This window comes from Pipistrellus hanaki (genome assembly GCF_964339955.1).
Source record: "Pipistrellus hanaki genome assembly, chromosome: 19".
In the NCBI taxonomy this organism is placed as follows: domain Eukaryota; kingdom Metazoa; phylum Chordata; class Mammalia; order Chiroptera; family Vespertilionidae; genus Pipistrellus; species Pipistrellus hanaki.
Genome location: NC_140521.1, coordinates 21,974,183 through 22,089,446, shown reverse-complemented (window position 1 = coordinate 22,089,446; position 115,264 = coordinate 21,974,183). Strand labels below are relative to the sequence as shown.

At 55.7% G+C, this 115,264-nt stretch overlaps 3 protein-coding genes across 6 annotated transcripts; all 3 read left to right on the top strand.

Moving 5' to 3' along the window:
* Window positions 1–3,357: 3,357 nt before the first annotated feature.
* On the top strand, window positions 3,358–46,609 carry PXN (paxillin). 4 transcript variants are annotated; one of them, XM_084868107.1, is made up of 15 exons: window positions 3,362–3,543; window positions 35,536–35,762; window positions 35,968–36,083; window positions 36,610–36,746; window positions 37,290–37,491; window positions 38,223–38,358; window positions 39,660–40,526; window positions 41,451–41,720; window positions 41,920–42,201; window positions 42,697–42,798; window positions 42,958–43,128; window positions 43,227–43,400; window positions 43,983–44,064; window positions 44,217–44,365; window positions 44,577–46,609. In XM_084868107.1, the coding sequence occupies exons 1-15, from the start codon at window positions 3,531–3,533 to the stop codon at window positions 44,841–44,843; spliced, it is 3,195 nt and encodes a 1,064-aa protein (XP_084724233.1). In that variant the 5' UTR covers window positions 3,362–3,530; the 3' UTR covers window positions 44,844–46,609. The 4 variants fall into 4 exon arrangements, with proteins under 4 accessions (XP_084724235.1, XP_084724236.1, XP_084724233.1 ...); XM_084868109.1 differs by lacking the exons at window positions 39,660–40,526; window positions 41,451–41,720; window positions 41,920–42,201 and having other exon boundaries at window positions 3,358–3,543; XM_084868110.1 differs by lacking the exons at window positions 39,660–40,526; window positions 41,451–41,720; window positions 41,920–42,201; window positions 42,697–42,798 and having other exon boundaries at window positions 3,358–3,543.
* A 4,929-nt stretch (window positions 46,610–51,538) lies between these two features.
* Window positions 51,539–55,648, top strand: RPLP0 (ribosomal protein lateral stalk subunit P0). The gene is made up of 8 exons (XM_084867717.1): window positions 51,539–51,626; window positions 51,871–51,972; window positions 53,142–53,317; window positions 53,428–53,515; window positions 53,629–53,775; window positions 53,883–54,068; window positions 54,696–54,836; window positions 55,422–55,648. Exons 2-8 carry the CDS (start codon window positions 51,919–51,921, stop codon window positions 55,581–55,583), a joined length of 954 nt encoding a protein of 317 aa, XP_084723843.1. The 5' UTR covers window positions 51,539–51,626; window positions 51,871–51,918; the 3' UTR covers window positions 55,584–55,648.
* A 1,588-nt stretch (window positions 55,649–57,236) lies between these two features.
* On the top strand, window positions 57,237–113,814 carry GCN1 (GCN1 activator of EIF2AK4). Its single transcript, XM_084868236.1, has 58 exons — window positions 57,237–57,323; window positions 60,650–60,752; window positions 64,442–64,505; window positions 65,055–65,186; window positions 65,637–65,745; window positions 66,607–66,705; window positions 66,808–66,942; window positions 67,651–67,719; window positions 67,845–67,953; window positions 68,534–68,608; window positions 68,842–68,970; window positions 69,203–69,253; window positions 69,579–69,677; window positions 69,882–70,055; window positions 71,109–71,261; window positions 72,499–72,591; window positions 73,893–73,968; window positions 74,132–74,291; window positions 75,588–75,777; window positions 75,873–75,997; window positions 76,665–76,843; window positions 77,117–77,210; window positions 78,323–78,436; window positions 78,538–78,736; window positions 80,951–81,106; window positions 81,559–81,740; window positions 83,235–83,315; window positions 83,626–83,769; window positions 84,604–84,731; window positions 84,862–85,051; window positions 85,220–85,290; window positions 85,953–86,118; window positions 86,430–86,624; window positions 87,493–87,739; window positions 88,105–88,226; window positions 88,441–88,555; window positions 89,270–89,449; window positions 94,640–94,860; window positions 96,001–96,069; window positions 96,252–96,390; window positions 96,477–96,673; window positions 96,878–97,020; window positions 101,279–101,396; window positions 101,492–101,707; window positions 102,695–102,859; window positions 104,236–104,397; window positions 104,671–104,763; window positions 104,979–105,122; window positions 105,216–105,485; window positions 105,721–105,834; window positions 106,268–106,498; window positions 107,717–107,910; window positions 108,013–108,127; window positions 110,143–110,239; window positions 110,581–110,729; window positions 111,172–111,276; window positions 112,474–112,692; window positions 113,149–113,814. Exons 1-58 carry the CDS (start codon window positions 57,306–57,308, stop codon window positions 113,272–113,274), a joined length of 8,013 nt encoding a protein of 2,670 aa, XP_084724362.1. The 5' UTR covers window positions 57,237–57,305; the 3' UTR covers window positions 113,275–113,814.
* Window positions 113,815–115,264: the final 1,450 nt, after the last annotated feature.

The following is a 115,264-nucleotide window of genomic DNA, read 5'->3' as shown; positions in this document are numbered from 1 at the left end:
TATATTTTAAAAAATGTGGCTCTCAAAAGAAATTTCAACCATTGTACTGTTGATATTTGGCTTTGTTGACTTATGAGTTTGCCGACTACTGGCTTAGCAGGTTTGGAAATGATTTTCTGAGGAAATAGCTTTTAGGTTGAAATCCCCTAAAACAATGATGCCAGATAATATTTAAAACTGTCCGGTGTGGTAACCACTAGCCACATGTGGCTACTTCGCACTTGGAATGTGGCTAGTCAAACTGAAAAGTGCTATAAGTGTCCAACACACACCGAATTTCAAAGACCTGGTACAAAAAAAAAAAGTGAGTGTCCTCATTGATTTTTAAAAAAATATTGGTTAAAAGTAGAAATGATACCATTTAGGATATATTGAATTAGATAAAATACATGAACATTAATCTTTTATGTTTCTTTTCCCCTTTTTAAAATGTGGCTACCACAGCCCAAGCCGGAGTGTCGGCCTATGGACTGAAGGGTCCCTGGTTCAATTTCGGTCAAGGGCACATGCCTGAGTGGCAGGCCTGATTCCCAGTGTGGAGCCTGCAGGAGGCAGCTGATCAATGATTCTCTTTCCTCATTGATGTTTCTATCTCTTTCTCCCTATACCATCCTCTCTGAAATCAATAAAAATATATTTAAAAAAATAAATGTGGCTATTACATATGTAATTTTCGTTTTGTTTCCAGTGAATAGCAATAAGTCAAGAATGCTTATTAGTGACAAGGATTATCCTAAGTCCTAAATGCATAGCATCTCCTTTACTGCTATGTGAGAAGTGGCTTTTATTAATCTTTTTTCTATAGAGGAGGAAACTAATGCATAGAGAGTAACCAGCCTGAAATTTACCACCAAGGGACATAGTTGGGACGTGAGGGAGAGAGAGATAGAAACATCAATGATGAGAGCGACTCATTTATCAGCTGCCTCCTGCACGCTCCCTACTGGGGATCAAGCCATATGCCCTTGACCAAATCGAACCCGGGACCCTTCAGTCTGCAGGCCGACCCTCTCTCCACTGAGCTAAGGTGGCTAGGGCTGGGCTCTTGACTTTTAATATAAGAGGATGTGGAGCTCCAGAGGTGAACCTCTTGGTTCTGCCTTCCAAAAAGAGCTTGTTATCCAGCTGGGCGAATGGCAGTTTCCAGACACAGACCACCTGCTCTGGCACCCCAGCCCGCGGTGGACATGGGGGAAGTGGGGCCTGGACACTGCACGATGGGGACTCCTCTCATGACAGTTTTCTGGAGCTTCCGGTTGCGTTGGCCTGGCTTTATCAGATCTGAGTCTCTCTTTACCCCGTCCTGCTGCTTCCCCTTTCCCGTTCACAGGCAACTCTCTCAGCATCTGCTTCCTGGAGGGCTGGCCTGACACAGAGGGTCTTGGGGGCTGGATTCCTGGGGGAAGAAGAGCTGGAAGTTGTGTTTGCAGAATATATATATATATATATATATATATATATATATATATGTATAATTTTTTAAATCCTCACCTGAGGGTATTTTCCCAGTGATTTTCAGAGGGTGGGAAGGAGAGGGAAAGACAGAGAGAGACATAATGTGAGAGAAACACATGGATTGGTTGCCTCCTGCATGAGCCTTGACTAGGGCTTGGGCTGGGGAGGAGCCTGCAACTGAGGTATGTGCCCTTGACCGGAATGGAACCCTGGACCCTTCAGTCTGCAAGGCTGATGCTCTATCCACTGAGCCAAACTGGCTAGGGCTGCAGAGTATCCTATCTAATAAAAGAGTAATATGCAGATTGACCACCATTCCAACACACAAGATGGCTGCCCCCATGTGGTCAAAGATCCTGCCCCCATGTGGACACAAGATGGCCACCACAAGACGGCCAGCAGGGGAGGGCAGTTGGGAGGCACCAGGCCTGCAAAGAAGGGCAGTTGGAGGTGATCAACCCTGCAGGGGAGGGCAGTTAGGGGTGATCAGGCCGGCAGAGGAGGGAAGTTGGGGCAAACAGGCTGGCAGGGGAGCAGTTAGACATTAATCAGGCTGGCATGGGAGTGGTTAGGGGGTGATCGGGCTGGGAGGCAGAAGCGGTTTGGGGCAATCAGGAAGGCAGGCAGGCAAGCAGTTGGGAGCCAGTAGTCCTGGATTCCAATTGCCTGGGCAGTTGGACATCCCTCGAGGGGTCCCAGATTGGAGAGGATGCAGGCTGGGCGGAGGGACACCTGCCCCCCTACCCTCATGCACGAATTTCGTGCACCAGGCCTCTAGTCTCTATATATAAAACTCTAGCATGCAAATAGATCAAATGGCGGAACAACTGAACAACTGGTTGCTATGATGTGTTGACCACCAGGGGGTGTGTGCAGTGGGATGGTGGAGCAGGTGAGCAGGGGCGCCAGACCAAGGCAGGATGCCAGTCACCCTCATTGGGGCGAACCTCTGGTGGTTACTGAAAATTTTTTGCTGCCTGCACTGTGGTCCCACCTGGTGCAGCAGCAGTTGCCAGCCCCGATCGCCCCTGAGGGCTTCTCCACCTCCCCCTGCTCTGAGGGGTGATCGGGGCTGGCAGCTTCGGTTCGCACCCACTGATGGCGCCGACCCCGCTTGCACCCACTGGTGGTGCAAGCCCCAATTGCTCAGTGCCAAAATGTGGGGAAGGGCTGGTAGTAATAATTACCTTTATGAGAATTAATTTAGATAATAGCCATGTAGTATCTGTCACTTAGTAAATGGTTGTTATTATTACTTGATTTCTGAGTCTGTGGGAGAGAGCCCTCTGTGGTGGCAGTGGGGTGTTCCAGACACTGTGCCTGGCCCTGGGTGTAACCTCTTTGTAGTTTTTCTTTTCGTGTCTAAGGTGGGGTCCCTCCTGCTCCATGCAGATTCAGAAGTCTCCCTCTGGGAGAGGGGACATGTGGGAGACTGAGATACAGAACCTGGGAGGTACTGAGTCTGCCCCACAGGCTGGGCTTCCGGTTACATGTCAGGGGCCCAGAGGGCGGCCCCAGGAAGGGTCCTCCGAAGGCCCCGCTCCCTTGCCTGGTGCGGGTTTAGGGCTCCCTGTGAGGGGACCTACGGGGAGAAAGACAGACCAACCTGACTCTCCCGGACAGGCATGCGATGAGTGTCTGGTGGACGGACAGACACAGATCAGACTGAGATAGCAAGACAGGCAAGGGGCATGTGACTTGGAGACAGACAGAAAGACGGACAGGAGGGCCCGAAGGCCTGGGCGCCACCCACCTGCCGCCTGGGCCGCGAGGGGGCGCCGCCGCCCCGCCCAGCGCCGCCCACCATCCGGCGAGGCGCGCGCCGCGGTCCCGGAGTGGGCGGGACCGGGATGCTCGGGGCGGGGCCAAAGGGCACGCGGGGCGGGGCTGGCGCTCGCGGGGGCGGGGCGCGCGTGTCCGCGGGGACGGTCGGGCGCGGGCGCGCGCGGCGGCGGCGGCGGCGGCGCGTTCCGTTCCGGCCGAGGCTCCGGCGGAAAAGTTGCGGGCGGAGAGCGGCGGCCCCGGACGGCAGCGAGCGGGACGTCCGGCCGGTTCCCGGCGCTCGCGGCCCCACCATGGACGACCTGGGTGAGTGAGCGGGGCCGGGGCGGAGGCGGCGGAGGGCGCGCGGCCCGGGGCGGGCGGGCGCGAGCGAGCGGCGGCCCCGGGATCCCACCCCGGTGGCCGATCCCCGCCGGGTCCCTGCCGGCCGGCGCTCCGCGGGCGGGGATCCCGGGCCGGGCCTGAGCCCCGACCAGGCCGGCCCGCGCCTCGCCGGCCTCACAGCCGCCACCCCCGCCTCGGGGACGACCCCACTCCCGGCCCGGCCCTGGGGGACCCACCCGCACCTCCCGGCCCGGCCCCAGGGACCAGCCTGCGCCTCCGGGACCCGCCCCGACCGACCGCTCCAGGGGCAGGACCCTTCCTGCCCGGGGCAGACCGCCTCCCCAGCGAGGGGACCCCCGGCTCACAGGCCGCTCCCCCACCCCCACCGCCCAGACCCACCGCCCAACTCGGGGCACAGCTGCCGGACCCCACAAGCCGGTCCCTCCGTTCCGGGGCGTGCTCCCCACCCCAGGACCGCTCCCCCTTCAGGGGCAGCCTCTCCGAGCCCAGCCCTTTCATGTCAGACCCCCAAGTTAGAGATGAGCCTCCCCCCACAAAGACAAGTTTCCCGTGCGTCCCACTGACCCCCCCCCTTCAGGTCTGGCCACCCTGTCTCATGGACCGGTCACTCCTGTGGGTCCCAGCCGGCCCCTTTACCGGCATATCAGACACCAGCCTCATCCTAGAAGGGTAAACTGGGGAGACTGAGTCGGCACCCCCCTCCCAGACGCCGGTGAGAGGCCAGGGAAAGGGGGGAAGTGGGCCTCCAGGCATGGCCAGCTTTGAACCTGTCCCGGCTGGCAGGGTCCCGCCGCCTGGCCGCAGACCTGCTGGGAGCCACCCGGGAAAGGAGGACAGGGCGCCGGACAGAGTCGCACTGTTCTCCTGTTAATGGAGCTCCGGCGCTCCTCTCCTCACTCCTGTGAAGCGGGAGAAAGTGTCTCCTGGAAGCAGACACTCGGCCGAGGGGCTGGTGCCAGGGCTCCAGGAATGCCCGGAGTGGGAGCACCCCGGGGTGGGAGGCTGCACGCTCCCTCCCCTTCACGCAGAGGCTGGAGGGCCTCTGAGCCGGGAGGTGCCGAGGGGAAAGTTTCTCTCTGTAGGGGCCTTGTCTTCCCGCTCTGGACTGTGGGTGCCTTGTATGGCCATTGCTGCTTCCTCTGTCCCAGGCTGGGAGGAGCAGATTCATCCCCCCTAAGTGACGGCCCCCAGTGCACAGGGCACCAAGACTGGCTGTGTGCAGGCACGGGACTTCAAGGGCACAGGGAGGAGGACCGGGACCTGACTGCTTCCTGGCAGCTTCCTTTGGGGTCCCCCCCCCCCCCATCCCGGCGCTGGGGATGGTGTCCAGTCCTGCCTGTTGAGCAGCGGGCGCTGGCTGCCAAGCATAGTTCTGCCCTTGGGTCAGACTTGGCACCCATTTTCCCCTCCCACACACTCAAGGTTGGCATGGCCTCCAGGCAGGTATTTTTTTTTTCACATAAAAGTAAGGAAGCTTTAGAGGAGGCTGGGGATACTTTTGTAACCAGGCTTTCCCCGGGACGGGAGCAGTCAGAGTTCTACCTAACGTGCTGATGTGGCTCTGCTTCTGCTCTTCCCCGCTGTTCCGAGGACGGAGTCCGCCTTGGAGAGTTTGCGGTCAAAGTCCGCGGCTCCTGCCTCCTGAGTCCTCCGTGGAGGCCCGACGCGGGGTGGTCTCGGAGAGGAAAGGGTGCCCGGCCAGGTGTAGGGTTCAAACGTGCTGTGCGTGGAGTCCTCCCGGCCTCAGCTGTCCTGTCCTCCCAGCAGCCCTTTGCACAGAGCCCCAGGGCCACTCTGTCACCACCCCCTGCCTTTCTCTAATTGAGGGAACTAAGAGAGGTGGAGCCACTTGCCCAAGGCTGCACAGCCGCTGGAGGGACAGATGGACAGAGCCAGGACTAGGGCCCAGCCCCAGCGCCCAGACCTGCCGCTCTGTCCTCCCGAGGGGGGTGAGCTGTGGGGGAGGGAGGTCGTGGTGGGGTGATGGCTGCCACCTGCAGCTTCTGCTGTCCACCCAGCCCCCAGTCTGGATCCTGGCTGCCCAGCTTCCTTGGCCTGAGCTCCCAGGGGCCGCCCGCCTGGCGGACCAGAGGAGGGGGAGAGTAGGCTGGGCGTGCAGGAGGGGAGAGGAATTTGCCTCTGGGCCCCGGCCGGCAGCTGTCTGGCTGACTGCTCAGCCCTGCCCGTCAGCTGTTTCCTTAGTTAGGGCAGCCGGGGGCCAGGCCTCGCTGTTATTTTCCTCCTGAGCCTGCCCTCAGCTGCGAGCCTCCCGGCCCCCCGAACGGGGAGAGCTTAGGGTCTGCCCTGTGACGAGGCTTAGGGGCAGGGGTCTGGGCTGGGGCTTTGCTTTTGGTCTTAAACTGGGGGACTCGCCCCTCCCCATAGCTGTGGTGACGGACTGGCCATGTGCTCTTTAATAAGTTACCAATTTATCGCTCTCCGGGCAGGAAAACATAAACACAGCTTTCCCTGTGAGCCGCTCGCGGTGCGGTGCGGTGGCTGCCGGTGGCTTTCCTCATTACTGTTTAGAAGACGCTGGTTTGGCCGGGAGTTGCCCTGTTCTCTGGCCGGCGTTTCCTGGACAGAGTTCCCCGGCACGGGGAGCTCGGAGCCTCTGATTGCGCTGCCTGACCTGACTCCTTGCTTTCCCCATGTGGGAGGGAGGGGGTGTGACCACAGTTGCGGTCACTAAGGATCACTCCTGCTCGGTGGAGAAGGCACGGGCTCGGCCTCTGAGGTTCCTCTCCGCCTTTCCGGGCGGGGTGTTATCTGTGCGCGCAGACGTGGAAGCCGAGCTCTGGGGAAGTCCTCTGGGGGAGCGGGATTGGAGCCTGGACTGATCCAGCTCTGGATCTGGTCATTTTATCTTTTTTATTTATTTTCTCAGAGAGGAAGGGAGAGAGAGATAGAGGCATCAATGATGAGAGAGAATCATCGATCGGCTTCCTCCTGTATACCCCCCTACTGGGGATTGACGGGGAATCAAATCTCGACCTCCCGACTCTCAACCACTGAGGGCTGGGCAGTCTGGTCATTTTAACCCCAGTAAGGCCATAGGTGTGATCTGTGACTGACCGGGGCTAGCTGAGTGGCACTAGTTACCTTTAAAAGCTCTGCTGGAGGCCAGCCCCGGGACCTGCCTCTGTGGCAGAGGGCGGGCGGTCCCGCGCAGGCCCCGTGGCTTTGCCTGCCCCTCTCCCGGAGCAGCCAGCTGTTGGCAATGCCCAGTTGCCTCTGGAATCTGGACATGTCTTCCTGCAGCTTCTCAGCAGTCTTGACCCTCTGGAAAACAGTGCCTCATTGTCCTTGGAGGGGTACTGGGGGGGAGGGGGGATTGCCTGGGGCATTTGGGGCTGTGGAGCCTCCCTGTTTCCATGGAAAGTCTGGACGTGGGGCTGGCCTGTCTGTGGTGCCTCTGTGTTGGGCCGGGGTCAGGGCACCCAGCTGCTGGCTGTGCAGAGGCGCCCGGAGCCATGTGCCCGGCCAGGGGGCTCTGAGTCAGCGCCGGGGCTTCTCCTGGGCTGTGTGCGGGGGAGGGGCAGAGCTGGGCTTCTAACCTGGTGTCTGGTTCTGAACAGGTGCCCTTTCTGCTGTGCTCGGGTCTGCTGCCTGGGCAGCCACAGCTCAGTGTGGAGAGGCTGGGGCTTCTGGCGGCCGTAGCCCCCCCACTGCGGGTTTGAGGTCTTCCTTCCAGCTTCCGGCGATGCCCATGCACTGGGGAGGCTGGGTGGACCCCTCGGAGGGGCCGATGGAAGGCCAGAGTCACCGCTGATGGCTGAGCAGCCCTCTGCCTCCTTTATGCATGAGGCGTGTGGCCCTCCAGCTGGAGGCTGTTGAAAGAACTTCTCCCAGCGTCACTCTCACCCCAGCCCTTCCCTGGGCTGTGGCCTCCTTGCCTTCGCTGATGATAACAGACCTCGGCAGGACACTTTACAGCGTCTGCGGAACTCTGACCCTAACGGTTACTGAGCATGTGCCACGTGCGGGCGCTGAGCGGGGCGCCTGGCATACATTGCTTTGTGGCTCCTGAGGGCCACACGAGGTGCAGCTTCCGTTACTGCTGCCACCCACCTTACAGAGGCCACATAGCGCACGGGGTGAGCCCACGGCCACGTTCTGGAACAGCCAGTGCCGGGCTGGGGCTTGAGCGCAGAGTGAGCCGGGAACCAGTCTTTACCCTTCAGTTCACGATCCTGGACCCGATCCTGACTGCCTGTTGGTTGGCTGGCTTTCCATTCTCTGTTCCTCTCCCTCATCCTCCTTTCCTCTTCTCCGGGGCTGCTTCCCCCTCCTTTGTTCTTTCTTAGGGACTCAGGATGGGACGCTGGGCACCTGTAGCAATAGCTCCGCCTCTGTGGGGGCTCCACTTCTCACCTTGCCCAATCCCGTCACCTGTTCCCTTCCAGACAGACCGGGAGCTTATTGCACAGACGTGCGGAGGCCTGGGGCTGCCTCGAGGTCCCTCTCTGTGCCCTCCTCCTGCAGACACGCTCCTGTCCTAGTTCCCGGCCGTCTAGGGAACCTCCATGGGAGGAGGACATTGTTGACACCTTTTCACGTGGAGAACTGAAGATGTCTTGTGGGAGGAAGAGAGAGAAGGAATTAGGAAGCGAGTTTTCCCGGAAATTCTGACAAACAGCTGGTGGAAAGGGGCAGCCAAGGTCATCTCCTCACCTGGGATGGGCCCGGAGCTCCCAGTTCCAGCCACTTGGCCTTTCCAGTTGTGGTCTTGTTGGGAGGCTTGCTGGCCTCAAGCATGTGTCTGCGTCCGGATACGCCTTCCAGCTCCCGGACTGATTGCCCAACCCGCGGGCTCAGGGCGGCCCCTCCAGGGAGGCCCTGGACGGGCCACGGGCAGGCAGCGTGTGTGGTTGGCCAGACTCGGCAGAGCCCTGGTGGCCAATTTTTCCCTTAAAGACGGCCTCTTAATGCTCGTTTCTTGTGTGATTGTGGGATTGTGGTTTTATGGGAGAACGTTGTTATTGTTAGGTGCACACTGAACTGTTCGGGAGTAAGTCATGATGTCTGCAACTTAGTTTTAAAGAATATGGTAACAAAAAGTAGGGGTGTGTGTGTGTGTGTGTGTGTGTGTGTGTGTGGTGTATATGGGAGGTGCACATATTTTTTTATACAAAATGGCAAAATGTTAATAGTTGAATGTAGGTGGAAGGTATATGTGTACTCATTGTAATGTCTTTCACTGCTCTGCATGTTTAGATATTTCCATGGTAAAAAGTTGGAAAAAGCCATAGTGGTCCAGGGGTGCCCCTAAGTGTCTGCCTGTGATTGACGTGAGTGAGCCTGGGCCTCCTGTGATTGCCAGGTGGTGGGAAGAGTGGGTGGGCAGAGAAGGAGCCACGTGGGCCCGGCTGCAGACAGGAGCCCGCAGCCACCGTGACCTGTGCTCAGAAAGCCAGAGGGCTCCAGGGTTGGAGGCAGACTCCGGGCTCCCGTGGTGTGGTGAGCCGGGCCGGGAAGGGGTGAGCCGGACAGGGAAGGGGTGAGCTGGGCCGGGAAGGTTGAGCCGGACAGGGAAGGGGTGAGCCGGACAGGGAAGGGGTGAGCCGGGCCGGGAAGGGGTGAGCCGGGCCGGGAAGGGGTGAGCCGGGCCGGGAAGGGGTGAGCCGGGCCGGGAAGGGTGGCCGGTGGGTTGCAGGAGGAAGCTTTCCGAAGGCAGAGAACCGCCTCTGGGCAGCTGGAGCCGGGGGAGGGGATGAGATGCCATTCAGTCCACGTCATGAGCTCTTATCTGTGGCCCAGGGAGCACCGGGCCTGCGGGCGGCAGGGCCCGGAGCGGCCCAGGCTCTCCTTACGGCTGAAATCGGCCTCCACTTCCCCCTCTGGAGGCTCCCCTCCTGGATCCCCTCTCGGAGGTCCCTCTTGTCTTTTGTGCTGACGCAAAGCCGGCCGTTGGTCTCCCGTCTGAGAAATAGCCGATTCCGACGCCAGTGGCCCCTTGGCCACGGGGTCCCGGCTCAGCAGGGGAGGGCCTCATCGAGGTCTCCGAGCCACACTGTCCGTCCGCGCGCCAGGACGCAGAGGCTGGCCGTGCGGGGTCATGGGATCGTCCTGTGTGACTTCGGAGTGGGTGTCAGGCCTCGCTGCCTGTTGGAAAAGCAGGCTGTGGGTTCCTGGGGGAGGGGTGGTGCCGGGAGGAAGCTTTATGTAATTCTTGGCTGGGACTCAGGTAATTGTTTTAATGAAATGGAATGCAGCTTATTCAGAACTCACTTGGCAGGAGCAGCCATGTTCCGCTCTGTTTTCGTGTGGGGGGAGCGGGTCACACATTTCCAGCTGTTTGGGGCGAGCCAGAGCGAGGTGGCAGGAGCCTCCGGGAGCCCCTCTCCTGCCTCAGGGACCCTCAGGCGTCTCCATCTCCTCTGGCCCCAAGTCCGCGTCTTTTTTTGTTGTTGTTCATCTCCACCCGAGGATATTTTTCCATTATTTGTGGGGAAAGTGGGAGGGGGAGACAGAGAGAAACATCGATGTGACACATCGATTGGTTGCCTCTTGCACGAGCCCCGGAGGGGCCTGCAATCTAGGTACTTGTCCTTGACCAGAATCGAACTCGGGACCCTTTTTCCGCAGGCTGACGCTCTATCCACTGGGCCATACTGGCTAGGGCTGCCTCTTACAACAATTAAAAAAACAAACAAACACCTGTTGAAAGCAGGCTGTGAAATGGGCCCAAACCCTGCCTTTCTTGACTGGGAGGCCCCACGTGGTGAGGGCCGGTGAGGCCATGGAGGTGTCTAAACAGCAGACAGGCCTTCCCTAGGCTCTCTTCACCCATCTCCTCCTCCCAGTCTTCTCCACCTCAGCACCTGTTATAACCCCAGTGCTCCCACTCCGTATCTCCCGTGAGATTGAAATATCAGTGATGAGAAAGAATCATCAATTGGCTGCCTCCCGCACACCCCACACTCGGGGATCGAACTGGAAACCTGGGCATGTGCCCTGACCAGGAATTGAACCATGGCCTCGGGGCTCAATCACTGACTCACAGCGGCCGGGCCTTCACCCCTTTTCTTCCGGTGTTTTCACCTTTCTGTTCTCCCTAACTTCTTTCGTTTACTTCTTTTCGGGTTTGTGGTTTGTTTTTTTTTTTTTATAATCTTCATCCAAGGATATTTTTGCTATTGATGTTTAGAGAGTGGAAAGGGAGGGAGGAAGAGAGAGGAGAGAGAGAAACATCAATGTGAGAGAGACACTTTGACTAGTTGTCTCTGGCATGCGCCCTGACAGGGGTCAACGGGAGTGAACCCACAACCCAGATATGTGGCCTTGTCTGGGAATCGAACCCATGACCCTTTGGTCCAAAGGCCAACACTCTAACCACTGAGCAACCAGTCAGGGCTCCTTTTCTGTGTGTGTGGTTTAAAAAAATTTTTTTTTTTTATTGATTTCAGAGAGGAAGGGAAAGGTATAGAGAGATAGAAACATCCATGATGAGAGAGAATCATTGATCAGTTGCTCCTGCATGACCCACACTGGGGATTGAGCCCACAATCTGGGCATGTACCTTTGACCGGAATCGAACCTGGGACCCTTCAGTCTGCAGGCCAGTGCTCTATCCACTGAGCCAAACCGGCCAGGGCATCCTCTTCTGTGTTTAACTCAGCCTGGGCCCTTCTTTTCTTTTGCTAGGCACCCCCCCTCCCCCACGCTTTCGTGACCACACTTCCCCTTCTGCTCCTGAAGATCCGCCTCTTTTGTGTTTTCCCAGAGCTTTTGCTTGTCTCCTGTTTCTCTCCCAAATACCTGGGTCAGTTTATCTACTTGCGTGACCTCTTCTCTCACTGAGTGTTGGCGACTCCTAAATTTATATTTCCACCCCTGACGTGGATGCCATTGTCCATTCTTCCGGCCTGTGCGCGGCAGAGACCACTCATTTCCTCTCACTCTCTCCTCGGCCTCTCTATTGTCCGTCCGCCTCTGTCCTGTCCTGCTCTTCCTTGGCCCGTGGCAATCCCAGGCCCTTCTGGGTTAGGCCACGTTTTCACACGCTTTGTCTTTTTCTTCAGATGCCGGTGACTTTTGTTAATTATTATTATTATTATTTTAAATCCTCACCCGAGGATATTTTTATTTTATTTTTTCTTTTTAATATGTTTTTATTGATTTCAGGGAGGAAGGAAGAGGAAGAGAAAGATAGAAACATCAATGATGAGAAAGAACCATTGATCGACGGCCTTCTGCACTCCCCCCACTGGGGATTGAACCTGCAATCGGGGCACGTGCCCTTGACTTGAATCGAACCCAGGACTCTTCAGTCTGCAGGCCAATGCTGTATCCAATGATTCAAACCAGCTTGCTCTCCATTGATTTTTAAAGACAGTGGAACGGAGGAGGAGGAAGGAGGAGGAGGAGAGGGGGCAGAGAGAAACATCGACGTTACAGCCATTGGTGGCTCCCACATGTGCCCTGACCCTGACCCCTGCCGGGGATCTAGCCTGCAACTGAGATATGTGCCCTTCACTGGGAATCGAACCCCAGACCCTTCCATCTGTGGGCCGATGCCCTTAACTACTGCGCCAAATCAGCTAGGGCTGCTTTGTCATTTTTTTTTTTTTTAATATATTTTATTGATTCTTTAAAGAGAGGAGGAGAGAGGGATAGAGAGCTAGAAACGTCGATGAGAGAGAAACATCGACCAGCTGCCTCTTGCACACCCCCTACTGGGGATGTGCCCGCAACCAATGTACATGCCCTTGACCGGAATCGAACCCGGGACCTTTCAGTCCGCAGACCGATGCTCTACCACTGAGCCAAACCGGTTTCGGCTGCTTTGTCATTTTTTATATGATTGTGACAATAATCCTTCCGGGCAGCTCACAGTTTTTCCCGTTTTACAGATGAGGAAGGAAAACTGAAACCCCGGGGACTGAGAGGAGTGGACACACTCACTGTCGCAACAGATAACATTGCGAGAACTTGATCTTAGGGCTGTAGGTCCAGCCCATTCTCTGTTGGTTCTTCACACTGACACCTGTACGCAGAGATGGGAAATCTCAGGTTGGGTTTGGCCTGCAGACCATGTTGCTTGCCTTCATGGTATTTAAAAATATTCCAGTTGTCAGGCCAGCGAGGCTCCTGTGAACCAGGAAGTCAGGGTTTGATGCCCAGTCAGGGCACTTGCAGGCTCCATCCATAGTGAGGGGTGTGCAGGAGGCAGCCGATCAATAATTCTTTCTCATCATTGGTGCTTCTCTCTCTCTCCCTTCCTTCCTCTCCCTTTTCCTCTGAAATCAATAAAGATATACTTTAAAATATATTCCAAGTTACTCATCAACATGTAAAGCATTAGGAGCTCACACCTACCCAATCCACATGTCGTTTCTTTTGAAAAGTCAAACTTGGCTCCACCAGTCGCCTGTCTTCATGGCACCACTTGGAGGACCTGAGGGTCCCAGCCTCGCAGTGGCTCTGTCGCCTGCCGAGGGCCCGGCTCCCTGGAGCACATTCCCACCTGGCCCTGGTTTGGGAGTTTCTAAGAAGGCTCTTTCCGCCCTGTATTTACAGCAGACATGCAATTGCAGAGTCTGAGGATTTTTTGCACTGTACCCTCCAAGTTAGATTTGAATTCTGACTGCTCCGGGCTTACCTCGCCTGCAGTCTGGATTTCTGTCCACATTGTAGACCACAGCCTCCGTCCGGTCAACCTCCCCTCACCCTCCACCTTTGGGGTCTCAGCTGCAGCCTCCTTCTGCAGATGACTTTTTCCGGTCAAAACCTGCAACCTCTGGGCCCTCCCACTTTGGAAAAACTCCCCAGATTTTATAATTCTTTCCTTTCGTCTCTGCCCAGCCCGGTAAGCCCCTTCAAGAAGGGCTCTTACCTGCCTCCCAGGGGTCTGACCGCCAGGTGCGGCTCGGTTCTCCCTGCTGTTGCTTAATGAGTGTTGGACGGTCGATGATGAAATGGGTATGAGCTGTGATGCCTAACCTCCAGCCAACCACTTCCTCCACCGGGCAGTCTGCGCGAGAAACCCTCTGCTGCCAGGCGGTGGGCAGGCAGCTCGGTGCCCGGACAGAACACTGGCTGTGACCCCAGCGCCGGTCCCTGCTGGCTGTGACCCCGCGGATCACCTTACACCTGACACTCAGTCCCCGGATCTGTGAAACGGGTTACCCTTGGCTAACGGCTATCACTGTTCATCCTTGGGGTAATGTGGGGATTGCTGTGGGGGTTTGGCCTTCTCTGTCACCTCTCCACTTCCCGAACCCGCTACTTACGTTGGCTGTGGCCTTGGCGGTGGGCGTTTCATGCCTGTGAACCTGGTTGGCTGGGCCCAGGGAAGGAATCTGACCTTGGTTACTTCCGAATGTGACTCGGGACCCTTTGTGGCCGGTGGGGTGGCGTTGGGTCTCTGATCTGCAGGTGGTGTGGTGGTGGCCAGGGCCGGGCCTATTAGGTGGTCATTTCCCCTGAGCCTCTTTGGTGGCTTTGAGGAGGAAGTGGCTGGGGGAGGAGGCGGTTTGGTGGCGTGGCTCATGGTAGTCGCTCACCTAATACTAACAGCAGAGCTGCCGCAGAAGCCACTCCGGGACCCGCTTCAGTGCAGCACCGGCTTCCGCCAGAGCCTCAGGCCGCCGGGGTCCCGAGGCCGGGCAGGCCGCTCCATGACGTGTGCGGCTCACAGGTGGGCCGGGCCAGCAGGGCTCCGAGCAGCAGCAGAAAAGGGAGGGATGGTTTTCTAGACCGTGATCTGTGGCTTTTGTCAGTTGGGTGGGCACAGCCATTAGCTAGGAAGCCCGTCCAGGGATGGCCTGCTCTGCCACCTCTGTACCTTCCAGGGGCAGTCAACCTGTTTTTGTTTTTTAATATATTTTTATTGACTCCAGAGAGGAAGGGGGAGGGAGAGGGAGGGAGAGAGAGAAACATCAGTGATGAGAGAGAATCATTGATCAGCTGCCTCCTGCATGCCCTCCACCAGGGACCAAGCCTGCAACCTTGGCACATGCTCCGACTGGGAGTGGAGCTGTTACCTCAGGGTTCATAGTTCGGTGCTCAACCACTGAGCCATACTGGCCAGGCGGCAGTTCATCTGTTGGGCCAGCGCTGGCCCCGTTGGGGGTTTGAAGTTGCTTTGAGAGTCCTGGCCAGGCTTTTTCTTGCTCTGTTTCCAGGACTGTTCCTCTTCCTTCGGTGGAAATGGGTGTGACCCATGGCCAGCCGTTGGTTTCCTCTGTATCTGCCATTTCCCTCTGTGGCGCTTTGTCCTCGCTGGGAGCTCCAGGACAGGGAGCGGGGGCTCCTTGAGGCGGGTGTGAGGGAGCGGCTGCGGGCCGGGAGGCTGTGCTGTGCCTCGGCGAGCGGCCGGCCGGGGCCCCCTGGCTCACGCGTGGCTGCGCCGAGGCCTGGCTGCTTCTTCGAGCGAGGTGGCTGCCCGGATGGCTGGTGGCCTCATTGCCTTCGATGCCTCTTCTGCTGTGTCCTGACCCTCCCGTGAGTTCTGCCCGTCCCCCTCTTTGGGAGTCGGCTCCGGAGGTCTTGTGCCTGCTGCGGAGAGCCACACCGAAGCCCGCGGGGGAGGAGTGCTACCTGGAGGTGGTGTCACGGCTTCCTGTGGTCACTTCTGGTAATCCGCTCCCAAACATCCTGTTTGTGCTCCCGGAACAGCAGGGCGCTGGCCGGGGACAGCTGCTACCTGCCTGACCTCCCGAGCTGCGGGGCCGGGCTGTCACAGCCCTTCTGCCCCGGGCCGTGGTGCCTGGCCACTGGTGCCGATGGCCTTGCTGGTAGTCGCTCCTGTGGTGGCGCTGGCTTGGGCTTCACCCAGCTCTGCCCTTCCTCTGCTCCCTGCTCCTGCTAGAGCTTTTCCTCCGAATATCCTGTCGGGGGTGATCAGTCAACACTCCCTTCTGTGGCTCTGGTCTGGTTCGGGCTCTCTGAGGCCCCTCCGCTTCTAGAGCTCGGAGGAGCGTTAGGGTGTCATCTCCTCCCGTGGTTCAGGTGGGGGTGTCCAATCATCACCATCAGCGCTGCTCACTCTTTATCTGTTTATGTTTTCGGTTTCCACTGAAGATGACAATTGCAAAAGGGGTTTTGTGGGTTTTAAAAAACATGAAAATAATCCTGGCCCACATTGCTCAGTGGTCAGAGCGTTGGCCCATGCACCAAATGGTTGTGGGTTCGATTCTCGGTCAAGGGCACATACCTGGGTTGCAGGTTTGACCCAAGTTGCGGTGTGTACAGGAGGCAACCAATCAAAGTGTGTCTCTCACATTGATGTTTCTCTCGCTCTCGCTCCTCCTCCTCCTCCCTCCTCTCTTCCACTCTCTCTAAAAATCAATGGCAAGCCGAAGCCGGTTTGGCTCAGTGGTAGAGTGTCGGATTGCGGACTGAAAGGTCCCAGGTTCGATTCCGGTCAAGGGCATGTACCTTGGTTGCAGGCACATCCCCGGTAGGGGGTGTGCAAGAGGCAGCTGGCCGATGTTTCTCTTTCATCGACATTTCTAGCTCTCTATCTCTCTCCCTTCCTCTCTGTTAAAAATCAATAAAATATATTTTAAAAAAATCAATGGCAAAAATATCCTCAGGTGAGGATTAATAACAACAACAAAAATCTGAAAATAAGAAATAGAAAAACATTTTTAAATCACTTAGGAGTTTCTACTCACCCATTTTACAGATGGACAGACTAAAGCCCGCTGAGGAGAAGGCACTGGCCCAGGACACTTAGTAGCAGAGCAGGCCTGTGCTTTTCCTTCTAGCCCAGCATGTCTCAAAGGCTGACACGGGCCAGATAAACAAGGTTTACCTTGATGTGGGCCGCAGAAAAACAGAAGCTTCAATTTTCATAGAAACGTAGGTTTATTTCACTAGAGACATGTGAATACAAAGGGCTGAAATAAATGAGTCATCGTTAACATAAAATAATAGAACATTTTAATAAAAATTAATATTTTTTCTTTAACATTCACTTACCAGACACTGACTAACTGCACAAATTAATAAGTGTAGCACAATTAAACCTATATTTTCTGAAAGCAAAATATTTCCTGTTGCATACACCAAATAAGTCAGTCCAAGACTAGTGATATGGCCATTGGCTGCTAAAATATTCGCTGCTAGCATCAGTGGAGAGAAATGGTGTGCTTGCTCGTAAGCATGTAAGGGAAATGAATGCAACACGATTATAGTAATTAGTCATTAGCAAATGTTCGTTATTAATATTAGTAATTATGTATAACAGGATGTTGAAAAATTAAGTTACGCCGAGACCGGTTTGGCTCAATGGATAGAGCGTTGGCTTGGGGACTGAAGGGTCCCGGGTTCGATTCCGGTCAAGGGCATGTACCTTGGTTGTGGGCATATCCCCAGTGGGGGGTGTGCAGGAGGCAGCTGATCCATGATTCTCTCTCATCGATGTTTCTAACTCTCTATCTCTCTCCATTCCTCTCTGTACAAAATCAATAAAATATATTTAAAAAAAAAAGAAAAAAACAAAAAAGAAAAATTAAGTTACAAAATTTTTATTAAGATGTTTCTTACATACTGTTATATTGGCTGGGCCTCAAAAATATTTGGCTGTGAGTTTGACCTTTTTTGGTGAATTCTTGCCCTTTTTGGTGAATATCTGGGATCCTGGTTTTCCTCATTTCTAGGACTACACATCTGCCACAGTGTAGCCTCAAGCCTTGTTTTTCTTTCCTAAAAATATTTTTATTGATTTCAGAGAGAGAGGGGAAAAGAGATAGAAACGCCCTTCAATGAGAATCAAGCCCGCAACCTGGGCATGTGCCCTGGACTGGAGTTGAACCTGGGACCCTTCAGTCCTGAGGCCAGTGCTCTATCTACTGAGCCAAACCGGCCTGGGCTTTCCTAGAGACCTTTACATGTCATTTTGTATTTGATATTATTTACTTTTGTTAAAGTCTTTTTTTAAAAAAAAATATTTTATTGAGTTTTTACAGAGAAGAAGGGAGAGGGATAGGGAGTTAGAAACATCGATGAGAGAGAAACATCCACCAGCTGCCTCCTGCACACCCCCTACTGGGGATCTGGGATGGAACCTGGGACCCTTGAGTCCGCAGCCCGATGCTCGATTCACTGAGCCAAACCGGTTAGGTCTGTTAAAGTCTTTATGTCAGCGAAGATACATGCTCAGTTTAGGAAGGAAAGACAAAGGCACAGAAAGGCAAGTCCTTTCTTCCTTCCTCACAGGGGTAACTATTGTTAATTGTTTGGTGTGTACCTTTTCTATTTATAAACATAGAACATGCCTATGATATACATATCCTTAACTTAAAAAACATATCTTTATTAGAGGCCCAGTGCATGGATTTGTGCACCGGTGGGGTCCCTCAGCGTGGCCTGCGCCCTCACAATCTGGGGCCCCCTTTGGGAATGTCGGACGGTCGGTTTTGGCCCAGTTCCCACAGGCCAGGCTAAGGGACCCCGCAGGGCATGGTGCACTAGGCCTCTAGTACGCATGTAAGATCTTTAGTTAACCTTTCCCTCTGAGACTCATCAGTCTGTTCTCTGTTTCCATGCCTGTGTGTTGAGTGTCTACCCGCTGGTGTTCGGTGTGGTCATAGCTACTGGTCTAACGGTCACTTGGGCTTCTTATAGACAGCGTATTTGAACCTTGCATTTTTATCCAGTCTGAACAGTCTCTTCCTTTTAATTGGAGTATATACACCTTCTAACATTTAGTCATTATCAGTATGACTGGGTGTACCTAACATCTTAAAGTTTGTTTTCTAATTGTGCCATCTGTCTTTATTCTTTTTTATTTTTCGGCCTTCTTTTAGATTCATTAAAAAATGTTAGGATTCCATTTATCTCCACCATTTACTTATTTAGCTATACCTCATTGGTTGACCTTTTTTAGTGGTCGCTATATGGGGTTTTACAATTGTTTAATTGGATTTATTGTGGTGACATTGGTTAATAAAGTTATATAGATTTCAGTGTACAATTCTATAACCCGTCTTCTGTATTTTGTATTGTGTTCACTACCCCCAAATTGTTGCTATATGTTTGACGGGTTTAACTTACAATAGTCTATATTTTATTTTGTTTTTTATAAGTGGGTCCACACCACCCTAAACTTTTCTTTTTTCTTTAAAAAAAAAAAAATATTTTATTGATTTTTTACAGAGAGAAAGGGAGAGAGATAGAGAGCTAGAAACGTCGATGAGAGAGAAACATCGACCAGCTGCCTCTTGCACCCCCACACCGGGTATGTGCCCGCAACCAAGGTACATGCCCTTGACCGGAATCAAACCCGGGACCTTTCAGTCCAAACCGGTTTCGGCTCATAGTCTATCTTTAAATTATAGCATACCACTGTATGTATAATGTAACACCTTACAACAGTATGCAGTCAGACCTCGGTTTCTCGAATGTCTCCATCTCGAACAATTCAGTTCTCTATAATTCAGTTCACTGAAAAAATGTCTCGGTAGTTGGAAAAATTTTGGATCTCGACCCGGCAGCCCTTTCCTGCCAATACCGGTATGGGCAGTCATGTGTCTCAGGCACAAGCAAAGGAGAGAGCGAAGCATGAGTCAGTTCGCAGCTGAACCTCACATTGTTAAATCTCAGGAAATTGAGCTATGAAAAAAATAAAATAAATAAATAAAAAAAATATATATTGCTTTTGTTGCTTATCATTAAATACGTAGAGTAAGTGACCATGGGTCCTAAGGTTAGTAATAGTAGCAAAGGGAAAAGGAAGTTGTGAGAGCAACAACAGAGATTAAAAAAATACTTGTGAAGTGTGATAGAGGTATTCGCATGCCGGAGCTGGGACTGGGCGTGGCCTGGCCAAATGGACAGCGCACTTTAAAAAAAAATAAAAATACATTTTTTATTGAATTTTTACAGAGAGGAAGGGAGAGAGATAGAGAGTTAGAAACGTCGATGAGAGAGAAACATCGACCAGCTGCCTCTTGCACACCCCCTACCAGGGATGTGCCCGCAACCAAGGTACATGCCCTTGCCCGGAATCGAACCCGGGACCTTTCAGTCCGCAGACAACGCTCTACCACTGAGCCAAACCGGTTTCGGCCAGTTAGCGCACTTTTAAAGCGCGAGGAGCGCTGAGGTGGCTGAGGGGTGAAAGTGCTCAGGAAGCAGGATGGAGGCAGCTGAGGACGGTTAGAACCGGACTCGTGGGGTCTGGGACAGATGAACTCAGCTTACAGGGTTTCTAATGAGAAAAACTGATTCGGGTTTTGAACAGATCGCTTCTTGGACAGCCTTCCGGAATGAGTGAAGCTGTAGAACTGAGGCTCTGCTGTACATGAGCCTCCGGTCCTTTGTCATTGTGGTCAGACATCTACGGCTACGCGTATTGTAAACCACACTGCGTCTCAGTCTTTCCTATCACCATAAACTCACTCTCTGGCACTCTCTGTGCCTCTGTATAAAGGACCTTTATCTTTTCCCCTTCCTCTCCCTGCCTGGAGCTTCCCTCCGCACCGCGGTCCTCAGAGGCTGCTGTTCATCCCGGCTTAGTCATGGTAATCGATGATGCCATCGGCCACTCGCAGCCACAGAGCCGTGCTGGTGTTGGTGACACGTTCCAGTGACACAGTTCCAGCTCCCTCCCCTCCCCCCTGCCCCCCGGGGAGAGGTGTGACAGGATGAGCTGGCAGGACCTGGGCTGCCATTCGCCCTCTGGCTAATGCCTCCTCCTCAGCGCCCAGTGAAAGGCCCAGTGAAAGTGCCACCGGCCCAGCCTGACTGCCTGGGACCCTCTCCCTGCAGCTGCCTCCCGCTGGGAGCCCAGCGCCCCCCCCCCCCCCCCCCAGGAAGCCAGGCCGGCCACACAGTGAGCTTCAGCCTTCAGTGCCCACAGGGCTGCGATGCTGTGGCCACAGCGCCTTGGGGGGCGCTCCTTTGATTTTTTTAAGGTCAGGGCTGCTGCAGGCTGGGGGCTGGTGGTCCCTGGATCACAGCGGAGGGGGAGTCCCGGGCGAGAAGGGAGGGGTGGGCCTGCTCCTGCACGTGTGCTGCTGTCCCCCATTGCGCTTGGCTTTGCATGTGAGCACCACGGAGACAGCGGCGGCACCTGCGACGTGGCGGGCGGCCTCTGTAGCACCTGGGCTGGGGGAGCGTTCGCTCAGTAGTTGTCCACGGAGCACCCATTATGTGGGAGGCACTGCCCTGTGCGAGGAGGTGGAGGGAGGTGATAAAGCCGTCTCAGGCTGGGGATGGAGGCAGTTAGGCAGACAGCTCCTACCAGATTGATGAGTGCTCTCAGGGGAAGTGCACAGCACTTTGGGAACTCAAAGTCTTGAACCCTGTGCAGGGAATGTGGTCAGAGAGGGCTTCCTGGAGGAAGTGGCACCCTAAACTGTTGTGTCTTAATTGGAACCTTGACATTTAGAAAAAGCCCTAAATTTTCGTCCTTTCTATGTTAATAAGGATTTCCTTACTAAGACTTGGGTTTTCGTTCAGAAGAGGCCCTAGTATAAAACCTACACATTCCCTTTGTTTAGGGAGGCATGGCGGAGCTTTCATCCTTCTGGTGCGGAAGAGGAAACTGAGCTGTGATAAGTTTCCGGGATAAGAAGACAGGAGCGTGGTCTAGGCAGAGGGAGCGGATGTGCTAAGGCCCGGGGAGGAGGCGTGTGTGTGCGTGTGTGCGTGCGTGCGTGTGTGTGTGTGTGTGTGTGTGTGTGTTCACTGGCTCAGATTTGTACCCGTGTCCTCCTCCCAACTGGATTTGCAATCAGACTCAGCCTGAGCCCCAGGGCCAGCAGTCCTGGCTTCCTCAGTGGGATGATTTTCGGGGTGGCTTTGGTGTGACAGCTGAGGGGGAGCAGCTTCTGGGCTTCCGGTACCCTCCGGTCCGATGGCGAGCTCTGTCCCTGCGGGGCCCGGGACCCCAGGCCCGTCCTGAAGGGCGTTTCCAGGAGAGTTGGGGGCCTGAGACTGTCCTGAGCCTGCCCCCCGGGGGGAGCCCCGGGGAGGAGCCTGGCTTCCCCCTTCTGGAGGAGGCTGTGGCGATGGGGGTTAGCACCCGCCGGAGGGGCCGGGGAGGGACCCGTGACAGTCCCAGACTCCGACAATTCCTGGAGCCAACAGCAGGCAGTTCACAGCTCCCCAGGCCGCGGGAGAACTTCCAGTACTTGTTTTAGAGGAAGAGCAGACTGAGTGGCAGCCTGTGTTCATTCCCCAGCTGCTGCTTTCTGGGCCCTGGGAGGTCCATGGGGATGTGGGCCACGGGGTGGGGCGGGGAGAGAAGAGGCTCTGTGGCTCTGCCTGACCTCGATGGCTGCCCTGTCACCTGACCCTGCCGTGCACTTCTCTCCTGCTCGCCCTCCTGCCCTCCCTGTTCCATCCTCAGGAAACACATGTGGGAGGCATACTCCCGCTTTCCCCTCAGCCACTCGGTCACCGGTCACCGGCCGTGTTGATGTTACCTCTGTTACTTAGGGCTCAGGGGCCCTGGGCCCTCCTCCGGCCAAGCCCCGCCCCCCCGGCTCTCCCGCCCAGACTGCCGAGTGACCTGACACAAGCCTGGTCCTGCCGGCCGCTCTCGGGGCTTGCCCTTTAAGTCCAGACTCCGCAGCAGGCCCTGGGCCCTTAACTCCTTCCACCAAGCCGGGACTTGTACCCTGGGCTCCATCCCCTGCCTCTGCTCCACCCAGTCCTCTGCCCAGAAAGCCCCGCCTGCCGCCCCCCGCCGAGGTTAGTGCTCCCTGGGGAGACGGGGTGCCTGTGCCCAGCGCTGTTGGGGCCGCCACTGGCAGAGCGGATGCAGCCCCAGGGAGAGAGGGCTGAGGACCGGAGGAGGCAGGAGGCAGGTATGCGGCACTGGCGCCGTTTTTCAAGGCCAGTCGGTGCCGCCTGCCCTGTGCTGTGTGTCTGTGCAGTAGTGGCTTTGCTGGACAGCCGTGTGGCTGCCTGGTCAGTGGCCAGCAGGGCCATCTCAGAAACGGCCGTCACCTGGGATGGAGGGGCGATGAGGCTGCTTCTCTCCTGCCCGCTCCTGTGATCAGGCGGTCAGACTTGTCTCCAGTGGACCCGGCAGTGAGCTGCGGGTGCAGGGCGGCCGCCTGGCTGGGTCCCGGCGGTGGCTCACTTTGCAGACTCCGTTTCCTGGCCCATGAGCCACCGGCCCATCTGCCCAGCGGTGTTGTAGGGACGTGTGCACCGCTTTGTGTGGCCTTTCCGGCGGCCCACACAGTCCCGGAGGCCACCCGGTGCCAGGTTAGGCCGGGGTGAGGTTCCTTTGTCTCCGCCTTGTGCTCCGCAGGGGGGGGCCTGCCTCCCAGAGGCTAGCGGGCATTGTCACGCCTGAGGGCCAGGGCCTTGGAGTAAGGCCAGGGCGGCCCAGGCCCGTGCCGCCCGAAGGGTGGTCCCTCGGGCCGGGTTAGGAGTAGAGACCTCAGGCGGCAGGCGCCACAGGACTCTCCGGCCGCTCCGGACTCCTTCCTCGGAGCGTGGCTGTCAGAGCCGATAGCGCCGAGCAGCTGGAGGGTGGCCTTTGGACCGGACTCGGGGCGGACCAGCGGCGTCCTGCCCCCCGGCTTTGTGTGCGGAGCCCCACCCCCAAGCACCTGGGCCTCCGGATGCTTCCGCTGGCGAGTCTGTGAACGCTGGGATGGCTCCTGGTCGTCCTGGCACACTAACCGGAACTGGCAGTGGCAGAGCTGGGCTGCCCGGCTGGCACCTCTCAGAGCACCTTCTGTGCAGCAGCCTGGGTTTGTGCTGGGTGCTCTTTACCCCTGCTGGGGGGGGGGTGGGTCAGTCAGGGGTGGCACCTGGTGCGGTGGGCACGAATGACGTGTGCCTGGCATGTGCCTGGCCGCCTCAAGTCCATCTTACTGGTTCCTCCAGATGGCGTGAGCGAGGCTGGGAGTGCCACCGTCCCTGTGGTTCCGCTGCTGCGCTGTTCTGTGGGTGAGGGAACTGAGCTCCGAGAGGCGCAGTGTTAGCAAGTTCAACTATTGTACATGTCTGCGCAGCGCACTCGCGGACCTGCTGAGGCCAGGCAGCTGCTGGGAGGGGGTGGAGGGCCAGGAGGGAAGGGGACCTGCAGTTCATGCTCAGCCAGTGGTTGCCCTCAGGGATGTAGGTCAGTATCTAGCTCCCGGGAAGCCAGACATCCTGGGAAACCCCTGGTTTCTTAAGACCAACCCACACAGTCCTGTGGGGTTCAGTCTGCAGGGCGAGGCTGGTGACCTCTGCCTCTTTCACTTCTCCGCCCCTCCCTCACCCGCCCTGCTTCTGCTGCTGTGGCATTCCCTCGGGGAGAATCAGAGTTCGTTGCCGAAGAGGTCTCTGAGGATTTCTCTGGGCCAACCCATTGCCATTTGCAATTCCTGTTTCGCCAAAAAGGCAGGTGGCGTGGGGCGTTAAGGCTGAAGGGAGGGTGAGACGGGCACTGGCATCCCTGCTTCCGGTTCTGAGCCCCCTGGCTCTGCCACCAGGTCCCTCCTCTGTCTGCCCCTGCACACCGAGCTGCCCTGGCTCTGAGGGTGGCACACGGCGCCTGCACCCACCGTCCCTCCGAGGACTGGGCCCTGGAGAGGCCGGGCAGCTTTGTGCTGCGTTTGTCCCAGCAGCCACCGCTCCCAGCCAGAGAGTGGACTCCCCTTACCCCAGCTCCCACCTCACCTCGGTGTGGGTGAAACAGTGGAGGGGCTGGGCACCCCCTTGGCTTGCAGGCAACCCCTCTCCAGGGAGGGCGCCCCGGGAGACAGTGGGGTTTGGGCACAGCAGGGAGGGAGGGCAGGACAGAGACTTCCACTCTGAAAAAGGGGGAAAGTGGTGTCCGAGGGCAGCGGCCGGGGGCCCCGCTCCTTTGGGGACCACTTCCTGTCTGGGCGCAGAGGTAGGCAGGGGAGGCCGCAGCCCCAGCGGCAGTGTTGTTCCGATCAGAGGTTGTGGGGTCCCCACAGGCTCCCTGATTTCGGATAGCTGTTGGGGACGAAGCACAGGATTTCTGGTCCTGTGTGTTGTGGGCACAGAGCAGGCACTGAGTGCAGAGGGATGGGATCAATGCTCCCGACTTTTTTATTTTTTATTTTTATTTTATTTCAGAGAGGAAGGGAGAGGAATGGAGATAGAAACATCAATGATGAGAAGCATTGATTGGCTGCCTCCTGCACGCCCCATAATGGTCATGTGCCCTTGGCCAGAATTGAACCTGGGATCCTTGACTCTGCAGGCTGGCGCTCTATCCACTAAGCCACACCAGCTAGAACAATGCTCCTGACTTTTGCTGGCCTGCCGCCTGCCCCCGTGGCCCCCGTGGCCCCTCCGAGTGAGAAAGATTTCATGCAGACGCCGCAGAACCCAGGGTCCAGGGGAAGTCACCAGACGCCCCTCTGCGCATTGCTTCATCAGGAGGGAGTCCCCACTGTTCAAAATCCAGCCTCCTGACCGATCTGGGAGTGTCTGTGTGTGCATTGGGGGCATCCTCTGACGTCTTTGGCACCATGGCGAGGCACTGCTCTTGCCATCTGTCCTGGCTCTGCTGGGGTGAATGCCCACAGCGCCAGTCTCCTCCAATACAACCCAAATCAGGACTGAGGTGGACACCTCCCGCCCCCAGGCCCTGTGTGACCGGCTGCCATGGTCGGGGAGGCCAGCGCTGGAGCCGGGGACCCTCTGCCGCGGGGCCCAGGGCGGGGGCGCCGGGAGCTTCTCCCGAGGCTGGCCGCCTGATGGCTCTGGGCCTCCTCTGGGGTCGGCGGGCTTCTTGTAGGGACTCCAGGGTCTTATTTTGGTTCTGTCCCCACCGTGGCCTCTGCACGATGGAGCCCCGCCAGGTGAGCCCGGCGGGCGAGACCGCCGACAGCCCAGGTCTCTGGATGCTTCTGTTTCAGGAAAGTCTGTCTTTCCTCCTTTTTCTCTTGTGGTTTCCCAGTGTGACTCTGGTTAGCCAAGGCCACGAGGACTGCGGCCTCCTCGGCTGCCTCCCTGCCAGCAAGAGGCCGTTCCCCATGTGGCGAGCTGGCAAGGTCTGGGCTTCGAGGGAAGTTTGTGTCCTCAGGGCGGTGGCTCTAGGCACCCTCCTTTGTAAACCAGAGATGCCATCCTCCCAGGGCCTCGGTCAGTCAGCCTGCAGCGTGGGAATGAGCCTGCAGCGTGGGGATGAGCCTGCAGCGTGGGGATGAGCCTCCAGCGTGGGGACGAGCCTCCAGTGTGGGGATGAGCCTCCAGTGTGGGGATGAGCCTCCAGTGTGGGGACGAGCCTCCAGTGTGGGGACGATCCTCCAGTGTGGGGACGAGCCTCCAGCGTGGGGACGATCCTCCAGTGTGGGGACGAGCCTCCAGTGTGGGGATGAGCCTCCAGTGTGGGGATGAGCCTCCAGTGTGGGGATGAGCCTCCAGTGTGGGGATGAGCCTCCAGTGTGGGGATGAGCCTGCAGTGTGGGGAATGAGCCTCCAGTGTGGGGATGAGCCTGCAGTGTGGGGATGAGCCTCCAGTGTGGGGATGAGCCTGCAGTGTGGGGATGAGCCTCCAGTGTGGGGATGAGCCTCCAGTGTGGGGACGAGCCTCCAGTGTGGGGATGAGCCTCCAGTGTGGGGATGAGCCTCCAGTGTGGGGACGAGCCTCCAGTGTGGGGAATGAGCCTGCAGTGTGGGGATGAGCCTGCAGCGTGGGGAACGAGGGAAGCTTGGGAGAGCCTGAGATAAGTCTTGGTGCTCCCGTGCGTATAACCAGCCCTTCCTGGACCACCCCCTTTCTCAGGAGGTGCCGAGAGTCAGTTGTGGCCCCAGGAGAACGTGTGGGGCCGGGAAGACCCGGGCTGGTGGCACAGGAGTGTCCAGGGAAGCGGAAGTGTCGCTGAGGTCAGCTGTGGGATGAGGGCGGCTGGCTCTGGCTCTCGCCCTCTCCCGCCTGCCTTTCCTCCTCAGAGTCCCTGACTGTCCAGCGTGCGACCCACAGCGACACAGCCTTCCGATGACACTCAGGGCGGACGAGGCTCGCCTGCTGCCACCTCCTTCCCGGGCCCCTGGCTCCGTGCGCTCGAGCTTTTTCTCCCCGAGAAGCACAGGGAACCTCGTGGCTGGACCGGTGGTCCTGGTGCTCCTGACCCTGCTTCAGTCCATTTTCTAAACTATCAGCAAGCGAGCTGCCGCTGTCAGTACCTATGACTGGTGACCAGGGCCAGCCGGGGCGGCCACGCTGGCTGCTCCTCAGGCTCGAGGTCCTCTCCCCGCGGGAGGTGCTGGGGCTTTCAGAGGAGCTGACCACCTGTCGCTCTGCCGGCTTCTGAGGGCCGAGGCGCCACCGCTCTGTGCCCAGGCCCCTCCCCGTCCCCATCGGAAAGCTGCCTGGCAGCAAGAGGGGGTGAAGGTCAGTGTAGGGGCAGTCCCATCTTGCATCATGCTGCTCGATGAGGCCGCTGGGAGGAAACACTCCTGCAGGCCGGCCTGTAAGCAGCGAGTGAGCCCAGATCGGGGAGCTCCGGGGCCACCGTCGGGCTCCAAGCGGTCAGGCCCCTGCCTCAGGCCGAGGGAGAAGAGGAGGGAGACGAGACCAGGGGCTCCGGGCGGGGGGGGAGAGGAAGGCAGCCCAGGGGCCAGGCTTTTGGGGTTGCTCTAGGGACTCCGGGGGCTGGTGCTTTGAAAGCTGGAGAGTGGTGGCCGGCAGGAGGACAGCTGAGGGCCTCCCCGTGGGGTGGCCTCCCCGTAGGGTGCCGTGGAAGGAGTGGGTGGGCTCAGCCAGGCAGAGCTGTCTTCATGCGGCTCCATCTGCCTGCAGAGCGCACTCATTGGGCGCCGGGAGCCTTGTTCTCTGTGAAACGGGGGTGCCCCGGTGCGTCCTGCAGATGCCCCGTGAGGATGGCTTCCCTCTTATGCCCCCCCGGCTCTGGCTCCCTGTGTGGCACTGCCAGCCCCGGCCTCTGAGGCAGGAGCAGAGGCCGTTCCTCCCGGGCTTGCTCCTCTGAGGCCGAGGCCGAGAGCTCTCCTGGAGCTTGGGCAGCTCCTTCTGTTCTGGTTCCAGGTTCAAAGCCACGGGGCTCCCTGGCAGTGTGACAGGCAGCAGGGCTGGGGTAAGGGGTGGGGGCGCTGGGCCTGACCTTCTCTCTCTTGCCTCTGTCCTTGCCGGAGTGGGAGGCCTCCGGACTCAGTTGATGTTCCCTGAGGACTTGGCGTGAACCCGAGGCTGGAGGGGCGAGGTCAGGGTGTGCTCAGCAAGGAGGCCCGAGAGAGTGACGGGCCTGTCCTGGCTCCCAGGATGTTTGGCCTCAGTCCCGGCTCCACTTCCTCCTGCTCCTGTCCTTACGGGAGATGCCATCAGCGCCGCGGGGTTATTCACCCGGAGTCTCCTCTGTGTCAGGCGGAGGCACCGGAGGTCCCCGCCCTCAGGGCGGCCGCACACTTTCCCATCGGGGACTCCTGTGTGCTCTGCGAGGGTCTGAGGAACGAGGTCTCCTCACCGAGGGGTTTGTGCTGGGATCCAGCGAGGGGGCCTCAGTCCAGAGGGAGAGGGGAGAGATGTACGGACCCACAAAACAGCTGGGCTTCCACCCGCTGGTGTCTGTTCAAACCGCTGGTGTCTGTTACCGGAGCGCCGGAGCAGCCCGCGGGCGGCGGGCGGGCGGGTTCTGAGGCAGGTCCCAGCCGCCGCCCGCCTGCCTGCTGTGGGAAGGAAGGGAGGAAGGTAACAGGAGAGGCCATGGAGGAGGAACTGATGCGACTTGGTGAGCAGTGACGTGTGGCTGCTGCCTGAGACCGGGAAGCACCTTGGGCTGAGCTCCGTGGTCAGGCCTGGCTGCCGAGGGGAACTAGTGCTCTGAAGTCGCCCGTTCCTGGAACAGGCAAACTTTTGAACTTTCTCTCTCAGTCTCTCAGGGAGGGTGACTCACCCCTGCGCCCCTCCGGCCTCTGCTGCCGCCGAGCGGGGAGAGGCCGAGGAGCCCCCGCGCGCTGGCAGCAGACGGACTTGCCCGGAGGGATCCAGCTCGCAGGCTGGGCTGGGCGGTTCGCAGAGCGGAGGACATGCTCAGCGCTTGAGCCTCTGGGTTCCAGGCGCCATCTTTCTGTGCGTGAACCCGCCTTTACCCTGGAAGGAATGTGGGGTGGGCCTGGACCTTAAAGTCTGGAGTCTGGCCGAGACCGGTTTGGCTCAATGGATAGAGCGTCGGCTTGGGGACTGAGGGGTCCCGGGTTCGATTCCGGTTGGGGGCATGTACCTTGGTTGCGGGCATATCCCCAGTAGGGGGTGTGCAAGAGGCAGCTGATCGATGACTCTCATTGATGTTTCTAACTATCTCTCTCCCTTCCTCTCTGTACAAAATCAATAAAATATATTAAAAAAAAAAAAAAAAAAAGTCTGGAGTCTGGTGACCTGAGGAGGTAGATGAAATCTGACCAATGAAATGTGTTCACGGTTGTTCTGGGACCTCTGGGGTTGGGGGTGGGGCAGGGAGGGGGGATGGGGAGGGCCTGCCGATCTTGGACCAGAGATGAGTTATTTACAGCAGAAGAGGCTGCTCTCCTGCCAGCCTGGACCTGCTCCTGCGCCTGCGGGTGGGGGTGGAGGTGTGCAGGGTAAACCTGGGCTGCTTACCTTCCTGGGACCCCCCAGATTGGGAGGCCTGATCAGTGGGGGGCTCTGGGTGGGTGCCTGGTGCACATGAGCCTGGCTTGGTCTGGCTTCTGCCTGGCGCTCAGGGTGCCCTCTGGCGTTGCCTCTCTGCCTTTATTCTCCAGCCTCTGGTTACTTGTGCTCTGTGACCTTGGGCACAAGCCAGGCACCCAATAAAGAAACCCACTTGCTGGCACACCCGCCTCGTGCCAGTCTCCTCGGCAATGGCAGCACCTTCCATGGCCACGCGCCCACCTCTCCTGGCCGCAGACTGGAAGACAGCCTCCTCCCCCCCCTCCCCCCCTTTTCCGGTGTGTCACCTCGGCCCACACTTCCTTCGGCTGTGAGAGCAGAGTGGCAGTTCCTGGTGAGTGAGGCGTGAGTCAGCCGAGGAGAATGGTGGCTGAGTTCATAACCCCCAGGCAAGGCTATTAAGTATGTAGATGACACTACAGCATTGACTGACGGTTCTTCCCCAGCCCCGAGGGAGAGCAGTCTGTCTGGGATAGCAATGATAGACAAACTGAAGAGCTCAAAGGTGCAGTCTGCAGGGGTTGGCAAAAGTAAGTGTGTAGTTGAGTATAGGAAACAGTTTATTCTCGTCTTATTATTTATTAATTATTATATTACAGCTGTAAACCTCCTGTTGCCCGCCCCTGTAAATGCCACCCGAGATTATGTTATCTCCTCCCCTGAACGTGCTCCCAGCCGTGGGGCAAACGGGGTTCCGCCTTTTACAGAAGAGGAGGACCCGGAGAGGGGGTGCCACCTGCTGACGGGCGCCCGGCAGGCGGGGCCTCCTGGCAGTGGCTCCACTGACGGCTGCCAGCTCACTGCTCCTCCCTGCCCTCTCCTGTCAGTCCTGCCAGCTCACTGCTCCTCCTCACTGTCAGTCCGCTGTTCCTTCCGGCTGCCGCACTGTGGCGTGGAGCAAACGGCCCTTCTCTCTAGAGCTGAGCTCTTGGAGAGGAGACAGCTGACAAGAACCCAGCTGGCAGGGCAGCCCCTCCAGGAGACCGAGTTCCTAGTCCGTGTCCCGGTCCTGGGCCCGGGCCGGGCTGGGGAGCAGATCTGACCTCATTGTGGATTGGCCCTTACTGGTCACAGATCTGCCTTCCCTCCCAGGACAGTTATCAGGATAAATATACCAGCTCCCCATTCCTGGGGACTTACTCACGGAGCAAAAGTACCCCACTGCTGCGGGTTGGATTACCTCTGCTCTCACCGTGGTGTGCTCAGGGCTGGGGAGGGGAGACCTGCCCTTTTGTTCTCTCTCCTTCCTAATCTGGAGGAGTTTCAGGGAAGGGGGCCGAGGAGACCCATCCGCGGCGCTGGGCCTGCTGTTTACATAGCTCCTTCCTTTGGAAGGCCCAGCCCGCCCGGCTGCTGTCCCTGAGCGCGGGCAGCCGCAGGAGGCGGGGCCTGGAGACCACCCAGGCCCAGCAGGTGCTCAGCTGGGCACCCCACCTCCTGGGGCCATAGGCTGGGCCTCCCCGGGGCCTGTGGGGAAGGGACTGGCTGAGCTGATGCCGCCTGAGTCCGGTCTCGGTCTCGGTCTCATACTAGATGGCAGGACGCACAGCTGCGCCGGGAGCTCCCAGGCCCTGTCGCGCTCCTTCCCTCCGCTGGCAGCTCCTAGGACACTGCCTGCCCGGCGGGGGCGCCGAGAGCTGAGTTACACTGACCCGTGACCGAGGCTTGATAGGTCTTGTTCTCACGGTGGGCCTCTCCGAGGCCTGTCGAGGGTTGTCTTCCTGATGGCCCGTCTCTTCTGGGGCTGCCGAGTGGAGCAGTGTGGAGGGGCCCAGCACTGGGGCAGGTGTGGGCTCTGGTCCCGATGACACCCCACATTGACCTCTTCCACCGCGGAGAGCTGTCGGGGAGGCTTCTCCAGGGTGACTGGTTTCCCCAGAACAGTGCCCCTCACTCCTGGCTCAGGGCCGCAGCATCCTGTCCCAGGGCTGGATGTGCTGGGCAGGCCTCCTCTGTCCCCTCCAGGGGTAACCGCCTCCCTGGCAGGAGCGCCGGCTGCTTTAGCCCCCGAGTACTGAGCGTGTGTGTGTTCCAGCACGGGGCTCAGCAAGCACTGTACCCGTGTTCTCCTGTAACCCTTACCCCTCTGAGCTAAGGGGTGGAATTCCCATCTGACAGACAAGAACACCAAGGCCCGGGAACTGCTAAGCAGCCTGGCTGGGCAGCTCAGCCACGGACTCAGACCCCCCTCTCTTAGAGCGCGGAGGGGGGATGGCTCAGAGTCCCCCCCACCCACCACTCCCCGTTTATCTCACCCTCTTGGTGTCGGTTCAGCGCCAGGCCTCTCGATAGCCCTTATCGCATCCTGAGAAGTGGTCTGAGTAGGAGGAAGCCAGTCTTGCAAAAGAGCCCTGACTTGTTTTTCTGCACTAGTTGGGGTTAGAGGTGGAAAGGGTTCATTAATTCTCTGACTTATTGGGTGCCATGTGTCAGTAGGTCAGCCTGAGTCTCCAGAGCCAGTCTGGGGGCGCCCCCTACCTTGGGAGAATGAGGGGTTCTGGGGCTCCCTCCTCTGCTCTGCACCCCTAGGCTAGCTAGTCCTGGAATGCGGGCAGACCAGCCCTTGGGTCCCCTCCCTCCAGGGGCAGCAGCTGGAGGCGCTTGAGTCTTAATTACACCCTCACCCACACCCACCCCCACCCTCACCCCCCGGGCCGCAGATCAGGCCGCTCCCAGCAGGTCCTCAGGTCAGATTACACTCTCTTGCTGGGGGCTCGGGGCTGGGGCTGGGGCTGGGGCTGGGCGAGGCCTGGTTCAGGTGCTCCCTGCCCCCAGCCACCTGCCCCAGGTGCCTCTAGGCCGAAGCCGCTACTGCTCTGAGCATTGCTTGGGCCCAGGCACGGCCTCGGGATGGGGTCCGGCAGCTGCCCCTGGTCTGTCTGCGGAGGGGTGGATCCGGGAGCGGGCCTCAGGGCCAGCGTCACTCGGGGTCGCACCTTCAATGATAGTGTGCCCGGGCACGGCCGGAGGCTGGGCACCCAGGCCGCCTCGTGCGCCTCCTCGGAGCCGGCTCCGTTCCTCCCCCGCAGCCCCGCCTCCCGGCGCTGAAGTCTCCCTCGTGCATCGGCGGCGGGGCTCCCGGTCTTCCCGGCCGAATCCGTGATCGCGCGAGGTTACCGTGGTCACTCCGGCAGCGGGAGCCGGCGGGCCAGGAGCGCCCTCTGGCGGGGAGGGCGAAGGTCTGCACCCCTTCGTCGCCAGAGCCCAGCCGAGTGGCCTTGGCTGGGCGGGAGACTTGGCTCTCAGCGCCCTCCCCTCCCCCCGGGGCCCCAGTTTGGAGAGAACCTCTCCCTCCACACGCGTGGGAAGAGACGTGCTCAGCTGGCCGAGAAGCGAGAAGCTTGGGGGTCTAGGTGGTTTCCTCCAGGACGGGGCGGCAGCCGGGAGCTTCCTGCTGCAGCATGCCGGGGCGGCCCCGCGGCGGGCTTGGGAGGGTCTCAGGCCCGGGGAGGGAGGAAGTCTGAGGCCTTCCTCATCCTGGATGAGCAAGCCCTGACTGCTTCGGTTCCTGCTTTGCCCAGGCAGCCCCATTTTCTCTGGCGCCTTCTTTGGGGTATGAGTGGGAGGAAGCTCTGAGTCTGCCCCCAGGGTGCGTAGAGCTGGGTGCCAGGCGGCAGATGGAGCTGAAATCTGGGGACCCTTCCCTGTGGGCTCCGCCTGCAGGTGAACTCTGTGCAGTCCTCGTGGCCACTCGGTGGACTCAGCAGGGGAGGAGTCTGCTGAACGTGCAGGGAAGCTTGGCTGTGACCCCTGAGCGTGGAGAGAGCAGGCGCTGCCCCCATAGGAACCCCCGCAGGGGTCGGCGTGTCCTCGTGGCTGCCGTGCTCCCGGCGCTCTTCCCTGAGGTGTCTGGGAGGTTTTGGGGGCGCTGACACCGGGCCCTGGCTAGTCGCCGAGCAGAGAGGAGGGCGGAGAGGGGGAAGTGCACCACAGCCCCGCGGGGTTCCTCTCAGCGGGAGTTTGGAAAATGATGTATCTTCTTTCTCCCTGACATCCACAGTGTTTCGCTTGGAATGTTACTTTATTACTCTGCGTTTCTCTTCAAGGGCTTCCTTTCATGTCTTGCCCAGATTCTGCCCATAGAAGACTTAGGAGGAGTCAGTTCTTTGCATCCCACTCTGATCGCCTTCGAGGGAGATCTTTTTCTGAATTTCACAAAGCAAATAAGATCGGATGTTTGCAGCTTCCCATGTGCACTATGGCATCTGTCTATCCCGTGTAAACCCCGCTGGCTGAGGAAACTGAGGCTCAGGGCAGCTAAGTGGCTTTGATGTGTGGCCATGGACCATGGAGAGGGCAGCTGGGGCTTGAACTCAACTCCAGAACCTAAGACCTTTTGTCTCTGTACTCCGGGACTGCGCCTTCTGACCAGCTGACCTATCTGTAGAAAGAGCCCATTGAAATGGTAAACCAGCATCCAGTCCATAAACCAGGAATCAGACTGAGACAAGGAGGGGTGTTTGATGCAGAGGGTTTGGTTTGACAGGGAAGGTTACCCATCTGTCTTCTTCTGAGTGTTTGGGACCCAAGAACCCCAAGTTCATATCCCAGCTGGGTCACTGCAGCTGGCTCTGGCAGTGTGAGGTATGCCTCTGCCTCTGTGCCGCAGTTTACCGTCTGAGCAGATGGCATGTGCGGGCGGTGGCACAGGTGAAGCTCCTGGCACGCGGTGGGCGCTCAAGCACAGCGGCCGCTCCTGTCCCGGGGAGGGGGGTGCACTGCTGCCTGCTCTGGGGAGCCTCTGGCCCCTCCCGCTGGCTCTGCCCTGAAGGAGGAGCCCCACCCTTGGCCTGGGCCCAGAGGGAGGGGGACTCTGCGGGAAGCTGGCGCAGCAGGTGGAGCTGTGGGGAGGCCACTGGGATTGGCCTGGACGCTGGTTCCTTTTCTGCTGTTACCTAGACACACACTGGCTTGTTCTAGTTCCGGTTCGCTGGAGACAGGAAGCCAGGTCTCTTCCAAGGGACCTGGAGCGGGAGGAGTGCAGGCACTGACCTTCCTCGGAGTCAGGAGCCCCGTCCTCGCTGCGGGCCGGGCTCCTGGGCCGCGGAACAGCTTCCCCCTGAACCGCTGGGCAGGAGCCAGGGGTAGGTGTGGCTGGCCTTGGGGGAAGGAGACAGCGGGAGAAGGTGTGGCCCACAGAGCAGGGCCCCGGAGGGCCTTGCTTCCCTCTTCCTTTCTCTGAGCTGGGGTGGGGTTGAGGGAGCGGACGGCAGCCCTGAGAGCTGGGCCCGTGCTGCAGGAGGTTGTACCGTTTAAATGTGGCATCGTCTAGTGATCACAGCGCCTCTCGCAGGCCAGGTTTGGGGGCTTCTGAGGAGTTACCTCCTGTCACTTCCTGGCTTGGTGATGGGGGACGAGGCCCACCACCTCCTGACGCTGGTGTCCTGTCTGTAAAGGAAGCCTGAGTCCCGCTTGGTGGGGTAATGGGAGGGTTACTGAGGCCGGGAGTGTGTCCCCTGCGCCTGCCACTGGGAAATGCTGGTGGTGCAGCCACTGCTTTCCCAGGAGTTTGTCCCAGGGCCCGGCCTGTCCCGCGCAGGTCAGGCCGCCAGAAGTGAGAGTGAGCAAGTCCCCAGGTGGCAGGAATGCGGGGTGGCGTGTGGGCCCGGTTCTCTGGGCTGTGGGGCTGGTGAAGGTGGGGGGGGGGGGATCAGCAGTTCCCGCTCCTGCCCCTGCTCTCCTGGCTGCCCGGGCGGGTGATGGAAGCTTGCACTCGAGGGCCGATTCGGCTCCCTTGCTGCTGGTAAAAGCAGAAGAGTGGGGCCCTGGAGCCTCCGGCCAGGCTGCTTGCCAGGCTTCTGCAGAAACAGCCTACAGAGTAGTCCTGCCACCCCCTCCGCTCCCCCCCCCCCAGGCTGGGCCCAGGAGGAGGAAACACTGCACCAGCCGAGTCCCAGCCCCCACCTCCCACACACCTCCCGCCGCCTGGAAGGAGCTCTCAGAGCTGGGGTTCTGCTTCCAGCCCGTCAGGAAGGCCGGTTTCACCCGGGGTCCCTCCGAGGGGGGCTGAGACGCGTAAGCTCTGGAAAGTTGAGTGGGACCTGGCCCTGCTCGGCCCCTCCCCGTGACGTGGGGCCCTCCCACCGTTCTCTGCGCCCTGCCCCGCGGAGTCAGAGCACCGGCTCCGGGCGGGCATCGCTGACTCCGCCAGCCCCCGCTCCGCCTGTCCGGAGGGAACCAGGGGCCCTGGGAGGTAGGAGAGCGGCAGGCAGCCCGGGAGCCTCCGGGCACCCCCCTGGGGCTGGGCGGAGGTCAGCTTTGGGCTGGCTCTTAGGCAGGCCGGCTGAGCCGGTGTCTCCTGACCTGAGGCGGGGCAGGTGCCCATCTCCTCAGCTCCTGGTGCCAGCGGCTGGCGGGCACTGCCCGGGGGAGTCCCAGCCCCGCTGCTCACCTCCCGCTTCCCGCAGACGCGCTGCTGGAGGACCTGGAGTCTACCACCTCCCACATCGCCAAGCGGCCCGTGTTCCTGTCGGAGGAGACCCCCTACTCCTACCCGACCGGGAGCCACACGTACCAGGAGATCGCCGTGCCGCCACCGGTGCCCCCGCCCCCGTCCAGCGAGGCCCTCAACGGCGCGCTGCTCGGCCCCTTGGACCAGTGGCAGCCCGGCGCGCCCCGGCTCCTCCACCAGCAGGTGCGCCGGGCTTTGGCGCCCAGGGAGGCCCGGGCCGGGGGGGGGGGGGGGGGGGGGGGGGGGGCTCCCCGCCAGACGCCACGTGAGGGGCTGACCGAGCGTTACTCACCTGCCTCCAGCCGGGGCGGAAATTCCCTGGTGAGCAGCAGCCTCCCGGGGGTGACTGTTCCTTCTCCCCGAGGCTCTGAGCGTTCTCCTCCCGCAGCCCCAGTCCCTGCCGCCCGCCTACGGCTCCAGTGCCACACCGGGCGGCGCGCCCACGCCCCAGGACGGCCTGGGCCCCCCCTGCGCTCGGGCCGGTGAGGAAGAGCACGTCTACAGGTACGCCAGCCCCGCCGCTCCCTCCCTCCCCTCCCCTCCCCTCCCCTCCCCTCCTGCCTAGGCACCCCTGCCGCTCCCCTCCCTCCACCTCCTGCCCAGAACCCCTGCCTCTCCCCTCCCCTCCCCTCCTGCCTGGGCACCCTCAGTGCTCCCCTCCCCTCCTGCCTGGGAACCTGGGGCCCAGCCAGGGCTGGAGGCAGCGAGGCCAGGGAGGAGGCAAGGCCCGGGCCCGCGAGGTCCTGCCTTGGGTCATGGACCAAATCACAGAAGGCCCGAGGCTCCCGCCGCTCGTGGTGCCTCCTGACGGCCTGGCGGCCTGGTCACTGCCATCTGCGGTCTCCGTACCAAACCAGCCGTCCCGCCACATCGCCCCGTCAGCGAGGGACGGAGAGGCAGACGTCCCCCTCCCCTCAGACCACCCCCCTCAGTCAGGCCTCTGCCGGGGAGACCTCGGCCGCTGCCTGTTCCCCTGGAGCGGGGCGGCCGCCACCGGGAATGCGCTCAGGCGACCGTCCCTTTGTCTCAGCTTCCCCAACAAGCAGAAGTCGGCCGAGCCCTCGCCCACCGTGATGAGCTCCTCGCTGGGCAGCAACCTCTCGGAGCTGGACCGCCTGCTGCTGGAGCTGAACGCCGTGCAGCACGGCCCCCCGGGCTTCCCCGCAGGTGGGTGCTCCCCGCGGGCTCCCCCGAGGGCGGGTGCTCCCCGCGGGCTTCCCCGAGGGTGGGTGCTCCCCCCCCCCCCCGGGCTTCCCGGCGGGTGGGTGCTCCCCGCGGGCTTCCCCGAGGGCAGGTGCTCCCCGAGGGCGGGTGCTCCCCGCGGGCTTCCCCGAGGGTGGGTGCTCCCCGCGGGCTTCCCCGAGGGCGGGTGCTCCCCGAGGGCGGGTGCTCCCCGAGGGTGGGTGCTCCCCGCGGGCTTCCCGGCAGGTGGGTGCTCCCCGCGGGCTTCCCGGCAGGTGGGTGCTCCCCGCGGGCTTCCCGGCAGGTGGGTGCTCCCCGCGGGCTTCCCTGCGGGTGGGTGCTCCCCGAGGGCTTCCCGGCAGGTGGGTGCTCCCCGCGGGCTTCCCCGAGGGCGGGTGCTCCCCGAGGGCTTCCCGGCAGGTGGGTGCTCCCCGCGGGCTTCCCTGCGGGTGGGTGCTCCCGGGCAGGCCGGCCTCGCCCCGTCCCGAGAGGGCTCAGGCTGAGCGGTCTTTCCCTCTCCCTCCCAAGACGAGGCCAACTCGAGCCCCCCGCTGCCCCGGGCCCTGAGCCCTCACTACGGCGCCCCGGAGGGTAACAGTTTGCTGGCGGGCAGCGCCGGGCCCCCGGTGAAGGAGAAGCCCAAGCGGAACGGGGCCCGCGGCCTGGAGGACGTGCGGCCCAGCGTGGAGAGCCTGCTGGACGAGCTGGAGAGCTCCGTGCCCAGCCCCGTGTGAGTGCCCGTGGCCTGTGCCCTCCTAAGAGCCCGCGGTCCCCGCCCGCACCAGGCTCGGGGGGCTGGGAGCCACCCGGGCACCGTTCCTGCTACCTCGAGCCACCGCGTCTGAAGAGACAGGCGCCACGCAGGCTGAGGGCCTGGAGCTTAGTGGCCGTCAGCACAGGCTCTGGAGCCACACCGTGGGGTTCAGACCTTGGCTCCGACCTTACGAAGTGTCTCAAGCCTTAATGTTTCCATCTGTAAAATGGGATTGGGGCTGTGGATAATGGGGATGGGCCGCCTGTCTCCATGGGGTCCACCCAGTCCTCCGTGTAAAGCATGTGGAGTGGTTTCTGGCTCAGCAGGTGCTGTACATGGTGAGCTTTCTAAGTGTTAGCTCTTCCGGGGCCGACCGTGTCTCTGGAGCTCGCACACGTACACGCAGTGTCATGGAGGCTGCATGGCCCGGGCTTATGCCACGGGCGAGCTTGAACTCGGCTGGACGCCTAGAGGCGTCTTCCCGGGGAAGTTGCTGTTTGTGTGTCCTCCCTTCTCCCATGTCGGCTCTGTCCCCTGGCCAACAGCACCTCCTCCCCCAGGAGAGATCGGGAGCTGGGGGGCCTCCCCGGGGTTGGGGGTGGGACCCCAGTGTCAGAGCTGGCATGTCCATCTCCTTGAGGAGGGGAGGGCCGCACGGGGGAGCGTGGGGCTGGCCTGGGGCTCCCTCTGACACTGCCCGCCTGCAGCCCCGCCATCACCGTGAGCCGCGGCGAGATGAGCAGCCCCCAGCGCGTCACCTCCAGCCAGCAGCAGACGCGGATCTCGGCCTCCTCTGCCACCCGGGAGCTGGACGAGCTGATGGCCTCCCTGTCGGATTTTAAGGTGCCCGAAGCCCCTTGGTCCTGCCCGTGTCCCAGTCCTTCTCCTCCATCCCTCAGCGCGAGGAGCGGGAACTCGGTCCTCCGTTTGGGTGCCTCGCCCGAGCCGGGGGCCCGCGGAGCCCTGGCCTTGCCGGGATGTGGGGCGGAGGGCTCGGCCAGCGGGGGCACAGGGCGGCCTTAGAGCCTGTGAGGCCAGACATTCCTTCCTCCGGTGCTCCCGGCTCCCGGCCCGGACCGGGAGGCAAACAAAGGGCCCTGTGTGGCGGCCTCGGTGGGGGCGGCGTTCTCTGCGGCCACGGGGCCGGGATCTGGTGCCTGAGAGGTCGTTTGCCTGGAGCCCCGTCTCCCACGCTGGCTGTGCTCAGCGCGTCCCTTTCTTCCTCCTCCGGCGTCTCAGTCCAAGGCCTCTGTGCCAGCCTCCCGCCTGCCCCTCTGTCCACGGGCCTCTGAACCCCTCAGGCTCTGTCTGCGGGGAACCCACCTGCCGGGCCAGTCCCCTGCCCCCTCCGGGCGCCCCCGCCTGCCAGGCCGGACGTTTTATCCAAAGACGCGGTGCCTCCGGGGCTGATGTGACCGAACGCTCCTGCGGCCGCTCCCTGCACTCTCCCCGTGGGCCCGCCTTCGGCCTGTGATTTGGGGAGTCTGAGAAGGGGAGCAAGTGGCCCGTGCGCTCTTGGCCCTGGTGGTGCCTCCAAACCTCCCTTCAGCGGGGGTTTTGTGGGAGATGCAGGTGGGGCTTGGGAGTGGGGGCGTGAGCTACTGGCCGTTCTGAGCAGCCAAGGCCAGGCACTGGCCCAAGGAAGCCCTGCTCTCGTGCCCTTTCGACCGTGGCTCTCTGAGAGCCAGCATTGGGGTGCCCGCGGGAAGCTGAGGCCTGGCCAAGGTCTCGGGGACGAGGGAAGATGGGTCTGTCTGGGAGAGACCAAGCCGAGACTCTGGCTGGTCTCTGGGTTGGAGGCACCAGAGCAGCTGCCTGCGGCTGCCTGCCCCCGATGGTGCCGGGCTGACTCCCTGTCACTCCCTCCTACGGCCCCTCACTGAGCCTCTCCCTCTGCTCTGATGGGGGTGGCCCTGGCTCCACTCCGAGGCTGGGCCCTGCTGCCTGGGTTTGAGGGGCCGAGGACACCTGCCCTCCTGGGTGTCTGTGAGGCCCCATCCTCTCCCGTCAGCGTGGGGTCACCCCGCCGTACAGACGGTGGCTCTCGGAGCCTGAGGTCGAGCCCACTCCTTGCAGGGAGCGCCTTCCTCACCTCTCCTGTTTCTCTCTTCCTCCCTCTGCCTTTTGTCTTTCTCCTCCTCCAGACCAGCTCCTCTTCTGTGGCCTTGAACTCCCTGGGGCTGCCACCCAGCTCAGCTCCATCCTCACACCACATACGTCCTTCTCCTTCTCCTTCCCCTCCTCCTCCCCCTCCCCCCGGGCCCTCTGTGCTCTTGCCACCCACTGTTAAACCCTCCCCTGGAGGCCGCGGTCACACTGCAGAGGCCCTCCGCCGAGAGGAGGATGAGGACGGGCAGGGCCTCCTACCTCCCGTGGCCCCCAGCTGGCTTGATTTGGCTGGCCTCGGGGTGACACCTGACACCCCCAACCCAAGGTCTCCCCCTGTGGAGGGCTCTCTGGGGCCATTGGGTGCAGAGAGCCAGGCTCGAGGCTGGAGGGACGCACTGAACCTCAAGAGTGAGCTCACCTGGGCTCCCCCGGGCCACACTGGGCCCCGAGCTGGGTGTGCAGGTCCCCAGGGGCCGGGAGACCCCCAAGGGCCGTCAGAGGAGGCCCTGGCTGCCACGTGGGAGCAGCCGTGGGCTCTGGAGGCGCTCAGGCCAGAGACCCCCCACAGAGCGACGCCCAGCTTCCAGGAAGCAACGGAGCCAGCGGTCGCGGCCCTAGACCGTCAGGTCATCTTCCCAGATACCTGGACGCTCACGAAGGAACGTGGACAGCCGCAGGAGGGGGCCCGGCCGGAGCCCGCGGGGCCGGAGGGCGGCCACCCCGCTCCTGTGGACCGGGAGCAGTCAGCTGGAGAGAGGCCCGCGCGGCGAAGCCCGATCCCGCCGCCCCGGGGACCTGAGACCGCCCGGAGGCCGGCGGGCACCGCCGAGGCACAGCCGGAGCGTCCACGTGCCGTGGCCCCGGGCTCGCCCGCCACCGAGAGGATTTCCACCTCCGGCCAGGCAGGCGCGAGCTGGCACGGCCTGGGCCTGGGCCCGGCGGCCTGAGCGGCCGCCCTGGCTAACTGCATGCCGCCTCCACTGCGCACGTCTGCTTGGCGGGGTCCTGGGCCCGTGGCCTGTGACCGGCCAGCGCCGCTCCCGCCCGGAATCGCTTTGAGTGACAGCCGCTTCTGCTTGTCTGAGGCTTTTCCCTGTAGATGGGCGCCCCTGACATCCGGAGACCATGTTCGCGAACGGGGTGAAAGCATGAGCTTTGGGACCAGATAGAACTGAATACAAACCCTGCCTCCGACACCTGCTGCCTCTGACCTTGGGCAACCTCCCGCCAGCCTCAGTTTCTCATCTTTAAAATGGGGTAAAGGCAGACCTTTCCCCGCGGGCTGTCCAGGGGATTCCGGGAACTGACGCCTGGATGCACTCGGAGTACAGCTTGTGGCCGCAGGGGGCGTGGCTGATGCTACTTGCTTCTTACTTTATAGAAACGAAACGAAACAAAAAGACAAAACCACTGCAAACCAGCAGGTTAAACAAGGAAACAAGGATATAAATAAGGAAAAAAGCTGGTTAGAAGATTTGGAAGGAATGACCACATTTTTTATTACAAATTAAAAAGAAAGAAAAAGCCTTGTGTCCCTTTAAGAGTGCCCACTCCCATGCTCTCAGATAAATAGTCCTCATAGTAACCTCTGAGGCAGCCGAGAAAATGCGAACCCATTTCAGGGATGGAGGAGCCAGGCCCCTGGAGGTCTTGCCCAAGGTCAGCGCCGAGAAGGAGCTGTGTGCTTGGAGTGTGCTGGGCCCCGCCTCCGCTCGCCTCCGCTCCTGGCCGCCTGGTTGAGCCCTCCCTTGCCCGGGCCCCCGAGTGTGGACTGAGCGGCCGGCAGCGCCAGAGTGGGGCTGTGACAGCTTCCCCTCCCCCCTCAGATCCGCTCCGTGATCAGGAGGAGCCGGGAGACAGGCCACGCGCACCCCATGTCCCGGGAGCCCTCCCCTCGCCGCCGGCTGGACCCCACCACCCTGAGCAGGACCCCCTCCCAGGAGTGGCTCATCGCAGAGCTGCAGGGCCGGCTGGGCATCCCGCCCGAGGCGGCGGGGGCTGCGGGGGCCGCGGGGGCCGAGGCCTGGATGATGGAGGGCGTGGTCATCACGGTGCAGCCTCGCGGGAGGCGGGCCGAGGGGCAGCTGGTGGAGAAGGTAGCAGGGAGATGGCGCCGGGGCAGGCCCGGCTGCAGGTGTCCTGGCCGGAGGGGAGCTGGCTGTGGGGTCCTGGGCCTGTGGCCCCGGAGAGGCTGGTCAGAGTGGGAGGCCGGGGAGCTGGGGCCGTGGCTCTCTGCCCTTGCTTGCTGCCTGGTGCTTCCTCCGTCTTCCTCACCGCTCTCCTCTCTCCTCCCAGGTGGTTTTCCCTCCCGGCTCTCCCGTCCCCCTGAGAAGAACCTTCTCTGTCCTGCCTTCTCCTGTCCCTTTCCTCCAGCATCACAGAGATGCCGCGGCCAGCAGCCCGTCTCCCCCGCCGGGCCTGCCGGCGCCCGCCCCGCTGGGGCCCTCACCTCTCCCCTGTGGCTCCCCCGGGGCCCAGAGCCCTGGGCCAGGGCCCGCCTCTCCCCTGCCCGCACCCCCCGCTGTGCGGTCCGTGGGCTGCCAGACCGACGAGGACCCGATGTTCCCCCCGATGCAGGCAGGCCCCGGGCCCAGCATGGCCTCCCTGTCCCCCTCTAACCACACACCCCCTCTCACCCACAAGCCCAGCAGGACCACGTCCTTCCCACACCCGGCCTTGACCCTGGACCCCATTTAACCTGACGCCACACTCCTGCCCAGCATGTCACCGTCCTCTTGCCCGCCTGTGGGCTCCCTTCTGCCTGTCCCTCCATCTGTCCCAGCTCCCTCTGAGGAAGCCAGGCCCAGAGACCCCAGCTGCTCCTCCCTGCAGCCCGCCGGCCTCAGGCCCTCCCCCCGGGACCCCGGCCCGTGGTCGGCTCCCCTTCCCTTCTCTCTCCGCCCTGGGACTCTGGGACGCTCTACCTTCTCAGACTTTCCCTCCTGGTTCTGGCGCTGCCAGTGGGAGAGGAAACCCTCATCCCAAATCCCTTTGTGAAATGGCCAACAGCAGGTCTCTCTGGCTTCCTCCTTAATTAAAAAGTGTTCTTATCCTCGTTTTCTCCCATTTAAGATCTGGGGCCTGGAACAAAGAGCAGATGGAGAGCTGTGCTGGGCGGCTGGCCGGCCTCCGAGTGGCAGGCAGAGCAGCCCCGAGGGGCAGGACGAGGGCGGGGTCAGTGCGTGTGCCCCGCGTGTCCGGCTCAGGCCGGTGCGGGCCGGGCCCTCTGACACCGGGAAGCCTGTGGGCCCCGGAGGAGGCCGCACTTCCTGCCTCCACCGGCCCACGTGCAGGGGGAGAAAAGCCCCCCTGACTGCCCCCCTCTCCCCGCAGTTCATGAACCAGGGGAAGACGGGGAGCAGCTCGCCCCCCGGGGAGCCCCCGAAGCCGGGGAGCCAGCTGGACAGCATGCTGGGGAGCCTGCAGTCCGACCTCAACAAGCTGGGGGTCGCCACGGTCGCCAAGGGCGTCTGCGGGGCCTGCAAGAAGCCCATCGCCGGGCAGGTGCTGAGGGGGGGCAGGTGGGCACAGGGGCCGGCTCCCCGGGAGGGGCTCCGGGCAGGCCAGGGCCTTGAGCCGCCGCTGCGTCCCTCCCTCCGCAGGTGGTGACGGCCATGGGGAGGACATGGCACCCCGAGCACTTCGTCTGCACCCACTGCCAGGAGGAGATCGGCTCCCGGAACTTCTTCGAGCGGGACGGGCAGCCCTACTGCGAGAAGGACTACCACACGCTCTTCTCCCCGCGCTGCCACTACTGCAACGGCCCCATCCTGGACGTGAGTGCGGGCCGGGGAGGGGCGGGGGCTCCCTCCCCTCAGCCCCACGCCGCCCCCCGCGGCCGGGCGGCATCGAGGCTCAGGAGGCGCTGTCACAGGCCCGAGCTCACTGCTGGGTCAAACCCAGGCCTGGTGCGGGCAGGCCTCCCCCCCCCAGACTCCCTGCGCGGGGCTCGGGGTCAAACCCAGGCCTGGTGCGGGCAGGCCTCCCCCCCCCAGACTCCCTGCGCGGGGCTCGGGGTCAAACCCAGGCCTGGTGCTGGCAGACACCCCCCCCCAGACTCCCTCCGCGGGGACGGGGTGAGGCCGAGGTGCCGCTCCCTCCCACGCGTGGCTCTGCGCCGGCTCTTCCTTACGGGATGGCCTCACAGTCACAGTGGACCGTGACCTCCGCCCACTGGGATGGAAGGAGAGTGTGGGGTCACCTCCTTCGGGGTCAGAGTTCCCGCCGTGCTCGGAGCAGTGAGGAGGCCCCTCCTGGCGGCCTCCGCGCTGCCCTGGGCCGGGCCGGGCCGGGGGGACAGCCCAGCGCTGGGGCCTGTCCAGCGGGCCAGCTCGGCTCTGACCCCCTCGCTCCCACAGAAAGTGGTGACGGCCCTCGACCGGACGTGGCACCCCGAGCACTTCTTCTGTGCCCAGTGCGGCGCCTTCTTCGGCCCCGAAGGTACGACAGGGGCCCGGGAGCATGGGGGAGGGGAGGGGAGGGGAGGGGAGGGGAGGGGCGGGGGGGGGAGAGGAGGAGAGGGGCTCTGCTGATGCTGGAGTCAGGGCTGCGCCTTCGGAGGCCCTTACCCCGCCCCACAACCTGCTCCTCAGGGTTCCACGAGAAGGACGGCAAAGCCTACTGCCGGAAGGATTACTTCGACATGTTCGCGCCCAAGTGCGGCGGCTGCGCCCGGGCCATCCTGGAGAACTACATCTCGGCCCTCAACACCCTCTGGCACCCCGAGTGCTTCGTGTGCCGGGTAAGGAGAGGGGAGCGGAGGCCGGCGCGGCTCCTGCGTGAGCACTCACCTGTGAGCCAGGAGGTCACGGTTCGATTCCTGGTCAGGGCACAGGCCCAGCCTGTGGGCTCAGGCCCCGGTAGGGGGCGTGCAGGAGGCAACCATCAGTGATTCTCTCTCACGTTAATGTTTCTATCTCCCTCTCCCTTCCTCACTCCCCTCCCGCCCGCAGGAGTGCTTCACGCCCTTCATCAACGGCAGCTTCTTCGAGCACGACGGGCAGCCCTACTGCGAGGTGCACTACCACGAGCGGCGCGGCTCGCTGTGCTCCGGCTGCCAGAAGCCCATCACCGGCCGCTGCATCACCGCCATGGCCAAGAAGTTCCACCCCGAGCACTTCGTCTGTGCCTTCTGCCTCAAGCAGCTCAACAAGGGCACCTTCAAGGAGCAGAACGACAAGCCTTACTGTCAGAACTGCTTCCTCAAGCTCTTCTGCTAGGCGCCGGCGCTCCACCCGCCCCGGCCCGGCCCGGCCCGGCCCCCCAACTGCTACTGTGACCCGAGGCCGCCCGGCTGGAGGGCCAAGCCGACCGAAACTGGAACCGGCCCTGGCTGTGCAGGGTGGCGGGAGGGCTCAAAGGGCGCCCCCTGCTTTCCTTCCCCGGCCAGGGCCTCCGGGCCCCCCTCCTCCTGCGGCTGTCCCCAGGCTGCCAGCTCCTCCTCCTCCCCGAGGGGGGCTGCTGCCCCTCCCCACAGACCCGCCTGGCCAGGCCAGCACCCCACACTGGAGCCATCTCTTACTCATTTCGCAGTGGAGCGGGGGCGGGAGGCAGGATCAGATGGGGTCTCTTTTACCTTTATTTCCGTCCGACCAAATTATCCAAATAATCCGGGGGGACAGGGCTCCCCCAGACAATGCCAGCATCCACCCACCGACCCAAGGCCACGTGCCCGGGCCCCGACGGTTCCTGGTGCTCCTGCCCTGCCCGTCTCCGGGGCGGGACCACTGCCCTGCCCGGCCCTGCTCCGATCCTACTGACGCAGACCCTCCAGCAATAATGTTTCTGGTCTCTTCCTCCGCCTGGGGCCGGCGGGAGGGCCTTTCACCTCAAGCCTGGACACTGTGCCGCCTTTGATAGATTTCTACACTGAGGTTTGACTATCATCCGAGTGCTTTTACTTCTCTGTACACAATGACTTGGAAGAGATTTTAAAGAACCCCTTTTGTACTCTCCTCGTCCACACCGCCCGTCCCGCGGGCAGTGGCTGTGGGACAGGGCTTGCCTTGTGCTGAGGGCTCGGGGTGGGGAAGCCATTTGTATTTTTCTCTTTCTTAGCAGAAGCAGGTGAAGTGGGAGCGGCTCTGAGACTCCCCGTCTTTCCTTCACGGCTCCCAGGACTGTTTTTATAAACTGCTGTATTTTGAAATCCCTTCCTAACTACCCAGGCCAGCAAGCTCTTAACTGAAGTGGCCTGAGGGTGTGTTGCCCCTTTGGGCCTAGGATTCTGAACCTCATCCGTCCCGTTCCGTGGTGAGGAGACGGCGAGGATGCTTTGGGGGTGCTGTTTCCGGCCTAAGCCTTTAGGAGCCGCCGCTCCCCTGTGACCTCTGGCATCCAAAAGAACCCCCGGAACATTCTCGCGCCCTCACTGCTCTGGGGCTCCTGCCTCAGGAAGCCGGGGGCCGGTTTTGACCGTTGGTCTTGTTGATTCCACTGGGGGCATCACTTCCCCAAATTCCCATCGCCTCGGGAACTGGAGGGCTGGGAAAGGGCCAGGGTGATGCCCGGCAGCCTGACGGGACTGTGGGCAGAGGGACGGGACCCGCCGAAGCACGGAAGGCCCAGCGCTCTGCTGGCCCCCAGGGGTGAGCGGGAGCAGGCAGGCCTGGGTTCCTGGCCAGCAGAGGGCCCCAGCGGGGTCCCAGCGGGAAGGTCCAGCCCACGCTGCTGGCCGCCTCGCACTGGCTGAGTGTGTGGGGTCCAGAGCAGGGCCCCTCCGAGGCGGGCGGGCGGGGAGCAGCCGGTCTGGGCAGGTCACGGCACCCCCGAGGGTCTGATGTCTCCACTCCACCCAGAGGCCTTACTGCTCTGTTTACAGCCACCCGCCCAGACCCACCCTGGAGGGAGGGCTTCTGGGTCCACCTTCCGGGTCAGTGGTTATTTGATGAACTGATTTTAATTTTTTTCTCTGTAAACTTTTAACCTGGCTTTTCCTCATTTCAATTCCTGTGATTTATGCCAATAAAGTTTGCCATTATTTTGACCTGTGCTAGTGTGTTTTCTTTGTGGTCTGAGATAGCAGCTTAGTCCCAGAAGAGAGACCAAACCCTTCTAGACTCCCAGGGCCCGCAGTGTGAGGATAAATCATCCGCGTTCCTGACTGAGGTAAAAAGCCTGGGGTGGGACCTTGCCCCGAGGACTCTGGTCTGTGAGCACAGGTCCTCTGGCTTCCGGTGTGAGCTGTGGGCCAGGGAAGGCTGGGGAGCAGCCTGACTGGGCTCTGCCAAGGTCTGGGCCCGCACTAAGTTTTATCCTGGCTTCCCCTCAGGCATCCTCACCAGGGCCTGTGGGTGGTCTTACACTCGTTTGCAGATGGGGAAAGGGGTTCAGAGAGGAGAACCGACATGCAGAGACAGGATGTATGAACTCACAGCTAACCTCTGCCAGTGTTCCTGCACTGACCGGACCCCGCGCCCCCCTGCCCGCCCTCTTCCAACTCTGGCACAACATGTACTGGCACAACACCCTGGGCCACGGACCCTCTCCACTGAAGGGTGTGGACTGATAGTTGGCAATTAGTTGGCGATTGGTCTCTACTTCCCCCTGGTGGTCATGTTCCTATTTGCAGGCTTCCTCACTTTTGTCAGCCAGAACTTCAGTCCTGCTCCAGACCCCAGTTCTCCTCCCCATGCCCTACACCCTCTTCCGGCCTCAGTTTCCCTGTTGTTTGGAATGGCCCTCCAAAACCTCTTACCTCTTTGGGACATGTTGATTCTAGTCTGAACCCTGTCCATTTCACAGTGAGCTCAGAAGTGAAAATTACCTTCAACCCTCGCCCAAAGATAGTTACTGGGTTTATCCTTCCCGCTCACGCTGGACTTATTTTATTTATAGAAATGGATATGGTGCAGTTCCTTGCAATTTTCTTCCTCACTCAGGTGTACTCTGTATTTCCCCATGTCAATAAATATAGATCTGCATCATTTTTTAATGGTCTCACGGTATTCCATTATATTGATGGACTACAATTAGAAATTCGCATGTCATCAGAGCCAGGGTGTCCTTGGGAAGGTAGCTGTAAGTGCATCCTTGGAAAAGTGGGTTCAAGGGGAGACACTCTGGGTTTGGAAGGGACTACAGCACAGCCAGGCCCACGGGCTGTGAACTTTCTTTGGGTTTCAGTTCTGACGTCGTCATTTGCTGGCTGAGGGACTTGGGCAAAATATTTAACTTCTCTGAATTTTCTCATCCATAAAACGGAAATACTAAAATGGTGTTGATGCTGTTGCAAATATCAATAGCGCTAATGTGTGCAAAGGACTCAGCACAACGCTAAGCATGCAGCAGTAAACCTTGTCATGACAAAGCAACCTTAGCAGTAATCGTCTCCAGCTTTTCTCTTCACTGGCTCATCAGCAGAGGCCATAGGAGGCTTTCAAACAAAATACAGAGGTTTCTAACTTGGTCAAGTGCAAAGGGTAAAAATAGGGATCTAAGCTTACTTATTAAAAAACACAAGCCCTAACCAGTTTGGCTCTGTGGATAGAGCATCGGCCTGTGGACTGAATGGTCCCAGGTTTGATTCCCATCAAAGGCATGTACCTTGGTTGCGGACACATCTTCACTAGGAGGTGTGTAAGAGGCAGCTGATCAATGTTTCTCTTTCATCAATGTTTCTAACTCTCTATCCCTTCCCCTTCCTCTCTGTAAAAAAGCAATGAAATATATATATAAAAAAACACACAAGGTAGTATAATCGTTCAAATAAATATTGAATGAGTGTATAATAAAAGAAACTAGTGTTTATAGTAAATTACTCCTGCATTCCAGGAACTGGTTAAGTCTTCACAAATAGCTCAGGTAATCTCATAAGTCTAGAATGTGGATTCCTTACCTGTAAAATCATACTATTTTACAGGTAAGGAATGAGAAACACTGTCAGCAAGGTGAAATCACTTCCAAGAACAAGATCAGGTCATCTGACTGCAAACCCTGTACTCATACATTCAACAACTACTATTTATGAGCCGGGCTGGTGCAGCTCAGTGGGTTGGGTGCTGTCCTGTGCACTGAGGCTACTGGTTAGATTTCTGGTCAGGGCACATGCCTGGTTTGCTGCTCCATTTCTGGTAGGGAGTGTGCAGGAGGCAGCTGACGGATGTTTCTCTTTCATCGATGTTTCTATTACCCTTGCAGTTCCTTTCTCCCTAAAATCAATAAAAACATTAAAAAACAAGTAAGCAAATATTTATGATATGCCTACTATGTGCTAGGCACAAAGCAAAAGATTCTGCTTTGTGGAGCTTGTATTCTTGCAGGGAGAGACAAATAACTATATATATAAAAGGCTAATGTGCAAAGTGTCCCCTCAGGAGTTTGATGGGGAGACCGGGAGTTCCAGCACTTGCTATGATGTGCGCTGACCACCTGGGGGTGGCGTGGAATCAATGAAGGCCCCCCGTTGGCAGCTGGCAGCTGGGGAAGTAAGGCCCCCATCAGCTCTGATTGCTGGTCTAGGCCTAGAGACCCTGCCTGTGTACGAATTTCATGCACCAGGCCTCTAGTGTCATAAGTAAACTACATAGTGTGTTACAAAGTGTAAGTGCTAACGAAAACAACAACAATAAAACAGAGTAAGGGAGAAGTGGGAGTGATTATTAAAAAAATTTTTTTTGTACGTAGTAATTTTATTTTATTTTATTTATTTTTTTAAAAATATATTTTATTGATTTTGTACAGAGAGGAAGGGAGAGAGAGAGTTAGAAACATCGATGAGAGAGAGTCATCTATCAGCTGCCTCTTGCACACCCCCTACTGGGGATATGCCCGCAACCAAGGTACATGCCCTTGACCGGAATCGAACCCGGGACCTTTCAGTCCCCAAGCCGACGCTCTATCCATTGAGCCAAACCGGTTTCGGCAAGTTTTTTTGTTTTTGTTTTTTTAAATCAGCTTAACAATAACCCACAACCTTCGGACCAACTTTTTTGTTTTTTTTTAATATATTTTATTGATTTTTTTTTTTTTTTACAGAGAGGAAGAGAGAGGGATAGAGAGTTAGAAACACCGATGAGAGCCGAAACCGGTTTGGCTCAGTGGTAGAGCATCGGTCTGGGGACTGAAAGGTCCCAGGTTCGATTCTGGTCAGGGGCATGTACATTGGTTGCGGGCACATCCCCAGTGGGGGGTGTGCAAGAGGCTGGTCGATGTTTCTCTCTCATTGACGTTTCTAGCTCTCTATCTCTCTCCCTTCCTCTCTGTAAAATATCAATAAAATATATTTTAAAAAAATCTGTGAGAGAGAATCATCTATCAGCTGCCTCTTGCACACCCCCTCCTGGGGATGCGTCCGCTACCAAGGTACATGCCCTTGACTGGAATCGAACCCGGAACCTTCCAGTCCGTAGGCCGACGCTCTATCCACTGAGCCAAACCGGTTTCGGCAAGGTTCAAGTTTTTGTGGGCCTCAAAAAAACAAAAGCTTTGCCTTAACCGGTTTGGCTCAGTGGATAGAGCATTAGCCTGTGGACTGACAGGTCCCAGGTTCTATTCCAGTCAAGGACATGTACCTTGTTTGTGGGCACATCCCTAGTAGGGGGTATGAAGGAGGCAGTTGATCTATGTTTCTCTCTCATACTATGTTTCTAACTCTCTATCCCTCTCCCTTCCTCTCTGTAAAAAAAAAAAATCAATAAAATATATAAAACAACAACAACAACAAAACCCCCCAAAACTTCAATTTTCATAGAAAAGTAGGTTTATTTTGCTAGAGACATACTGAATATAAAGGGCTGAAATAAATGAGTAGGTAACCATTAACATAACATAATATAATATTTTATTTATTTATTTTAAAGTGTATTTTTTTTTTTTTTTTACAGAGAGGGATAGAGTTAGAAACATCAATGAGAGAGAAACATTGATCAGCTGCCTCCTGCACACCCCCTTCTGGGGATGTTGCCTGCAACCAAGGTACATGGCTTTGACGGGAATCGAATCTGGAACCCTTCAGTCCACAAGCTGGCACTCTATCCACTGAGCCAAACCAGTCAGGGCCATAATTTTAATAAACATTTTAATAAAAATTAATATTTCTTCTTTAACACTAACTTACCAGACATTGAATAACTGCACAAATAAGCATAAACAAATAAACCTATTTTTCTTGTTCTCCGAAATATTTCCTGTTGTGCACAACAAACAGGTCAGTCCAAGACTAATACTTTGGCCATCGGCTGCTAAAATATTCGCTGCTGGTATTAGTGGAGAGAAATGATGCGCCTGCGTGTAAGGCACATAAGGGAAATGAATGCAACACGATTATAGTAATCAGTCATTAGCGAACATTGTAGTTTGTTAATAATTATGTATAACAGGATATTGTAAAAATTAAGTTGGGAAATTTTTATTAAAACGTGTCTTACACATACCATTATATTGGCTGGGCTACAAAAATATTCGTTGTGGGCCACATGTGGCCCGTGGGCCGCGAGTTTGACATGCTAGGGTCTTATAGGCCAGTTAGGTTTTAATCTTTTTACTTTCTGGAAAATGGGAAGCCTTTTGAACAGATGAGGAAATGACCCGACTGTTTTATTTATTTTTTGATCCGACTGTTTTGAATGATCCCTCTGCTTTTGTAGGGAGAAAGACAAACTACAGAGGGGACAGAGAGCATTCTATGCAACTATTTCTCACTCCACGAAATACTCTAGTTTGCGACGTGGCCAGGTGGCAGGGGAAACGCGGACGGAGTCTACAAACTCCGGCGCCTTCACCAGAAAAGCGCCAGCCCAGCAGAGGGCAGCAGCTCTGAGAAAGCCGCTCCAACCCGAGGCGGCGCTTCCTTAACTTCCTTACTGAAAGGCGGCTTCCGGTAGGCTGGAGTGGCAGCTATACCATCCAATGACTGCCTGTGTTAGGTCTACTTTGCCAGACAGACGTGGGCGCCAGCCAATAGGTGGGGGTGCTGTCGGAGGCTTCTGATTGGCTGCTTCGTTTACTTATAAAAGGCGCGCGCCGGCGCACGGCCTTCCTCTCGCCAGGCGCCCTCGTGGGAGGTTCGTGTGATGGCCGATTGGCGCCGGGGCCTGGCGGCGGGAAGGATGGGCGTCTTTGCGGGGGAGCCCGGAGGCCGCGGGGCCCGGGCTTACGCGGCCTGGGGCTGCGGCGGGGGCTCGCGCTCTCCGGGCGGCGGCCAGGCCGGACCGGCGGGCGCTCCCGCGTGGCCTGCCCCGTCCACAGGCCTCTGGTGTGAGCCCGGCGGGCGGGGGACGGGTGTCTGAGCTCCTTCTCTCTCCTCAGTGACATCGTCTTTAAACCCTGCGTGGCAATCCCTGACGCACCGCCGTGATGCCCAGGGAAGACAGGGCGACCTGGAAGTCCAACTACTTCCTTAAGATAATCGTAAGTGCGGGGTGGGTCGCGGCCGCCATCATGCTGCCTCCGCCACGGCGGCCCAAGAGGGACAATTGGCTCCCATGGGCCGCCGAGCTGCTGAATTGGGCCATTTCAGGCAAATCTCATTGAGCCTTCAGGATTTCCAAAGACCTGCGTGCCGCCCCCACCTGTTGCAGATAAACAGGCTCGTGCAGTTCTGGGCTCCTAAGAGAGCCAAATGGCGTTCATTCCCAGGTCTGTCTGGCATTCAGATAGCGCTCATCACACTTGTACTTCTCTGCTTCCATCTTTGGGGAGGCGAGAGGCAGTGAGTGACTCATAAAAAGGCAAGTTGATGCATAGTTAGGCCCTGCCAGTCAAGAAACCCAATGTCCCAATGGAGGTTATCTCTACGAAGGCCTTGAAGTGGGTGCTCTTTTCTTCACAGGATAGTACAATAATCTGATACCCACATCCTAGATTTTACAAGGAAAGTTTTGTTGTATTTGCTTTATGTTGTGATCTGAGTGCTGTAAATACAGCCTTATGTGGTATTTTTTTTTTCTTCTGTCAAGTCATTTTAGTGGGTCAGAAACATCTCATAATTGGGAAATGTTAAAAAATGAGAGCTAACCCGAGACTAGAGTCACATCTTGACAGCTATTGTCCTGGTGTGCTAGAGTTCTTGGAGAGAATCTGCTGGTCTCTTGATTCACTGTCTTGGGCAGTAAGTGCCCCTGGTAGTGCCCAGATCAGAAACATAAGGGAAAAAAAAATGAGAGCTAAAATTAAAATTTTTTCTGATTGAATGTACCAACTCAATTTTTACTATCCATACTCAGCAAGCAAATCTTGGACAAATCTGTCAGTGCTACAACCCAGGGGGCTCCTAGTGGGAGGAGTTGGCCCAATAGGAGTCACTTCAGAAGCAAAGAAGAAAGGGAGTGAGATGGAAACCAATCGTTGGGGGTTAGTTTCTCCTGATTTTTAGAAATTTTTGTTTATTGATTGATTTTTAGAGAAGCATCCACTTGTTGCACTTATTGATGCGTTCATTGGTTGATTCTTGTATGTGCCCTGACTGGGAATCGAACTCAAAACCCTGGTGTATCGGGACAATGATCTATCTCCTGATGTTTCCCCCCCCCCTTCTTTCCTCCTGTTAAACTTGGCTTGTTTCTGCCTGGTTTTTGTAGCAACTCCTGGATGATTACCCAAAATGCTTCATTGTGGGAGCAGACAACGTGGGCTCCAAGCAGATGCAGCAGATCCGCATGTCCCTCCGCGGGAAGGCGGTGGTGCTGATGGGCAAGAACACCATGATGCGCAAGGCCATCCGGGGACACCTGGAGAACAACCCCGCCCTGGAGAAGTCAGTCCGTGCCCGGGCACCTTTATCCTCCCTCCCCTGTGCCCTTCTCCCCTCTCCTGGAGGAGAATGTGCGGGAAGGTGACCGCCGCTCTGTGACCTTCTCTTTGCAGACTGCTGCCTCACATCCGGGGGAACGTGGGCTTTGTGTTCACCAAGGAGGACCTCACTGAGATCAGGGACATGCTGCTGGCCAACAAGGTAAGAGGAGAAGCAGGTTGGCTAAAGAGACCTTATCAATTTTGGTTCCTTAAAAGCCAGATTCTCAGTTTGTACCTGTGGAGGGAGAATTCACATTTCTTGTTCTTGTTCAGGTGCCAGCTGCTGCCCGTGCTGGTGCCATTGCCCCGTGTGAAGTCACTGTGCCAGCCCAGAACACGGGTCTGGGGCCAGAGAAGACCTCCTTCTTCCAGGCTTTGGGCATCACCACTAAAATCTCCAGGGGCACCATTGAAATCCTGGTGAGTGGACCTGGCTTGCCAGTACTAGCCAGGCCAGTAGTGGGGCCACCTTGGTGGCTGTCGGCCTGCTGAATGCTCAGGTGCTAACGTGTTGCCTTGTCCCGCAGAGTGATGTGCAGCTGATTAAGACTGGAGACAAAGTGGGAGCCAGCGAAGCCACACTGCTGAACATGCTGAACATCTCCCCCTTCTCCTTTGGGCTGATCATCCAGCAGGTGTTTGACAATGGCAGCATCTACAACCCGGAAGTGCTTGACATCACCGAGGAGACTCTGCATTCCCGCTTCCTGGAGGTACATGCTGCCCATTCCAGGCTCTCACATTAACGGTTGAGAGTATGCCTCGCTTCAGACTGAATCCTGGCCACTCCTTTGAACCAAGTGTGTAACCAAGGACAGTTTAATGTCTGCCCTGTTTCCTCATCTGTGAAATGGCATTAGTGATACAAGATTGTTGAGGATGAATGAATTCATGAGTATAAAGCCTTAGAACAGTGCTGGGTACATAGAGCTATTCTAGGGCTTGGAATAACATGGTTCACGCTAGCTATTTTTTGTCAGTCTCACTAGTGGATGGAAAGTTCTCATCTGGCATTATTTAAACATCTTTCTCTCGTGGAACTCAGTGGTTATATTGATAGTTTACTTTTTTTTTTTACAAAATAGAGGCTTTTGTAGCAATCGTCGTCCTGGTATAGTAATACCCACGATGGGCATAAGGATAAGGATAAAAAGCATTTATGAACTACTGGATTTGAATCGCCCTGCCAGAGCATTTGGTGTGAAGTGAAGTATTCCTGTGTGAGACTAAGATGCTAGTCCAGGAAGTTTTATCTGCCATTGAGCTTTGCTTGGACTTCTCTAACTTCTCTTTTCGTTAAGATATCTCACCTAAAATATAATTTCTCCCTCCCTCCACAGGGTGTCCGCAATGTTGCCAGCGTGTGCCTTCAGATTGGTTATCCTACTGTCGCGTCAGTGCCCCATTCTATCATCAACGGGTACAAGCGCGTTCTGGCTCTGTCTGTGGAGACTGAGTACACCTTCCCACTTGCTGAGAAGGTAAAAGGGCCTGTGGGACCATGGAGGTCTGACAGCAGCGGATAAATGGTAGCCTGATGAGGGATCGCTTTTATGATCATGTTTTAGTAGCAGATAATGTGTTTTTAAAAATTTCTTATTTTAGAGATGGAGAGAGAAACATCAATGATGGGAGAGAATCATTGATTGGCTGCCTCCTGCATGCCCCCAACTGGGGATTGAGCCTGCAACCTGGGCATGTGCCCTTGACTGGAACGAACCCATGACCCTTCAGTCTGCAGGCTGATGCTGTATCCACTGAGCCAAACCGGCTAGGGTGCAGATAACTATTTTTTTTAACCTATGCTTGAGAGGCTGGGGCGGGGGGAGGGGAGGGGAAGGAGGGTGGCATGGGAGGTGTGTCCTTGACTTTACAAATGACAAGAGACCCTCGATCCTAAGAGTTAATGGGTACAAGCTGGCCTCAAGCTCACAGGTCATGCCCAAGCTGTCATCCTGCCTGGTTACCCAGGGAAGGCTTGGACATTCGTTGTTCTTACTCTAGAGCTCTACGAGGCTGACAGGTGGTGGACCACCGTTCTGACTGAACTTTTCCCCTTGCTTCAGGTCAAGGCCTTCTTGGCTGATCCATCTGCTTTTGTGGCTGCTGCCCCTGCGGCCGCCGCCACCACTGCTGCTCCTGCTGCTGCCGCAGCCCCAGCCAAGGTGGAAGCAAAGGAAGAGTCGGAGGAGTCGGATGAGGATATGGGATTTGGTCTCTTTGATTAATTACCAAAAAGCAACCAGCTCAGCCAACTATTTGAGAAGCAAGGAAATAAAGGTTTACTTCTCTTTAGTCTCTGCACTCTTCATTTTCTATATCTTGAGGTTTATAGTATTGTATTCTAGAAACTAAAACCATACAACTTCACAATAGGTCCTCTGCTTACGTCGGAGATCCGTTCCTTTGGTTTGACATAGTGATTTTTGCTATATGTTGGAACCCACCTAAATATGCACCTACATCACTCACATGGAGCACATACAGAGCCATAAACGGGAAAAAAAAAATTTAAAAGAGCAATTTCTGGTTTTGTGGTAAATGAATAAAAACAAAGCACATGTACATACATCGAAATTATGGAACTTTTTTTTTAAATAAATGGGAGATTGGTTACTGTAACCATGAAATGATGTAGGTAGAGTCCGAGATAATCCAAGGTCTGTCTATTTGCAGTTGACATTAGGGAATCTTCTTTATAAGTGAATTGCTTGTCTAACATCTGGTACTTTTTCAGCCCAGCCAGCTTTAACTTTTATTTTTATTTTATTTTTTTTAAATATATTTTATTGATTCTTTACAGAGAGGAAGGGAGAGAGATAGAAATGTCGATGAGAGAGAAACATTGACCAGCAGCTGCCTCTTGCACACCCTCTACTGGAGATGTGCCCGCAACCAATGTATAAATACATGCCTCTGACCGGAATCGAACCTGGGACCTTTCAGTCCGCAGACTGCTCTACCACTGAGCCAAACCGGTTTCGGCAACTTTTAATTTATTAGAATTATTTACAATGGCCACCCTAGTCTGTGGTCCTCTAAGATTTTTTTCTTTAATATTTTTGATTTCAGAAAGGAAGAGAGAGACTTCAGTGATAGCGAATCATTGATCGGCTGCCTCTTGCATCCCCCATACTGAGGATAAATCAAGTCCAGGGCATGTTCCCTGACCAGGAATCCACTGGTTTATAGGTTGACTCTGCCACTGAATCACACCAAGATGCTTTGAGTAGGTTTAATGTCAGTTAAGCACTCAAATGAGTGCCACTGTTTTTCAAAATGGGCAGTGGTTATTTTAAAGGGAAAAACGCTGCTTGTTGAAAGGGTAGGCGTGAATGTGACAAGGATGTATTGTGACTTGATCTCTGGTCACAAGTTGGAAAGCCATTGCTTATTAGAGGGCCAATCAGCGGTGCAGCCCCCGTTATATAGCTGGCAGAGGGGCAGGCTGAGTAAAATTCAGGCAACTATCAAACCTTGAGGCCCCAGCCCCCCGCCTGTAGCCTTGGCTCAGTACCCAGCCTGGAGCGTTCATTTCCCCTGGGGCAGGCTGCTCGGCTCCGGAATCCTTCCCTGACCGCCACATCCACCTTAGTTTTCTAACCTGATCTGTCCACCACGGGGCTCCAGCGGACAAGACACCAGCTTCCGGTCTGCCTTTTGCCTAGTTCAGTTCCTGCCGGCCGGGAAACACGTTTCTCTAAGAAATAAGAGCTGCGGATCGAGGGGGCGGAGCTGCAGGGGCTTCACTGTTACAAATCCCCCTGCTCCCCCAGAGGCCGGGCTGAGAGGGCCCCGGGCCGGGGGCCGGGAGAAGGCCTCGGTCACCGGCGGTGGCCCAGCACCGGGTCCGCCCTCCTGGTTTCCAGCTCCTGGCCTCGCCCTGCCGCGTGGGCCGCGCCGTGACCCGGAAGTGCTCGGAAAGCACTTCCGGAGTCAGCGCCGGTAGGATGGCGGCGGACACGCAGGTGAGGCGGTTGTCTGCGGGGCCAACGCGGCCAGCGGCTGGGCGTGGACGGCGGCCCCCGGCGGGACGGCTCGCGTGGCCAGGCCCGGGGCCCCGGGGGCGTCGGCAGCGGAGGGCGCGGTGCGGGGGCCCCCTCGGTCCGGCTTCTCGCGGCTCCGGGTCCGGCCCGGCCCCCGGCCCCGGCGGCGCAGACTGACCCGGACTTGAGGGGTCAGGGGCTCCGGCCTCGGTGTCGGCAGCTGGACCCCGGCGGGGCCCTCCCCACCCTGAAGCAGCAGAAGTTCCCTTTGGGAGACCCTGCTCCATGTCCCCGAAGCCCCTCAGCGAGCCCGGCCAGTGCCCGCTGGTCCTTACACTGAACATCCAGCGCGTGTCCCTGGGCACCTGCTGGGTGCAAGCACTGGCAGCATCGCCCCTGCGTTCCGAGCGGACGGGGTTCGGAGCCCCAGCCCGTCCATTTCTGGGAGACGCTCGGCAAGTGACTTAACCCCCCAAGTCTCAGTCTTTGAATCCATCAAATGGGGTTAAAGATAATACCGATCGTGTAGGGTTGTTGTGAGGACTCGATGAGATGAAGTAGAGCTCCGTGTGTGTTGGCTATTTTTAGGTGGAGGCTTAGATTAAAAAAAAAATGACCGAGGAAGAGTCTTGTCCCCCTTGAGTGTTGTCAGCTGTGGCTGCCTTGTAGGTCAGGGAAGGACTTGGGAAAACGTTTCATTCCACCCCAGCCTCGTCTGTAGTTGTGGTTTACAGTAAAAAGACAACATTTAGGGGAAAAGAAGCAGGTGTCTAAGGGACAGCTCGGCTCACTGGGGTCTCCGGGGTGAGGACATTAATCGATTATGATGTGGTGGCCTCGGTGCCAGACGGTGGCCACTTAATTGAAACATTCAATAGATTCCCGGGAGTCTCCTGTGCACGGGGCAGGCAATTTGTTTCAAGTTGAAATATTTTGGAAGCTGCTTAGTCTGCTGGGTATTTTTGAAGGGGTTAGACTCTAACCATTAGAGGAACGCATGTTGAATGTTTAACATTCTCTAAAGTGCAAAAAAGCCCACTAGAGCCATATAGTGACTGAGGTGAGGTGAGAAAGCGCAGTTATGAACTTGAGGGTTAATTTAAAAAGCTGTGCAGGACCGAAACCGGTTTAGCTCAGTGGATAGAGCGTCTGCCTGCAGACTGAAGGGCCACGGGTTCGATTCCAGTCAAGGGCATGTACTTCGATTTGCAGGCACATCCCCGGTGGGGGGTGTGCAGGAGGCAGCTGATCGATGTCTCTCTCTCATTGATGTTTCTAACTATCCCTCTCCCTTCCTCTCTGTAAAAAAAAAAAAAAAAAGCTGTGCAGGATAGTAAAAAGTTTATTAAATGGAAGTTTACATATAATGTTAACATTGACTACTGAGCTAGCCCATATTACAAAACTGAGGAATTATATGGGGAACATGTGTGTGATGAGCTATGGTAAAAAGACAAAACTGAAAAAATAAAGAAGTAACAGCACAAGCAAGTTATTTATTTTTTTATTTTTATTTATTTTTTATTTTTTATAGAGAGGAAGAGAGAAGGATAGAGAGCTAGAAAGATCGATCAGCTGCCTCTTGCACACCCCCTACTGGGAGTGTGCCCGCAACCAAGATACATGTCCTTGACCGAATTGAACCTGGGACCTTTCAGTCCACAGGCCGACGCTCTATCCACTGAGCCAAACCGATTTCGGCCATGTATATTTTTCTCATTGATTTTCAGAGAGAGTGGAAGGGAGAGTGAGAGAGAGAAACATCAATGTGAGAGAGACATATTGATTGGTTGCTTCTCTACACACATTCCGACAAGGGCCAGCAATCCACCAGAATTGGGGATCGAGCCTGCAACTGAGTTACCTGCCCTTAACTGAAATCAAACCCGTGATCCTTCTGTCAGAGGGTCAACACTCTGACCACTGAGCCGAAATGGCTAGGGCACAAGCAAGTTATTAAACGATATAGAGATAACTACCAAACAACCAGCCAGAATTGGTGAGAGCAGGGCATTGGTCTTTATAGCAAACCTCCCAGAATTCTTCGACTTAGACTCTTTAATTATATGCATATATTACTATAAAGGCAAAAGGCAATATTAAAACAAATCATTTATGCAGAAGACAGTTTTGGACACGAGTTTACTCATTGCCAATAGAATTACAGCAGGGAGAGAAGTATAAGGGAAACATTTTATTTCTTTGCACCCTTGAATCTTACTTTACTCATAAGGCCTGTCTGTGAAATACGTGTGGAAAGAGGACGGCACCGGTGTGTTAGTTACTTGGGCCTGGCCGCTCTGTAGGACCTTTCTCAGGAACACACTGAGGGGTGTTTGCATACTGCCCGCCTCTCTGAGTCTTAGGCCCGTGTCCCTGAGCGGCTGATGCAGCTGTGGTGACTGGGATGGGGGTTGAAAGTTAAACTGTGTTAGCTTCAGTTATGGACCTATTAGTTTCAGGTTCAGTTTTAAAAATGCAGGTGCCGTGGTTCTCAACCCCAGTTGGGCAATGATTTCCTTCTCGGAGTTAGCCCCTTTGCCACCTGTGAAAGGCGGGTGCTGCTGCCTGCCTCGAAGGCGGGTTGGTAGTAGTAGCCAGCTCTGGGCTTGGGATGAGATAAATGCTCTCACGTTACCTCGCCTGGATGTAGTCATATGAGCCATAACAGTCATGAGGTAAGTGCTGTTATCTGTGTTGCATACATGGAGACACTGAAGACCAAGCAGATGACATAATTTGACTTAAGTGTCCACAGCTAGTAAGAGGCAGGGCTGGGATTCACTCTTTTAATCTTTCTTCACCCGGCGACTGTGCTATGCCCTGCTATGACTTGCCACGGTACTGCTGTGCCCTTTGTGGGAGGGTTAAGTGAGCTAATACAAAGGGGACATACATGGCACATAGTAGGTCCTCACTAGAATTTGCATGATCCTGAACAGATATTTCCTGTCCTAAGATTTTTGATTTTTGTCTTACCTCTTTTGGTTCAGGTATAAGTTCATTGACCAGTTGGCTGGTTGGGTTAAAGCAACATATCTCAACTAGGGGTGATCTGAGACATTTGACAACATCCGGAGGCAATTGGGATTGTTACCCCTGAGGTGGAAGGAGTGGACTGCTTGTGGGTGGAGGGTAGGAATGCTGATAAAAAGCCACCCCCCACCAAGAGGTATCCCGCCCAAAGGGTCAGCAGCGGAGGCTGAGAAGCGCAGGGTTAGAGAGCTCTGCCCTGCATTCTGCACATACATGTTCACGGTTTTGGAGTCTGACTGGTGAAACTCCCTCTGTGGGCTTGGTCTTCACAGGTTTCCGAGACACTAAAGCGTTTTGCAGGGAAGGTGACAACAGCCAGCGTGAAGGAGCGGAGAGAAATCCTCAGTGAACTGGGAAAATGTGTTGCTGGAAAAGGTATTTATTTTCCATCCATATGGCTTAGAGATGATCCATTTCAAAATAAATTGTGTTCTCTGTTTAGAACCAAGGCCTTCTTTCCCCCTCTTGTAATAAGTTCTGCTTTGACTTTCTCTATTTGCTTGTTATAATTTGCATTGAAACAGTAGGGTTAGTGGAGAGTTTATCCATTTAGATACCAAAGATTTTTTTTACAGTTTTAAGCGTTTTTTATTAGAAATAGTTCTAAAAGATACCAACTATCTTTCTTAAGTAATTTATCAGATGCAAAAACATTTTCCCAGTCGGTGTTCTGTGGAACTCAGCAAGATGGTAGCAGGTGGTTGGCCAATAACGGATCCCCAAATCCATTACGTGTGGGACACGTCACATTTTGTAATGCTCACTGGGAGATTCACAACATATTCCGGGGAGGTGCTTTAATTTTATTAATCTTTCTTTAATCCCATATTTTCCTTGAACACTCCTCTCCCCCTCTTTTTTTTTAAAAAACCTGTTCATTAAAAACAAAAAAAAACTAGGCTTCTACATTTGGTGAAAGGCTCACCTGGCCTCGGCTGGTTTTGTGCAGTGGGTAGAGCATCGGCCTGCAGACTGAAGGGCATGTGGCCAGGTTGCAGGCTTGATACCAGTTGGGGGTGTGTGTGCAGGAGGCAGCCAACCAATGATTCTCATCAATGTTTCCCTTCTTTCCTCTCAAATCAATAAAAATATATTTTAAAAAACCTGTTCAGGGTCTAGGACCACATTTTAGGAAATGCTAAGCACATACAGTCATCCCTATTTTGTATCATAATGGAGAGCTATCGCTGCAACCTATTGGGGTATGTAAGACTAGTTTGCCTTCATCCGATCAATCCTAATTAGTTTTGAGTTTCCTTTGGTGTTTTTGCAATACAGCAGTGGTTCTCAAAGTGTGGTCCCGAGGCCAGCAGCAGCAGCATCACCTCAGAACTTGTTTGAGATACAAATTGTCAGCTCCACCCAGCAACACCAATTCAGAAACTGTAGATTGGGAGTGGGTGGCGGGGGTGGGAGGAATCCCAGCATCTGTGCTTTAACAAGCTCACACAGTGATTCTTGTGTTTGCTGAAGTTTGAGAACTGTGGTTGTAGAATGTTGAATCTCCCTTTGTGTCAGCTTTTACTTCTCACTAGAGGCCTAGTGCACAAAATTCGTGCACTCAGGGCGGGGGCGAGGGGAGGTCCCTGGGCCTGGCCTGTGCCCTCTCGCAGTCCAGGGGCCGTTGGTCACCGTTAGTTGGACATCTTTAGCACTGCCACAGAGGTGGGAGAGGCTCCGGCTACCGCCACTGTGCTCGCCAGCCGTGAGCCCGGCTCAGGACTTCTGGCTGAACCGCACTTCCCCTGTGGGAGCACACTGACACTACGGGCAGCTCCTGCATTGAGCATCTGCCCCCTGGTGGTCAGTGTGCGTCATAGTGATTTTGCATATTAGCCTTTTATTATTGTATATAGGATAGGATTAGTCAAGAGCCCACTTTTTACCACTCTTTGACCCACGTTCTCATTGGCTGCTTCTGCCGTCTCCTGGTAACACACCCAAGCTTGTTAAAATGTGTGTAAGTGAAGTAAATTGCTATTTGTGAGCGCCTAAGAGAGTCTCTCATGCTTTAATGCTTCAGTGTGTGACTTTTATGGCACCTTTAAAGTCTTCCCAGTCACTCTTCTCAGCAAGGTTGTAGTTAGAAAAGGCTGTAGTGTGACAAGTTGCTGTCTGTACACATCTTCTTCATCTTTTTAAAAAATATATTTTATTGAGTTTTTATTTTTTATATTTTATTCATTTTTTGCAGAGAGGAAGAGAGAGGGATAGAGAGTTAGAAACATCAATGAGAGAGAATCATTGATCAGCTGCCTCTTGCACACCCCCCCTGGGGATGTGCCCGCAACCAAGGTACATGCCCTTGACCGGAATCAAACCCGGGACCTTTCAATTCGCAGGCTGATGCTCTATCCACTGAGCCAAACCGGTTTCGGCTATTTTATTGATTTTTTACAGAGAGGAAGAGAGAGGGATAGAGAGTTAGAAACATCGATGAGAGAAAATCATCAATCAGCTGCCTCTTGCACCACCCCTACTGGGGATGTGCCCGCAACCAAGGTACATGCCCTTGACCGGAATCGAACTCGGGACCTTTCAGTCCGCAGGCCGACGCTTTATCCCCTGAGCCAAACTGGTTTCGGCTGTTTCAAACTTCTTCTTCTTTTTTTTTTTTTTTTTTTAAATATGTTTTATTGATTTTTTACAGAGAGGAGGAGAGAGGGATAGAGAGCTAGAAACGTCGATGAGTGAGAAACATCAACCAGCTGCCTCTTGCACACCCCCTACTGGGGATGTGCCCGCAACCAATGTACATGCCCTTGACCGGAATCGAACCCGGGACCTTTCAGTCCGCAGACCGACGCTCTACCACTGAGCCAAACTGGTTTCGGCATGTTTCAAACTTCTTAACACGTCTGAGCCTGACTCCTTGCAATAGCAGTAGTGCCTCCCTCACAGGGTTGGTGTGAGGCATGAATGAGCACAACATGTATGGATGGTGCTTAACACAGTGCGTGGCCAGCTGTGGTAAGCTCCCGGTGTATATTAGCTATTATTACTGTTCTCTTAGCCGCAACCTGTCTCTAACCCCTGTTACTCTTTTCCTCGGTTACTGAGGCCCAAGTCCAGTGGAACAATACAGTGTTCTGGGCTTGGGGGAATGGGTCTCTGCCCCTTCTTCATTTCCCCTGCATGTCCCTGAAGTGTGGGGCGCTGTGCCAGCGCTGTGGGCCTCCCACCTTAGCCTGTCTTACCCTGCAGCTCACAGTCTCTCCTCTGCACCCCCTGCTCCTTCTCGGCTGCGTGCTTCAGTCTGGACGCAGAGCCTGTCCCAGGTCGGCTTTCCGCTAGTGAGCCCCAGTGTTCAATCACAGTCTCTCTCTCACTCCGCTGGCCTGCTTGGTTTCCTGTGTCTTGGTTTCTTCGTCTTAAAGTCACAGTGCCCATCTCGTGGGGGTCAAGTAGGTTAATGTGTGGGAAGTGCGTGGAGCAGGACCTGGCACTCTGAAGTGTTGGGTGTTGTTATTTCTCCTCCTGTGTCCTGAACAGGCATTGTGCATTCTTACCCCGTGCTACCTCCACTCCGCACGGTCGTCCCTTTCTGTGTTCCCCAGAGCCTCCTATCTATTAGCCACGTGTCTGTGTCCTTAAAACCTTCAGAAACCACTCCGGTACTGATATTCTTCCTCTTCCATTCCTCACGGTACTTTAATTTTTGTTCCAGGTTATAAAACTGTTTGTTAGGATATACCTAAAGAAAAGTGCCCATAGCATAAGCAAACAGCTCACTGAATGATCACAAATGGAACACACCCGTGTCACCAGCACCCCGATGGAGAAGCAGAACAGTCCAGCACGCTAGCACCGCCACTCAACAGCAGGGGAAGTTTTGAGGCTGCTGTATTGCCTTAGTCTATTCATTAAACAAATGTCCACCTGCGAGCTTTTCTGTACCACTTATTTTCTTAACATCCTATTTGTCATTGTTTTTTCCTCTGGGGAATTCTCTTTCACATGAACAGGGCGTGTCCAGGGGCAGAGATCATGTCTGACAATGCTTGGCTGAAGCAGATGTTCACGGAGGAGTTTTTATGGACTGGTCTGTGTATCTTTGGTTTCAGATCTGCCAGAGGGAGCAGTGAAAGGGCTCTGCAAGTTATTCTGCTTGACTTTGCATCGATACCGGTGAGTCCCAGCCAGAGGCCCAGTGTCCGGAGCACTTTGTGCAAAGAGGTGGAGTAGAGGGCAGTGGTTAGAGCCCAGGCTGTAGAGCCTAATTGCCTGGGTCCAGTCTGGGCTGTGTCACATCCTAGCTGTTAGATCTCAGGCAAGTTACTTAACCTCTCTATGCCTCAGTTTCCTCTTATGCGGATGGGAGGATGCTGTTACCTACCTCCTAGGTGGTGGTTAGAAAGTGCGCAGTGCCCGCTGTGCTATGAGAGCACCAGTCATGCACGCAACAGCCTTCGCCTGTTTGAGGCCCATAGAGTTTTTTAAATGTGGGTGTTGCCCTTACAGCTTTAATGGCTTATTTGCCCTTATTAGCTGCTTCCAGAATCCCTGGAGGTGGTAGATTTATCTGGTTATTTCCTAATCCCATCGTCTGTGATCCTCTGGAATACAGTGCAGCCTGATTTTCCTGAGAAAATATAGCGCTTGGCCTAAGCTGCCTTGCCCCCCTCCTCCCCTCCCCCACGTCCGCACGCTCACTCGTCACCTTCATTCCTCCCCTAGAGATGCAGCCTCCCGCAGGGCCCTGCAGGCAGCCATCCAGCAGTTGGCTGAGGCCCAGCCGGAAGCCACTGCTAAGAACCTTCTGCACTCTCTGCAGTCTTCAGGCATCGGCTCCAAGGCAGGTGTCCCCAGGTGAGTCTAAAGGTGGTGGCCCAAGGGGGTTGACGGAGTCCTCCCGGGAGAATCCGGTGCAGGGGAGCGTCACTGAGCAGGTGTCAGCGCGCCTGTCCCTTTCCCCTTTGCCGCTCTGCATGGTGCCGGCAGTCTGCCTTCTGAATGGAGGGAGGAGCCAGGATGGCAGGAGGGGAAACCAGGTGCCCACCAGGCAGGGAGTGGGAGAAACCATCTTTTTCTTTTTGTTTTTATAGTTGTGCGTGCAAAAAGGTGGTAGTTTGGCTGAGGGGGCCTGCGCTCTCTGTCCTGAATTTTCACAGATGGTTTCCGGGGAGCTGGCTTCAAGTTCTGCCCAGTTGTAGATTAAGGGAGGATCCTACATACCAAGCAGGGCCTCGTGCTGACCATTTGTCCTTAAGATGGAGCTGCTCTGACTCACCTCTTGCCTGCCCTCTCCTCTCTCTGCAGTAAGAGCAGCGGCTCGGCCGCCCTGCTGGCCCTGTCCTGGACCTGCCTCCTGGTGCGCATCGTCTTTCCCGCGAGAGCCAAGCGGCAAGGGGACATCTGGAACAAGCTGGTAGGTTCCTCCGGCCTTTGGAGTCTGTTCTGTATGACTGTCTATTAATCCTTTCTATAACTAGGTTTATATAACTGGATCTATCATACAAATGCCTTCTTGATGGGCATTTATGTTGTTTGCGATCTTTTGCTGTTATAAAAACACATTGCAGTGAATAACCTCGTACAGATGCCATTAGTACACATGCATGTGGATTTGAGCACATTCTCAAGCTGCCCTTTTTCTCAGGGTGGCAGGTCACACTGCTCACCCGTCTCCGTGGCATTTGAGGCACATGAAGTCTCTGAGGTGTTTTTAGTTGAGTACGGGTTCCGCGCTTCATTCTGGATTGGACAGTGAGCTCCGCACTGCCTGGGTCATCTTCCTGGTGGGTCTTCCTCTTCTATCCACAGTGCTTGGCATAGTGCCTGCCATTTAGTCAGTGTGCAGTAGGTATTTGTGGAATAAATAAAGTAAAAGTTGAGGCAGATAAATATGTAAAAGAGGATACTTGTTCTTTTCCTGCATGCCACTTAACTCCTCTGGAATTATATTGTATATTCATTGTGTGTTTATTTGTTTAATACCCTTTTCTTCCTCTTGACTCTAAGGTGCATGGAAGCAGGGACCATGCCTGTGTTGGTCTCCATGTATTTTCATTGTTTGACTCATAGCGGGTGCTCAGCAAATATTTATTAAGGATGTGCTTGAGTGAACAGAGTCATTGCAGAGGGGTGGAGGGCTGGAGGCCAGTGGGAGAGGCCTAGTGGAGATGAGCCCAGGGTTTGCAGGCCTGACGAAGGTCGTGGCCAAGCTGGGAGGCCAATGCCAGCTCCACTCCCGTGTCACATCCTGACCCGAGCCCCTCCTTCCTGGCAGGTGGAGGTGCAGTGCCTGCTCCTGCTGGAGGTGCTGGGTGGCTCCCACAAGCACGCCGTGGATGGCGCCGTGAAAAAGCTCACCAAGCTGTGGAAAGAGGTGACAGGAGGCAGCAGGGGCGGTGGGCATTGCTGCTTCTGTGCCACCCCAGGTGCTCATCATCATCATCATCATCATCTGCTTTACACGTTTCCTCCTCAGAACCCCAGCCTGGTGGAACAGTACTTATCAGCCATTCTCAGCCTAGAACCCAACCAGAACTACGCGGGCATGCTGGGGCTGCTGGTGCAGTTCTGCACGAGCCACAAGGAGATGGACGTGGTCAACCAGCACAAGGCAAGTGGACTCCCTGGAGGGGAAGGGGGGGACTGGATTTGTCCTGTGGCCCCAGCTGCCGGCCTTGTCTGGAGCTTGTTGGCTTTCTCACTCAGGACCTGGCCTTTCTCCATGCACTTTGAGAAGTTGGCAAGTTTTTGCACCATGTCTGGTTTGGGGAGAATCCGGGCGTAGTTTTGAGAGGATAGCCTGTTCATGCAGTCATTCATTCTCCCACAGCTGAGCAGCTGCCATGTGCCAAACACTGTGCCGGGTGTTAGGATGCAGTGGTGAGCATGGAGCTGCGATCCGTGCCCTGGTTATATCTGAGATACACACTACAGAGGGAAAATGCAAGAAGCCATGATACTCTGTAACCGGGGACCTTACTTAGGTTGTGGGTCAGGGAACACATCTCTAATGAAGGGACCTAAACAGTGAATAAGCCTTAGGTCGAGAGGTGAGAAAGAGCATTTTGGGCAGAAAAAGCAGTCTGAGAGGAGGCCAGTGGGGTTGGAGAGTCTTGAGTGGGGTAGGGAGGTCGGCCGCGTAGGTAGCAGGCAGGCCTTGTGAGCCATGCCGAGGACTTTGCACTTGTGGTCCCTCTTTGCTTGACACTGTGATATTTGGGGCACTGATTTGTGTTTTTTTGGAGACACTCCCACCAGAGGGACCTCGCAGGCCAGGGATGAGATATTCAGAACGTCACCAGGTCTTTGTATTCTCTAGAGTGCGCTGCTGGATTTTTATGTGAAGAACATCCTGATGAGCAAAGTGAAGCCTCAGAAGTATCTATTGGTGAGTGAGAGGTGGGGCGTACTCCCCCGGACAAGCTCAACCCCTCTTTCAAGTCTGGGTCAGAGCTGTCCTGGATTCTTGGTCTGTTCGCCTGAGGGCTGTGCCTGACTCCTTTCTCCTTCTAGGATAGCTGTGCCCCGCTGCTCCGGTACATGTCCCACTCGGAATTTAAGGATCTGGTACTGCCCACCATCCAGAAGTCCCTGCTGAGGAGCCCCGAGAATGTCACTGAAAGTAGGTTGTAGCCAAACGGGGCACGGGAGGGAGGCAGTGCCTGCTGGGCGGCACCCCTGACACTTGGCAGCAGGGAGCGTTGGCCTGGGGTGAGGGACGTGCTCACTGTCGTCTTCCTCATTGGGACTTTGGGCGAGATCAGGGACCCTTTCAGAATATGTTGGAAGTCACGGCCCTCTTCCAGAAGAAAGCACAGAAGTGTATCGGCTTCGAGAACTGCATGCAGTTTTAGAGGTCCAGGAACCTTCTGGAGACCATTCAAGTGAAGAACCTCTTCTCCAGATAGTTTGAACTTGGTGTGGAGGTGGCACTTGAAACGTTGAGTCTCTGACTTTATTTGTCTTGCTAAGAGGTGCAGGTAGAATGCCTGAGGGACGCTGTTGCTGATTGGGATGGGCAGTGTGCAGCTCTGCAGCAGAGCGTGGGGCAAAGGTGTGAGCGCTCAGGCGGCCGTAAAAGATGAAGAGTAGTCACAGTTCTGTGTGTCTGGCTAGCAGGCTGGGTGGTATTTGTGGGAAGCAGGCCAAAAATGGGTGTTACATCTGTGACTAACGTGGTCAGTACTTTCTGTCCCCCTCAGCCATCTCCAGTCTGCTGGCATCAGTGACGCTCGACCTCAGCCAGTACGCCATGGACATCGTGAAAGGCCTGGCCGGTGCGTGTCCCGACCCCTCCCCAGCCCCTCGAATGGCACCTTGGGTTCTGGTTGTCCTTGTCCCAGTTACTGGAGAAACAGCTCAGGTTAGAAATTACCCTTAACGGCACCTGCATAGTTTCTTCCCAGAGACCCTTTGTGAGAACTAGAGCTAGGATTGCAGAGCGGGAACATGGGAAAGACAAAGGTGCTGGATCCTCAGCACCTCTGAGCAGCAGCTGTCTGTTTTCCAGGTCAGCTGAGGTCCAACAGCCCCCGCCTGATGGACGAGGCGGTGCTGGCGCTGCGGAACCTGGCCCGCCAGTGCAGTGACTCCTCCGCCATGGAGGCCGTGACCAGGCACCTGTTCGCTATCCTTGGAGGTGAGCGGGCCTTTGTGGCCATGGGTGGTTTTTAACCTTTTTCTTGACATTTTTTCTCTTTCTCAGATTTTCTCTAAGAATCTTTTTTAGGGGAGAAAGCTAGTAAATATGATTTTAAACCCAGCTTCACAATAGACTATTTCTAGAGTCAGAAGCTGCATCTTGATATCACACACATCGTCCCCAGGAAAGGTGGCGGATGTGAATTTGAATGTTTGCCGTCTCTCCTCAGGCTCGGAGGGAAAACTAACTGTTGTAGCCCAGAAGACCAGCGTCCTCTCAGGTACAGAATTTCCCCGCGGGTCCTGGGGGGTGTGGTGGTGAGGAGGTGTAAGTAACTGTTAGGGAGGCGAGTCCTTCTTTGGATCTTGACTCCTCTGGCCTCCTGGGACAGCCCAGCGTGGCTCCCAGGACTGCCGCCTGCCTGCCTGGCACGCAGGACCTGTGGAAGTCCAGCGGGAGGCCTGGCCTCTGCAGGGGGTGGGAGGAGGAGCAGTGATGGCCAGAGGAGAGGCTTGGCTGCCTGGGAGGAGGGCAGCGGCAGGAAGGCTCCCGCGTGGGTGGTTTTGTGGTGGTGAGGAGCTGAGCAGGGGTCTCCTGCCTTCTAGGGATCGGGAGTGTCAGTCATCACGTGGTGTCTGGGCCTTCCAGTCAAGTCCTGAATGGGACCGTGGCTGAGCTGTTCATCCCGTTCCTCCAGCAAGAAGGTAATGCTGTGCAGTGGTGAGCATCGGTGGGGACCCGTGCTGGACCCGCACTCCCCATCAGAGCCTGCCCCGAGCCCCTCCGGAAGGCACTCCTGCCCGAGCGTCGGCTCCGCTCCCTTGTACTCCTGCTTGCTTCCTGCGCCCCCAGCCACGATGTGATGCAGGTCTGAGATGTCGGGCTGACGGGACTTCTGCTTGCCCTAGTTCACGAAGGCACCTTGGTGCACGCCGTCTCCGTCCTGGCTCTCTGGTGTAATCGCTTCACCACGGAGGTGCCCAAGAAGCTCACCGAGTGGTTCAAGAAAGCCTTCAGCCTTAAGACCTCCACCTCCGCCGTGAGGCACGCCTACCTGCAGTGCATGCTGGCCTGCTTCCGAGGTGAGATGCTGCCCTCCCTGCGGCAGGAGCCCAGCTTTTAGGGCATCGTTACTGTCCCAGGCTTTCCCTTTTGTCCAGCTCATGTTTGTGTCATTTCTTCCCGAGCCTCTGGGAGCACCAGCTCAATCTGCATGACACATTCTGGCCTCTCCCTCCCATTAGACCTTTAAGGACAAAGTTTTATTCCGAGAGGACCCGCAACCACAACCTGGCACTATATTCTGAAATCATGGCGGAATGATTTTGATAGGACTGCTTTATTTATTTATTTACTTTTTTAATATATTTTATTGAAATTTTACCGAGAGGAAGGGAGAGAGATAGAGAGTTAGAAACATCGATGAGAGAGACATCGATCAGCTGCCTCTTGCACATCCCCTACTGGTGATATGCCCGCAACCAAGGTACATGCCCTTGACCAGAATTGAACCTGGGACCCTTCAGTCCGCAGGCTGATGCTCTATCCACTGAGCCAAACCAGTTTCGGCGATAGGACTGCTTTAAAAGGTCCAGTTTATATAACTGGACCCACAACCTCTGCCCTTGCTTCACTGTGACAAACCTGTCATTGGGCACGGGCATCCACCTCCTTCCCAAACAGCTAGGGAAACTTTCAAATCTGTAGGAGCTTGATCTCCAGGTAAAAAGCTCTAACTAATATTGGTTTCCGCCTCTGAGATAGGCTTATATTTCTTTTTTTTGAAAGTTTAAATAGGGATGAGCTGCGTTTAAAGAAATGGTAGGTTTGAGTTTGGTCCTGGCTCTCTCAGACCAGCTGTGTGGCTTTGGGCAACTCACTTAACCTCTCTCGCTCTGTTTCCTTACCCATCAAATAAATAGCTGCACTCCTGGGCTAGCAAGGATCCTCCTAGATCTAACCCGATGTTTGTGGAGTTTGATTTAAGCCCAGGTTCTGATTCCAGTTCTTCCTGGTATTTCACAAGGTAGCTGAGGGTTTTAGTAGCCACTTCAGACCTGCGTGGGCAACTCCTTCCTTGAGTAGCTTGGGGAAGAGTTAGGGTGTTCTGTAAGGTGCTGGTGCTCTCTCCGCAGGTGACACGCTGCTGCAGGCCCTGGACTTACTCCCCTTGCTCACCCAGACGGTGGAGAAGGCAGCTTCCCAAAGCACTCAGGTTCCCCCCGTCACCGAAGGCGTCGCCGCGGCCTTGCTGCTTTTGAAGCTTTCGGTGGCCGACTCCCAGGCTGGTGAGAGTCAGGAGCCGTCCGGGAAGGCCGCAGACCATGGCCGCTTTCTGAGTCCCGGGGAGGGGTGTTGTGATGTTTAGGCTTTTACAGGATCAGCATGGCCACTTACTGGATTGGGTCAGCCACCCGGCAGTTTGCCATCTGCTGGGATGAGCCTAGGAGTCACATTGGGTGATGGGAGTTCAGCCAGGGCCTCTGTCACTGTCTCCAACCTGCGGCCCCAGTGCCCTGGGACGGGCTCTTGTAGATAATGCCCAGGCTAACCTGGGTTTGGAAGTGCCCTTTTTAAAGAATTGGTTTTATATCCGTACGGTGCACCATGGGAAGCTTCCCCGTAGCCAGCCTGTCTTCCAGCCTCTGAGTTCCCCTCCCTGGGCAGTATTACCAGTTTCATCTGGTCAATTTGTCATTGATCAGACACGCCAGGTAACAAACTGTATATGCCATGTTATGTACTAAACATAACTTGGAAAAGTCCCAAATGAGCACAACAAAAAGAGCCTTCACATTCTTTTTTGGGCTACCTGGTATCCCGTGCTCTCTTTGGTCTACCTTCTGCTCTGCGTGCAGACGTGCCTGCTCTTACTCCTGTGGTTAGGAACGGAGCTCGGCTCTTTGCATACAGTATGCGTGCCACCTGTGCACACGCACGGCACTGGGCTCCCTGCGGGGAGGACCTCGCCTCAGCAAACGTCAGGCTGTTTCACTCTAGTGGGAGAGAGGAGACGCACATAGATGTCTCTCATTTAAAGCAAAATGTGGCATTAATGCCGTTTTGAAGGAGGGATTGCTTTTAGTTTAGGACTGGGTATCAGAAAAGGCTTCATAGAGGAGGGAGCATTTGAACGAGGGCCTGGGAGGCCAGGAGGATTTCACCAGCTGGACGGGAATAGTCCGGTGTGGGTGCAGACCAGCCCTGGTCAGGGAAGGGCAAGGGAAGGCCCATGTGTGAACCTCAAGCCTTTCAGCCTGGCGCAGACGAGGCGGGAGTTCCAGATGGGAGGCAGCCTGTCTGGGCTCCTGTGGGCAGCAGGCAGCTGCGGAAGGCTTTCCTGTGGGCGACGACACCAGAAGGACTGGTCTGCTTTCAGGCCTGGAGGGCAGAGAGCCTAGCGGTGACCTGTTCCTGCAGTGCAGGGTCTGTCAGCAGAGCCAGCCCTGGCTGCTTCAGGATGGAGGGGCCCAGCCTCGTGGGCGTGGTGAGTGGTGCCATCAGGTGACCTTTTGTTTCTGGCAGAGGCCAAGCTGAGCAGTTTCTGGCAGCTGATCGTGGATGAGAAGAAGCAGATTTTCACTTCTGAGAAGTTCCTGCTTCTGGCTTCAGAGGATGGTGCGTTACTGTCCCTTCGTAGACTCAAGGCTGGGGCTGCATCTCTCTCTTACGGAGGGTCCTCAGCGAAGGCTCCGCCCTGACTGCCTGTTGTGGCCAGTCAGCTTTGCAGAGGCGTGGACCAAAGTGACCTGGCCAAGGCCTTGGCTGTCCTGGGAATGAATGCATTCCTGTGGGATGGGGAAGGTCAGGGAAGTGGGGAGAAGTGGGAGACTTGTGGAGAGCACTGTGACTGTGGAGCTGAGAGATTAGGTGTAATTATAGCGGATTGGGTAATTGGTGCTGTCTCAGGTTTTCCTGCATTCAGAAGCAGCGTGAAGCTCTGGTGGAGTGTGGTTGGCTCCACGCCCCTCCAGGAGACAGAAACTACTGGTTTCTATCCTGGAAGAGAGGGAACAGTTCATCTTTAAATGTATGTTTAAAATCCTGGGTTGCCTTGCGGGGTCTGCCGCTAATTGGTGATTTGAAGAGTCTTTTGACTCATAAATAACAACATCCTATTATTGAGCTACAATTGTTAGTCACTTCTTGATTTAAGAAGGTTTTATATAGGAAATACAGTCACATAATTCAAAACAAAAGATCCAAGAGGATCTACACTGAAATTTATATTCCCTACTTTGCTCTCTGGCTGCCCAGTTTCCTGGCCATAGAGAGAACCAATTTTATTAGCTTCTGTGCATCCTTGATATTTTATTTCTGTTCCAGTAAATATCTTTTATATGTTAGTTCTCTACCTTTTTTGCACAAACGGTAGCTTGCCTCCTATAAACAGTGTGCTGTCTAGACTTGGAAATCACTCCATGTCAGTATAGAGTGAGTGTCCTCATTCCTTTTTAGAGGTGCATAGTCGTTTATTTTTATTTATCTATTTATTTTTTTATTTTAATATATTTTTATTGATTTCAGAGAGGAAGAGAGAAGGAGGGAAAGAGAAACATCAATGAGAGAAAAACATTGATCAGCTGCTTTCTGCATACCCCCTTACTGGGATCAAGCCCACAACCTGGGCATGTACCCTTGACTGGAATTGAACCTGGGACCCATCTGTCTGCTGGCTGATGCTCTATCCACTGAGCCAAACTGGCTAGGGCTGCATAGTCATTTTTAATTAATTAAAAGAAAGTGTATATTTTTCTTTACTCCACACACATGTTCACAGCAAGCAAAAAGAGGAAACCCTAATGAGCTGTCATCCCACAGCCAGTGGTAATCGCTCTTACATTTGGGGGTTCGTTGTCCAGTTCTTCTGGAAGTTTTCTCTGTTTTAAAATCACACTTGCTGTTCCTCCCCCTTCTAGCCCTGTGTACCGTGCTGCATCTGACCGAGAGGCTTTTCCTCGACCACCCGCACAGACTCACCGGCAGCAAAGTCCAGTACGTGAGCCCGCCCACCTTTCCCCTTGGGCACCTTTCCGCTTGGGCCAGCGGAGGGGAACCTGGCAGGAGCCTGAGGAACGGGGCCGAGGGGCGTAGCAGGGCTGGCTGTGGAGAACCCCGCCCGGCCTGAAACCAGCACGGTCTGTCCCTGTCCTCGCAGGCAGTACCACAGGGCTCTGGTGGCCGTGCTCCTGAGCCGCACCTGGCACGTGCGCAGGCAGGCCCAGCAGACGGTTCGGAAGCTGCTGTCCTCTCCCGGCGGCTTCAAGCTGGCGCATGGGCTCCTGGAGGAGCTGAAGGCCGTCCTCAGTTCTCACAAGGTGAGGCGCTCAGACCTGCCTCACCAACCTGCTCCTGCCACGGATTTTGGATGGGCTGCTCCTGGGCTTCCCTCCCTCCCTCCCTCTCTCCCTTCCTCTCTTCCTCACTCCTTCCTTTCCTCCCCCCCTCTCCCTCCCTTCCTCCCTCCTTCTCTCTCCCTTCCTCCTTCAGACTCTGTGATGCCAGAATCTTCTCTCCTGCCCTTAAGCTCCAGTAACACCTGGTTCCCACACAGTTGATTCTTCAACAGGGTGGGGGTTAGGTAGGGGCACTGACCTCCCTCACAGCTGAAAATTGGAGTATAGCTGCAGTCAGTCCTCTGCGTATGTGGATTCCCATTTGTGGGGTTGGCCCTTGAACAGCGGAACAGCATGGTTTGAACTGTGTGGGTAGTCGAACTGCCTGAGTCCAATTGCATGTGAGTGGACCCGTGCAGTTCAAACCCATGTCCCTCAAGGGGCCACTGCAATTCCTTTTCCTTTTCAGACTCTTTCTTCTCATGCTTTTTCATATGTAGCTCAACCTTTTTATTCTTTTTAAAATATATATATTTTATTGATTTTTTATAGAGAGGAAGGGAGAGGGGTAGAGAGTTAAAAACCTTGATGAGAGAGAAATATCAATCAGCTGCCTCCTGCACACCCCCTACTGGGGATGTGCCCGCAACCAAGGTACATGCCCTTGACCGGAACTGAACCCGGGACCCTTCAGTCTGCAGGCCGATGCTCTATCCACGGAGCTAAACCAGTTTCGGCAACCTTTTTATTTTTGAGTAATTAAATAACACTGTATTTTTAAGGTACTTTGTAATTTTTAAAGCATTTTCTATCCATTCTCCCCTTTGACTTTTCACAATGGCTTTACAAGGCAGACAGGCTTCCTGCCTTCTTTTTATGTGAGTTGTGCAGGGTTCCAGGAGCTGAAATGACTGGCACAGGGTCACAGTGGTGGCTGGCAGACCTGACTCCCACTTCAGTGCATGCTGTGCCCTGCTTCCCTCCCTCTGAGCCTGCTGGAGGATGCAGTGCCGTGACAGACTTGTGGTCACGGACTGGGACCCCTGGACCAGTTTCTGTTGCCTTCTTCCCCAGCCGCTGAGCTTTTCATGTGCAAAGTCCCAGGTGCTTCCTCCTTCCAGGCACATCTCATCGCCTGCAGGTCCCCATGCAGGAGCTGGGCATGTCTCCACTTTAGCACGGACCCCTGAGGACATGAGCGAGAGGCAGCTGTGTCCCTGGGTGCAAGGCCTGCACAGGGCTCCAAGCCGCGGGGGCTCATGTGTTGTCTTCACGCAGGTGCTGCCCTTAGAGGCTCTGGTGACTGATGCTGGGGAGGTGACTGAGGCCAGCAAGGCCTACGTGCCTCCACGAGTCCTGCAGGAGGCTCTGGGCATCATCTCCAGGGTGCCAGGGCTGGAGGGCGACACCAGCAACACCGAACAGCTGGCCCAGGAGATGCTGATCATCTCCCATCACCCCTCTCTAGGTCTGTGGCTGTCCCAGGTATGGGAGGGGAGGGCTATATGGGGCAGGGTACCAGCGGGCTAAGCAGAAGGCCTCAAATTGCTCCCCTCCCTTCAGTGGCAGTGCAGTCTGGACTCTGGCCAGCACTTCTAGCCAGAATGAAGATTGATCCCGAAGCCTTTATCACCAGGCACCTGGATCAGATCATTCCCAGGATCACCACCCAGAGTCCCCTGAACCAGGTGATGGGCGCGGGAGTTAGTGCTGGCCTCAGGCCACAATTCAGAAAGGGGAATGCAGAGAAACGGGTGGCGGTGTGATGAAATGTGGGTTTGGACCCTTGGGTTGCCAGCGATAGAAAATGCCAACTAGTTTGAGCACAGAAGGGAATTTATTGCCTCATTTAACTGCAAACTCCCAGGATCTGACTGGACAGGAGCTCAGATGTCATCCTCAGGACATCGTAGGTAGTGCCTCTTTCCTCTCTGTCCGTGTCTTCATTCGTGTCTTGTATCTGCTTCCCATGATGTGGGCTCCATTCTCCAGCAGTCTCCCCGTTTGGTGGTAGGACAGCTGCTAGAGTTCCAGGCTTACAGCTTGTCCTCCATTAGCTCCAGTGGAAGGAGCTTTCCCAGTCATTTCAGCTGGCATGGGGTCTCCCTGCCCTGACTTGGGTGCCGTGTTCATCCCTGGGCGGGTCCTTTTGGGTGGGTTACATGCTCACCCCGGGAAAGCAGTAAGCTTGCTGAGAAGGCAGGCACCTGCTGTAGCTCTCCTCCCGTGGGAGTCGCTCAGAAAGATCCAGCAGGGACAAGAAGAAGCAGTCAGTTGCCAGGGGCTCTTAGGCCAGGTGGCACACATTCTAGTGCCAGTGTTGGCACATACCAACTGTCTGTGTTTGTCTGGCAGTCTTCCATGAATGCCATGGGCTCCCTTTCCCTCCTGTCCCCGGACCGGGTCCTCCCACAGCTCATCAGCACCATCACCGCCTCAGTGCAGAACCCTGCCCTGCACCAGGTGACACGGGAGGAGTTTGCCATCATGCAGATCCCTGCCGGGGAGCTGTACGACAAATCCATCATCCAGAGGTGAGATACCGCCGGGCACCAGCCTTCCTTTTTCTTGCCCAGAAGATGGAGACAACACCTCTCTGCAGGGTTGTTGTGAAGAATGAATGAAACCATCCCTCCGCTTCCTGGACAAGTGCCTGCTCTGTCCCAGGCACGTGCTTAAGCGAGAGCATGTTGGCATTCAGCACTCCGCTGGTGCATGCTACGTAAATGCTAGCGGAGCTGCCTTAGGGGAGGCTAAGGGACTGGGGCTGTTTTGAAGCTGGCTGATCACTCGCTCTGCTGTTTCAGTGCCCAGCAGGACAGCATTAAAAAGGCCAACATGAAGCGAGAGAACAAAGCTTATTCCTTTAAGGAGCAGATCATCGAGCTGGAGCTGAAGGAGGTGAGTACATGGCCGCAGTGCGTGCGGGGTCTGACCGAGCTTGGTGCCCTCAGGCTGGTGGCATTTCCTGAAGCGCATATACCCTTCCCTTCGGTCACCTATGATGCCTCTGATGCCGCCTACCTATGCTTTATTTACTCTTTCTCAGTAGCTTTTTCCAGCCCAAACTCAAGGAAAATAAATTTCTCTCTGCGGGGTACTGGCGGCAGTTCGTACACTTCCTTCTCTAAGTGGTGCTGCTTGAATTCGTGTCTGTCCACCCAGCGCCTTGATGGCTGGGACCCGTCTTTACTCTGAGCAGCAGCCCAGGGCCGCCTCTGGGAATCGTGGTTTCAGCCTGCGTTCAGCTTGTTACACAGCGTGTGGTGCCCTTGCCTGTCTCGGAGCCTTTGCCCTTCCGCCGTCTGTATGAATCTGGCTTCTTGTCTTTCTCAGACATGTCCATGTCGGCCTCTTAGAGGGACCGCCCTGCCCACCTAGCCAAAGCGGACCCGCCCTTCTCGGTTACTGTGCATCCTATTATTCCCTTTATGGCATTTGCCACGAAGTCATGTTGTCTAAGTATTTGGTTGCATGTTCATTATCTTTCTCACCCACCACACTGTGTGCCCGGGAGGCAGGGACTGGGTCTCATTCCCACGGTGTCCCCAGCATCTAGAACAGCGCCTGGTGCAGTGTAGGTGCCCAGTCCATACTTGTTGAATGAATGAGGGCTTGCTTAGCCTTTTTCAGCTGTGAGCTTATACTGGGGAAAAGAGGATTTGCAGGGAGGGGTGGGCTAGGAGGGAGGGTGAGTTTTGATTCTGAAGCTGTGTGGGTCAGAATGCCCTTTTCAGCACATTGAGGGGCTCTTCAATTCTCTGACATATAAAAGGCCTGCCTTGGTTTGTCAGTAGAGAATCCAGTAAGAAATCGCTTCTCTACCTGCCATTTCGGTTCTGTAGGAGCCAGGTGGCTGCGGACTTGGTGAGAGGTGGGGAGACCACATGCTGGGGTTGGGGCCCAGTCACAGACTGAGAGCTGACACGGTACTGACTGTGGAGCCAAGCTCGCCCTCTGTGGGGAGGGAGGTCTGTTCCCGGAGATGGAATTGCTTTGCGCATTGCCTTCAGGAGATAAAGAAGAAGAAGGGCATCAAAGAGGAGGTGCAGCTCACCAGCAAGCAGAAGGAGATGCTGCAGGCCCAGCTGGACAAGGAGGCGCAGATCCGGAGGCGGCTGCAGGAGGTGAGTGGTCTGTTCATCTGTGCTGGACAGCCCAGGCCTGCTCCTGGCTGCCCCAGAGCAGGGCCCCGCTGACCTGCCTCCTGGGACAACTCTGCTTGCAGCTGGACGGTGAGCTGGAGGCGGCGCTAGGACTGCTGGACACCATCCTGGCCAAGAACCCATCTGGCCTGACCCAGTACATCCCTGTTTTGGTCGAGTCTTTCCTGCCCTTGCTGAAATCTCCTCTGGCCGCTCCCCGGATCAAGAACCCTTTCCTGTCCTTGGCTGCCTGTGTCATGCCCCCTCGACTCAAGGCTTTGGGTCAGTTCTTGTTTGCTGGCTGTGAGCACGGCCCCGGGCAGGTTGGGAAGGGGGCGGGGATGCCCCTGAACACTGGTGGGAGCCAGGGGTGACTTAGGTACTGACTTCTGTTTCCATACTGAAGTGCCTGAGGGACCTCCAGCTGCATGTCAGGAGCAACATTTTCTTTTCTGTTCTGTCTGTCTGCTGTGCCTTCACTCTGAGGCCCAGGCTTTTGATGTTAGTCAGTGTGATCTTTTTTTCTTAATATTTTGTTAATGAGAATTACTTTTTAATATATATTTCTGTTGATTTCAGAGAGGAAGGGAGAGAGATAGAAACATCAGTAATGAGAGAGAATCATTGACCAGCTGCCTTCTGCATGCCCCCCCTGGTGATTAAACCCGCACGACCCAGGCATGTGTCCTGACTGGGAATTAAACTGTTACTTCCTGGTTCATAGGTCAATGCTCAGCCACTGAGCCATGCCGGCTGGGCAGTCAGTGTGATCTTTCTAGAGCAGTTTTAAAACTAAGACGTCAAGGACAGAGGCTGTGGGGGTGGTTTGGTGCCGTGTGGCTGGTTAGTGGAGCCTAGAGCTCCTGATGAGCCAGGTGTCAGTGAGGAGAGGTCTCTAAGTTTTAGCTTTCTGTTTGCTGGGGTGAAACAGTTAGGTGGGGTGGCTGGGAATTGAGCAGACTTCCTTCCTAGCCTAAAGGGAACATTGCCCTGTCTGAGGCTAGATTAAGAACCTTCTGAGTGAAAATGAATTCTGGAAAAATAAATCTAGAAGGGAATAGGCTGACGTTTGCCAGAGGGGAGGAGGATTGGGGAACTGGGGGAAAAGGTGAAATTAAGAAGTACAAATTGGGCCGAAACCTGTTTGAATCAGTGGTAGAGCGTTGGGGTTGGTCTGCGGACTGAAAGGTCCCAGGTTCGATTCCGGTCAGGGCCAGAGGCATGTATGTTGGTTGCGGGCACATCCCCGGTGGGGGGTGTGCAAGAGGCAGCTGGTCGATGTTTCTCTCTCATTGATGTTTCTAGTTCTCTATCTCTCTCCCTTCTCTATGTAAAAAAATCAATTAAAAAAAAATATATATGTATTAAGAAGTACAAATTGGTAATTACAACACAGTCACGGGGATGTAAAGAACAGCCCAGGGAATGTTGTCAGTAATAGTGTAATAACTATGAATGGTGCCAGGTGGGGACTGGGAATATCAGGGGGAACACTTTGTAAGTATATGAGTTTCTAATGACTATGCCATATACCTGAAATTAAGACAAAATAACATTGAATGTAAACTGTAATTGAAATGTATATATATAAAAGGCTAAGCGACTGGACAGTAGGTATGATACACACTGACCACCATACGCTCAGCACAGTAGCTTTGCAGAGTGCCATCTCACACACTCCAGGCCCCTCAGACTGCTGGTTTCGGCCCGATCCCCTCAGGCCAGGCCAAGGGACCCTACCTGCTGGAGGGATCCCGCTCACTCCACAGACACCCTTTGAGCCCTCGCACCGCCCCAGGTGCGGCCAGCCAGGGAGGGACCACTGTCTCGCCAGTCTGCCCCACCGTCCACCTAATTAATTTCCTTTTAATGTGCACGAATCTGTGCACCAGGCCTCTAGAATAAAATAAAAAAAGAGCCGTCACCGGTTTGGCTCAGTGGATAGAGCATTGGCCTGCGGACTGAAAGGTCCCGGGTTCGATTCCGGTCAAGGGCATGTACCTTGGTTGCGGGCACATCCCCAGTAGGGGGTGTGCAAGAGGCAGCTGGTCGATGATTCTCTCTCATCGATGATTCTAACTCTCTATCCCTCTCTGTGAAAAATCAATAAAATATATATTAAAAAAAACAAAAAAAACAAAAAAAAAGCGTGGAAAAAGATTTCCAGTCAGTGCACATGGCGCCTGCCAGAGCTGTCACCTGGCTGCTGGGCCTGCTGCTCGGAAGGTGGGAGCACCACGCGAATAGAGCTTTGCTCTTGGCTGAATACCGCTTGGGTAGCTCATGCCTCCTTCCAGCGTGCTTTTCATTTCTTAGTGAACCTCCCGGCCTGCCTACCCTTCGAGCTGTCATGGAGAGGAGATGAAAATTTAAGTCAAGGACAGGGCACAGCAGTTGTGATTGCTATTAGTCAGAGGGACATGGCACCTCTGTGCTGGGCCAGATTCTTTGAGTCTTTGTGGGTCATCCCCCCTGGGTCTCTTCTCGTTGGTACAGGCACCTTGGTGAGCCACGTGACTCTGCGCCTGCTGAAGCCAGAGTGCGCCCTGGACAAGTCATGGTGCCAGGAAGAGCTGTCGGTGGCTGTGAAGAGGGCGGTGACCCTGCTGCACAGCCACACCATCACCAGCACGGTGCGCAAGGGTGAGCCCGGTAAGGAGGCACAAAGGACCCTGGGTGGCATGAAGTGGATGAGCTGCCTCGTCCCCTGGGCTTCCTGAGGCTGCGGCCATTGGCGACTCTCCGCCCTCCTTGGCCTTGGCTTCCGCATTTGGAAAACGGGGGTGGGGGGAGGGGAGAGTTGGACCAATGGAAGATTTCTGAGTCCAGGCCTGGTATTCTGTGATTTGCTGCAACCCCACTGAGGGTTTACTTCTTGTCACTGGAATATACTTTGTCTGTTTTAGCTCACATTCTGGAATTGGGCAGTGTTTGGGGTGGGAGCAGGCTTGGCTGTCCTCCCTGCTGTCATACTGTGTGCTTCTGGGTGTCAGAAGGGGCTTGCAGCTCTCTCCTCTGCCCACTTGCCCTGAGGATGGAAACTGAGGCAGCAGCACCCAGTGCCCCGCCCGGCCTGCAGGATTGTGTCTGCTTGTTGCTCACAGATGCTGCACCCCTGTCCGCGCCAGCCTTTTCCTTAGTCTTCCCGTTTCTGAAGATGGTGCTGACCGAGATGCCCCACCGCAGTGAGGAGGAGGAGGAGCGCATGGCTCAGATTCTTCAGATCCTCACTGTCCACGCCCAGCTGAGGGCCTCTCCCAGCACCCCGCCTGGGCGCGTGGATGAGGTTGGCAGGGCCCCTGAGCTCTCTGGCCGGGGGAGGGTGGGGGGCAGGGCCTTCGACACTTCCTGGCCCATCAGTAGTTCTGGGGGGCTCGGGGTGTGGGCTTAGACAGGAGCAGCTTTGGTAGAGAGCCCAAATGTTCTCTGCAGGTCTCCAAACTCCTGCTGGGAGTTCTAACCCAAAGAAGTTGAAGGATTTTGAATTAATTTATTGTGTTTAACTCAGAAGATAACACTAGCCACTTTCCCTTCGATTTACGATTATGAGATTGGATCTTTTTAATAGGTTGTGTTATAAAAGTTTGCCAAAATCATGCATATGTTTTTTTAAGATATATTTTTATTGATTTCTGAGAGGAAGGGATTGGGAGAGATAGAGAGAAGGAAACATTAATGATGAGAGAGAATCATTCTTTGATTGGCTGCCTCCTGCATGGCCCCCCACGAGGGATCGAGCCAGTAACCCAGGCATGTGCCCTTAACTGGAATTGAATCTGGGACCCTTCAGTCCACAGGCTGATGCTCTATCCACTGAACCAAACCGGACAGGGCAATCATGTATATTTAAAAAAATTCCAACAATACAGAAGCAAATAATAATAATAATAATAAATAAATAAATTTCACTTTCCAGAGGTAATGGTTACTAACAGCTGGGTGTATACCCTTGTGGGCCTTTTTTTTTTTTTTTTTAAATCTATTGTTCATATTATTACAAATGTCCCTAATTTTTTTTTTTTTTTTTTTTTTTCCCCCCATCCATCGCTCCCCTCCACTCAGTTCCCACCCACCCTCTGTTGTGGGCCTTTCTTTATGCACACGCAGAACTCGCACCCCCACACGCAACGAAGCAGAGACTCGGTCTCCTTCCATGGCAGTGCCTGTGGGTCTGCTTTATTGGCTTTGCAGGCTTCGTGGGATTTAGTGATACCTGTGATGGATATTTTAAGGTTGTTTCCAACTTTGCCTTATTTTGAACCGCACAGCGGCGTGACCCCTTTACGTATATGCTTCTTGCACACCCATGTGAGCATTTCCAAAGGGACAGATTGTGGGGCGTGGGATTGCTCGGAGATGTGGTATGTTCTGAGCTCCATCCTCACTAGCAGTTAGTCCCTTTCCTCCAAAGCGAATGCAGCCTCAGTTACAGTTTACTTGCCAAAAATGAGTGAAAGACCAGGACCTCCTTTTTTTTGTTTTTTGTTTCTTGACTTACTGGAAAAATTAAGTCTCCATGTGTTTGTGGGCCGCCTGTATTTCATATCCTGTGAGTTTCAGGCAAGTTTCAGAATGGATTTGTTTTGGGTCCCTGAGGCTCGTGCTTCATTGGGTTGGCTGGTGTGGGCTCAGGTGTAGGCCTGATGGGGTTCCTGCCGGGGAGCTGCCTGCCGGGGAGCGGGCCAGAAGGCCCGGAATGCCCTGCTGTGGCCGCACGTGCCCCCGGGCCTGGTGACAGCCCTTCCCCGGCCTCGCCTGCCTCACCGCTCTTCTCTCCCAGGACGGCCCGGAGCTGCTGCCTCGCGTGGCCATGCTGCGCCTCCTGACGTGGGTGATCGGGACGGGCTCGCCCCGCCTGCAGGTGAGCTGGGGTTCAGTTGGCTGTCGCTGGGACTCTGTGACCCTGACCACAGGTCCCGGTGTTTGGGGTTTTGTCCTACTTCCTTTCTCAACCCTCACCTTTGGAATTGGGCAGAACGAAGGGCTGCTTTTGAGAGCCAGCCTGACTGTGCTCAGTTTGTGAAGGGTTTTGCTTGGGTCCTACCCCCGGTTTTGACCAGCACTGGGTGGGCATTCCCAATTCAAACCTCTCTCTGGGTCCCTGGCCTCTGCCTGACTCTAGGAGTGAACAGTTGGCTGAACTGAGTCCCGTGTGTCCCCGTTTCCCGTAGGTTCTGGCTTCCGACGCCCTGACCAGCCTGTGTGCCAGCAGCAGCGGCAAGGACGGCTGTGCCTTCGCAGAGCAGGAGGCGGTGGACGTGCTGCTCTGCGCCCTGCAGTCGCCGTGTGACAGCGTGCGGGACACTGCGCTCCGGGTGCGGGCTCACTCCCTCGGGCCACGTGGCATCCCTAGAGCGAGGGTTTCAGCTCCCAATTGTTTGGAGGCGCAGAGGAGCGGTCACAGGTGTGGTCGGCTTCTTCTAGGAGCTGGAACGCCTGGACAGTTCTGTTGTGTGGCTCTTACTTTGTCTTCGCCTGACGAGTAAGCTGGAATGTGGGTCTCGGTCCTTTTACAGGACAGCTGTAACTCCTAGGATCAGTTCATTCTTCATCCCACCAGCTTGTTCATGGCTTTTTGATATTTTGGACCAAAAAGTGAAAGATCCCTCAGGAGTATAAGACAGTGGTTCCCAAATGCCAGTCTGTAGCTCCTGCTATTGACCGGGGACACAGTTCTCACTAGTCCTTGGTAGAATCTGGCAAATATGGTAAATTGTCCCGAAAGACAAAACAAAGAGAATGTCCTTTTTCTGAGGTTTAATCTGTCTTGCATATTTAGAGTTAAATTTTTAAGTTTTACATTAAGAGTCTGTTACCATATACCATCATTTCACAAAAGAAAAGCCATTTAAAGAGACAGAAAAGCTAGTGAGCTGAGCTGACGCACAGCCCTCCCTAGACCAGTGCTGTCCAGGGGGACGTCCCGCGGGGATGGAGAGGGGTCTGCTGGCCAGTGCTGCGGCCGCTAGCCAATGTGTAGCTATCGAGCACTTGGAATGTGGCTGGCACAACAAGGAATTGTAATTAATTTTAATTGATTTGACTTTGAAGACCCACGTGTGGCTACAGCCCTAGAGGGAGTTGAAGAGGCAAGTCAGGGCTCCTCTGAAAGGCTACACCTCACAGGGTTCGATCTCACACCCTCACAGGGGCTCATGGAACTCCACATGGTATTGCCAACGCCTGATACCGATGAGAAGAATGGCCTGAATCTTCTACGGAGGCTCTGGGTGGTCAAGTTTGACAAGGACGAGGAGATCCGGAAGCTGGCTGAGAGGTGAGAGCCTCTCAGGGAGTGACTGAACCCGCTGTGCTCAGCCTGCAGCGAGAGAAGGGCTGGGCGTTGGGGTGGCAGGACAGGTGCTGCAGATCCGTGCCTGACCAGCCCCTCCCTCCGGCCTGCATAGGCTCTGGTCAACGATGGGCCTAGATTTGCAGCCGGACCTCTGCTCCCTGCTGATTGACGACGTCATCTATCACGAGGCGGCCGTGAGGCAGGCCGGGGCGGAAGCCCTCTCCCAGGCCGTGGCGCGGTACCAGCGGCAGGCGGCCGAGGTGATGGGCAGGCTCATGGAGATCTACCAGGAGAAGCTCTATGTGAGTCGCCTGTGTGTCCTGGAGGGCCGGAAGGTGTGAGGATAGGTCGGACTCTGCTCAGCCTCTGGCTCAGGGTGGCAGCGGCCGATCACAGCCTCACTCGGGTCACTGGCTGGCCCAGCTTGTTGGGGAGAGCACCGCAGCTCATCTGTCCCCTGTCTGTTGCAGAGGCCGCCCCCCGTGCTGGATGCTCTGGGACGAGTTATCTCAGAATCTCCTCCGGATCAGTGGGAAGCCAGGTACAACAGCTGTTCAGTCTTGTTCCGCTCAGCGCTGCCTCTCGAGTTGGCTGGGCTGGGTGGTGTGGGGAGGCAGCACAGATAACGGAACAGTGAGGAAAGGATAGGCCCTCCCTCTGAGTCAGACCGGAATTCAAGTGCTGGAATTCAAGTGCTGGCTTCTTCCGTGCCGGCCATTGCCCGGGGGCCTGTCTCTCCTTCCCTCCAGGCCTCTGCGTCCTCGGAGGCCCTCGGGGCCTTCTTATTGCTCTGTAACGGGAAAGAACAGTAGCACTTTGCCTTTGTAGACTATGTCTATTTCCCAGTGACTTCATAGCCGATTCCTTGACCTCTCTCTCCTCTTCTAACCTGCCCCGGAGGTAATGGGGTAGGCATTGCACTCTTGTGGGGAAACAGAGGCATAGTTGGTCACCCTGTGGGAGGAAACTCTGAGCCGATGGTTGACAAATGGGTTGCTTCAGATCACTGTAGATCAGTGGGCAAGCACTGGGCAGTGAGATTGAGCTGTGCTCTGCCTTGCAAAGTGGTACTTGCTGTTGGCATTTTTCTCCTTGTGACTCCCAGGACAGATCCCAGCTGCAGAGGTGGCCTTCCTACCCCCACCCCTCTTCCCCACCCCCCGCCAGCCCCGTCTCCCTGACACGCTCCCATTGCTGTCCCAGGTGTGGCCTGGCTCTGGCCCTGAACAAGCTCTCGCAGTGTTTGGACAGCTCTCAGGTGAAGCCGCTCTTTCAGTTTTTTGTCCCTGATGCCCTCAACGACCGAAACCCTGATGTCCGGAAGTGCATGTTGGATGCAGCCCTTGCCACACTCAATGCCCACGGGAAGGTAAGGATTTCTGCCCCTGAGGCTGGGGAGAAGGCGGAGCTGAGCGATGGCGACACAGGGAGGCGAGTGCCGCAAACACGGCACGGCACTTGGCCCATGGAAAATCTGTTTGTATTTATTTTGAACCACAAACGACCCCAAAAGGGAATTAAGTTCTTGTAAGTCTGCTGCAGTCTTGCCAGAAAACTGGGAGGCTGCTGGCAGGCTTGGTGGGCTGTCGGGGAAGCCAGCAGAGTCAGGCTTGGTCCTCGGGCAGACTGTCACTCCAGACATAGCCTGTGGGGTTGATGTGAGTCCTGGGTGCTCTCCAGGAAAACGTCAACTCGCTGCTGCCAGTGTTCGAGGAGTTCCTGAAGGACGCGCCCAACGATGCCAGCTATGACGCCGTGCGGCAGAGTGTGGTGGTCCTCATGGGCTCCCTCGCCAAGCACCTGGACAAGAGTGACCCCAAAGTGAAGCCCATCGTTGCCAAGCTCATTGCTGCCCTTTCCACCCCCTCCCAGCAGGTAACTGCCCCCTGAGACGTGATGGGGGAGGCAGGGATCCCAGGGAGCTGGGTATCAGGGTGCCAAAGGCCCAGTTCTCTGCAAGAATTTGTGCCCTCAATTGGGGGGCCGCCTGGTTTATAATTAAGAGCACCTCCAAGCAGGGAATTACTGTGTGACTCTGTTCTGGTAGACCTAGATATTTTCATCTTTTCCTACTCATTTTCTAACAGTCTTTTGGTGATTTTATTTTTTCATTTAGTATAAACTTGGCACTGGGGATACTGAGATTTAAACAAAACACGAAGTGGCTGCCTCTTGGGTCAAGCTTTGTTCTGACCTTCTCTACATGTTTGTTACATGTTTCAGGGGCCCTTGAATGCAGCCTCCAACCCCCAGTGCAAGAACTTTTTTTTATTTTTAAAAACACATTTATAAGTTTTGCAGCTCACACTTGGGGCTGCCCAGCATGTCCTCACCCAGTGCAGCGCACACGTGCGAAGGCCACGCCCTGGCGCTGGTGACGCGGCACCTTGCTAAGGGACAGCTGGCAGACATGGGCCGTTTATGGAGGCACAGGAGTGTGCTTTTTTCTGGGTTTTGTCCTATGAGTGGGTTTAGTCTTCCTGGAGTTGCCCGCCCACCCTGACCTAGGTTCTCCCTTTAGACCAGAAAGAGCGCTGTGATGGCTGATGCTGTCGTCGCTAACAGATTCAGTGTGCACCCCGATGGGGTCCACGTAACCCCGTTTGCTTTTCTGACACCCTGAGCTGCCTGACAGACGGTGGCTGAGATGGGCGTGGGGACATCTAGTGGGGAGGTGCTGTGTAGGACTGTGCCAGCCACCAGGAAAGGCTGTGGTTCCTGACGTGGCAGCCCCCTCCCTTAGGTCCAGGAGTCCGTGGCCAGCTGCTTGCCGCCCCTCGTGCCTGCCGTCAGAGAGGACGCGGGAGCAATGGTCCAGAGGCTTATGCAGCAGCTGCTGGAGTCGGACAAGTACGCCGAGCGCAGGGGGGCCGCGTACGGGCTGGCGGGCCTGGTGAAGGGCCTGGGCATCCTGTCCCTAAAGCAGCAGGAAATGATGGCAGCGCTGACCGATGCCATCCAGGATAAGAAGAATTTCCGCCGGCGAGAGGGTGAGCGTCTGGCTGCCGGAGGGAGGACTCTGGTCTTTCTTCCCCTCCGAGGGGCTGTGTTTGTGCACTGCAGAGGGACAGCTGGACGGGACTCATTTTACCGGGCCTTGCTGCTGTGGCCTGGCCTCTTACGTCAGCAGTATCCTTAGCTGAGGGATATTCTGCCTTTCTGGCTGTTAGTGCCAAGAAGTGGTGGATGGATCTCCTTCCCTTTCTGCTCAGCCAGGTCTGTGCTGGGTGGTGGAGAGGCAGAGGGTGCTGTCGCTTCGTGGGGTGGCCACGTCAGTCCCTCAGCTGCCCTGAGTGTTTCCAGAAGGTGGGGAGGTTGCAGGGCCGTTGTCCCAGCCGTCCGCCTTCTTCCCCAGGCGCCCTCTTTGCGTTCGAGATGCTGTGCACCATGCTGGGGAAGCTCTTCGAGCCATACGTGGTCCATGTGCTGCCCCACCTGCTGCTGTGCTTCGGGGATGGGAACCAGTATGTGCGTGAGGTAAGGCCTGAGGCTGCACGTGAGACCCGCGGGCCGCTGCTGGGAGGCTCAGCAGGGAGGCTGAGGGGGTAAAGGCCCCACCGCCAGACCTTGGGCCCCAGTTACTGGTCTGGACTCCCCTGATTCCCTGTAAATTACTGAAACTTGGTCTAGAGTCAGGCCTTGATCCTTGTTTGGGTGAGGAGGCCCCTGAACGTTTTTTCTCCTCCTTGAGGCTGCAGATGATTGTGCCAAAGCTGTGATGAGCAACCTGAGTGCTCACGGGGTGAAGCTAGTGCTCCCCTCCTTACTGGCTGCCCTGGAGGAGGAATCCTGGAGGACCAAAGCCGGTGAGGCCACTCTCTTCCGTGCCTTTGTCCTAACTTCCTGTCCCAAACGTGGTCCTCAAGGGTTCCTAGGTAGCCACAGCTCTTGTCCTGTGTGTCCTTCCCAGCCCAGAGAGGATAAGGCCAAGACTGCTATTAGGCATTCCAGCCCCTCCGTAGCTGGTATGCCTTGCTTCTCTGCAAAGAGCAGGCCTCTGACAGAAGATGCAGCCCTATATCAGGAAAGCCTAGAGTTTTAAAGCTTGTCTGTGGCTAGTTTTGTGATTTTTAAAGCCTCTCCCTACCCCCCCATTAAACCCTTTTAAAAATGCAATCTTATCTGGAATCCTAATATGCAAGAGATTTAAGCTGAGCCTCTCTGGTTTTCGGAAGGTCAGGGTCTGGGGCCCTTGTACTTGGCATATTTCCCCTGGGTCCTTCAGGCTTTGCCTTGTAGTTTGAAAAATCACAAATCACAAGTAGTTCCCTCACTGGTGCGTGAGGAGACTGAGGCCAGAGAAATGAGAAAATTGGCCTTGGATCACAGCCAGGACTGAGCCAGGTCTCCCCGGGTCCCGTCCTCTGCCCCCTGCCCTCTGCCCTCTGCCCTCTGCCTGGGGACTGCTTGAGCATGGCCTGCAGAGGACCAGGCCGGTTGTTCCTTGCCTAGGCAGCCAGCCAGGTGACTGTTGGCCCGTGCTGAGTGATTCTACACGGCACGTGTGTCTGCATCCGCAGGGTCGGTGGAGCTGCTTGGGGCAATGGCATACTGTGCTCCCAAGCAGCTGTCCTCCTGTCTGCCCAACATCGTGCCCAAGCTCACGGAGGTGCTGACCGACTCCCACGTCAAAGTGCAGAAGGCCGGACAGCAGGCGCTCAGGCAGATCGGCTCCGTCATCAGGAACCCGGAGATCCTGGGTAGGCCTCTCCCGTGGGCAGTGGCCCTGGCTCCTCCTCCCGTCCCTGGTCACTGAGTGAACGTGCCGAGGATAAGTTCACAGTGAAGCAAACTCTAAATCCTGGGAAGCTCTTTTCCTAGACCAAATGGTAGTTAGGAAGTGGTGGGTTTTCCTGATTGTCTGGAGCAGTTGTCATTGACTGCACAGGTAGAGAAACTGAGTCAGCAGCTCAGAAGCACCTTGACAGAGAGCTCTGTGGCCTGAGCTGGGTCCGAGGTCAGCAGAACTGAATGACCAGCTCTGGACCATCTCAGACCATCTCGGTATCATCCGCTATGTTAGGATCTTTGGGAACTTTTTAGTCTCATTCCAGGAGACGTGAGATAGAGGGGAAGGTGCGGGACAGGCTATTCCCCTTAACTGTGCTCCTAGTGTGGTTCATTCTTGAGTGATGGGAAGAGGTTGGTTTCTAGAAAGAAGACCTAGCCAGCTACCTTGTTAAATTTTAAGCTTCAGCATTGGAGTCTCAGTGCCCATTCAGTGTAGTTCAGCACAGGTATTACTAGATTTTTCTTTTTCTCAGAAAATTATGGGAATTTTTGTTTTCTAGGATGAATAGGTGTACTTGGATTTTGTTGGTTTTTACAATGTTTAACAGCCTTTGGGACAGATAAGGCCCGGAATAGTCTCATCTCTATTGAATGGGTAGAAGGTCTTTTTTTTTTTTTTTTTTTTTTTAATCAATCTTGATTGTTCATGTTATTACAAAGGTTCCTCATTTCTTCCCCCCTCCACCAGGTTCCCACCCTACCCTCCGCCCCCTCCCCATCCCCCATTGTCCTCCTCCATAGGTGCAGTTTATGTTCAGTCTCTTCCTCCCTCCCTTTCCCCGATAGTAAATCCCTTTTCAGATAGTAAATCAGTTACTTAGCATTTTCTCATATCAATAATACCTCCACATGCCCAATGATACATTTCACACAAAAGACATTTCCAAATAGGTCAACCAGCCTCATCCAGACCCCACCCAAGGCACTCACAGCCCTATACTAACTCAACACATCCAGATCTAAGCCTTCATCACTTGATTCAGCAGACCCTCAAGTTCCCACAAAAGTTTCCAGCCATGTCTGAGAGGCAGCCGTGGGGCAGGGGCAGGCGAGGAGCGAGCTGTTCCGGGCCTGGCTGCTCCGGGCCTGGCCTCTGTTGCTCTGGTTCGTTCCACTACCAGCTGCTCTGGGTCTGGTCACTGCCGCTCCCGACCTAGTTGCTCTGGACTTGGCTGCTGCTGCTCTGGGCCTGGCTGCACCCGACCGGGCTGCTCTGGGCCCGGTTGCTCCGGGCCCGGCCGCTACGGGCCTGGCCGCTCCCAGCCTGGCAGCTGCTGCTCCAGGCCTGGCCGCACCAGACCCGGCTGCTCCGGGCCTGGCCGCTCCCAGCCTGGCAGCCGCTGCTTTGGGCCTGGCCGCACCAGACCCGGCTGCTCCGGGCCTGGCCGCTCCCAGCCTGGCAGCCGCTGCTTTGGGCCTGGCCGCTCCCAGCCTGGCAGCCGCTGCTTTGGGCCTGGCCGCACCAGACCCGGCTGCTCCGGGCCTGGCCGCTCCCAGCCTGGCAGCCGCTGCTCCGGGCATGGCCACTCCCAGCCTGGCAACCGCTACTCCTGGCCTGGCCGCACCAGACCCGGCTGCTCCGGGCCTGGCCGCACAAGACCTGGCTGCTCCGGGCCTGGCCGCTCCCAGCCTGGCAGCCGCTGCTCCGGGCCTGGCCGCTCCCAGCCTGGCAGCTGCTGCTCCGGGCCTGGCCGCACCCCACCTGGCTGCTCTGGGCCCGGCTGCCCTGGGCCCGGCCGCTCCGAGTCTGGCCGCTCCCAGCCTGGATGCTCCGGGCTTGGCTACTGCTGTTCTGGGCCTGGCTGCTCCCAACCTGGCTTCTCTGGGCCCAGCTTCTCCGGGCCCAGCCACTCCGGGTCTGGGTGTTCCTGGACTGGCCACCCTGGGCTTGGCTGCCTCTGCCTCAGGCCTGGCTGCCACTGCCCCAGGTCTGGCTGCTCCAGTGCTGGCTGTTGTTGCTCTAGTTCTGGCTGCTGCTGCTCTGGGGCCTGGCCGTTGCTGCTCCGGGCCCGGTTGCCACTGCCTTGTGCCTGGGCACTCTAGGCCTGGCCGCCGCTGTTCCAACATTCTGTCCTTTTTTTTTTTTTTTTTTAAACGCATATATGTTGCAATGTTGGCTGGTGAGTTGAGTTCTGATTTAGTCTTTGGTTTTTCAAGATCTTCTTTGTATTCTTTCTTAAGTAATTTTACTATCTTTTGCTCTCACTTGATTTCTTCACATTGAGAACTTCTTTGGTTTCTTCCTCCTTGTCCTGGGAGCTCAGCAGGTTGGCCTGTGGCACCCCTTTGTTCTCTGCGGGCTCCCGCGCTGCTCCAGCCTGTTGCCGGGGTCAGCGCTGCTTAGAGGTCGAAGGCTCAGGGGCACCCCCCCCCCGGGGGGCCCCGTCGCCCGGCTCCCTGCTGGCGCCCGGCTGGCTGGTGTCCAGCAGGGGCTCCTGCTCCCTGTCGCATTCCTCCAGTCTGGAGCTTTTTTTTCTCCTTCCCGCTAGGGGAGTCTAGGATCAGAGTCAACAGACCGTCCTCTGCGCACAGTGCGCGTGACTCTGGGGGCTCCGCTTTTTGCCACTCCCCTGGGATTCCGCCTCATAGCCCCGTCTCCCCCTGCTCGAGCCTGGGTCCCCAGGGTCTGGTCCAGGACTGGGGTTCAGAGCAGTCAAAACTGGGGCCCAACACAGCCGGGGCTCCTGTTTCCTTCCCTCCAGGACAATCTCGCATCAGAGTCAACATTCCTTCCCTTGCAAGCAATGTGCGCGACTCCGGGGGCTCGGCCTTTCGCCGCTCTCCCAGGACTCCACCTCACAGCCCCGTCTCCCTCTGCTTGAGCCTGGGTCCCCAGGGATTGGCCCAGAACTGGAGTTCAGAGCAGTCTGGTCTGAGGCTCAGCGCCGCCAGAGGCCCTGTTCCTTCCGGCTAGGGTAATCCAGCATCAGAGTCAACACTCAGTCCTCTGCGCGCAATGTGCGCGCAACTCTGGGGGCCCTGCTTTTCGCTGCTCCCCTGGGATTCCGCCTTACAGCCCCGTCTCCCCCTGCTGGAGCCTGGGTCCCCAGGGTCTGGCCCATAACTGGGGCTCAGCGCTGCCGGTTCGGGGGTTCAGCCCAGGCTGGGGGTTTTATTTCCTTCCTGCTAGGGAATGCCAGGCAGCACCCAGCCCTCTCCTCCTCTCCGGCTGCGACCTCTCCATGCGCGCTTGCGTGCGGGCGCGCATCATGTCTCCGTACCTTAGGCTTTTTTTCAGCTCCTCTGATTTTCCTTCTGGTTTTCTCTTTCCTCCTTGTAGAATTTTCAGTCAGTCGACTACCTGTAGCTCTGGGCGATGTCCACTACATTTTAGTTGTATTCCATTGAAATTGTTGTGTGCTGCTGCGGTTAGGTGTCTACCCGAGCAGCCATCTTGGACCCAGCTTTTTTTTTTTTTTTTTTTTTTACAATATGTTTTTATTGATTTCAGAAAGAAAGGGAGAGAGAGAGAGAAACATCAGTGATGAGAGAGAATCATAGATCGGCTGCTTCTTGTATGCCTCTTACTGGGGATCGAGCCCACAACCTGGGCATGTGCCCTTGACTAGAATCGAACCCGGGACTCTTCAGTCCTCAGGTCGACGCTCTATCCATTGAGCCAAACCAGCTAGGGCTAGAAGTTCCTTTATTCTGAGAATCCAGCCTGGATTTCTTTTTTTTAATTGAGATAAAATATGTGTAATATAAAGTTCACCTTTTAAGAATGTACAATTCAGTGTTTTTTTCATGTAAGCATCACACTTTTTAGTTCTGGGGCATTTTTCATCACCTCCAAAAGAAACCACATGCATATTAGCATTAATTCTTCATTTTCTCCCCTACCTCCAGGCAGATCGATTTTTTGTCTCTGGGTTTGCCTATTCTGGACATTTCATGTAAATTGTACAATATGTGGCCTTTTGTGTCCTTAGCATAATGTTTCCAAGGTTCACCCGAGTTGCAGCCTGTATCAGTACTTCATTCCTCTTTGTGGCCCAGTGATATTCTGTTGTATATGTGGACCACATTTTATCTCTTTCTTTGTTGGTGGATATTTGGGTTGTTTCCTCTTTTTGGCTATTATGAACAGTGCTGCTGTGAGCCTTTGCATGCGTGTTTTTTTTAAATTGATTTTTTACAGAGAGGAAGGGAGAGGGATAGAGAGTTAGAAACATCAATCAGCTGCCTCCTGCACGCCCCCCACTGGGGATGTGCCCACAACCAAGGTACATGCCCTTGACCAGAATCGAACCTGGGACCTTTCAGTCCACAGGCTGACACTCTATCCACTGAGCCAGACCGGTTTCAGCAAGGGTGTGTGGTTTTTATAGCCATGTTTTAGTTCTCTTGGTTAAGTACCAGAGATGGGATTGCTGGGTCCTAGAGTAACTGTTTAACTTCTCGAGTAACTGCTAGACTGTTTTCCAAAGCAGCTGCACCATTTGACATTCCCAGCAGCAATGTATGAGCAGTCCAGCTGCCGGCACTCTTATTGTCTGCAAAACCAGCCCTGGTTACAGCCATCCTAGTGGGTGTGAAGTGGCATCTCATTGGCTTTGATTTGCATTTTCCTCATGACTAGTGATGTTGAACATCTTGTTTTTATGGGCCATTTGCATATCTTCTTTGGAGAACTGTCTCTATTTTTAAATTGGATTATTAGTTTTGTTAAATTGTTGACCACCAGCCTGAGCTTTATAGTGGTTGAGTTCCCTGGGCTTATGGAAAATTGTATCTGGGCTTGGCTCCTCTGAGCATGGGTGCTTCACTCCCCATCACTGGGTTAGGGGCCTTTGTTTTCTCAGTTTTTCACAAAACCACTTTGGGTTGCTGCTTCCAGAATAGGGATTATGGTGCCTGAGCAGCTCTCTCTGGAGGCTGAGCAGCTCAGTGCCCAGGGAAGCCTGCCCACAGGGACTCCGCCAGAGCACAGCTCTGCAGGCAGAGAGGTGGCAGCTACCGCCTCCATACCAGTCCCTCCTGTGGGAGCGAGGATTGCTCTCTGCAGACAGACTGGCTTTCCGAGCTGGGGACTGGGGCTCCAGGGAACAGCTGCCCTGACTCCCCTCTCTCCGGTCCCTCCCTGTTTGGGTATGCAGCCATTGCCCCCGTCCTGCTGGATGCCCTGACGGACCCTTCCAGGAAGACCCAGAAGTGCTTGCAGACCCTGCTGGACACCAAGTTTGTCCACTTTATTGATGCCCCGTCCCTGGCCCTCATCATGCCCATCGTCCAGAGAGCCTTCCAGGACCGGTCCACGGACACGCGCAAGATGGCAGCCCAGATTATTGGCAACATGTACTCCCTGACCGACCAGAAGGTAGCGGCCTTGCTGGAGCTGGCACCGAGGACCAGCAGATGCTGCTGGAGGGCACATGGTCCTTACACGGGAGCCACGGGAGGGAGCACGCTCATTGGGCCCCTGGTGATGTTTGGAGGCACATGTGGGCATTGCGGCATGGAGGGTGGGAATGGCAGTTCTCTGGGCATCCTGCAGGGTAGCATTGAGTCCTGGTTAGCCCAGTTCTCAGTGAGGCCCTCCCAGTGTGCCCCTTTTACAGATTGAGGTTCAGGAAAGGCCCAGCCTCACCTTTGACCTTTCAGGAGTGTGGGGGAAGTGGCTGAGGCTTTGACTGCTTGATTGTTTTCTTGTATCACACTTGCTTCTGCAAGTCTCTCAGGAAGGTAGGGGAGATGGATCTTGTTTGTTTTTTTCCTCGTTCCCGAAGCCTTGCGTGTGGGATCTCACACCTGCCTCACCTCTGCCCAGTTCACTGAGCTGTGGGCACAATCGGGAAAGTGGGAAGGTTATATCAATCCTAGGAAATCCGGGAGATTGAAAAACCGAAAAAATTAAAAATGTTACCCATAGTCCTCTTGCACTAAAACAATTTCTCTTAATATCCTTTTTCACATTTTTAACATTATATTCCTGAACGTCAACTTATGTCTGAGTTATAATGAGTTGTTCATAAGACTGATTTTAATAATTGTGTAATAGGCCAATAAGTTTACATACTATAACTTGTGTAATCCTATCATTGGTCATACAGTAACCAGAGTTTCTTGCCATTTTGAATGTTGCTGCTGTGAACATAAGGCTTTTTCTATATTTAAAACTGTTCCCTGAGGCTGAATGCTATATTAAGAGACATAAACCTTTTAAGGTGAGGACAGGGAAGATGATGCTGCAGTTCTGAAAGGAAAATGCAGAAATAACTTCCTAAAGATCCCCGAGGCTGGGCCAGGCAGGGAGAAGGGAGGAGGGTCAGAGCCCTGCACCCGCTGGGGGCTCTCTCTTCCTGAAGGTGCCTCGGTCCCTTTTGGTTTCCCTTTCCCCTCCTCGTTCTGGGAGCACCCCTCCCAAGTGCTCCTTGTCAGCAGAATGGCGAGGTCAGGTCCACGGGAGAACGGATCCCGGAGAAGCGGGCGTCACCCGAGTCACCTTGTGTTGTTGCAGGACTTGGCTCCGTACCTGCCAAGCGTGACACCAGGCCTGAAAGCCTCTCTCTTGGACCCCGTACCTGAGGTGAGTCTGGAGGGGAGGAGGCAAGAGCTGCTTGTTTTAGCCCAGTCCCCAGAAAATTTATCCCTGAGAATTTTGTGTGTGTCTGCTGAGGAAAGGAGAACAAGGGACCCCTCATTGCTCCTGCCTGCACCTAGTTTTGAGCCCTCAGCTCCTCCCTGTCCCTGCTGTTGGTTGCTTGACAGGTGCGGACCGTGTCCGCAAAGGCTCTCGGGGCCATGGTGAAGGGCATGGGGGAGTCGTGCTTTGAGGACTTGCTGCCGTGGCTGATGGAGACGCTGACCTATGAGCAGAGCTCCGTGGATCGCTCAGGTGCTGCACAAGGTGAGGCCGGCGCAGGCCCAGGGGCCCGCTCTGAAATGCCCGTAGGGGCCTCCGATCCAGTGGGCTCCTTCCGTCTTCTGTTGCAGGGTTGGCCGAGGTCATGGCTGGCTTGGGGGTGGAGAAGTTGGAGAAGCTGATGCCAGAAATTGTGGCTACCGCCAGCAAAGTGGACATTGCACCCCACGTCCGAGATGGCTACATCATGATGTTCAACTACCTGCCCATCACCTTTGGGGACAAGTTCACTCCTTACGTGGGGCCCATCATCCCCTGTATCCTCAAAGTAGGCACCGCTGAGCAGGCCGAGGAGGGCGCTGCTGAGGAGGGGGGACCCCCGGGCCCTGGTGGGGAGCGAGGGCAGCTGGCTGACGGGGCGGGGTGGGGAGTCCTCTTGCTGCTTTCCGGGAAGTCCTCTCTCCTTTTGGGTCTGGGAGCCTTGGGAAGGGTGGGGAGGCAGCCCTGGCTGAGCCCCCCTCCGTGTGCACAGGCCCTTGCTGATGAGAACGAGTTTGTGCGCGATACCGCGCTGCGTGCGGGCCAGCGGGTCATCTCCATGTACGCCGAGACGGCCATCGCCCTGCTGCTGCCCCAGCTGGAGCAAGGCCTCTTCGACGACCTCTGGAGAATAAGGTGCGAACTGGGGCGGGAAGATCCAGCGTTGCATTTTGGGAACTCTAAGGAATATAGAGCAAAATGTCGCCAAGAACTCTCCACTTTCTCCAGATCCTCACTTTCAAACATTCTGTAGTCCTCCAGTTTCCTGTAGCAATGGCTTCATTCTGATGCTCTTTTTAAAAGGGTCTCTTTAGTCAGTCCTTCAGTTGTATTACAATTTAAGCTTGAATACTTTTTAATCTGGAAATGTTACTTCTAGGGTTTTTTCCCCAGCACAGATTTGGTCGGGTGCTTAAAGATGTAGGTAGAGGCTCTCTGTTGCTGTATTGTTTTTACCATTTGAAAAATTGGATGTTGGTTTAAAAAAGTCACAACAGCCGAAGCCGGTTTGGCTCAGTGGAAGAGCGTCGGCCTGGGGACTGAAGGGTCCCGGGTTCGATTCCGGTCAAGGGAATGTACATTGGTTGCGGGCACATCCCCAGTGGGGGTGTGCAGGAGGCAGCTGGTTGATGTTTCTCTCTCATCGATGTTTCTAACTCTCTATCCCTCTCAATTCCTCTCTGTGTAAAATCAATAAAATATATTTTTAAAAAAATAAAAATAAAAAAGTCACAACACATCCACACAGTGAACTTATCAGTTATTACAAAGAATGGCAAAGAACCTTTATCAGCCGACCCAGGAAGCTCCTAGTCCTAGCTGACATCACAGGTGGCCGTGGCCAGCGCACGTGGTGTGGGCTCGGCTCCCACACTGCGGGGAGTGCCTGTCTTTGTAGCCGGTGCCCTGTACAAGGCTGTCGCCAGGTGTCAGGTCGGTTGCCTGAGAAGTGGGGGTTTCAATGATTGTTTATACTCACATTCTTCATTTTCTGTATTTTTGGAATTTTGCGGTTGGAAGTGACTTTTTTATGATCATTAAGAACAACAAACTCACTTAATTTGAAGAGAAGTTTATCCTTCTAGGTCTCTTCTGATGATCCGCATTCCTGATGTCCTGTTAATGCTTCCATTTGGGCTCTCTTTTTAAAACATTTTTTATTATACAAATTTTTTCTTCAATACTGTTTTTTAGTGTCAATGATTTTTTTTAAAAAAAAATATATTTTATTGATTTTTTTTTTTTTTTTTTTTTTTTTTTTTTTTGGCTTATGTGTTTGCCTTTAATTATAAAAGAATTACGAGCTTGTTTAAAAATGCAGATTACAGAAATGTATAAAGTGAAAAATTTGAGAGCCCTTATCTGCCTTCTGGACCCATTGCTCAGAAGTTAACTGTGTTGGTCATCTATTCTTTCTGCTGTTTTTCTCTTCCTTTCAAATACCCCCCCCCCCCCCCAAAGATCTGTATGCTTTTTCCCTTAAACAGAAATAAGATTATTTGGTTACACCGGTCTGCAAGTTGTTTTCGCTCAGTGTCATGGAGGACGTCATCCTAAAGCTGGCAATTTACATGCATCAGAGCCTTGTGTTTCCAAGAACCCTCTACAGAGTATTCCGCAGGAAACACCCGTAGGTTACGTGACCAATCAACCCTAATGTCTCCGTATGTTGCAGCTCTGCCTCCTCAGCTGGGATGGGGGTAACTGCCGGCATGGAAGCCCAGTGTGATTTCTGCTTTGTTTTTTTTTTTTTTTGTTTTTTTTTAATTTTATTTTTTTTCAGTTTTTTTTTTCTTTGTTTTTAATAAGTTTTTATTTTTCATATTATTACAAATGTTCCTTCCCCCCCCGCCCCCACCATTGCTCTCCTCCACCAGGTTCCCACCCCACCCTCTGCCCTTTCCCCTCTCCCTATTGTCCTCATCCATAGGTGCACAGTTTATGTTCAGTCTCTTCCCACGCCCCCCTCTCCCCTTTTCCCCAAGAATCGTCAGTTCACTCCCCTTCCATACCTCTGATTCTATTATATTCAACAGTTAATATTGTTCATCATATTTTTTTAATTTCCTTGGTTTTTAGATTCACTTGTTGATAATTACGTATTTGTTGTTCATAATTTTTATCTTTGTTTACTTTCTCTTCTGAAAGAACCCCCTTCAGCAATTCATATAATTCTGGTTTGGTGGTGATGAACTCCTTTAGCTTTTTTTTATTAGTGAAGCTCTTTATCTGGCCTTCGATTCTGAGTGATAGCTTCGCTGGGTAGCTTATTTTTGGCTGTAGGTTCTTGCTATTCATCACCTTGAATATTTCTTGCCATTCCCTTCTGGCCTGCATGGTTTCTGTTGAGAAGTCAGCTGACAATCGTATAGGTGCTCCTTTATAAGTTACTACCTTCTTTGCTCTTGCTTCTTTTAATATTCTCTCTTTATCTTTTGCTCTTGGAATTTTAATAATGATGTGTCTCGGTGTGGTCCTCTTTGGATTCCTTTTGTTTGGAGTTCTGTGCGCTTCCTGGACTTGTAAGTCAAATTCTTTCACCAGGTGGGGGAAGTTTTCTGTCACTATTTCTTTCAGTATGTTTTCGATATCTTGCTCTGTCTCATCTTCTGGAACCCCCATAATTCTGATGTTGGTTCGCTTGAAGTTGTCCCAGAGGTTTCTTACATTATCTTCAATTTTCTGGATTCTCTTGCCTTCTAGCTTCTGTGGAGGAGTGTCTTCTGGCTCTTTATGTTCCAAATCTTTGACTTGATTCTTGCGATCTTCCCTTCTGTTTTTAGGACTCTGTAGAATATTTTTTATTTCAGACAATGTATTCTTTATTTCTTGTTGATCCCTTATCATTTCTTGTTGACTCCTTATTAATTCTAGTTGATCTCTTTTCATATCCTCATAGGCCTTATCCATCTTTTCTAGGAAATTCTTGAAAAACCTTATAAGCGTAGATTTGAACTCTATATCCAGACGCTTTTTGTCCTCCATTTCTTTCGTTCGTGATCTATTTTGTTGTCGCATTTCGCAGTTACAGACGGGACGGGGTTTCAGGGTGGAGCCTGCAGCTTTGGCTTCCGTCAGCCCCGCCCTCTGCGGGTCCTTCAGTGCTCGCTGCCGGCGCCTCTGAGAGAAAGGTGCCCTCGATTTTCGCCTGCTGCCAAACAGTCTATGCTCTCCCGCAATGAGCCCGGTATTGGGGTTCAGTTCAGTTGGAAGTGGAGTTGGAGGTGGCGTTCAGAGCAGTCTGGAGCCCCAGTCTCCTTCCCGTCAGGGCAATCCCGCGGCACAGCCGGCCGTCCCTTCTCTGGGGGCAGTGAGTGCGCCTCCGGGACCTCCTTTCTCCGCTACCCCGGGTACCGCCTTACAGCCCAGCTCCCTATGGCTGAGCCTGAGTCCCCGGGGTCTGGCCCAGAACTGGGGTTCAGAGCAGTTAGGGGCCCAGCACAGTCGGAGTTTTCTCTCCTTCCCGCTTGGGAACGCCCGCCAGGCACTCGGCCTCCCTCCTCTCCGGCTCCGTCCTCTTCGCGCGCGCCGCGTGTCTCCGTACCTTAGGCTTTTACAGCTCCTCCGTGCTTCCTTCTGGTTTTCTCCTTGCTTCTTGTTGTAGGATTTCCAGTCAGTCGACTTTCCTGTAGTTCTGGGTAATGTCCATTTTATATTTTAGTTGTATTTTATTAAAATTGTTGTGTGCGGCTGCGGCTAGTTGCCTACCCGAGCAGCCATCTTGGATTCCTCTATTTTATTGATTTTTTACAGAGAGGAAGAGAGAGGGATAGAGTTAGAAACATTGATGAGAGAATCATCGATCAGCTGCCTCTTGCACACCCCCTACTGGGGATGTGCCCGCAACCAAGGTACATGCCCTTGACCTGCATCGAACCTGGGACACTTCAGTCCACAGGCCAACACTCTATCCACTGAGCCAAACCGTTTTCGGCTATTACAGAATTTTTCACGCAGACTTTTCAAAAGTATTTATTCTTTTTCTTTTTTAATATATTTTATTGACTTCTTACAGAGAGGAAGGGAGAGGGACAGAGAGCCAGAAATGTCGATGAGAGAGAAACATCGACCAGCTGCCTCTTGCACACCCCCTACTGGGGATGTGCCCGCAACCAAGGTACATGCCCTTGACCGGAATCGAACCTGGGACCTTTCAGTCCACAGACCAACGCTCTACCATTGAGCCAAACTGGTTTCGGCAAAAAAGTATTTATTCTTTTTCATTATCAAAGTTCATTGGCAAGAGAATAAAGTGGGGAAATGTAAAGATGTGAAAATTGCCCGTAACTCTCCTCCCATTCCAGAATAACCACCTTCAATATTTCTGATGCGTTTCCTCAGTCTCTTTCCTGCCCGGTGCAGCTGTGTGACTCTGTGCTTGGCGTCCCCTCAGGTTCAGCTCCGTTCAGCTCCTGGGGGACCTCCTGTTCCACATCTCAGGTGTCACTGGAAAGATGACCACGGAAACTGCCTCTGAAGACGACAACTTTGGGACTGCCCAGTCCAACAAGGTGCGTGCCTTGTGTCAGTTTCCTTGCTCTGCGGAGGGCACTCACGCTGTGGGGGCCTCACCTTCCGTGTTCTTATTCCTCTGCGCCGGCTGCAGGCCATCATCACTGCCCTGGGGGTGGACCGCCGGAACCGCGTGCTGGCAGGGCTGTACATGGGCCGCTCGGACACCCAGCTGGTAGTGCGGCAAGCATCCCTGCATGTCTGGAAGATCGTGGTCTCCAACACCCCCCGCACCCTGCGTGAGATCCTGCCCACCCTCTTCGGGCTGCTGCTGGGCTTCCTGGCCAGTACCTGTGCAGATAAGAGAACGGTAAGCTTCTCGGCCTCGCTTCTGACCCAGCTGCCCTGATGCCTGCGGTTAGAGGCCAGAAAGGCAGGGCTGCAGAGCCGGGCAGAGTAGTCATTCAGCCAGTGCTTATGAAGCATCCGCTGGTGTAAGACCTGGGATGTATGAGAAGAAAGGCAGCCTCATTCCTGTCCTCATGGAGCTACAGTCTGACCGAGGAGATGGGTGTGAATCAAATAGTCACACAGACATGTAGATGCAGCTCCCGCACGGGTAGTGCTCGTACTGGGGCCATTTCACCAGCCGGGGGCCAGGAAAGGCTTCTCGGAAGAAATGGTGCCTGAAGATGAAAGATGAGTGAGCGCTGGCCAGGTGAGGAGGTGACAGAGGACTATTTCACACTGAGGATCGTGCTTTAGATACAAGGACAGGATGGGCAAAGGCCCGTGATGGGCAAGAACATGGCCCACAGTAGGGGATGAGCAAAGGGCAGTGGGCCTGGTGTGGCAGGGCTGATGAGCTGGGCTGGGGGGCCGTGTTCCTGGTGGGAGGGGCGGCCTGGCCGGGCTGATGGTCACTTTGGCCCACTGCCGACACCCCTTATCCCTAGCAAACAAACCGAGTGTTTGGCTGCAAAGGGTTTGATGAGGCCTCAGAGCAGATGGGGTTTTTCCTAAAGCTTTGGTTCCTAATTCACTTTGTCCCCTCGGCAGCACAAGTGTAAGTGGCTTCTAGGCTGCAGTTTCAGTCCAGGGAAATTGGCCTGTGACCAGGCAGCATTTGCTGCATTTCCTGTTCACATATGAGGTGCCAGCTCTTGTGTAGGTTGTGTGGGTGCCTGTCACACAGCGGTAATTTTGTTACGCAGTGTTGCAAGCACCCGGGGGGCTCTGCGGGGGCAAGAACATTTGGGGAAGTTAAGCCAGTGACTCAGATAAAGTCTAGGAGGTTCCAGGGCCTCATTCCGGAGTTTGCAGGGAGTTGATATCCTGGCCTGATCTCTACTGACAGATCGCAGCGCGGACATTGGGAGATCTGGTTCGGAAGTTAGGGGAGAAGATCCTACCCGAGATCATTCCCATCCTTGAGGAAGGCCTGAGGTCTCAGAAGAGTGACGAGAGGCAGGGCGTGTGCATCGGGCTGAGCGAGATCATGAAGTCCACCAGCCGGGACGCCGTGAGTATCTTCTGAGCACCTGTAGGCCTTGCACCTGCAGGGGCTGACTCGGAGCTGCTGGGAGGCTGCAGGAGAAGCAGCGCTCCCAAGTGAGGACCCGCGACCCTCACTCCAGAGGGTGCTGCCGGCGGGGCCCGTGGAGACTGGAGTTCCCTCTTCAGCTTTCCTGTCAGAGTTTCTGGCTAAAAACTAAGCAATTTTGAGGCCTTGAGTGGCCTTTGGAAATTGGAGATGATCCTTTTCTCACCATTCTTGAGGTTGCTCTATTAATCCCTTTTGGGTCTCTGTATTAGTTCAGTTAAGATGTGTGGTGCCCTGAGCAGGGGTGGTTAGGAGCGGGGGAGAAGGAAGGCGCACAGTCCTTAGATGCTCTCAGTGCCATCACCAAGGTCAGGCCTGCTGACCCCACAGCCAGCTTCTGACTGTAGACAGCTGAGGTGCTTATAAGACTTGCTCCTTTGAGGGAGCAGAGCAGATGGGAGGAAGTGCTGGGTGGGCGGGAACATACTGTCTCCAGCAGTGGTACTGTTTCCATAGCAGCGAGATCAATCAAGAGGTTTGGAGTCCTTTCCACTGACCTTACTTCCTAAGGTCATTGGCCCCAAAACGTTCCTGGGGATAGGTCGGATGTGTACACAGGCTGTCGACTAGGAGGAAAGCAGCACAGCAGTGAGGTGGGTGGCCAGTCAGACATGTAAGCATGTGGCCAGTTACTTAGCCAGGGCACCCTCACAGATTGACTCTTTCTCCCGTGTGTATCAGTATAAGTATTACCTTTGGGGTTTGTATTTGCATTTGGCAAAGAATACAAACCAATTCTGTCGCCAGATAGAGCTGTGATTCATCGAGTAGCTCCCGCGCCCCCTGAGGGCGGAGGCTTTGCAGGTGACAAGGCCAACGTGTAACCAGGCTTAAGTTCGCAGAGAGCTTAGCTGTGGTGGCATCAGCTAAAGTGGGCAGAGTGTCCTTGGCCCCATTGTAGTCCTGGGGCTTCACAGAGGAGCAAGCTTTTGAGTTGAACTTGAAGAAGAGCTTGTGGTGTTTCGAGAGGGTAGGCAAAGGGACAAGTTGGGGGAGGGAGGCCACGTCAGTAGGCCTCCCTGTGGGAAGGAATTTGGATCCTGTAAGAGATGGAGAGTATCAGTACAACTCACCTTAAAAATCAGGTGCCAGTGGGTCCGTGGGTTTAGACTCCTCGCAAGTGAAGTACCCCCCTCTGCTTTTGTAGACTGGCGCTTTCTCCCAGAAAGCAGCCGAGTTCAAAGCCCCGGGAGAGGGGGTGGCCTGGCTGGGTTGAGGTCCTCACCGCCCGTCCTCGCCTGCCTCCGCTCCCTGCCTGCCTCTGCTGTACCAGGCACACGCCTGTGCTGTTGCAGGTGCTGTATTTCTCCGAGTCCCTGGTGCCCACGGCCAGGAAGGCTCTGTGTGACCCGCTGGAGGAGGTCAGAGAGGCGGCGGCCAAGACCTTTGAGCAGCTGCACTCCACCATCGGCCACCAGGCGCTGGAGGACATCCTCCCGTTCCTGCTGAAGCAGCTGGTGAGTGGCTCTCCGCACACCTACAGGCCGGCTTTACTGTCTCTTAGAAAGCGAAACTCGGGGCCTCCTGGTGCCAGGCAGCCGCAGATGGGCACAGGAAGCTGGGTGCAGTGGTAGCAGATTGAGTTCTCTCTTCTCCTTGGACAGCCAGTGAATGTGGGTGCAGTGGGAGGAGGGAACAGAGTGGAGAAGGAAGTCGGTGGTGGCTGGTCCAGACAGCAGAGGTGGGGACAGGAGCCAGCGCCTCAGTGTGGCCCCCATGGCCCTTTGCAGGATGATGAAGAGGTGTCCGAGTTCGCCTTGGACGGTCTGAAGCAAGTCATGGCCATCAAGAGTCGTGTGGTGCTGCCCTATCTCGTGCCCAAGGTAAAGCCCACCAGTGCCAACCCCCTCTGACCCAGAACCTAGACAGCCGCATTCCTGGGCCTCCGTGAAGACCCGTTCTGCACTCGGATGCTGGGGGAGGCAGGTGGTGGGTGCAGAACGCCCTGGAGCGGACACAGCCCTGAGGAGCAGCCTGGGCTCTGCGGAGCATGGAGCAGGCAGCATTCCTTGGGCTGACGGAGTTCATCATTCCACAGCTGACAGCTCCCCCCGTCAATACCCGCGTGCTGGCCTTCCTCTCCTCGGTGGCAGGCGACGCCCTGACCCGTCACCTTGGCGTGATCCTCCCGGCGGTCATGGTGGCCCTGAAGGAGAAGCTTGGGACTCCTGGTGAGCAGCTGGTGAGTGTCACGATCACTCCCGCCAGCTTTCAAGCCCCCAACGGGCGGCCTCGGAGGAGCCGTGCTCAGCCCAGGTGTCCCCTGTGGTTCCAGGAGATGGCCAACTGTCAGGCCGTAATCCTGTCGGTAGAGGACGACGTGGGGCACCGCATCATCATCGAGGACCTGTTGGAAGCCACCCGCAGCCCGGAGGTGGGCATGCGGCAGGCCGCCGCCATCATCCTCAGCATCTACTGCTCCCGCTCGAAGGCGGACTACACCAGCCACCTGCGGAGCCTGGTCTCGGGCCTGATCCGCCTCTTCAACGACTCCAACCCTGTGGTTCTTGAGGAGAGCTGGGATGCTCTGAATGCCATCACCAAGGTCAGGCCCGTGACCCCTCCGCCAGCTTCTGACTGTAGACAGTTCCAGATGCTTATAAGACTAGACCCTTAACATAACCCCTGTGTACCTGTCACCTAGCTTCAACATCCCCGCTGATGGCCAGCCTCCTCTGTGCTCCCCCAGACCTCCCCCTTGCTATCATGTTTCCAAGCAGTCTTGGGAGGGCTCTGCTTTACCTCTGACGGCCTCTCTGCTTTTTCCTGGCTTCCCACAGAAGCTGGATGCTGGCAACCAGCTGGCACTAATTGAAGAACTCCACAAAGAAATCCGGTTCATAGGGAACGAGAGCAAAGGCGAGCACGTGCCAGGGTTCTGCCTCCCCAAGAAGGTAATCAGGGCTCAGGCGCAGAGTGCTGTGGGCAGCGGCTCTCCTGGGCCTCTCCGCTCAGGCCCAGGTCTGCGTGGGGCACCGGAGCAGTGGTGTGTCCGTCTGACCGTGCCCAGGTGCTGTTCTGCACCTTCAGACAGCGCGTTTCTTCCCGAGGTGGCCACATGGGGACGGGGTTTAAGCTGGGGGTGAGTCACAAAGGTGACAGCAGTGCATGTGCCTGTGTGATAGGCCAGTCGGGGCTCTTATCTTCTGGCCACAGCAAGTTATGACTATTCCCCAGCCAGCACCCTCTTGGCTGTGATCCTGGCAGCCAATCAGTCTCTCCCATGGAATTATGGAGAGGGCGGCTGACAGCACCCTGCTTCCGGTGGGCGGACACCTGGGCTCAGTGCCTTGGAGATTTGACTCTCGCATGTGATTCTCTTGCCAGGGCGTAACATCCATCCTTCCCGTGTTGCGGGAGGGAGTGCTGACTGGCAGCCCAGAGCAGAAAGAGGAAGCAGCTAAAGCTTTAGGCTTGGTGATCCGCCTGACCTCAGCTGACGCCCTGAGGCCCTCCGTGGTCAGCATCACTGGCCCTCTGATTCGCATCCTGGGCGACCGGTTCAGCTGGAACGTGAAGGCGGCTCTGCTCGAGACACTCAGCCTCTTGCTGGCCAAGGTAAGTGACTGATGGGTTCATCCTCTTCGTCCGGGGGATGTGAGAGAACAGATCTGTCTGCAGAAGGCTGGTCCAGGGTGTCATGGGCAGAGAGTGACAGCTTATGAGGAAACAGCAGAGCAGAGGTGCTGAGACCTGGGACTGTTGACTCACACTATACACTGCTCAGTTATACAGAGTGGCCAGATTATTATGATCTCTGAGTGCATAATAATCTGGCCACTAAGTGTGTGTATGTGTGTATGTGTGTATGTGTGTGTGTATATATATATATATATATTTATTTATTTATTTATTTATTTTTTAATATATTTTATTGATTTTTGTACAGAGAGGAAGGGAGAGAGATAGAGAGCTAGAAACATCGATGAGAGAGAGTCATTGATCAGCTGCCTCGTGCACACCCCCTACTGGGGATATGCCCGCAACCAAGGTACATGCCCTTGACCGGAATCGAACCCGGGGCCCTTCAGTCCCCAAGGCGACGCTCTATCCATTGAGCCAAGCCGGTCCCGGCCCACTAAGTATATATATTGAAGAACTCCACTTCAGAGAGGAAGGGAGAGGAAGAGAGAAACAGAAACATCAATGATGAAAGAGAATCATCGATTGGCTGCCTCCTCCATGTCCCTCACCAGGGATCGAGCCCACAACCCAGGCAGGGCATATGGAATCGAATCGTGACCTCCTGGTTCATAGGTTGATGCTCAACCACCAAGCCACACCATCTGGGCTACACTGGGTTTTTAATGACAGAGTTGACCGTGTGTACAGGGGTGACTTTCGGGGGTCACTTGCTTCATAGGGTTGTTCTGGGAGGTAAATGCCACGTGCTCGGCAGGTGGTACTGCCCTTTATGCACCTAGCTCGTCTCCCTGTCTTGGCACTGGAATGGTTCTTCAGTGGTGCTGACGGCTGCCTCCCTGCTCCTCAGTGTATTCAGATCCGAGGTTCCCAGACATGGCTCACGTGGACAGGCCTCCACTTAGCCACGCTGACGGCTCCCTCAGTGGGGGCGCTCCCCACCAAGCCTCCTCTCTTTCCTGTGAGGGAAGGAGGCTAAAGATAGAGGAGGAGGCTGCGCATGCCCTGGCTGTGCCTGGCTGTCCTCTTACGGGCCACCTGTTCCTGGCCTGTGTGAGAGCTGGCCAGTTCTCTGCTTCCTGCCTGTGGCACGCGCGGCCTCCACTCACTGCTTTGGTGTGGGTTTTCTCACAGGTTGGGATCGCCCTGAAGCCCTTCCTGCCCCAGCTGCAGACCACTTTCACCAAAGCCCTGCAGGACTCCAACCGGGGGGTGCGCCTGAAGGCCGCTGACGCGCTGGGGAAGCTTATTTCCATCCACATCAAGGTGGACCCCCTCTTCACAGAGCTGCTGAACGGGGTCCGTGCCATGGAGGACCCGGGTGTCAGGTGAGGTGCCGGCAGGGGCGTGCTGTGGCCGCTGCTGAGGCAGCCCTGGGCCGGGCCACGCCCTGGAGGGAGCGGCGGTGAAGGAGAGCCTTGGTTCTGCAGGGACACCATGCTGCAGGCCCTGAGGTTTGTGATCCAGGGAGCCGGGGCCAAAGTGGACGCAGCCATCCGGAAAAACATCGTCTCGCTGCTGCTGAGCATGCTGGGACATGACGAGGTACGGCTGCAGGGGGGCGGGCTGGTGGGCTCTTCTGTGGTTGGCATCTCTGCTTTGCAGAAGAACTTGGTTCACTTGCTGACTGGTCAGCAGTCATTTCTGACATTGGCATCATTCTGTATGGTTTACCGTTTGGTTGTGTGCGTGACAAGGCAGGTGGTATTGATATTCAGATTCCATTCGTTTTTTAACGTATATATAAATATATATCTTTTTAATTTTTTAAAATATATTTTTTATTGATTACAAAGAGGAAGAGAGGGAGAGGGAGAGAGAGATAGAAACATCAATGATGAGAGAATCATTGATCGGCTGCCTCCTGCACGTTCTCTACTGGGGATCGAGCTGGCAACCTGGACATGTGCCCTGACCTGGAATTGGACAAGGGACCTCCTGGTTCATAGGTTGGGGCTCAACCACTGAGCCACACTGGCCCGGCAAGACTCTGTTATAGATTTAAAAAAGTAAGGTTTTTAAAGTCCCAGATAACTCATGAATTTGCTCTCTTAATTTTAAACAAGTCACTCTCCTCTGCCCCTCATTTCCCCATTTGTAAAATAAAGCTTCATCTATTGGTTCTGGAAACACTTGCAGAGTGAAGGGTGAGCCTGAGGTGACTGAAGTGTGGCACAGCCCTCAGGGAACTGCCTGCGTCTGTCCCGTGGGAGGTCTCAGCTCGGTTGGAGAGAGTGAGACTTGCCTGGCCACACGGAGCCAGCGGTGGAGTCAGAGCAGAGTCGGAGCCTGTGACTCCTGGTTCTGCCACAATCCTGTGAATGTGGTCCTCCCTCGTCCGTCTGGAGGCGTCTGTTGACCGTGACAGGCCCAGTAGGGGCCGAGTCTGTGGATTAGAACTTTCCTTCCTCGTCGACAAGCAGCCTCCGTTGTGCTCTTTGACTGCCATCTGTGGGGCTAATCTCTGGAGAGGCTTCGGGTTCACGTGTCCACTGTGAGCCCCCACATGGGCGGCCATTGTACCTGTCCCGTCCCCTCCCTCCTGGCCCAATCCCCAGCCTGCTGTCTGAGCAGGGTCCGCCTCTGGGGTTCGGATGGGAGGGAGACCGCTTTCCTCTGGTCATAGTCTGTCCAGGTTTTCACAGGACCCGAAACAGTGCAAGCAAAAGTGAGCACTGAAGCCAATTTGCATCTCACCACAGTGGAGCCTCAAATAGACCCTGTTGGAGAGTGTGGGCGTCAGAGAGCCGTTGGCCCCGCCGGGCACCTGGCTTCTGGGAGCTCAGAGGCCCCAGCGCCTGCAGACCACCTCCTCCCCTCAGAGCTTCCTCGGGATCGGAGGGGGCAATCCACGCTGCCGGCCTGGCATTAGCCTCCCTGTGGGCACTGAGTCCTTGGTTGGTTGGTGTCTGGGGAGGCACAGCAGGTTGGCACTTACTGATAGCACAGCACCTCAGCTCCACTCGCTCCGCGTCCCATCCCTAGCTGGCAGGGAGGAGCCGTTGTGTGTCTGGCTTGGATTTCAGCAGCAAATGCTTGACCTTTACTTACCTTCCTTGGACTGACTAGTGACTCCAGCGTGACTTCCTGTGAAAACCCTAATGTAATGTAGGTGGCAGTGGCACACTGACAGAGTGAGAGCAGGAGTTCACTATGGACACACACGATTGGGGGGTCGGAGCTGAGGCGTTCTCCAGCTGTGTGGGCAGGAGCCTCCTCCCTGCGCCTCCCCGCCTCTCGCAGGGCTGTTGATAGTAATTGAGATAATAGTGTAAAGCATTCAGACTTCCTGAGAAGAAAGGTGCTGTGGAAATACAGTCATTACTGCTATTATGATGGAGATTTCCCTTTGCCCACACGGGAGTTTCTGTAATTAAGTGGAGTGCTGGGGTGTACTTTTTCACTCCGCATCAAGTGGCATTTGTAGTGAATGGCAGCCCCAGCCGAGGGCCTGAGTTGCTTTGTCCTTCCCTGCCCTTTGTCCTGGCACTGTTGCCGTGGTGACGATGGAGCTGGAGGGTGGCTCGCACCACCTTTCAGTCCCTTCTCTGCTCTATCAGGACAACACTCGCATCTCCTCGGCCGGCTGCCTCGGGGAGCTGTGTGCCTTCCTGACGGAGGAGGAGCTTGGCACCGTCCTCCAGCAGTACTTGCTGGGTAGGTCTTGCACGTGGGGACTTCTTCTGGGGGCTCTCAGCCCAGGGAGCTGTGGGTGTGCCTCCTTTTCCCTCAGAGGGTCTGGCAGCTGCACTAGCCTCTCCTTGGGACTCCAGCTGCTGAAGCAAAATGGGGTTTCCAGTGCTCCTGTGGCCCTGAGTGTCTGTTCAAAGGACACAGCTGCCAGGCTGAAGCGGTTGGGGCGACCCTCTCCTTAACATGCCACTGGGGCAGGGCGGCCCATGTGCAGTGTGCCCTCTAGTCTCAGAGGTGGGGCGGGCCCGAGGTTTGGGGAAGGCTTGCTGTAAAGTACAGGGCGACCCCCTGTGTCCTTCCCCCAGCGGACGTGTCTGGCATTGACTGGATGGTTCGGCACGGGCGGAGCCTGGCGCTCGCCGTGGCTGTGAACGTGGCTCCCAGCAGACTCTGCGCAGGCAAATACAGCGGCGAAGTTCAGGACATGATCCTCAGCAATGCCGTGGCGGACAGGGTAAGGCTTCGGGGCAGCAGACGGCCTCCCCTCCCCTAGCAAAGTTCCTCTGCCAGAGCCTCGCCGGCACAGCTGGGGTGGGGAGGGACCCAGACTGGGTAGCGAGTATCAGAGGCCTGGTTCAAGTTTTATCGTTTCTGGTAACTTGCTGTGCCCTTGGACCAGCACTTGCTCTCTGGGCCCCAGTTTCATTGTCTAAACAGTGAGGAGTTTGGTTGAAGCATCCAGAGCTCCCTCCTAAGGAGAGTCTTTGATTCCTGTACGTGGAACCAGTGATGCGCATTTTGTTCCTCTGCCTCGCAGCCAGGGCAGCCTTGGGTAGAGGGCTGAGGAGGTGCAAGGCCAGGATCCCGGCCGCTCCTGGGAATGAGGCTGGGCCTGGCCCCGTTGCCCCAAGGAGGGAGCCGGTGCTGTCCTGTCTAGCTCTCTCCTCCCTCCACAGATCCCCATCGCGGTGAGCGGCGTCCGGGGCATGGGCTTCCTGATGAAGCATCACATCGAGACAGGAGGACAGTTGCCTGCAAAGCTCTCCAGCCTGTTCATTAAGGTGAGGGGCTGGCCTGCCGTGCGGAGGCCAGGACGCGAGAGCACCGGCCTGCGCCCAGGCCAGTGCGCTCCCGGCGGCGGAGAGCTCTGGGCGTGGTTCTGGTGCATTTTCTCTGGGTGAGTGCCCAGCTTCCTGTCAGAGCTCAGACCTGCGGCCCCAAAGCAAGAGCTAGTATTTTAGGCTTTTTTTTTCTTTTTTTTTTCTTAGGCATCCTGAATTTATAAAACTAGGGACAGATCTGGGACCAAATTTTAATAAATCTCTTTCTTCCCTTGTCTCACATTAGCTGGCATGGCACTTAGGAAGGTGGCTATTGTGGCCCTGGCCAGGCAGTGCAGTAGGTTAGAGCATCATCCCGATAGACTGATAGACTAAGGATGTAGGTTTGATCCTCAGTCAGGGCACATATGAGAATCAACCAGTAAATGGAACAACAAATCTGTTTCTCTCTCTCAAATCAGTCAATTAAAAAAAACAAAAAAGAAAGAACTAGAACTGCCTTTAAGAGATGTGGCCAAGCCTGAGGCTCTGCCTTTGTAACCAGCTCCCAGGCGTTGACGGTGCTGTGGGTGCACAGACCTTGCTTTGATAGTGAGGTTCCAAAGGGCGATGGCCCCCACCCTGCAGACCCCAGAACCCTGCTGAGTTCGCCGCCCGATGAGAGGGAGCCGTGTGCGGACATGGCCCTGTTTGCAGCTGTTCCTCAGCATTTGTTTACTCAGGACCCGCTGTGCAGCCTGCCGGGTGGACCTGGAGGTGTAGAGAGAAACGGGCAGACAGGATCCCTGGAGTTGGAGATGCACAGAGAGCCTGGGGGATGGGGCTGTCAGGAAAGCCCTCTGAAAGCTGACATTTCAGCTGAGACCCGAAGGATGGGAAGGATGTGTGCAAAGGAGCCCACCCGTGAGGCTCTGGAGCAGGCACGTTCCAGGCAGTGGGACCAGCCAGTGAAAAGGGCTGAGGCAGGAAGGCAAGTGGTATGTGTGAGGAGGCGAAAGCTCAGTGTGAGCCAAGAGCAGTGAGCAGAGGGGAGAGTGGCAGGAGAGGAGTCACTCCCTGTCCCTTCCCATGCGAGGGAAGGCGTCAAAAGGGAGCAGAGGGTCAGCTTCCACGATGAAGTGAGTGTCTGGGCGGACGTTGGGCTTCTTGGAGAAACAGATGGGATGCGCCTGCCTAACAGCCTGTGTTCCTCTTCAGTGTCTGCAGAACCCGTCCAGCGACATCCGGCTGGTGGCTGAGAAGATGATCTGGTGGGCAAACAAGGACCCGCTGCCTCCCCTGGACCCCCAAGCCATCAAACCCATCCTGAAGGCCCTTCTTGACAACACCAAGGATAAGAACACTGTCGTCAGGGCCTACAGCGACCAGGCGATTGTCAACCTCCTCAAGATGAGACAGGGCGAAGAGGTGTTTCAGGTGGGAGCCCGGGCTGCGTGCCTCCCGGGGGCGCTGTGGGCATTCGTCCTGCAGGTCTTCTGCGCGACCCTCTCGAACATCACACCCTGTGCGCATGAGCATGGAGGGACAGGGTGGGATCAGGACTGGTCTAATGCCGGAAACCATTCTCTCCCTGTAGTGTTCAGACTTCTCTTAGCAACAGAGCCCACCCTTCCAATAAAGTCTCACGTGGCACCCAAACCTCTGAAACATGCCAGCCGGGCGCCCAGATTCCTGTTCACTCCGTCCCTTCCGCCAGGCAACCCTCACAGCACTGAGCACTGCCCTTCCTCGCCACGGGGGCTCGGGGGCGGTTTCCTTGGTTTTCCTCGACGCCCTCGGGTTCTCATTCTGAGGTTACCACGCATTTTTGTCTTTGGTGGGAGAAACCGGAAGCCCCGTTTCTGACTGTCTCCTCGTTGCATCTTCCCACAGTCCCTCTCTAAGATCCTGGACGCGGCCAGCTTAGAGGTGCTGAACGAGTGCAACCGCAGGTCGCTGAAGAAGCTGGCCAGCCAGGCCGACTCCACGGAGCAGGTGGACGACACCATTCTGACATGATGGGCTCTGCACCAGCATTTCGGCTCCACCTCTCCGCTCAATGTTTTCATTTTTGAAAATACTCTGGTTCCGATGGGGAGCTTAGGAGACAGCATTCCCGGGAAGTATTTTCCTGTATCAACAGACCACAGCCAAAGCCTTAATCAAACCCACACACACCTGGAGGTGGCCTCCCCCTGCCTTTGGAGAAGAGAGAAGAAGCACATGTGAGAGCCTCACCAGATGGTAGCAGCAGCGGGGCCCAGCTCAGCACGCTGGTCAGGCTTTCGGCTCTTCTGTGCCTGAGCTCTGGCTCCAGAGCCTGCGCTGCCAGCCTTTTGCCTAGATCCTGAGTGGGGTGCCGGAATGTAGAGGTTTGCTGCGTGTGGTGTGTCTTGGTGTAGCTTTTCGGTCTTGTGTGGCCGGATTAGATGTGACCCCTGTCCAGTGAAAGTGATACCCATGAAGCCTTGCCGTCACAGGTTGGGGGTGAGGGAGGGAGGAGGTTTAGAGGCAGGTTGTTTGAAGGAGGAATAAAGTGTAATAAAGGCTTTGATCTAATCTTTACGAAATCCAGTTTTTAAAGATCCCCAAACATCCAATAAACACGCAGCTTCCTCCAGCAGACATAAGGCAAGACCGGCTGCTGTTTGCGTTACGCATGGCCACACTGATTGCTGGGCGTCTCCTGCTCTCGGAAGGCTCATAGATACCGCAGACTTCCCTGTCCGGAGGTCCGGTCTGGAAAGGGGTGCAGCCAGGCCTGTGGCTGCACCGGGGAGGGGGATGCCGAGCTGGCTGGGCCCCTGCCCCGCTCTGTCCTGTCTCAGGAAGGCAGGGAGCTCTGTAGTCGAGTTTTAATGAGCTCTCCATCCCCTCTGTGGAGCGAGAACCACGTCCTGCAGGCAGAGGACTCCCAGAGGAAGGCAGAGTGGCGGTTTAGCGTCTGCCTCCTTTATGAGTGACTTCCTTCCTCCTGTTCTTAGAAGGCTCGTGATCCATGCGTCCTGTCTGAGGGAGCACGCCCCTCTGCGCCCAGTGACGCAAGTTTTTCTGGGCTGTTTCTCTGGCCACAATGCGGAATAAACATCTGTCCAAGTGACTGGTCAGAGCTGTAAGAGGAAGAAGAAGTAGACGTGGTGGTAGCAGGCGCCCTTTGTAAAAAGTCTCAAGTGCTCTACCAAAAAAAGCAAAGCTTTGCTTAATGATGTGTCCGAGGCAGCCTGGTGACTCAGCACTTTGGATGAACGCTAAGGTGACTCCTAAGATACTTCTGACAGATTCCTTGCTGTCGGTGCCAGAGGCTTATATGTCACAGGACTCCTATTTTCTTGTAGCAAACATGGTCTCAGCGGGCTCCGTGTAATTGTAGAATCCCAGGGCTGAAAGGGACCTTGAGAGGTCAGCTGTCTCCACAGCCAAAGCAGCCAATTGTCTCAGCTTTTGGTAGCCATGGTAACTGTAGCTGCCCCTGCTTTTGGGATCCAGATGGTCATCGCCGATGCCCAGCACGCTGTGTGCATACATGGTCACCTCTGCCAGTTGCCGTGGGGAGCTGATGAAGTTCCTGGGGGAGAGGCATCGGCTGGAAACCTTGGGTAAGCACCTGAGGTGGTTCTCAGTGTTTCCTGCAGGACCTTGGAGTTGATGCTTATGTCCATCTCCTGTTCAGTCCACAGTCTGAACTTAGAGGTGGGAGATACTCGGCAGAATCTGGAAAAGGCCAGCTTCCAGAAAGGAGGAGGATGAGGTCTCTGCGTTCAGCATAGATGGGCGGCTCAAGGCTCCAGAGCGTGCTGAGTTACCTTTCCTGAGTCCGGAGGGAGGGCGTGAGCTCCCAGGAAGTGAGCCATGAAGGGCTGTCCCAGACCCGACGACGGAGCGGACCTAAAGGGCCTGCTCAGCCCAGCTCGGAGCACTCCCGAAAACAGCCCACACGCTGGGATGGTGCCCGGCATCAGGGAAGCTCAGCTGTTGGCGCTGGTGGTTGGTGGAGCTGTGCAGCCTTGGG

Coding starts and splice junctions, on each gene's coding strand:
- RPLP0 (XM_084867717.1), top strand. CDS start 51,919: ATGCCCAGGGAAGACAGGGCGACCTGGAAGTCCAACTACTTCCTTAAG. Junction 51,973..53,141: donor ACTACTTCCTTAAGATAATC/GTAAGTGCGGGG, acceptor TGGTTTTTGTAG/CAACTCCTGGATGATTACCC. Junction 53,776..53,882: donor GGGGCACCATTGAAATCCTG/GTGAGTGGACCT, acceptor CTTGTCCCGCAG/AGTGATGTGCAGCTGATTAA.
- GCN1 (XM_084868236.1), top strand. Junction 77,211..78,322: donor TCGAGCTGGAGCTGAAGGAG/GTGAGTACATGG, acceptor CATTGCCTTCAG/GAGATAAAGAAGAAGAAGGG. Junction 85,291..85,952: donor CCGGATCAGTGGGAAGCCAG/GTACAACAGCTG, acceptor TTGCTGTCCCAG/GTGTGGCCTGGCTCTGGCCC.
- PXN (XM_084868107.1), top strand. Junction 38,359..39,659: donor CCTCCCTGTCGGATTTTAAG/GTGCCCGAAGCC, acceptor CTCCTCCTCCAG/ACCAGCTCCTCTTCTGTGGC. Junction 42,799..42,957: donor AGGGGCAGGACGAGGGCGGG/GTCAGTGCGTGT, acceptor CTCTCCCCGCAG/TTCATGAACCAGGGGAAGAC.